The sequence below is a fragment of the Papilio machaon genome, chromosome 15 (genome assembly GCF_912999745.1).
Source record: "Papilio machaon chromosome 15, ilPapMach1.1, whole genome shotgun sequence".
NCBI classification, from domain to species: domain Eukaryota; kingdom Metazoa; phylum Arthropoda; class Insecta; order Lepidoptera; family Papilionidae; genus Papilio; species Papilio machaon.
The window spans coordinates 4,260,534-4,398,290 of NC_060000.1; the positions used below are offsets into that span (position 1 = coordinate 4,260,534).

At 32.7% G+C, this 137,757-nt stretch overlaps 16 protein-coding genes across 18 annotated transcripts; 8 read left to right on the forward strand and 8 right to left on the reverse strand.

The window, feature by feature from the left end:
• The first annotated feature begins 316 nt into the window (after positions 1-316).
• On the forward strand, positions 317-7,371 carry LOC106712102 (pickpocket protein 28). Its single transcript, XM_045681225.1, has 15 exons — positions 317-346; positions 1,023-1,150; positions 1,241-1,411; positions 1,563-1,692; positions 3,109-3,230; positions 3,769-3,874; positions 4,135-4,289; positions 4,468-4,597; positions 4,684-4,776; positions 5,027-5,166; positions 5,919-6,049; positions 6,125-6,184; positions 6,508-6,718; positions 6,918-7,091; positions 7,247-7,371. The coding sequence occupies exons 2-15, from the start codon at positions 1,134-1,136 to the stop codon at positions 7,350-7,352; spliced, it is 1,746 nt and encodes a 581-aa protein (XP_045537181.1). The 5' UTR covers positions 317-346; positions 1,023-1,133; the 3' UTR covers positions 7,353-7,371.
• A 1,965-nt stretch (positions 7,372-9,336) lies between these two features.
• Positions 9,337-16,084, forward strand: LOC106712103 (inhibitor of growth protein 3). The gene is made up of 11 exons (XM_045681211.1): positions 9,337-9,495; positions 9,637-9,708; positions 10,004-10,201; positions 10,672-10,813; positions 11,161-11,263; positions 13,358-13,447; positions 14,112-14,256; positions 14,767-14,872; positions 14,991-15,080; positions 15,482-15,620; positions 15,940-16,084. The coding sequence occupies exons 1-11, from the start codon at positions 9,468-9,470 to the stop codon at positions 16,054-16,056; spliced, it is 1,230 nt and encodes a 409-aa protein (XP_045537167.1). The 5' UTR covers positions 9,337-9,467; the 3' UTR covers positions 16,057-16,084.
• Positions 16,085-17,539: 1,455 nt separating this feature from the next.
• Positions 17,540-19,799, forward strand: LOC106712136 (calcyclin-binding protein). The gene is given in 6 exon segments (XM_014504589.2): positions 17,540-17,752; positions 17,822-18,035; positions 18,347-18,483; positions 18,485-18,557; positions 18,997-19,159; positions 19,649-19,799. Coding segments are annotated over 6 exon segments (705 nt in total). The 5' UTR covers positions 17,540-17,728; the 3' UTR covers positions 19,743-19,799.
• Positions 19,800-20,861: 1,062 nt separating this feature from the next.
• LOC106712104 (60S ribosomal protein L13a) lies at positions 20,862-23,958 on the reverse strand. The gene is made up of 6 exons (XM_045681210.1): positions 23,864-23,958; positions 23,376-23,506; positions 23,094-23,203; positions 22,173-22,318; positions 21,367-21,489; positions 20,862-20,981 (listed from the first exon to the last, which is right to left on the reverse strand). Exons 1-6 carry the CDS (start codon positions 23,882-23,884, stop codon positions 20,898-20,900), a joined length of 615 nt encoding a protein of 204 aa, XP_045537166.1. The 5' UTR covers positions 23,885-23,958; the 3' UTR covers positions 20,862-20,897.
• Positions 23,959-24,205: 247 nt separating this feature from the next.
• On the forward strand, positions 24,206-25,841 carry LOC106712175 (group XIIA secretory phospholipase A2). The gene is made up of 3 exons (XM_014504651.2): positions 24,206-24,613; positions 24,751-24,996; positions 25,477-25,841. The coding sequence occupies exons 1-3, from the start codon at positions 24,382-24,384 to the stop codon at positions 25,623-25,625; spliced, it is 627 nt and encodes a 208-aa protein (XP_014360137.1). The 5' UTR covers positions 24,206-24,381; the 3' UTR covers positions 25,626-25,841.
• Positions 25,842-26,042: 201 nt separating this feature from the next.
• On the reverse strand, positions 26,043-27,332 carry LOC106712176 (myotrophin). The gene is made up of 4 exons (XM_014504652.2): positions 27,191-27,332; positions 26,883-26,993; positions 26,618-26,701; positions 26,043-26,544 (listed from the first exon to the last, which is right to left on the reverse strand). The coding sequence occupies exons 1-4, from the start codon at positions 27,257-27,259 to the stop codon at positions 26,458-26,460; spliced, it is 351 nt and encodes a 116-aa protein (XP_014360138.1). The 5' UTR covers positions 27,260-27,332; the 3' UTR covers positions 26,043-26,457.
• An 817-nt stretch (positions 27,333-28,149) lies between these two features.
• On the forward strand, positions 28,150-32,654 carry LOC106712105 (serendipity locus protein alpha; the record flags this gene model as incomplete). The annotated part of the gene is made up of 8 exons (XM_045681373.1): positions 28,150-28,311; positions 28,571-28,816; positions 29,085-29,204; positions 29,651-30,038; positions 30,469-30,650; positions 30,847-31,039; positions 31,324-31,890; positions 32,368-32,654. Coding segments are annotated over 8 exons (2,145 nt in total), but the record flags the coding sequence as incomplete, so codon positions are not given.
• Positions 32,655-36,302: 3,648 nt separating this feature from the next.
• LOC106712106 (neuropeptide-like precursor 1) lies at positions 36,303-41,784 on the forward strand. Its single transcript, XM_045681288.1, has 6 exons — positions 36,303-36,391; positions 39,097-39,186; positions 39,268-40,048; positions 40,145-40,292; positions 40,838-40,870; positions 41,146-41,784. Exons 2-6 carry the CDS (start codon positions 39,097-39,099, stop codon positions 41,501-41,503), a joined length of 1,410 nt encoding a protein of 469 aa, XP_045537244.1. The 5' UTR covers positions 36,303-36,391; the 3' UTR covers positions 41,504-41,784.
• A 702-nt stretch (positions 41,785-42,486) lies between these two features.
• LOC106712154 lies at positions 42,487-43,650 on the reverse strand. The gene is made up of 3 exons (XM_014504606.2): positions 43,581-43,650; positions 43,170-43,295; positions 42,487-42,815 (listed from the first exon to the last, which is right to left on the reverse strand). The coding sequence occupies exons 1-3, from the start codon at positions 43,620-43,622 to the stop codon at positions 42,672-42,674; spliced, it is 312 nt and encodes a 103-aa protein (XP_014360092.2). The 5' UTR covers positions 43,623-43,650; the 3' UTR covers positions 42,487-42,671.
• Positions 43,651-47,001: 3,351 nt separating this feature from the next.
• Positions 47,002-48,411, reverse strand: LOC106712151. Its single transcript, XM_014504602.2, has 4 exons — positions 48,312-48,411; positions 48,044-48,175; positions 47,269-47,426; positions 47,002-47,081 (listed from the first exon to the last, which is right to left on the reverse strand). The coding sequence occupies exons 1-3, from the start codon at positions 48,345-48,347 to the stop codon at positions 47,271-47,273; spliced, it is 324 nt and encodes a 107-aa protein (XP_014360088.2). The 5' UTR covers positions 48,348-48,411; the 3' UTR covers positions 47,002-47,081; positions 47,269-47,270.
• A 2,379-nt stretch (positions 48,412-50,790) lies between these two features.
• On the reverse strand, positions 50,791-52,383 carry LOC106712149. Its single transcript, XM_014504601.2, has 4 exons — positions 52,284-52,383; positions 52,002-52,103; positions 51,160-51,318; positions 50,791-50,894 (listed from the first exon to the last, which is right to left on the reverse strand). Exons 1-4 carry the CDS (start codon positions 52,323-52,325, stop codon positions 50,862-50,864), a joined length of 336 nt encoding a protein of 111 aa, XP_014360087.2. The 5' UTR covers positions 52,326-52,383; the 3' UTR covers positions 50,791-50,861.
• Positions 52,384-54,227: 1,844 nt separating this feature from the next.
• LOC106712152 lies at positions 54,228-54,884 on the reverse strand. The gene is made up of 2 exons (XM_014504603.2): positions 54,783-54,884; positions 54,228-54,561 (listed from the first exon to the last, which is right to left on the reverse strand). The coding sequence occupies exons 1-2, from the start codon at positions 54,855-54,857 to the stop codon at positions 54,256-54,258; spliced, it is 381 nt and encodes a 126-aa protein (XP_014360089.2). The 5' UTR covers positions 54,858-54,884; the 3' UTR covers positions 54,228-54,255.
• A 2,224-nt stretch (positions 54,885-57,108) lies between these two features.
• LOC106712145 lies at positions 57,109-57,835 on the reverse strand. Its single transcript, XM_014504597.2, has 2 exons — positions 57,739-57,835; positions 57,109-57,467 (listed from the first exon to the last, which is right to left on the reverse strand). The coding sequence occupies exons 1-2, from the start codon at positions 57,772-57,774 to the stop codon at positions 57,156-57,158; spliced, it is 348 nt and encodes a 115-aa protein (XP_014360083.2). The 5' UTR covers positions 57,775-57,835; the 3' UTR covers positions 57,109-57,155.
• Positions 57,836-62,581: 4,746 nt separating this feature from the next.
• On the forward strand, positions 62,582-65,919 carry LOC106712180 (myb-like protein X). Its single transcript, XM_014504662.2, has 2 exons — positions 62,582-62,706; positions 63,366-65,919. Exons 1-2 carry the CDS (start codon positions 62,680-62,682, stop codon positions 65,763-65,765), a joined length of 2,427 nt encoding a protein of 808 aa, XP_014360148.2. The 5' UTR covers positions 62,582-62,679; the 3' UTR covers positions 65,766-65,919.
• Positions 65,920-66,315: 396 nt separating this feature from the next.
• Positions 66,316-76,681, reverse strand: LOC106712131 (protein gooseberry-neuro). 3 transcript variants are annotated; one of them, XM_014504582.2, is made up of 6 exons: positions 76,402-76,681; positions 73,893-74,065; positions 72,584-72,724; positions 71,490-71,598; positions 67,377-67,573; positions 66,316-67,103 (listed from the first exon to the last, which is right to left on the reverse strand). In XM_014504582.2, exons 2-6 carry the CDS (start codon positions 73,980-73,982, stop codon positions 66,375-66,377), a joined length of 1,266 nt encoding a protein of 421 aa, XP_014360068.2. In that variant the 5' UTR covers positions 73,983-74,065; positions 76,402-76,681; the 3' UTR covers positions 66,316-66,374. The 3 variants fall into 3 exon arrangements, with proteins under 3 accessions (XP_014360068.2, XP_014360067.2, XP_014360066.2); XM_014504581.2 differs by having other exon boundaries at positions 72,584-72,721; positions 76,398-76,681; XM_014504580.2 differs by having other exon boundaries at positions 76,398-76,681.
• A 21,337-nt stretch (positions 76,682-98,018) lies between these two features.
• Positions 98,019-115,295, forward strand: LOC106712130 (protein gooseberry). Its single transcript, XM_014504579.2, has 6 exons — positions 98,019-98,255; positions 109,031-109,203; positions 109,537-109,795; positions 110,915-111,114; positions 111,593-112,197; positions 115,175-115,295. The coding sequence occupies exons 1-6, from the start codon at positions 98,201-98,203 to the stop codon at positions 115,293-115,295; spliced, it is 1,413 nt and encodes a 470-aa protein (XP_014360065.2). The 5' UTR covers positions 98,019-98,200.
• The last annotated feature ends 22,462 nt before the right edge of the window (positions 115,296-137,757 follow it).

A 137,757-nucleotide genomic window follows, 5' to 3' on the forward strand; every position in this document is an offset into this window, starting at 1 on the left:
TGTAAGGTATTCTTATCTACTGATACGAAGAAAACAGTGTGTTAGAATAATATATTTGGAATTGTCTTAATAGTCTTATGCCATATCCATCTTAACCCTAACTCACGAAAGTCTCATTACGAGGGGAGGCATACGATTTAACGACGATATTTAACTTAGTACTTATAAAAGGATAAAAACAGATACTAAAAATAATAAGGAGGACTAACCTTTGGTTTCTGAGATCAAAATATATGTGTAAAACATATCGTCATCCCTGTCATTATCGTTGACAAAACAGAGATAACATGTTTTAAATGTGGATTTCGGTCTCTGAAACCCACGATAAAGCACACGGCGTGTCGATGTGAGAGTTGAAAACCTTGATTTCCACCTTTGGCTCCATCTTATAAAATATTTATGTCATTAGATACTTTAACAATCTATTAACAAGGTCGAATTGTGTTGGTAAAACGTGTTCAATCTTCAGACACATGTTGATATCCTTATTAATGTCATCTTTTGTGTTGTTTTGTTAATTTTTCACTAGTATACATACATCTAGGTGTTATATATTATATTCTTATATCTTTAAAACTCTCAAAGGACAAACATAATCAACTTAATTGCCATCATACTAATGAATTTTGTTGTCAAAAGTTAGGTGGGTCGTTTAACATAAGTAGTATATAATACATACGTGAATGAAATAGTAATTTCATAATACTTTCCTCATCCCTTGCATCACATATAAGTTAGGGCTGTCAACTGTTAGTAATGTAATTTAATTTGTATTAATTTAGGTAATCATCAAAATAAAATTCAAGTTTTTCTCTGATTGTTTTCTCTTTTTACGTTGTTGTTCTATGTACCTGCTATATAAAGGTAATTAAACAAAGTGTGTATATAATAAAAATTCATATAATATATTGTATCCTATATTAAGCTGCAATACTGATGGTAGACATCCCTATGGACAAATATGTGAAATGTTTTGTTATGTTAATATTTCTGGGTATACATTTTAATTTCATAATTGGCAGGCAAGTCCTTAGGGATATATATAATGGTTCTATCCAATTTTAAATAACCAAGCCCAAATAAAAAGCATACAAAAAGCATTATGCGATTTACTTCAGTTAGTCCTGGACACCATGAAGCGACACTCGAGGTTTTTGTCTCTTGACTAACATAAAAAAAAAACAAAATCACTAGAAACAGTTTTATTTAAGTTAATATAAATAATAACGTTCTTTTTTAGATCGAGTAGTGTCGGTCATGTGGACAATGATTTGGAGAAAAGTCATGACACACCAAAAATTAAAAGGGGTAAACGGTTTACTATTAAGGAATACCTGATAGACTACACGGCCAATTCTAACCTGCATGGACTTAAGTACATCGGCGAGAAAGAACGGACTCCAGCCGAAAAGTAAGTAATATTTAAAATTTCTAATCCTCTCTAAATAAATTACTCAGTAATAACACAGTTATAGGTATACATTAAACTTCATAAAAAATATGTACCAAATAATTTTTAACAAATGTGATCTAAAAAAACTAATTGTTCTTTTGAACTTTAGGCTTTTTTGGCTATTCATGTTCATATGCTGTGTCGTCCTCTGCGCCGGTCTAATAAGGAAGGTCTGGATAAAATGGAACGAGAGTCCAGTCATAGTTAGTTTTGCCGAAAACTCAACTCCTGTCTGGCAGGTATTTATACGATGTTATTTTTAAAGCCACCCATATTGTCAAAGTTGAGGGAGTAAGTGCACTTTCTCCAGTCGGATAACTTGGATTGGAAAGAACTTTGTGGCGATCAATGGTTCCCCAAAAAACTTACGTTGATAATGACGATGATTGTTACTACGTTTTAAATTTATACTTAAGACAGCCTGTCTCACAGTATAGTCCTTTTTCTATGTAGTGTTTTTTTTATTAATTTAAATTCAAAATTTCAATTTAAAAGATAAGTAAGGATTCAAGTTTTTTTTTTTTTTATAAGAGAAGGGGGCAAACGAGCAGCGGGAACACCAAGGTGTTCATCGACGCCCATGGACATCTGCAATACCAGAGGAATCGCAAATGCGTTGCCGGCCTTTGAGAAGATGATACGCTCGCTTCTTGAAGGACCCTAAGTCGTAGCGGTTTGGAAATACCGCCGAGGACAGACTATTCCACAACGCGGCGGTACGCGGTAGAAAGCTACGCGAAAACCGCACGGTTGTGGATTGCCAGCCATCGAGGTGGTGTGGATGGAACTTGGCGGTCTGTCGGGTCGTCCGATGACGGAACTCGGCGGCAGGAATTGTTCCAAACAACTCTTCTGAGCACTCCCCGTGGTAAATACGGTAGAAAATGCAGAGGGAACTAACGTCCCTCCGCAACGCCAGAGTGTCGAGCCGATCAGTAAGAACTCGGTCGTTGACGATTCGAACCGCTCTCCGTTGTATGCGGTCAAATGGAAGAAGCTGGTACTGGGGTGCTCCCGCCCAGAGATGCGAGCAGTATTCCATGTGGGGCCGAACTTGCGCCTTATAGAGCTGAAGGCGATGGCCCGGTAGGAAATACTGCTTCGCTCTACCGAGCACACCCAGTTTTTTGGAGGCCAGCTTGGCCTTGTCTTCCAAATGACCGCGAAACTGAACGTCGTTCGATATGTCAACGCCGAGAATACTGATACTGGCTGAGGCAACCAGGGGAGTGCCCTCGAAACGAAGATCCACGACAAAGGGTTGTTTTTTAGCGGTAATGGCGCATACTTGTGTCTTTTTGGGATTGAAATCAACGAGATTTCGTCGACCCCAATCCGAAACTTCACCCAGTAGGGTCTCCAGTTCAGACACAAGTTTGGTCCGGTTCTCGTCGGCAGTAGCCCGAGAAACGTTAGCGCGGGCCGTGTACAAGTTTATTGAATTACGTACATTAGTGAAAAATAAGTAATTTTTTTGACGATTTTAAAGATAAGGTGGAACGCAGGATAGGTATATAAAAATGATAAATGATGGCTACCCCTAATTATTAAATTCCATTGCAAACGTATATTAATTATGTTTTGGGTAAAAATATGATTCATGGCTCGAGGATACAATGGCATGAAGTTGATTGAATTTAAAAATATTATTGCAGATACCCTACCCCGCCGTAACTGTCTGCTTTGAAACGAAGTCACTACAAACAAGATTCAATTTTACAAAGTACTACCACCTATATAAAGACAATGAAACGTACATGGAATTAACGGAGGAAGAGTATGTTCATTTCAATATTAATTTTCGAACGAAAAGAAATAATTATTTTCATTAAAGCATTTCATCGTAGTATTATAAACAGTGGGTCTAGCATGAATGTTTGTCACAATCGTATCGTCAAAATCGTATCGGGCGTACAATAAAAATCTCATACTAATCTTTACCAATGTTATAAAGCGTAAACACACACTTCTTTATAACGCAGAATCATAGCAGTCGCGGCATATTTTTGAATACGCGGCATTTATTGCAATTTATGTAATAAAAAGCCCTATACTGACACGCTTTACTACAACTATAAATGGAATTTCCGCACGGGAACAGCTAGTTTTGAAATAATTAACAATGACGATACGAAGGCGATTGTCACAAATATTCGTGTTAGGCCCACAGATTTTAACATAGCTATAAATAACTAACAAACCTAGTGTCAATCATTCAGTCGAGGAGAAGAGTAACAAGGCCGTGATATAATAACGAAACTTACTTCCCTATGTATGTAATAATAATAATTAAATCAAAATGTTTCACAATTTAGGAGAAATATGTTTGAAGACATCACATTAGTTTGCGATGATCACTTGGCTCCCGCCAGAGGTCGCAAGTTCTCTGACGGAAATGCAACTGTCGAAAATTTAAAACAGGTACTTATAGATCTTTTTAAATATCTTAGCGGTCCAATGTAATCGGCGTTCAGCGCAGTGCCCTACGCCCGCATCCCGCTACGCTCCGCTGTACCTAAAATTGTGTGCTGCGTAGCGATTCGCGCAAAGTTAAGAGCCGTCTCTCAAGATATCTGAAAACTACTATAATAGTAAAATCTTAATAAAAAATTACACCTAAAATGAATAGCTAACCTAACCTAACCTAAAATGAATAGCTTTCAATTTACTTTTTATTTTAGGTATCACCGAATATATCGGAATTTTTCTTCGGTTGCAAATGGAAAGACACACCTAAAGACAATTGCGCGAATCTTTTCTCACCGATACTAACTGAGGATGGAGTCTGCTACACGTTTAACACGTTGAATTCTGAGGATCTATTCAGGATGGAGAAGTATATTCCTTACCTATGTTTTAAACTACAAAATAGTATTTTTATGCGGTCAAAGGAAGATAATAATTTTTAGATTTTTAGATTACTATTCTTTCTCGAAGTATTAGTACAGTCAGTCTGGGTTGTTTATTTACATTAAGTAATGAGATATAAAAAAAAATCTTAAATTCGCTTTCAGCTTACACAAAGAGTACCAATACTTGGAAAGTACCATAATTAATTCTACATCTGATAACGTGCAAAGATGGTCATTGGAGGAAGGATATCCACCGTCCGCCCCACTTGAGACATACCCGCACAGAGGCTCCGTAAGTATTCGCTTGTATATAAATTATGTATTTCATATAAAATATATATACATAGAAAACATTTTGCATTAATAATTTAATTTCAGGGCTATGGTGCGAAAGCCGGCTTGACATTTTTATTGCAAACCAAAGCAATCGACTTGGACTATCTTTGTAAAGGACCTGTGCAAGGCTTCAAGGTATGTTTATATATTGCTGGTGATTCTCTTTAGACTCATTTTCACTTAGCCGCTGGCCGCGCACGACCGCTATTTATATTATGAAGTCGGGAATTACATTTTCACTGGCCACGGCCACGACGGGTATACAAAAAACCGCAGTGCGGGTCTGGTGACGTACACCTAGCTGCTGGAATTAGACTATAAATATAATATTTAATGGAAAGCAAACTTAAGCATTCCGTTAATATAGATTTCTCGTACTAAATAGATACTTCTACACAACCCGGCGGAGTTGCCGCGGCTGTCGCAGCAGTACTTCCGGTCACCGCTGTCGCAGGAGGTGGTGGTCGCCGTCCGGCCCAAAATGATGACCACCTCTGATGGACTCAAGCCATACCTACCCTCAGTGCAAGTGTTAACATTACTACTAAGCGATCATATCACCGATAAATTGTGAATTTTGAATGTCTAATTATAACGCAATAGACTTATAGCTGATAAATCATGAACTGAAGGGACAGTTCACATTTGGCATAAATGAAGAATAGAAACAAATATCATTGAAGAATAGAGAGAATATTATCAGCTGTAATTTATCAGTATAGTATATAATTTTCATTTAAACTGCATACTTCGAAATACACTAAGACACATACAATTAATACCTATAAATACTCAAAAACTTAAATTCTACTTGTCACTTTTACCATTTCCTATCTAATAAGCATTACCTCTACAGTAAAAGATTTTTTATTCTACATGAAGCTCTAGCTTTTTTTTCAAAGGGGAATGCTTTATGCATACTCCGTGCCCCAGGGGTGACGCAGTAGAGATGTGAGATTCTCTCCCCGATAGGGAGCAAACCAACTAAACCCCGCTGTTCCTTCTACGCATGGTGGCGAGGCCACGTGCATGTTTGTGTTTTCATCCACGACCCCTGAATTTAGCCTAGATCATCGGCTGGCGACGCCCTTGATTGCAGTTCTGATTACAACGGTCTCTTTTAAGTCATGTCTTGCACACAAATCACATTTCAATAACCGAATCTTTTCTGAAAGTGGTAGCAAACCCTGGAAGCTGTACGTTTAGCAATCACAAAATGATTATTGAGTACGATTGTTCGTATAATTGTTTAATTTGATTGAATGTAACTTTTATAGACGACAATGCTACTTCCCGAGTGAGCGCTACCTTCGCTACTACAAGGTGTATACGCAGGCCAATTGTGAGGTGGAATGTTTGACGAATTTCACGTACGCGCGATGCGGGTGCGTTCATTTCGGCATGCCGCGTGAGTTGAATGCTGATCTATAGTATATTGTGCAACTATTACGATTCATCTAACGTATTTTTTTATTTATTTCAGACGGCCCCGACATGACCGTCTGCAACGCTGGTAGTGTTGCCTGCATAAAAAAATCACAAAGTGAGTCTGTTTGTGAAACATCCTCTCTCTCTCTCTATCTTCATTGATATTTATGTGTTGGTAAATGAGACATGAACTCCTTAGATTAGTAGACACATGCTAAAACGACGTTGTTGTATTTTACATTACTAGTGGTACTGTAGTACGTTAGATATGTCTTCTTCTTGTCATCTCCTTGCAGTATGTTCACTTTTCGTTGGGTCGGTTGAACTGTTTTTTCTGAGAAATCGATCACTCATGTTATTTTTCTTAGTCCAATCTTCTTTGTGATGACATATCTTTAAGAAACAATTTTAGTAATTTCATATCTCTCTTTTGTTTAGTGGAACTAGTTACAGTGGCCATAGAGTCCAGGTTAGAGGAGGAAACAAACGAGAACGACACGTTAGGTGTGGCGAAAGAAGTCGCGTCTCGTTGCAGGTGCCTGCCCGCTTGCACCTCCATAGAATATGAAGCCGAGACCTCGCAAGCTGATTATGATTGGAAGGCATTGTACACCGCCTTTAATATTACTATTGGAGAAGATATTCTTGAGTAAGTTTTTTTAATCGATTTCCAGAGGTAGCAGTATGTTTTATGCACGATTCCTTATATTATCTTAGTGCTAAGTTAGCTAAGAATTATCTATGTCATAAAACATTTACAAAAACATGCTAGATTTGATAAAAAAACGCATGTTTATGCTCCTTTGTGCGTTCCGACTTTCATTCTACCTACATTATTTTCTTTTCAGTCAAAAATTTGCACGTGTTATGATTTTCTTCAAAGAAGCTCAGTTCATCACTTCTAGACGATCTGAACTTTATGGTCAAACAGATTTTTTGGCGAACTGCGGAGGTCTTTTAGGATTGTTTATGGGTTTCTCGATACTCAGCGTAGCTGAGATTTTATATTTTCTTACTTTGAGGTAAATATCATTTTTTACAGCCTGAATAATGCTTTAACAAGAGCTTTCGTTTTAATAAACCATATATCATTTGGCAATAAGAATACAGCGATTTCTAAAATTATGAATTGTTTTACAATTTTTTTATGTTAAAAAATATCTTTAAAATGTTCCAGAATAATCTGCATAATTTGGCGTTCGCGAAATTTGAAGAAACAAGAAAATGATTTGAAATATCCCGATAATTTATCAAATCCGAAACCTAGCAAATTAAAGCATTAATTCTTCCTTCAATATAAAAAACCAACATTTGCATTTTATTATACTTACACTTACTTTATGTAATGGATACTTAGGATACTTATTCACGTTTTATTAAAGATTGTTAATTTCTTTGGAAATAAACACAGATTATCAAGTTTTTTACTCATTTCTTACTGGCACTTTCTAATAATAAATACTTTGTTTATATTTTAATACTAATCTTGTTTACTTAAATTGTATTTTGAATTCAAGAATGAGAGATATCTGAAAGCTTGGATTTAAAGTTAATTAAGCGCTAAGAAGCTTTGCCTAAATCTATGATTTGATTACTAGTTCGTGACTAGACTAGATTATTCCACGAGATTTTTAGATTTAAAAAAATAAATTAACTCTCTTCTATCTCATTACGATCTTCGTATGGTCGGTGGTTCAAAATTTGCACGTGCTTCAATAAAAAATAATTCTACTCGGCCGATTGATTAGAAATGTTCGACTAGTGGGACTATACAATGAATAAACATACAAACACGAAAATAAGCATTTTAAGTAATTTTATCCTTAATTTCCATTAAAGTAAACATATGCTCGTCGAAGTTCTTACTTACTTATTTTAAATAGTATCTGAAATCAACCAAATATGTACCGCGGTCTACATTAAAACAATTTTTTATTCACGTCGCTGAGAACGATTGAAGAAACCAATGAGTCACCGGAGAAAGAGAGATGGTCAAAAAGAGAGGTTGCGTCTCTTAGGAATAACGAAACGATGCAGATAGAAAGAGTGAAATAAAAAATAGATTGTTGATTAATTAAGTTGTTTTAATTGTTGTAACTTAAGAAGTTTAAGATTGAGGTTACTCGTCCAATCGGCGGCACGGCCCTGTCACGCGATTGCCGACGGCGACGTTGAGGCAGCGCAGCGGCGCAACGAGTATACGCCGCGCCGCTGCCTCGACGTTGCCGGTTGAGCAGGATAAAGATATAAATTCGACACGGCAGTCGTGTTGATAACAAGTGAACACCTCGCCGAAGCTAACGCCAACCGCGCACAGTTAAAGCGTGCAACCAAGAAGTCATCGTTTTGCTAACAACATATCTTTACCTCGCTCAATCGACGACGTCGAGGCGACGGCGAGTGTACGCTTCGGCGATCGCGGGAAGGGACGGTGTCCGGTGGACGGGGAATGGATGAATAGGCGTTAAACTTTAATTGTTAAAAAACATGAAATAACTTATCAATTAAGACTGTGTTGTACTTGGCCCACTCGATTTCTTTTTAGGAGCATAACCAATTCGATTGTGTACTTCTTCGGTTGTCTTAGCTCCGTTGCCAAGAGGTCTCGGTGTCTCTGACATTTCATTCCTTGAGGAATTATTTGCTGGATCTCGCCGCATTGCTTCGTATTCTTGTAAATCGTCTAGTTTTAAGGTTATTTCCGTTAATGGTCTTCGAATCATTGTATAATCTGTAAAAGGTTAAATTTATTTAATATAATTTGTTAAATTTATTATATTATAGTAAAAGGTTAACTTTATTAAATATATGTGTGTGAAATCTGAACGCAACCTTAAGGTACTGTTAACTTTTGTAAGGTTGGCGGACGTGTGAAGTAGTGATGTGATGGTAAAATCGAAAAGATAAGTTAAGTGCAGTGAAAGAAAACTTCTTTTGGAATATAAATATAATTAACACCTGGGTATACAACTCATGTAATTCAAATATGAACTATCATTTTGTACACATACCACCAATATTCATGACTACGATTTTTGATTATAGCCAAAAATGAACGAGTAATCCTATTAAACGAACAACATTATACCAAAATTGCTTTTCAGATTGTATATTCGTTATTTAATTTATTTCATAAAAACATTGCTAAGTTTTTTGCCATTATTCCATGCTTAAAGTGAAGTACTAATAAGATGAAGCATTATAACACGAGCATTATGCACAGTACTCACTACTCATTACTGTACATCACTAATCTTAACACAAAAGGGTGACATGACGAAAAGTTTCACGTCATCGTGTGCATTTATTAAGTATTTACTGAATCGTTGTTAATTTTAAAAGCCTTCATTTCTTTTAAAGTTCTGGAATATATAGGTATTGCGTTAATACTCACCAAAATGCTTTATCTCGAGGATTATCTGGAAAGTGAGTTCTTTATTCTACTAGCAATGACGCCATATAAATGTACTTACGGTTGGCATCATTGAATAAGGATCAATAATCTTAAATGGCGCAATTATTTGAAAAAATCAAACACTTGGCTTTACACAGTTTTTTATCTTTTAGTGATTGAGCATCTTCCTCAAGAGCTTCGAGACAGATTTACAGAAATGAGGGAAATGGATTTATCAGTGCAAAGTTAGTATTACTGTATAGTTTATAATATTACTTTACAATATTGATAGTTATTTCGATTCATGTTTCATAAAACTATGATTTACATTAACCTAAAAAGATATGTTTGACATTCTATTTTAAAACAAACACTTCTATTAATATGAATGAAGATAGTAAATCTTATTACATATAAATAGATATACAGAATTTTTTTATCCTTTATATAATTTCTGTAGCTATGTAGTAAATTTGAATAGTCATAATAAAATAAATGATGAAAGTTGTTACAAATATAATTTTTTTTTATCCTAAATAGATAACATGGATACATTAGAGAAACGAGTTAGAACTCTATTTGGTGGATGTCGTCGTGGTGAGATAAACACCGACCAGGCGAACACCGAGTTTGCTGATATCAAGAAGGGATACAATAAGACACTGGAGGAAGCAGATGAGAAGGTTACACTCGCCAGTCAGATGTATGATCTGGTTGATAGATACTTGAGACGGCTAGGTTTGTATTTTTTTAATTAATGTTAACACATTTATTGCTGACTACTGGTGAGTTTATATTCATATGAAATTTAAATGGCATGCAATGTGTTGAAAGTTTAACTCAAAAAGATAAATGGAAGTTACATTAACATACATAAATATATAGTTTTTTTTAATAAATTCAAAAAAAATTGTTCCTTTACTCATAAAACTTCATGTCAATATCTTATTGAGAGATAGTATGAGTTACAATGAATTATGCTGCAAATAATCATTATATATGTAACTACCTGTCACCCACGACTCCGTCCGCGCGCAGTTAAAAAAAACTTAATAGGGGTATAAAAAATAGATGTTGGCTGATTTTCAGATCTACTGAATATGCTCACAAAATTTCATGAGAATCGGTCAAGTCGTTTCGGAGGAGTACGGGAATGAACATTGTGACACGAGAATTTTATATATTTAATAATGATTATGTAATTACAGATACAGAACTACATAAGTTTAAATGTGAATTAGAAGCGGACAATAAGGGTATAACTGAACTATTGGAGAAGAGATCCTTAGACCTTGATACAAACACAAATCATTCCGGTTCATCCAGTAATAACCATTACAAAGAAAATAGGTTTGTACACATTTTGATATCTCATTTTTTTTCTTATTATTAATCCACACAAATGCAGCCTATATTTATGAAAATAATTAAAATTTTATTTATATGTAAAAAAAAATCTTCTTGATTATCTTCTTGTTTGTTTGAAATAAAGGCTTTAAAAGTGCTCTCTATTGCATTGAGAAAAGAATGATTCAACATAGCTCCACAGATTGGAAAATTGCTGTATAAACTAGATTATTTCAATTTTAACATAATTAAATTATCTTTAAACATGTGAAGTTGAAGGCATTAATAAGTTAAATATATATATTGACTTAAAACCGGTACATATATTAGATATTTTGTTGATATACTAGATATAGAATCCGCGCTGAGAAGAGACGCGACAGTTGGGGCACGAGAGATGCGAGAGCTCACGCTAGTAATGGCAACTTGTCCAGGACAGACACCGCTATACAGGTCACTTATGACATTTTTTATTAATCATCAGCTCACTATACATCCCCCAAGTTAGGGATGACTAGGTCATAGTCAACTACGCTGGCCAAGTGCGGGTTGGTTGACTTCACACATATCATTGAATTTCTTCTCAGATATGTGCAGGTTGCATTACGATGTTTTCCTTCATCGTAAGAACGTCGGATAAATATATGTAAATCGAAAACACATTGGTACATGGCGGGATTCGAACCCAGGAACTGCAGATTGCAAGTCAAATGCTTGATCTCTGAGCCTCAGATGCTCCGATTTTTAATTGCAATGTCCAAAGTTTGTAATAAATTAGAAATTGATATACATTTGGGGAAAGCGGAAGACTGCATGTTGGGAACAACTTGCGTAAGACAGTGATTATTTAACTAGATTTATAGTCAAACAAGGATATCTGAGCTGGTCAGAGGGGTATGGAAGTGGTTAGTTCCCCACAAGGGCATAGAAAAAAAGACCTTGACCACGATTCCACCCGATGAAGTGATGATGAGGTTTAAAGATGGTACGCGCTAGCTAACTTATTTGTCGTTGACTTATACCAGGTCAGATAGCTTTGTCGATATATTAGGTCCTTACATATGAAATTGGCGTTTTGTATGGGAGGAACAAAAAGTCGAATATTTTTTAATATAATATATTTAATTAATCAAAGTATGAACCATTATTTTCTATGCACTTTTGCCATCTCATAGGTAGTTCATTGATCCCTTTACTAAAAAAACCAGTCGGACGGGAATCAATAAAATCTTTGAAGGCGATTTGGACTGCCCCATCGGAGTTGAATTTTTTCCCTTGCAAGAAGTTATCCAAATTTCGAAAAAAATGGTAATCTGTTGGAGCAAGGTCCGGGGAGTACGGAGGATGTCTTAGACTTTCCAATTGAAGCTCTTCTAATTTAGTAGCCGTCTGTTGCGCAGTGTGTGGTCTAGCGTTGTCGTGAAGCAGCAGTGGCGTGGAGCGATTGACCAGCCTAGGTTGTTTAGCCGCTAGCTTTTCCATCATGATTTGCAATTGCTGACAATAGACATCAGCCGTAATAGTCTGGCCAGATTTGAGAAAACTGTAATGTACAATACCGGCACTAGTCGACCAAACGCTTACAAGTAACTTTTTTGGGGTTAATTTTCGCTTGAGGCAGGATTTGGCTGGCTGGCCAGGATCCAACCATTGCGCTGAGTGCTTCCGATTATCGTAAAGAACCCATTTTTCGTCACAGGTAATGATTCGGTTTAAAATACCTTCATTATTGTGCCGGTTTAGTAATGTAACGCAACAGTCGACGCGCGTTTGCCGGTTTGCTTCAGTCAATTCGTGAGGTACCCACCTTTCAAGCTTTTTAATCTTCCCAATTTGCTTCAAGTGAATTAAAACAGTTTTATCACTAACATCGCAGCCTGCAGCTAACTCGGACGTGGTTTGCGATGGATCCGCTTCCACAATAGCCTTCAACTCTTCATTATCAACTTGAGTCTCAGGCCGTCCACGGGGCTCGTTCTGCAGATCGAAATTTCCAGAACGAAAACATTGGAACCAAAAACGAACTGTGTTTTCTTTTGCAACACGACCGCCATACACATCATTCACCCTTCGAGTCGTTTCCGCAGCACTAGTGCCACGGCGGAACTCGTACTCGTAAATAATGCGATATTTTAAGTTTTCCATTTTGTAAAATGAGTGACGCAAACAGAAAAAAACAGAAGAAAAAAAAACAAATGAATGACGGTCATCGAACCACAAATACATGAGTCTATAGCTGTACAAATTTGAATTTGGAATTCCTTACCAAAGAGGAGAAATTCGTGATTAAAGTGGCCAATACGAAAAACACCAATTTCATATGTAAGGACCTAATATATCTAAGAAAATTTAGCAAAAATATTTTCATGTAATAATATTAGTAAAGTTAAAATTAAAAATGTCTATCATTAAGTTTTTATGTCAGATCAGGTGGTCATTTGTGAGACTTTTTTTGGACTTTAAAAATATTTTTTAGAAAATATTTTTCTATTTAGATAGAATTTAAAATCCAAGATTTTAAATAGAGGTTTTTGTAATTTGTATCAGGCTGTATTGGGTCGTGACACATATTCTCTGGGTCATGCTGGTAGTACTATAGCGGTGGCTGCCAGCCAGGCCATTGCCGCTACACAACAGGTAATTATCAAATAAAATTGTTATAATTTATTTTCAAATTATTTATTCTTTAACACTAATAGACTTTAACTTTTTTGAATATTTTGTTCTTGCCGGTACAAGGAGTATGAAAAGGTGAATTAAATTTAATGTTATTTTTATTTAAAAATAATTTAGATTACTTTACAACTGTTGAATTGTTGATCAATTTTTGGCATTGAAGTAGAAGTTCTCTAATGCATATGGCATCTGATATATTATATTGTAAGGACGATTTAAGCTAATGATCTAAGGACACATTATTGCTTAAAATGATAACTTTTGCTTCGAATTTAAACCAGTTGATGTCGACTAATTCTATCTATAATTAGAGTTTCCAAACAGTTACCGTCGGCGCCAAAATGGAGAAATTCAAATAGGCACAAAATACTACAGATTTTAACCTATGCATAGAAATATAGTGGTTGGTGATTTTATCCGATACAAACTAGGTTATTTAGGGCATCTGTTCAGAGCACTAGACAGAAATGAGTTGCCACAGGTCTACGAATCACATAGTTTGATATAACCCTGTTAAACCTCCCACTTGGCTCCCAAAGGAAAGGTTAAAAAAAAGAAGTCGTGGAACCAGAAACCATTATTGGAAGATAATTAGTGGGGTTCAGTCAGTATTGTGTGTGTTCAGATGCACCACGGGAGACGCACGGCGTCGCTGAAGGCGTCTTACGAAGCAGTGGCGGGCGGTGACCTCGCACACCACGCACTCTCCGCACACGCCGCACACGCCGCACACGCCGCACACGCAGCGCACGCCACGCACCACGATCATGGTCATTATACCTACAATTTTTTTTTTATACCAATTTTATTAATATGTATAGATTATCATAAAAGAACAAACATAAATTAGGAAAACTTCGCAACAGTTTATTTTCCTATTATCATGTTAAGAATTTTTCCACTAAGGGTCCTTTTACATAGGCCGAGGCAATGTACACAGTATATTTTTATCCCAAATACGAAATTTATTTGAATGAAACTAGATTTAAGTTTACTTTTTACGCTTGCTCTTGAAGAATAGACTTGCAAGCTAATATTAAACCTTATTTTAAACGTATAAAGTTCAATTTTATTTGCGATAATAAATCTTTACATAACTCATAGCAAGTTTGCTGCTAGATAGTTTTTTGATAAGATAAAAATCTAATTACCTTTAGAAATCCGATTTTTTTACAAGGTACCTCAAGGAGATCTTAAATCGTGGTAGTACATCGTAATTTGACAATATATGTTTATATAAGTAAAATGTTCCTTTATCTAACATATTGAGCTGATTGCAGGTCACGGACTATCTAGTCACAGTCAGAGCAGCTCCGTGCACGGTCACCATACAACCTCTCACACACACACTAATTCCACCTCCAATAAACGACACAACAAACAAAAGTAAGTACAATATAAACATTTAATTTAATTTTTTTTAATGAAATGATACTACGAAAATCTTAAATCAACTCCCATGAGTAGTAAACATATTGTATTTATAACTAAAATTTGTGTATAGAAAAAGCACATACAGTGCAACAACTAGTGCAGCGCACGCGCAGCAAACAATATCTGCGGCTGCCAGTCGCTCCTCCTCTCCCACTGTTGTGTAAGTATAGTCAACATTTTAACACCTTACACCTTACACCTTTTTGTATGCAACAAAGCTATTTATTGATTTATCACTTTGTGCTTTCTTTTAGGACCACATACAACAAAAGTAATCAGTTTTTTTGGACTCCAAAATTACCTTAAATAGGCAGAAAAACACATATTAGCAAAAAATAAATTTCTATCATACCTCCTTCATAATTGATGTACTGCATGAGATTAAAAAAATAATATGATTAAAATTTTTTAATACTAGTTGTTCGTAAATTCTTCGAACATAATTGACATTTAATAGACACAATAACCATATTAAATATAGTCTTTCATCTGTGATCATGGATCATTTGAATAATGAATGAATTATTAAAATATAAAATATTTTATAACTGTTTTATGCAGTGGCATCAACAACGTAGTGAACAATGTGACAATAGAGGAGCCAATGGAGGAGGAGTGGACTTATGACCCCAACGAGCCGCGATACTGCATATGCAACCAGGTGTCATACGGTGACATGGTCGCCTGCGATAATCAAGATGTGCGTATTGCATTTCATGTTTATAAAGTTACACCTCCACAAGCAATGCTGTCAAATTGACAATCAGCTGTTCATAGACATTCACAAATGTCAGTTGTTTTTTTTTATGTAATAATATGGCAAAGGAGCAAGTGACCACTTGAATTTGCCAAAATAACGACGTAACCGCGTCCCATAGATATCCGCATTTGCAGATCCGTTACCTTTAATCGACGGAGGAAGACGCAAAGAAAGAAAGGGGAAATATCCCCCTTTTTTTGCGTCCCCTGTTCTGTTAATCAAAACAATTTCCCCCTTAATTACATTTTTATTATTTCAGTGCCCATACGAATGGTTCCATTACCCGTGCGTGGGCATCACCGCGCCCCCGAAAGGCAAGTGGTATTGCCCGCAGTGTCAGACCAACATGCGTCGCAACAGGAACCGCAAGAACTGAACTTTCACATTATTACGTATTATTGCAAACTGCTTCGCATAAATCAATATATGTGAATAAATTAAATATAGTCCATGTTACATTGATAGAAAACCTTTATGTTAAATGAAAAAAAAAAATTAAAAATTCAGTACTTTTGAATTTCATCCGGAAAAAAAACAAACGATTTTTTTCTCTTTAGTACAATTATCTTTATCTATTCGAATATAGCGGGAAAAAAATTATTGTTTGATTATCAAATAAACTTAAAAACAAATTAACTTTTTTTGAAAAATCTTTAATGAAATAAAAAGTTGTTTTATTGACGAGTAGCATTTTTATTGCTTATTCGAGTGAAGCAGACGCGATTGCTTGAATGTATAAAAAATATAGCAATTTAAAAAGCGTGTGACATTTTCTTTGTATTTATAAAATAATTATGCGTAGATTGATGTTAACTATTTCGTAGAAGAGTCAATTGTTACTGGAATTCGCCAAGAAAAGTTGAATAAACATTGCTACAAATGTAATTAAATAGCACCAAAGGAAACCATTCATTGTTTAAGTCATCACTATGTTATGTGCGCTGAAAATAAAGTTAAAATATCTTCCAATAAATTAATTCTAGCAAATACATTTTTTTTATTTCATATCCTTTAGCTGTGACTTAAATTATATTATAAAACTGTGACCATTGCTGTCTTCTAAGTAATTTAATTTGGTTTGCTATATCTTTTGAAAAATTGATATATCTTTGAGAAAATAAATGAATTATTACTATTAATAAAGAAGAGCAAAAAATAGTTAATATATTACTCAAAAAAAATGGTAAGACACTGTTTAGTTAAACACGTGTTTTAACCCGCAGACCGTCAGTATTTGATATGGACGTTGACGTGGTTAAAAAATATTCTTTATCCATACACATTATTGATCAACAAAACTGCTTCCGGTGTAAGTATAGTTCGATAAGGATCTTGTAGCAGTCGGAAAATTTGTGAATTAACGTTACATGTTTTGACGTATCAATTTATATGGTAAGGAATAAACTACGAGAATTGAGTGCAAAAGTTGCAAAACAGTTGCGGCATGAACGATTTTCGGAAGAAGTTAGGAAGTTTTTGTTGACAGAAAAAACTGCCTTAAGAGTCTTGTAAGAAAATTTGTTATTTATCTGCAAGATTGCATTTCTAATAACGTCTAATATGAGGGGATAGAGTCAAAGATGTATGGAAAAGTAGTAAATGCTGTGTCGACACCCGTAGCCCGTAGGGACAAGGGCAGGTTGATGATGTCCGTCCGAATAGCGATAAAAGGGTTAACATATGTTAAAGCTAAAATTTAATTGAAACACTGCCTACATTTTTTATGTTTAGGTCCTTAATTTTCATTTTCAGATATACAATAAAAAGTAACGTAGTAAATATGTTTAACATAAATCGATTCAAAAAATATACAGCAACATGAAATGGTAATTATTACGTCTGTGGTAATTTCTAGAACATGCTCGATAGTTGTCGATGGTCTGAACTGTATATTCTTACAAAGCGCATGTTATGAATTACTTCGATCACCGATCGCCGCTTTGTGAAATTATTGTGATTGTACTTATTGCCCGCTGCAGCCGTTCCAAATTTTCAGTGCTACATTGAACAAAAGAACACAAGTCACATAGTGAATACTTACTCACAAAATGTCAGAATCTAAGATAAACGAGGTAAGTTTTGTACAAAAAAAGTTTTCTCAATTAAAATGGACACAGTCTAATCTTTATATTGTTTAATAGCTTAAAGGCGACATCGATGAGCTTAATCTATTACTTAAACAAGCTAAACGAAAGCGAGTTCAAGATCTCTTGTCTGTTGAAGTAAGGAAATTAGAAACCGAATGGATCAGTTTAAGAGACAGTGCATCTTCGGCTACTCCCATGGATGTTAGTCCGATACCTACAACATCTACAGTTCAGGAAAAACGATACCAGGTTAAACTAAATGGGTATGGTAAGTATTATGGATTGTTACTTTTAAAAACTAATCATAATGAACTATAACCAACCAAATCTGAAATTTTTATAGGTCTGGACATTAAAATTAAACACTGTCTTTTTGCATATTAAATGATGTTGTATAATAAAAAAATTGCATGCAATTTTTGCATTGTTCTAATAATTTGTTCTATATTGCGTCTGCAAGAAAACATATAGCGTTTAAAATTTCAAATAGAATGATCAAGGCAAAGGGATAAAAAGAATTCTGACAAATCACAGTTTAGAATGGTTACATCCAAAGCTTATTTTCTTTTTTTATTCAAGGTTGGGATCAATCGGACAAATACATTAAGGTATTTGTTACTCTTAAAAATGTACACAACTTGCCAAAGGAACAGGTTTATTGTAAGCTGACAGATAAATCAATGGAACTTATAGTTGAAAATTTGGATAACAAGGATTAGGTATACCTTGGTCATAAACAAGTTGCTTGAACCTATCAACGTTGGAGAGAGTCACTGGAAGCAAAAGACAGGTAAGTACTTTTAATTTTCTTATATATATTAATTTAGCTATCCCCAAACCAAACCAAAGTCGATGTTTAAATGTGGAAGAAGGAGAAAGGTGTGTTTGTTTATCATATATTTATCAAGTAAATCCCACACTGAAATGAAGAAAACAGAATGTTAAATATAATACATGGCAACCATTACATTTCTTCAGTTATTTTATGAAAATTGTGAGATATAGTGTTATTGTAAAATAATTCTAGTTAATGGTAATTTTAAGTATCAAATATACAGTTTGTCAATCTGCTATTCTCCGAGGATATAATACATAGAATGCAATCAAAATAATTGCCCTTTCAGCCCATTTAGTTTATTATTTATAGCTCTGGGTAACAGTGGTTCTGTAGCATATTTTGAAATTAAGAACCTAAATTTTATGTAAAATTGCTTTCCTCGTATTTGCAGACATGGTTGTTATTTTCTTGGCGAAACAGAATCCAATGAGCAAATGGTCGCATATGACTGAGATTGAAAGAAAGTTTGAAGATCAGAGATCCAACCGTTTCAAGAATGATGACCTTGACAAAAAAGACCCCCAGGAGTCTATTATGAGTCTTATGAAGAACATGTAAGTAATATTTATTTTCTTATTTTATTTCAAGACCAAGTTCGAGGTGATATAGGATTGAAGCGAGTGGAGACTTAAGTTATTAGAAGCCATTGCTCACTTTTATATTTTAATTCATAATAAATACATTTTAAAGACAGTATTTGGTACAATTCCAATAAGAAATTATCTAATTTTTTAATCTTAATACGTTGTGTGCCACCATGCGAGTTCACTATACGTTCACTGTACGTGAAAATGATAATGGCGTTGAACGTATTAATATATGCAAAAGTTTCGATGGACGGATGTTTATTAGAACATATCTCTAGAATGGCTGCATGGTTCTCCCTAAAATTAGACGTAGATGTAGAACATATCACGGAACACATAGGTTTTTTCCCATTTCCGTGCAGGTAGAGTTGCCGGCGACAGCTGCTTCATAATAAAGGTCTAATCTTATGGATTATTTTTTACACCATGTACAATAAAAATCTAATTTTTTCCCAGGTATGAAACTGGTGATGATGAAATGAAAAGAATGATCTCCAAGGCGTGGTATGAGGGACAACAAAAGAAAAAGGACTCAACCATAGATCTATAATTTTTTATTTAAATTAGATTAAATATTTATAATTTTAAGTGTAAAAGTGTTTTTAGACTTTTGTTTTTTTTTTCTATAAGGTTATATGCTATTTACATAAGATTTACATAACATTGTGGGACAACCTTAGCTTCAATAAATATTTGTAGAAGTCATTAAGTAGACCAAAATTTATGTTCTTAAGGTAATGACAACATGAATAAAGACAGTATAAAGAAAAATATTACAGATCCCACCAAGCTATCACACTTGAATTGTAATTTCTTAAGAATTTATTCCTGCAGTATTGTAGCTTGACTGCTTCTAGAATAAGATTATGAAATAGTAATTGTACTAGAAAACGTTGTAAGCCAATGAAAATATGAATTTAATCGGTAATAAATCTTATCATTTATATGGAGTTTGATTTGACCATATTACAATACACTAAACGCTGCCTGCTTATAAAATGCTGCCTAATGTAGTTTATATTAATTTATCTCAATTGAAGTCTGAAAAATCAAAGTAAAGACCAAACCACTGGACCTAGATTCTTAGTAACTGGATAAATCACTAACCGTGGGTTTTTGAGACCAAGATCACTGTTTAAAACATGTTTCGTCGAAGATAATGACCCGTCATAAGTTTTAAACAGAGATTTTGGTCTCAGAAACCTAGTTAGAAAGGATGTTACTGAAGTGAAAGGTCAACGTTTTTATGGAAATCATTCAGCAAATATACTTGTCATACATATCATTGCAATACAAAGAAATGATTATATTCTCTCGGGTTTTCTCACAAAACTATCTATCACGTGGTCGAAGTCGCGATCGCTGGCTGGTGAAGAATACATATTTTTCAATGTTTTGAAACAATACCCTATGGAAATTGCAACACCAAAGGATTTTAATATGTCGGCCTTAAAGGAAGATTACCCGCGACTTCGTCCACGCGGAATAAAAAAATGCACACAAGATAAAAAAGTGCCATGTCCGTCTCCTAGTTCTAAGCTACCTCCCCATCAATTTTCAACTAAATCAGTTCTACCGATCTTGAGTTATATATAGTGTAACTAACACGACTTTCTTTTATACCTATATATAAGATTGCGGATTTAATGGAATGAAAATAAGAAAACAGTTTGGTTGTCCAAAAATTTATTTAATTTTCTTATTGTTAATTGTATCCGTAAGATTGGATGATAGAAGTGAACGGCGCTGTCGCCTTCGCCACCTTCTCTCCGGCCTCCTTTGTGATTCTCTGCAAACAAAAAACAATTTTTAGTTATGTACACTTCATATTGACAAAATAAATGTTTAATATGTGATTTCAGAATAAAATGTTTTTCATTACATTCAAATAATGTAGGTAAGTTGAATATTCATCATTATGAATGAGAATATTTGGTTATAAATGTTTTGTATTATATTTATTAACTATATTAAATACATTTGAATATATATAATATTAGAATATATTCTAATATTTTTTCCTAGGTCTAGATCAATGTTTAGGACTTAAATTCAGCCATAGCATCATGCCTTTATCATTATCCTCAATAACAGTGTTATTTGTACCCTAAATTTTGTCTTCTGCAAGATTTAAAATCTAAATTATACAATGGATAGAAGTTGTAAACAATAACCTTAAGTCTCCTTTCGAAAGCGACTTTGTGGATGGCCTTGAACTTTCTCTTGTCTTCCAGTTTGCGGACAACATCACGGTACTTCCAGCCGACTTCGTGGGACAGACGTCCAACATGACAGTACTGAAATAATACATGTGTTAAACAAGTTGCCAGCGAAGATAAACAAATAACTGTGAATAAACAAAATCAGAAACATTAATTAGCAACATATTGACTTTCAGTCGCAAATTACCCATTGTTTACATCATACAGAAAATGAAGAATGTAAACTTTTAAATGTGACTACCTATTTATTACCCGCGACAACGTCCGCGCGTTTAAAAAAAATGTAGTAGCTTATGTGTTCTTTCAGACTTTGTTCTACATCTATGCCAAATTTCACCAAGATCCGATAAGCCTTTATGGAAATACCTTCTTACAAACATTCAACAATCAACATTCTTACATTCATCCATCCGTCTAAACATTCATCCATCCATCTAAACATTCACATTTATAATTTTTACAAGATAATCAATAATAACAAACTATTATCGAACAAAATCCTAAACCAAGGCATTTGTTAAAAAGAATTTAAGGTATAAGGTAATAAGGTCAAATTAATTTTTATAACAGCATATATTATTTTCTATGTGGACTTCCCCACCATAATTTGAGATGTATGTAGTGTTGCTAAGTCACCCAAAACAAATCCATGGAAATCCTAACCTTCATGCCACCTTCTTCATTACAAATAAAGATCCACTGATTGAAGAAGCCAATTCCTTCTACTGGTTTTCTGCTATTAAGATGTTTATGTTTACCTTACGTCCGGGCTTCAGACAGAACACTCTTAGGGCTGCGGGCACGACAACACGGCGGCGGTTGTCGTAGGGCGGTGGGCAACCGTCATATGCTCTCAGTCTCCTCAGTGCATCCTTCCCACGCTCCGTCTTGTGCGGGATCATACCTGCAATATTTTATGATATGTTAATTTGAAAAAGAATATTACTGTTAATGTTTCTATTGTGATAATTATCTTCATAATGTCTCTTTTTATCATAAACATCAAATAATGTAGGTAAAAATTGTTAATAATCATTAGAAATCTATAAGTGTGATCATCTAACAAATGTAACACAAGATTAAGTAAAATATTAACAAATATTTATAAAAACCAAATGAAAAATAGATGTTGACCAATTCTCAGACCTACTGAATATGCTCACAAAATTTCATTAGAATCAGTCAAGCCATTTTGGAGGAGTATGGCAACGAAAACTGTGACATGAGAGTTTTATATATTAGACATTGCAAAGTTAGTTCTTCAATAATCCATTTTTGTCATAATAGTTTTGTGGGGTAGTTGTCTTATGTCATTTTATTGACATGAGACAACTACCCCACATCACATGACATTTTATTATTTATTAATTAAAAGAAAAAACTAGAATCTTGTGCAACGAATTCAACTTGCCTAATTTCTTTTTTTGGTTTACTTTTCTTTTAGTGACCTTATACTTATTGAAAAACAAATTAGTAAGAAATAAAATGACACTTTAATAATTTTATTTATGCACAAATTGTGCGAACTAGTAACATCTCAAATTATATTCAGACTATCAGAAGAACCATTATGGTATCTTGTTTTATTTTACTAATTAATTTCTCAGAAGTTGTAATATTTGTTCCTTATCTTATTTAATAATTTCCTTACAAAAAAAACCTATACTGTTATTACTTACCCCTTACAGTTTTCCATAGGATTTTTGATGGGGCTCTGAAATGGAAAGGTCCGCGGGCTGGGTTCACGTTGCAACGTTTACGCAGGAATGACATGAACTTCAACTTGTTTCTGAAAATTTATACATAATGAAAACAAATTCGACCACATGTTTACAATGGTAGAAAATTGAAAAAATCAGAAAATATAATAGCAACATGTAGATATTCAGTCGCAAATTACCCAAAATAATAACATCATAATAAATAGAGATGAAATGTTGTTAAAAGTGCATAATACTAACCTGAAGAAGTTGCCAGAAATGTTTAGTTGTTCGCATCGAACAACAACGACTTTGTTTCCTTCCAACAGTACTTTAGCAATGACTGCGGCCAAGCGGCCAAGCAGATGGCCACGGCCATCAATGATAATGGCCTGAAAAATAAAGAAATCTTATGGTTACCCACTGTTCGTACCGGAAACTTGCATTCATAACCTCAAACAAAACCCAGAACTAGAATTATAGAACAAAGATATATGTAGTAATAAATAGCCCAGCTAATTTTCCATCGTGTTCAATATATTATAAAAATCATCATTTATTTTATAATGCTAACAACTGACTTGAAGGCAAGCACGTGTAAAGTTAAGCTGGAAGTGTGATTTTGCCAATATTCTACACTCAATTTGCACTGACGCTAACACAGTCGCACTTACATTTCAATTAATTTGTGAACAAATCAACAAAAAAATAACGAATTATATACAATATAACAATATTTTTAATCTCACCTTATTACTAAAACCCGTCATTTTCACGACACAAAACGGAAAAGGACCACTATTTGAACCAATATGGCTACCGGATATTACGATTTTTCGTCCAGAAATTAATGAAAGCTATAGTTGTTTTCCTTTTTTTATAATGTAAAAATTTGATTAAGAGTTGTTAATATATCTTTTTTACAAGAGTTTTGTAACAATTTTTCACTGAGTGCGTGAATCTGCTATTATAACTAAAGTTCGTATATTTAACTCGGTACAATAAAAGTGGAATGTGTCAAATGATAAACACTGTTGTGGTTTTCAAACTAAAGTGTCACTGTCAATATTATTTTTAAAATCAAAGTTTATTTTTGGTTAAAATATCTTTAGAAGTAAACGTAGGAATTTCATTTTTATTATTTAAGGACACGTCAGATTTCAGATAAAGAATTGTTATTGTTGCGTATTGAAGTTAGCTAGGGTTTAAAATATCGAATATAACGACGTATCATTTCAGGAAATGTAAATAAAAACAGTATCGAGCAATGGATATCCCTTACAGAAAGATTTTGATATATATTTTAACCTTCGTTGCTTACGCTTACACAGGCGTGGGATCCAATATATTACGAAATCTAAAAGATGCAGTTTTATCGGCCGAATCTGTGTTTGGGGATATGTTTCGCAATGTAATAACAGTGGCTGAGAAATTTCGTTCTTTGCACGATGTGTTTGATGCGGCGGTGGAGGAGGATTGCATATTCACTTGTCCTGGTGGTAAACAACTTATATTATTATTGTATTTTATTATTATCTACTTACTATAAGATTTATTTTAATACTTTAATCTATTCATACTGAATTAAGTCTTTAATTCAATAAACAGTTGTAAGATTCAACAATATCTCTTACAGGACAGAAGCCAGTTCGTAACAAAAATCACATACCTAAATCTGATGGATGTGGTTCCTTAGGATTTGATATATCTACAGAATATTTACCAATTGAAGAGATGACAAAATGTTGTGATGCACATGACATATGTTACGACACTTGTAACAGTGGTAAAGAAATATGTGATTTAGAATTCAAGCGGTGCTTGTATAATTATTGTGAAACATACAAATCTGTAAATATTGGTGGAGACACTATATCAAAAGGTAAACATTGCAGAAAAGCACATTTATGTTTTTGTTAAGCATTCATCATTCAATTCTATGTATTAAAGTGACCTCACATGTGAGTCAGTGAATGAGTTTAATATCTAAATGAATCTAAGGATAGAAGAATAGTAGTGTAAAACTATATATGAAGTTTGCTATATGAATATAATTTACAAAATTATTGTTACCTCCATATTGATAGTTTATTGTTGACCACAAATTAATAAGCCCTTGCTTTTTACTTATAACAAACATTTTCAACTAAATTCATAACATTTCAAAGATTTACACAATATAGTCTTAAAATCTAATACTTTTCTCATCATTGGTAGGTTTGTAGTTAAATTTAGATATTAAAAATATATATCTACCCAGTAGGAAGAGAAAGTTCATGAAATGATTATAGACCTTGGAAGTAGGTTGTACGAAAATTAAGACTATTATTATAAACATATCCAATTATTGCTATTTTTTCAGGTTGTAAAGGTGCAGCTAAACTATTATTCACAGGTACCCTAACCCTTGGTTGTAAATCATATTTGGACGCACAAAAGAATGCATGTTATTGTCCACCGACAAAGAGCAACAAGTATAAAAAATATACAACTGGTGATGGAGAGCTTTAAACTTATTTTCTGTCTTGATTTCCACTGCTATAACATTATTACTCTCAAAAACTCATCTCTCTCTTTTTGAATAAATAGAGATTGACCCCCCTGATGAACAGAACAGTAACATGTATTATACCTGGTACATGCTAATTGAAGGTGTTGAGCAGTTGGACTATGCAGTTAAAACTGAAGGTGCATAGCCAGCTTTAGGAATGTTACTCTTTTCATTGAATAATTTAATATTATTTTTTTATTTGTAGAAATGTTTCAGCAGTGGAAATGCACAGTAAATCATTTGGAACTTGTATAATGTTAAGTAACTTGTGATGCTCTCGTTATTTTTTTGTTTAGTGTAAATACAAAATTGTGTATAACTTCAGTTTGTGTTTGTATAATAAAAACATAATTTATTTATTATATCTTTTATTTTGGCAATAATATTACATCTTATTTCTTGCCCTCATGCATAACACACCTTATAAAATAATTTATTTGCTAAACGTATAGGCCCTTGGAAATTAGGTGCCATCGCAAATGATAAATAATTTTAGTTCATCTTAAATATATATTTAGTGCATCTCTGTACATTATAAGGCTCCCACTACTACTGCACAGGCATTAGTAAGACAAATTAAAACTACAAGTGGACGCAGTCAATACATATGTCTTTAAATTTTATATGTTTAGCATATAAAAATAATTAATTGCAATATAAATAAATGCATGTAAAAATATGATGGTTAATTTCTTGTACAACTGTTATACAATTTTATCTTAGCTTAAAGAAAATAAGAATGTGAGCGTTTTATGAGAATACTTATATGATTCCGAAATAATTTACTACTACCTATGTTAGGAGTTCCTTTATTTCATCTTTCTCAGCTGCCTCTATGTATGGTGTACCGTCTGGTGTTTTCCCATTCTTTGAGGCACCCTGAAAATTTATTTTAATTAATATGCATAAATACATTATATTATTTGTTGATAGATAACAAAGTTTTTCTTACATGTTTTAATAATGTTTTCACACAGTCAGTATGCCCCTCCCAAATTGCTGCTAAAATTACGGATATGCCATGTTTATCGACCATCTGTAACATTCAAAATTACAAAAATTTAAAAGAATACAAAACTCTTTGTTCAATTTAGTATATGTTTAAGGGAACTTATTTGTTCTTTTCAAAAACATTCACAGCAAATTAATAAGAATGATTCATCAAAATCTCTTGTTGCCAATAAGAAATTTAAAAGGTCTATGAGTATGCAACTTACATTAGGATCAGCTCCTTTGTCTAGCAAATAGTTTAAAACAGCTGTTTGACCATAATCAGCAGCATAGTGAAGAGGTACCCGGCCATCAATCAGTGCATTGACATCAATTTTCTATAAAGAAAACCATTGTTTGTGATCAACAGTATAAACACGATCATTTTTTTCTATCAGAAATTTAAAACATAAATTATAATAATCTGGTGTTTTAAAGTAATACTGAGATTATTGCGAGAACAATAAAGTCTGATTAAGATTGTACACTTGCACCAAATCGATCTACTGCATGAAAACAATAAGAGAAATCTTACATTTTTTTCAATGATGTCTTTTACTTGATCTATATCGCCGTTTTTGATACCCCAAACTAATTCACTCATTTTAATGTACTTTCAAAGTTAAGCGTTAAATAAATAAGTGCAATCTTCATCAATAGTAATAAATCAGAGATTGAAGACTGTGACTGAAGATGACAGAACAGAACAGATTAGAAATCTTTTGTGTTATAAGTAAGTAGTTATAAAAAATAGAAAGCCTTTTTATTTTTTTGTGAAATTGTATTCATAATTTTTAATAGAATTAAAATTTTAATAGAAATGGTAAAGAATAGAACGAGCTAAATAAATATCCTTAATATTTTTTTCTTAATACAACTTAAAACAATTTATACTGTACAAGAAACGAACAGATAAAAATAGAATACCAAATGTCAATAATGCATCTGACCAATGTCAATGTCATGTTTCATAAGATGTCTCAAACTGTCATGCTTGTAACTTGTAACCGACCATCTAGTTCAAATTTCTTAATTTTAGATTTTTATTGTAGAGATTAGTTATCTAGCAAGAATCCATGAAATGTTATGGAATATACTTTCTAAATCAAAACATCATTTAGATCAGTAATTATTGCATATCTATGTAACTACACATAAGTCGATAAGTTTTAATGACTACTTTTATATTTTTTGATAACGAATTTTTTTAACTACTTGGACTCAATCTAAGATTAATATAAACATAATATAGTCTATAGAGATGGATATTCAAATTTTAAACATAAATCAAGAATTACCTAAAGAAGTCGAGTCTGCTACTAAATTGCTAGTGGTAAGGGCAAGTGTTTGATCTTGTTTGTAAGGTTCTTACTACTGTCCATTAAATATTACCTAATTAATTATAACATAAATCAATAAATTATAACATAATTAAAATGCAATCAATTGTTACAGGACTCATTTTTATCAAAACTTTATCCATTTTTACAAAAACTTGGAAGTAAACTAGGAAATTATTTAAGAAATGATGAACTTCTTGAAAATGTTACTAATATACACAAGGTGTTTGCACTTTGTGTCAGCCAGATTAACAAGTGCTATGTATCATTTATAGATATTCTGAAGTTAGAAAATGACGAGCAACTATTATTGTTGGTAGGTAAAGAGTAATTTTAACATTTGTTCACCATAATTGTTCAGAGGAAATATAAAAAAAGCATATTTTTTTCCCATTCATTCTTTCTTTCATAAAAAAGTGAGTATTTTCCCATCTTTTTCTCATTAGAAAAGAATATTACTATGAATGCTAGTTAACAAATACTATGACTGTACAATCTTTCAGTGAAATTAAATTGCCAGGTGAGTTTGAGGCACTGAATGTGTTAACATTTTAAACTAATGAAATTGTTTATAGGAGAGTAGAAGATGTACTTTAGAAAGGCTTTCATGGTGCTGCAGTAGGTTGGTTGCAATTGAGGAAATGTTAGAAGGGATAACTGATAATAATGGGCAAGACAGTGCCTTTGATGAATCCATCTTTGACCCGCCTCTGTATTTTGTCAATTGGATTGATCAAACTTTTGATGATTTGAAAACATTAACTGATTTAGTATCACTTAGTGATGCAGATTCAAAACAGTATGACCAGTGGAAGATTGATGTAAGTGTATTTATATATTTTTATTAGTCACATTGTTATCCTTATTGTTCTCTTGTAGGAAACTAAAATAGCAATATCTTTTGGTATGAATGTTTTGGCGGGAGTTTCAAAATCCATGGAAAAATATCTAATAATCTCTGTCCTTTGTTATGATATGTTTCTGCTCATATTTTTCACAATGAATATGATTGTATTTTACTTTAATTTTTAGCCGACTTCAAAAAGAAGGAGGTTATCAATTCAACTGTATTTTTTTTTTTTTTTTCAGATGGTTAGATGTTTAAAAAGTTTACACAATTCAATTGATGAGTTATTATTATCCGCTATGACCCTATGCCGATATTGTCTGCCTGCAGACCAGCATGCGATAAAAGCTAGATGCCAAGTGGTAATTTATTGATTTTTAATTCTATAGTTTTAACAATATTTGTTGGGTGCACGAATGGGCCGGGTAAACCGGTGCAATACCACGACCACACAGAAGACTGGTGTGAAGTGGAAGCAATTCCGTGTTTCATCTGATGAGGTGTGTCATCCTTTTCCTATTAGAAAAGGATGGGTAGGGGAAGTGTACATAGATTTGGCGGAAGAGGGCATGCAAAGGAAGGGGAAATATTCTCTTCCTGTGCATCCCCTTTTCCGTTGATTAAAGGTAGGCAACGCGTCCACATTTGCGGATGTCTATGGGCAACGGTCGCGTCGCTATTTCGGCGCATTCAGGTGGCCGTTTGCTCGTTTGCCACCTTTTGATATATAAAAAAAAGTTTTGTATAGAAAAATTACCTTCTTAGGCAATTTTACAATGGCTTTTTAATTTTTAAATTTTATTTTAAGGTACTAAGAGAAACAAAAACACTTTTAAGTGATATAATAAATGGTGATATTGATACAGTGTTTAATAATTCAGAGATATCATTAAATCTTCCAATCAAACCATCAAATGTTAATGTACTAATAGATGTTCTGAAAGATGCACTCTATATGCTAGAAACAAACACAAGTAGAGGTGTGCTAGCTTTATTGGTTCATTGTTTTACCTACACTATATCACCAGTAGATGTCTTGAAAAACCATTATAAAGGTAACAAGAGCATGTGTGACTGTTTGTCGAAAAACGAAGATGAAACAAAGACTTGCGATTTCGTAACTGAATTTGATTTACATAATGAGAGATTAATGCAAATTGGATCTTTTGCGGTGTCATGTTCTGCTGATGATAAAAGTATGTTATTACATTTGTTTATTTTATTAACTTATTATTCATCTTAGCCATAGTTGAATTATTTTTTTATATATGTAATGTACAATTGTAAGGACGTCTTACATTTCTTCTTGTTTATTGAAGACAAGATTTTAAAGTCAAAAAGACAAAAATTTTATGAAATGTAGATTAGTAAAACTATAGAGATACACATATTAGTCATCTTCTTATCTATATATATAAAAGAAAGTCGTGTTAGTTACACTATTTATAACGATTTAGCTGAAAATTTATGGGGAGGTAGCTTAGAACTAGGAGACGGACATAGGAACTTTTTTATCTTGTGTGCATTTTTTATTCCGCGCGGACGGAGTCGCGGGTAAAAGCTAGTATAAATATATTTTAAATGTAACAACACATTATTAGTCTGATTTCTTGTGTGTATTAACAGGGATATTATCGATACGCAGTAATTTAGCATCTTTAGAGGCGTTAGACCCACATCTAGTTCCGGCATTAATTATGGCCCCTGAAAGCCATCATTCCATGTTATTGAGTAGTACATGGAATAAAGAAGTGTTGGAGATCAAAGATAGTATTTTCTTAATTGTTGATCCCGCTGCATTTTCAGAGGTGATTACTTTTATTTATTTCTATTATTCTATAATTAGATTAAATTTATTTGATAGTGCAGTAATGTTTTTTTTTTTTTTTATAAAATTGTTAACTTGTATCACTATTTTACTGATGTGTTATATAATAATGTATGTAATAGTTATGTACATCGAATATAATTAAAATAAAAGTTTTATATTTTTTAATGTTTCAGAAAGCTAGACAGGTGATGCAACAAAAACTTTTGGAAATAATAAAAGATAATGTATACGAAAATAATAAAATATGTTCTGTTATAAATATTGGATGTGTTGTTTATGAATTTTTTGATGTTTACGAAAAATATGAACCGGACGCCATCAAAGAGCGGGAACAATTGATTCCGCTTCTGTCAGATTTATACAAAGGTAATTACGTGAAGGGATTTTATGTTTGGTGCTTTGTAATATGTGTTTTTTATAGTGCAATAACCTGTCCAAAAACCAATAACAAAAAAATATTATGCGAATTTTTAGTTTACTTGGACATATATTCAAAAAAAAAATTTGAGTTAAAAATATCCACTCTACTTATTTTATCTTAGATTTGTTTTTGGAATCCTGTGACGTCACAATATGGCGGTGGTTGATGCACAACTTTATTATAAAAAATCTATTTTTACCCGTGACTATTTTTTGTTTTAATATTTCAGTGCAATTAGAATGCAAAGTGGTCAGCGATCTTCTTTGTTCTGGTTCCGATTTTCTTTATAAAGTAAAGAAGTCCTCAAAAACTGTTACATTTGAACAAATGCTGAAACGACTCAAACTTTTATATACCATAGTTAATAAAATAAATAAATTATTACATCCTGAGGAAGAAAATAATTTATTTGATGAGGAAACAATAGAAGAAAATGGCACATATACAATATATAAAATAAATAATGAAACTTGTGTACATTCGAAACCTAATTTATCAAGAAGCATCTTTGCTAGAACTAATATTCGTACACCTGTTAAATATCCACTTTTTAAATTAACAAAACATTTAAGACAGAAGAATTTAAACTTAAATTTCTCAGCTCGTTTAGATGAATTATGTAACTATGATAAAGTTAGTAAAAGGGAATCCATTTCGTGTTTTTATTCACCTGCAAGGAAACGTCCGTCATTAAGAAAGGCGGTACTAAATCGACATCAAATCACATTTGAACAAGATATGACAAATAAAGTTTGTGAAGATAACACTCGTATGGATGTCGATTTGCAGATTTCAGGTATGTTATGAAATATTACTCTGGAATATGTGATTTAAATTTATAGTTTAAAGGTCTTTTCAGCATTTTTATATCAACACTAGAGAGTAGGGATCTTTTATCTAAATTTCTATGGCTTTGTATGATTTGATTTATTGCAAATTTTTGAAATTTATTAAAAATTGACTTGTTTTTTTAGCCGACTTCAAAAAGAAGGAGGTTATCAATTCGACTGATTTTTTTATTTTTTTTTATGTGTGTTACTGCGAATCTCCGCCCGTGGTGGTCCGATTTTGATAAAAAATATTTTAATCGAAAGGAAGTTGCTTGCAGATGGGTCCCATTTTTTTGTTTTTTTTTTTTATATTTAATGATCTTAAATTCAGGGTGGCTAATGTTCATGTTCATGTTCATGTTCATGTGGACGAACTCTGACATTTGTCTCATTAACAATGATGATGGTGATGATGATGAAATCAAATTATTAATATTTTTCAGAAGTACTGAAGCAAATAAATAATCTAACTTCAACATTTTCGTCAAGACCATTTAAGGCAGAATTTTCTAAAGTGCCTAGGATTTTGAATAATAAACCAAAAGGAGTAGACCAAGAAGAGACAACAACAACATTGGATATTTTAATGGATAAAAGCAGTATTCCTGATGTTGAATTGAATTTATCTCAACCGTCGAATGTAACAACATTAGAACGTCTTAATGATCTAGATCTTGTTGAAAGTAAGTTGACCGATTTAAGAGTGTTACAACTCGAAACCAACTTATAGGTGATTAAGTGAAGATAAATATTTTTTTCTTTATTGTAGTAATAAATTCTGATATGTAAAATTAAGTGTATTTTTTCTTAATTAAATAAAAATAAACGTATACTTTAAATTCTTAAGTATTTCATTTGGAACTAGACGTCCGCGAATTCGTCAGCGCAGAAAAAAAGTAGTCTATATATATTAGTTAACTATATGCCTGGATATATTAGTTAACTTGCCGTCAAAGTTCCGTCAAAATAAGCCGTTTCGTAGATTGCCCGGAACAAACGTGGACTTACGGACAGACAGAAAGACAGGCCGATATTAAATAAAATCGTTATCAGCAACGCAAATACATCATCTATACAAAATATGTTTTTTTTTTCAATACAACATACATCATTTTTTAATATGTATAGATATTTTTTGTTATCACTAATGAGGGGCTTGGTGGGATCCAAGGTTCTTTTTCGGTTTACTCGTTTTATCTAGACACTAATGTAATTGTTATACGACGAAAGAATCTTTACAAAAAAAAAAAAAATTTCAACATCCTTCTAGTAATTTTTAATTTGATCGTAGTAAAGAAATATTTTGTACATTAATTGATTTGCCCAACGAAATACTATGAATCGTCGCAGTGGAAAACTTCCAACATCTATAAATTGTAACGTGATAGTAATAAGACGATTTCAATATTCCCTATGCGACCAATTATCCTCGTTTTTGAAGGCGGCTTCAGATAACCCACTAGACCTTCATTGACGTAAGTTACTGTATTAAAAATAAACATAGAAGACCGGTATCCCAGATGGGTAGACAGGATTTATGGATTGCTATTCTACATACATTCCCACATAGATAGGAATAATTTAATATTGGAATTTAGGATGCATTTGTTGAGACTAATATTAAGAAGTACCTACCTGAGTTTTTTTAACATCTTTTTACATATTGGAATTAAACAATGTTGCAGCTAGAAATCGAATTGAAGAAAAGTAAACAACTAAAATATTTTACTGCTTGATGCTAAAACTAATTTTTACCAAGAAAATTACACGAAACCTTAAGTTTAATATGTATGTACGGAAAAAAATATCATTTCCGAACATAAATAATTTATTTTAGAAGTTGAGATATAATGTAAAATGTTTTATGAAAATTGTTTATGCCGCGGGCCTCAGATCCGGCCGAGGTAGTGAAACAAAGCTTTTAACAAACTTCTCGTTTTCCCGTTCTACATGGAAAACTTTGTAAGCTCTGTATAATCAATTTTGTAAAAATAAAAATATAAAGAATTTAGTTATAAGTTAACAAAATCTATTTAAAAATCTGCTTCTTCTTCTACCTGCGGCCTTCTTGAGTTTTTATTTTGTGCAAAAATTGAATTTTTCCAATAATTCCATGTTCAGATTAATATTAGTAAAATTAATCTACTTTTAATAAAGATCCTTCTATTGAATAATCTTTGGTACGTACTTTTCCAAACTCGGTCTAATCTAAAGCAATGATAAGTTTGAATATCGACTTTCAGTATAATGTCAGCAGTATCCAATGTAACAAAGTTAGGGCCGAGTTTGCCAATACCAATCAAATTAAATCACTCCTTTGCGGGTCCAATGTCAAACGAAGTTTCCACGTGAGATGTATCGCTTTATGGATCAACGTAAATAAACGGAATTGAGTAGGAAATAAAATTGCCTTCCCCTTTAACTAAATCTATAATACATACATGTTTAAAAATAGAATGTACTTTGATGTAATAAGCTTGGTAGTAAATGTGAGATATAAAAAATACATATTCAATGTTAATTGGCAAAGTTTTTGAATCGAAACTTTTATATTCTGTTCTGTATATTTTTATTGTGTTCATTTATACAATATTCTCAAGAAAGGATAATATCCGAGAGAATTTCTCTTACTGTTGTTTTAAGTTGCCTCGACTTTCAGCCAGTAGCAGAAGTTAGTATTTCAGCTTTTACGATATCGTAAAGTTGGTAACTGTAAACCTCTATTGATTTATATTGAAAGAGAGCTTAATAAAGTATACATTTTATTAATTAAAAATATGATTGGTCTGAAATTTTGAATCTTTTTATCCGTAGAAGAATAAACACTAAATAAGAAATAATATAACTTGAAGCACTTAATATCGTGGTTCAATTCCGACAGTACGTAATATTTTCATGATTATGTTTTTCAATTGTAGAAAAACTTGTATAAAACATATTAGTCATCCTTCTTTGTTTCTTTGAATACACAGAAACAACAATAGTATGTATATGTAGTATGTTGTTAAGGCAATGCAATTTTACGTTTAAAATTTCAAATATTTCTATATAAATTCAAATTGCTAAACAAAATGAAAATAGCGTGTAAGCTTGCGATACAATTAAATGACTAGTCGTTTCATTGTGCGCACTAGATGTCTGACGGCGGTTGAAGTGTTTGACTTTGAAGGGCCATTAGCAGACAACAATGGCCACAATAAGCCCGTCGGCTGCGGCATCAACGTAAATATATTTTATACAGTTTATTAACACAATAAATTACATTTTTATACAGCATTTCAATTAAATTGTTTTATTTATATGACATGACATCTGCACTAAATAGTACTATAGTCCGGTCGCGGAGCAGGAAGAATTTCGTACAATGACCTCTTTATCTACTGACAGAGGTTCCAAACGTTTTTGTATTAAGTGCGGTTTACATGAATTATTTGAAAGTGAAAGAAAATTTACCAACTTATAAAATATAGTTATTAGTATATAAATCATTTATTTAGATTTAATAATACAAGTAAAAATAAAAATCTAGACAAGTATCTAATAATTAAAAATCAAAAAACAGAATCTGATTCCTCTGTTTCGGAGTAACTGTTACTTTGCTCTATTGTTCAATTTCGAGAAGTGAAGAATTCATTTGCATAATATTTTAAAACCAAAAAGTAACTATCGGAAAGCCGGCAATAAAATAGATGAATGCCTGCACTTCCGTCTTTCAAATATTCGTTTCGATTGTTCATTTCGAACTAACCAATAATTAACCTTTTCGGTAATCCTTCTAACGGAGCCCATAAAATTTTTATTATGCAAACAAACAAACTAAAGGTTTAGAATCCCTGAGGACGGCGGCCTTTGTTTCTGTGCGAGCGAGACTCATTGTATTTACGCGGGAGCGACAGAGACAGGTAATGCGAGTTCAATGTACGAAATTCTTCCTGCTCCGCGACCGAACTATAGTTATTTAATTTAATATTCTAAAAAATAACTGCGACATCGTTCTAACAATAATTGTTATGACACTAAAAGATTAAATAGTTAAAAAAGTAAAACAAAACAATCTTTAATTCTTTCACGAAATTATTGAGCCTCTTTTTTCGTTACAATACGAAGCGTTTGTTAAAATAGGCTCTAATTAAATTGTCGGCGTATACAAAATGTACTCTAAAACAAAAGTGTGTAGCTTTATTAAGTAAAGTAACATTGTACCTGATTTAAATATCACCACGACCTTCTAAAGCTATCAAATAAAGTGCACATTGCATGAAGACTGAACTTGAGTTAACTCCGCCCTTAGGATTTACGCGCATGCGTACTTTACAGCTAAAACGGCTATAAAAGCTCAACCCGCGGGAACATACCATCATTCCCGCCAACATCCCAGAGTTGCAAGACCAAGGAATACAGATAAAAAAAGTTTCTATAAATAGCAACTTTCATAAGTGGTCTTATTCAAGGTCTACGAGTATCAAGGTAAGTTTAGTGATACTTTTTATTAAGGATTATTTATATTTTTTTTTACTCCATTTTAAATATATTTTAACTTTTATACCTTTGAGAATAATTGATTATTTTTTTAGTATTAAGTTCGAATCTATATAAATTGGTGGTGACACAATTTTATTTTTTCACTTAATATTGTTTAGTTTTATTTAATTAGCATGTTTGTAAATTTTCAGAATCTGAATTCTGCATACATTAATAATTATATCTGAATATAATTTTTAATGTATGCATAAAAATGCACAGTTTTCTTATTAAATTGTACCCTACGAGTTCGTTTATTATGTTCTATTGAAAGTTATTGGGCACAAATAAAATCTTAACATGCAACTTACTGTTGAATAAAATTGAATAATATTCTATTAAAGTTAAAGTCAAAAATATTACTTTCCATTTCGTGTTGATATATTTTTATTATAATTAGAGGTTTTCATTATATAGTTGTCAATTCCAACAAAATATTCCTATATTACTGAGTAGCAGCATAGTTTACGAAGGAAAAGTGTAATACATTTTCTTTTTTTTTCTACAATTTTGAGAAGAACATTTTTATTTAGATTTACTTATCAAAGAGAGATAATAAATGAATAAAAAAATGAAAATAAATCGTTGCAAAGTTTTCAGTAACTTAATGCAACAAAAAAGTCATAAGTTACATTATTTCTATTGTACTATATTAAAATTTAATAAATTGCTGAATCGATATACTATTGAAAAATCAAAATTACTTGGTAACTCGTTTAAATATGAAAGGTTAATTGAAATTCAGATATAATGATTATTTATTGAACGGGTTTATTTCAATCGACTGATACAGGTTAGATGAAAATTTGCTTCTAAATGAAATTGCTTTTTCAATTGCTTCTTCAATTAGACTCGAATAATATATTAAAACTAGCTGTCGCCCGCGACTCCGTCCGCGCGCAGTTAAAAAAAAACTAAATGGGGGGGGGGGGGGGTTATGAAAAATAGATGTTGGCCGATTCTCAGACCTACTGAATATGCTCACAAAATTTCATGAGAATCGGTCAAGCCGTTTCGGAGGAGTTCAAGTTTGAACCCCGTGACACGAGAATTTTATATATAAGACTAGCTGTCGCCTGCAACAAAGATGATGATGTTATTTGAAAAAGAAATAACAAGATTTTATTATGTTATTAATTCTAAAATGTTTTCCACGAAAAAAAAAAAACTATATACACAATAATTGAAACAACCAATTTCATAAATACTGATAAACTGCTGTTATATATTAATATTATATAGTAATCTCATTTCAAATGATAATTTTGTATTAAAAAATATTAATATAAAAAAGTTAAACTTTGAATTTAAAATTATTGTTCATTACAACAGCCTCAAGTATTAAAAGTTTACTTAAAGCTTACTTAAAGTTCATCAGTAACCATTTTAGAAGTATCATGTATGTATGTTCTTAGTAGTTTTAACTGATGTTTATTTTTATTCGTACGAAAGTCAACGTTTTTCTTTGTGAATGCCAGTGTCAGTCAAAATGGTGTTATTTCAAGTTTCCTCATTTCCTTTGCTGGGTGTTGACGTTGTTTTATCTTTACATTCATTTTGTACAAAAGTTAGACATTCATGTTACATGTTTCAAAGTGTTGTCGTATGTACTGTCGTGTACTGTCGTATTGTACACTTTCAGCTACATTCGGTGACACTTCATTTATTTTTACTTTATATTTTTAATGTTAGATAACAATAAAACTAGAAATCCAAGGGTATTTCATGTATTCTGCTATAAATTAATGACTATTTTATTAAGTAATGTGGATACAATGAGATTTGGGAACCAATTTCATGAAAGTGTAAGATTTTTTTAACGCAACGCTTTGTCTAATTCGTGAATCGAATCGGTTACCAGTGGATTATGGACTTCGGATTATCTAAAGAGCAATCGGTTTTAATTATCATGCAAATACTCCTGTTGTATCGAAATGCTTTGAAGTTATTACCATATTTCGAAATGAGGAACAATAATTCAGAGAATGCAATAACGCAATACACGTACAAAATGCTTGAAACAACGGTAGCTAATAATAGCTTATGATATAATACATACTATCATCGCACGTCTTTTTAATTGGTCAATAAATGCTCGCTTAGTAGAGATTCACATCCTAAATCTCCACTAAGGGAATATGATAAACTAAGAAATCTATTGATTACAATAGATAATTTTTTTACTTAATTTTAAATCAAAATAGTTTCAACGATCTAAATAAATATTTTTTGAGAACCTCTTAGCTTGAAAACAGTACTGTGCAAAAACTTTAAATTTATATTAAACTAAATGAAAATGCTCACGAGGCCAAAGTGAAATGTTATTTGCATTCGCAGTTAATTGCTTAGCGGTGGCGTAGGCACTTGACCTGAACATCTATTGTGCTTGCCGGTCAGGTGTACCGAGCATTGAAACACGTCCCCCGTAATTGAATCTGCCAACTTTATATCTTCCGGTTGACACACAATTAACGGAACCGCTCTAGTAGTGTTTGTTCTGCTATACTGGAATGATAAACTTTTTATAATGGATAGACTTTATGTCCAATGCAATGTTCTGCAAGTTTTATAATGATATATACGTAAGTTATAAACGCTTTTGAACTTAAAAAAAATGAAAATGAAAATATTTTTTATTTGTTTTGATATAGATGAGGGGATTCACCCGGGCAAGTAACAGAAGACATCGTCTTTTGTTCGGTGTTACTTTGGCCCTCGCTTTGACAACTTATATTGATCAGGTACCTTATTTAAAACTTAGTAGTATAAAGTTTAATACAATGAGTAACATTAGATGTTAATTTCACTAATCTTTCTATAAGGTATCAAGTCTGCCTGCCGATACTTCGGACCAATGGCCGACTTTCCCAAGAAGGAATATAGCTGCTCTCGCGAGAGAAGGTTATCTGAAAAGTGTATCCCCGAGCTACAAGAGAAGCATTTCTACACTGGCTAAAAACGGACAACTACCGACCTTCAGAGCCCCTTATAATGAAGGCGACAAACCGGAACAAGAAGACGACGAGTCGCAAGAAAAAAGAAACGTTGCTTCCATAGCCCGTCTTCGTAGTTACACGGCTATCAAAAGAAACATCCAGTCTTTGGCTAGAGATGGGTACCGCGTTGGCAGAGGCCACTACCAACCCAACGAGAAACGCAACATTGCCTCGCTAGCTCGCAACGGACTGATTCACAAGAGAGACGAAATGGCTGGTGATGAGTATTATTACCCCTTCTATCAGAATCCAGTGCCACCATTGTCCGAAATAGATGGTCCTTTTGATATCAATGAAGTTTACGATTTCCAACAATCTGTGAACCCAGATATGTTACCACCACTGTCGCAAGTTTTCAAACGCAGCGAAGCAGGACCATTGGCATATGGTGATAATTCCTATGAAACTGATTACGACCGTAATTGGTATTTAAAAAGAGGAACTGTAGGCATGCCTGTGCACGGACTGTACAGACCAATTTATATTGAACCTACTACACGCACCAAGAGATACATACTTTCCCTGCCCGATGTTATTGTTAATAATGAAATAGACACACCAGAAAATAATGATAATGACAATGAAAATGAAGACAAGAGGTCTGTAGGTGAGTTAAATCGATACAGGTTATTTGATAAATTAAGATTAATTCTTGAAGAATAATTCTTGGTAATTGTTTGTACTTTTGTTGCATCTGTTACAGACGAAGATGACGTCCATGATAATTTCGTAAAGCGTCACATTGGGTCTTTGGCTCGGTTAGGTCTTTTGCCGTCTTTTAGGTTCTCAGGAGGCCGTTATAGCAGATCTGGGAGAGCCAGACTGTTATTGCCTAGTCAGGAACTATACAGGTTTTGTAATGTCAAGATTTGATAAAAATCGATGTGATAGATTGTGTTAGGACTCTATGTGCAGTAGAAAATGTGTGCTTTAACGCTTCTGATATGGATTATGATTTAGAAACCGTGAAGGGCATGTTAACTTCGGTCAACATCAAGATATGAAGTCAAGTCACAAAAAACCATGACTAGCGATATAAATATATTTATGAAATAGTCTAAAGTTAATGGATTAAAAATTTATCTGCCTCGAGTACTTATTATCTTATTGTTGATTGAAGTCTATTAATGGCGTTAGAAATAATTGTTATTAGACGTGAAGAGCGGTGTTCGAGATATCGTTCATTGTTTGACTGAATTCGTGTGTAGAATAGAATAAGCTTCGGAACTGATTGGTTAGAAAGGCGGAATGTGTCCAAATTTTTCTGAGTCAATTAGAATAACTGTGTCGTAAGCGCATGACAATTAGTTGTGCTACAAAATAGTGATCGAAACAAGACATGTAGTAAAATTATGAACTGAAAACAATTGTACTATATAAATATTTAACGTTTCAGGAAGCATTCCGCTGACGAGAATTTCGGAGTTAGGTAAGGTCACTGTTAATTTAGGACTCTAATGTACACGTGCTTATAACAGGAACTCTGACTGTTTATTGCAGTCTTTTATACTTCATTTTGAGATTAATTACTCAAAATGAAGTATAAAAGAAAGTTCTATATCAATCAGCATCTAAATAAAATAGTCAATATGAACGCTCTAGGCGAGATCCCAAGTTCGCTCGTTCATTTACTGTTGTATACAAAGAAATTTCTGGGCATTTTTTATAGATAGTAGTATTAATCTTTATCTTTTTCGTCATTAGGGAATATTTCTCTAGTCCCGAAGCTGAGCCAGCAATCGATTCAGACGACTCCGACTTACCGCCGCCGCCAGTACTTGCTCACTCGCACCCGACCGGCCGGTACCTCCACCGCTCGCTGAACGACTTGCCGCCCTCGCCCGCTGCTCTTCCGCCTGCCTCCTCCAACGCCATCGACTCTTTCACCAAGAACACCTGGCAGACCGCTAAGGACTTCCCTAGATTCCATTATTTCAGATCACTCAAGGTCCCGTACCATTCGTCTGGTAAGAGATACCTCCTGTTGCCCGCCGTCGATAACATCATGCTCAGAAAGACCTACCGCAACAGCAGTCTACCGAGCAGACGCAAGAACCAGTAGCTATGCCGCTGCCGAAGCGATGCAATATTGCGTAACTCGAACAAGGGACAATAGTTTGAATGTAATCTATCCAGCCCTTAAGCATCGTCATCGGCAATATATGCGAGGAAAACAAAACAAGATCCTAAATAGGACAATAATTATACATTTACGTAGAATTTGATGTTACATGTTGTGATTTAAATTGATTTGATTATAGACTTAATTATTGATATAAGAGTTAGTTTAAGATTTAACAGATCTGATTCCTAAAGACGACAATGGCTTGCTAATTACTTATGAAATGACAAATAATATATTAAGTAAATTAGGATTATTTGAAATTAAATTGTCAATCGCAAATACGAAACGTAGTATGCGTTTAAAAATTATAGTCACGTAGGTTATAAACATTTTCAAACTTCACTAAATCTTTTATTTATATTTCTGTCAGTAAAAACTTTAGAAAATAGTAAGTTGTGATAATTTATATCTCATATATCTATGCAATTACCGAGGGAATCTTGCATATCTTTTAAATTAATAAGGTCTCTTTATTGACTAGAATTAGCTGTGTTTGACAAATAATTATATTTTAAAATTCGAAAAAATCTACATGTATTTGGAATTAAGCTTTGAGCTAACTTACCTTTTATGAAGCGTCTTCTTATATGTACTGACAATAAATAATCAACTTATTGTGACCATGGAAATGATAATAATTTTAAATATACTGTAGTCTTCTCTTTGCGATATCTCTATTAAAATATATTCGTAGTTATGTTTATCAATTTTAATGTCGTGTTAAATGTAAATAAATGCGAACATGACGAAGTTGTTATTTTATTGATCCTGCAAACTCTACACTGTGAATTTCAAAACGGTAAAACCGACTTATTAAAGATATAATTGTTTTACAGTGGTTACAAATATTTTAATGGTAATGCAATAGAAATGCTATAATTTAAATTTAACTTATTCAATTTTGTTTCTTTTTGCCACTTTTGTGTTTATTTGTATATAATTTTTGTTTCCGAGCATTATTTGAGAACACAGTAGTTTTGTCTTCAAATACTTTATTTCTTCATAAATTTACAAAGACACTAACATTTGACAATCGTTATGAATTAACATAGAACATACGAATGTCAGTTTGAATAGACACAATAAAATATTTAAAGGAACGTTATTAACCACTGCAAGCTGCGCCCGGGACACTCGAACAGAATCCTTGGTTGCAGTAAGGCAGGAAACCTTTGCAAAGTCGAGCTATACCTATGTTGTTCTGCGCACAGACTAAAGTTGTTCTGCAACCTAAACAACTACGGCCGGGCTGGAAAACATTAATACTGTTTGAATAGTTTTTGGGACATTCCGAATAGCAAACACATTCATGAAATAAAGTTATAAGACTTAAATTATAAAACATATTTTGAAACACAAATTCTGAGTGTTTGCATCAGGAGATTTTAAATTCTTTTGCATAGTTCGGAAAAAAAAATAATTTAAAAAGAGGATAGTTCATTAGCCAATTCGATTTTGGGATGACAAACACCTCAGTCACTATCAGCTTCCCAAAGTACCTCAATCGTCGGCAATACTTAATTGACACGAGACAAACTTTCAAAGTTTTTAATTTGAATTATTTGTAACTACATAGCTCTAATAAAAGAGATCAGTTTGATACCTGTGTGGTAGAGTTACACCTGACGAAACGTAAGAAAAAGAATCTTTGTGAAGAGTTGTTGCCGGATCCATTTTGGCTGTTTGGCGGTTCAGAGGATTCTTCAGCAAATATCAGGTGGGCAGCAAACTGTAAAATATTGCTTGGATATTATTCGTATTAAGTAAGTAGATTTAATATGTCATCGGCATTGATTTTTCCTCTGTTTCTGTAACCGATTTTAAGCGTCGGTACACAATATGTATGCGTAATATTATTACTATAGTGGTGGTAGTGGTTTCAGAAAAATGAAAGGAATATTGTTTTGATACCGCTGTTACGACAGTGTACACTCATTATTAGGGATTACAGTAACTTCTATTTAAGTACGATGACTTATAAGTAAAAAATATTTTGAAACATTTGCTTTCTTACCAATCCCACAAATATGAATATATATTTATTGCTGAGGATCATATTGACACTCGCAATTTTGCTTTCCAACTTACAATGTAAATTATGCTTTCGCATTACTTTATATACGTTGATGTAATAATAAGTTTATTCTTTGATTCAGGGTTGTCTCTTTGTGAAATCGGTTAAATATTAATATGTAAAATCGAGTGATTTCCTCAAATTAGCTGGACCGGAAATTTTAACGTCATTTATGTTCGTTCGATTCGACCAGTTTTCTAGATTAAGACAGAATAATAGATTGACTACAATATATACCAGCATCACCAGTAATTCGGAGAAATATTTTAAAAACGTTCTTATTAACAAACATTTTGTTGAGACTTTAATTTTTTTTTAGTTATTTATAATTTTTTGACGCGCTGTATGTACAATAACTGTGGCGACAACCTTAATATTGCTCCTTTGATAATTGAAAGGCAAATGTAAGCGGAAGCATACATCATATGTTAAAAAGCATCATAGTTACTAGCATTAGTTTTAGAAGAATGAATAGTTCGTGAGATCGTGTTGCATGCGGAGCGTGGTTCAAGATGTATGTACTTTCTATATTTGTGTTAAAATAATGGTCAGCGTATATAACTGTAGTTACAGAAAATTAATCTGTTTCTCTTTTATTATTTACATAATTATATAAGAACCATTAGTAATTACAATTTCTTCTTATTTATAATACCTACTAATTAGGCTAATTTTTTTTCGGATTGTGGAGGGTTAGACTTTATATGTACTAGACTAGCTGACGCCTGTGACTCAGTCGGCACGGTATTAAAAATAACTTGTAGCCTACGTGTTCTTCCAGAATATGATCTACATTCATGCCAAGTTTCATCAAGATACGTTGAGTCGTTCTTTAGATACGTTCTAACACACATTCATCTGTACATCCGAAATTTAGCATTTATAATAATTTGTCGCGTATTTTTTAAAATCTTTTAGAAAATTCGAAAGATTTACGATAAATTTTCTTCAGTGGTAGTTTAACGAAAATTAAATTCAAACGAAACAACATGATCAAGAGGTATAAAATTTATTTGCCATGAAGTTAGTGCCGGAGACATTTTTCTTAGTATTTACTTTATTTTATTTTATCAGCGCGAATTTTGTTTGTTACATAAGCAATGGTCCTCGTTACAATGTTTTAAGGCATCAGGACATACTTTCTTGATACTGACGTTATCCGACTCATTATTACGCGTATTACTAAGATACAATTCGCACAGGTTTGATGCTGTAAAATAGAATTAAAATTCAAGCCAAAGTATCATAAAAATTACATGATAATTAAAATATTGTCTTAGTTTTCACAAAGAATGAGAGCTAATTAGACTTTGATATAGATTGTGCCAGAAATCAGTCTGTCTGAAATCGAAAATGATGCTTTGTCTTTTTTTTACGCAAATTGGTGGAATAATAAATATATAAATATTTCCGATAACCAATGGGGATGGACATTATACTTGAGAGGATATTTGTATTTTTATCTTATGAGTATAGAAAAAGTTATGAAATAAATTGTACGCTAGCGTTATTTTTTATATATGAGCCGTTTATTTTGAAAGTGACCTAACTCCGTTTTTCAATTTTTTGCCGGTTACCATGTTTACATGTACAACTTCATGTTATATATCAGTGAAGCACTTCAGATTGCTTATATTCAGAGAAAATACGATACATTTTTTACACATAAGTTTTCCGAATTAATTGAATAACTGAGCCGTGTAGTTTGAAAGTGGCCCAACTCTATTTATAGTTACATCAAGTTATTGTTTCATGCATCTTAAAACATATTAAAAAATTAAGAAGTGAAAAACACATCATAGCTTACAGTGACATGTGCACCGGGCAAAATAGAAACATTAAAGTAGCTTTAATGTGGTTGAAAATTGTCCAAGCTTTGGATAATAATGTAGAAATTATAGATCATAATTTTTTAATATCAGGACATTCGTTTTTACCAATTGATAGAGATTTTACCGTGGTAGAAATGGCATTAAAAAAATAATTTACTGTACGTTCCCCAAGGTTATTAAAAAGTGTCGGAAGGGTAATAATTTTATTCTAAATGAAATGAGACAGGAAGATTTTATATCGACAAAATTATTAGAATACGCAATTTTTAAAAGAGTAAAAAATTCTGATGGAGAATCAGTAAACTGGTTAAGAATATGCTGGATGCGTTTTGTCAGAAATGAACCATATACATTTTTTTAAGACATCCATGAATGAAAATGAAAATTTTAAAGTTCTGAATTTATTACCACGTCGGGGTAGTCTAGTAAATTGTTTTGTAATTGTAAACTTGTGTTTGTAATTTTCTATGTTCTGTAATTAAAATATCTTTTGAATCGCATAAATTATGTTTCCGGAGTGTTTTCAACATATGCAAAACAAATTCCGTATTCTTTTTTTTCAATTTGAAACATCTTAAATTATGTTGAATGGACTTGGGCACCTTCAAATTTTATAATGAATCTGGTTGTTAATTTTGAAAGTGGCCCAACTCCATTCTTGATAAGAAAACGCACGTTATTTACTTAATAATTGCCACTATTTTAACAGGAACTTTAAATTTAACATCCTTAGATACGCTTAAGCAGTATGACTCCTTAGTATCTTATACGTATATTTTTAAATTCATTGAAACGCAAAACTTTCAATATCTCGATTTGAAGATAAATGGAGTTAGGCCACTTTCAAAATAAGCGGCTCATATATATCTTTGATTTTTACTTAGAGGCAAACGAGTAAGCGGTCACTTGGCGCAATTGTGTATGCGTTGCCTACCTTTAATAGACGGAGAAGTCGCACAGAAAAAGAATATTGCCCCTTCCTATGCGTCCCCATCTCCATCAAATCCACTTCCCCTTCCCACACTTCCCTTATAAGAAAAGGGTGGCAAGGGTATGACTCTCTCTTATCATTCCATCAGTCCATACTAGACCATTCGTACAACAGATCATGTTGTTACTGGCGTCTACCACAATTATAATTCTAGTCTTATTTCGTATTTCACCCTTTTCGGGGATGGATAGGTATAGGAAAAAATATTATTTTTTATTTATTTTTGTTATATTGTTAATAATGCTATTTAGTTAGTTACTAAGTTGTCTTAGTTTGTAAGTGGATTAGGATTTATGTAGTTATAGGTCGTTTTCTTATAGATTTTCAACCGTGGTAATCGCTATTTGTCTTTTCATTCGCTAAGGGTAGGGTTCTAAACTGCGTCTGCGTCTATATGTTTATCTCTATTAAATGTGTTTAGGCGTTTTCTTGTATGAAACGTGATTTACTTATAGATGTATTCAAAATTATAATCTTGGATAACACTAATTTTGTTGTTAGTTTTTTGGATGACGTTCGGCGAAAAAAAAGAAACTGCTACATATTATTAAATAATTTATTGACATATATGTTAGTTCCAAGCAGATTTCATCCTCAGCTCAAATCTTCACATACGTGCTGCAAAAAAAAACGAATAAATTGTGGATGTGTCGCAGAATAATGAAGTTTAGTCAGAGAAAAATATTTCATTAATATTGTAATGCCGATTTTAAATTATATACTTTTAAAATAAATCATAGATTGCAAAGTTTACGATAAAGTCACTTTAAACGACATAATTTTGTTCGTCAATTGATGTGCTTACGTCTATTGTGTAGACGTAGAGTTGCAGCGGTCGCTACGTGTGGTGGAACAGACGCCCTGGTTGCAGTGCGGTCGACGGCTCCGGCAGGCGCTCACTACGCCCAGGTTGAGGCGGGAACAGATCAACGTCTGGTTGCAACTCAAACAAGTTTTTCCGGGCTGTAAAAGAAAATTATAATAAGATACTTGTCTAATGGATAGGGGAAAAGTATTATCGAGATGATTTAAAAAAAGAAATATCATTCTTCTATCTTCCTTTGTTGAAGATAAATTCATCTGCAGTTAATTTTTTATTTGTATTTCTTAATTTATTCACTATTTTGCTGTTGCAAGCAGTACTTAATGTACTAGGAACAATAGTTATTGTTGAGTGAAGAATTATGTATCCCATCTCTTTGGCAGACAAGGAGTTTGCATTCTGTCAAAGAGGTGGCATACTGGCCACCAAGACCTTTGCCTTTTGTATTAGAAAAAGATAGGTAAAACAGTAGAAGAATGGCGCGGGAAGTTAACAACAGAATTTAGTAATTATTAGAGTTTTATGGAATTTCAGTCTAAATATGTATATAGTGCTAGTATAAGTATTTAACAACGGAATAAAAAGCATTATGGCTGCCGTGCTGATGTTTTCTATTTATACAGTAATAACTATTTGTTAATTCAACCTATATGAAGCTGCCCCAAGCATTTACAATTAAAGGAATTATTCAATAATTTCTAGTAAAAAAAAAAAAAAAACAACAGGCGTATGATATTTAACAAACTATTCCACGTACCGTTTCAGTGTAATTACATCTGACGATATGTTTGAATCTATCCTGTCCGTCGTCCCCGTCATCACGCCCTGGTCCTCTGGGACCACCCGGTCTACCTCCAGGTCGGTGTGCTGTGATTAAGTGCACAGCGAGCTAATGTACGAAAATAATAAAAAAAAATAATATACGTTCAAATCTTTAATGCCGTAATGTTTATTACATACGGCAGAAAAGCGAGTAATAGTAAAAAAATATTCATCAAACACAGATAATTAAATAGGTTACTTACCACTGCCAAAAGGAAGAAAAGTGACTTGCCAACCATCTTGTGTGATATTGTTGTGTAATGTTTAATACCTTCGTCGCTACAGAGTTTATATATCAACGATATACAATCAAAGAACAATAAGAACTTTGTTATGTAATATGAATACACGAAGAAGAAGAGAGAATATAACACTAATACATGGAATACTATATGAATGTAATTGTTTATATGTTTGGTACGTTTTAAATAATTCTAAGTTCTTTATGTTATTGTACGTATTATGACTATTTATTATAGTTATGGCATATTTCCGTAAATATATAGATATAGTTGCAGTAAACACGTCAATCACTCTCTGGAAATGAAATCGTGTTGAAATATCAAAGCGTGATATTATTGTATTCGATGTTTTTTTCATATGAAACACATATGAAATTCCTTATTATTTTTATATTCCTTACATATGAAATTGGCGTTTTTCGTACTGGCCACTTTAATCACGAATTTCTCCTCTTTGGTAAGGAATTCCAAATTCAAATTTGTACAGCTATAGACTCATGTATTTGCGGTTCGATGACCGTCATTCATTTGTTTTTTTCTGTTTGCGTCACACATTTTACAAAATGGAAAACTTAAAATATCGCATTATTTTCGAGTACGAGTTCCGCCGTGGCACTAGTGCTGCGGAAACGACTCGAAGGGTGAATGATGTGTATGGCGGTCGTGTTGCAAAAGAAAACACAGTTCGTTTTTGGTTCCAACGTCTTCGTTCTGGAAATTTCGATCTGCAGAACAAGCCCCGTGGACGGCCTGAGACTCAAGTTGATAATGAAGAGTTGAAGGCTATTGTGGAAGCGGATCCATCGCCAACCACGTCCGAGTTAGCTGCAGGCTGCGATGTTAGTGATAAAACTGTTTTAATTCACTTGAAGCAAATTGGGAAGATTAAAAAGCTTGAAAGGTGGGTACCTCACGAATTGACTGAAGCAAACCGGCAAACGCGCGTCGACTGTTGCGTTACATTACTAAACCGGCACAATAATGAAGGTATTTTAAACCGAATCATTACCTGTGATGAAAAATGGGTTCTTTATGATAATCGGAAGCGCTCAGCGCAATGGTTGGATCCTGGCCAGCCAGCCAAATCCTGCCCCAAGCGAAAATTAACCCCAAAAAAGTTACTTGTAAGCGTTTGGTGGACTAGTGACGGTATTGTTCATTACAGTTTTCTCAAATCTGGCCAGACTATTACGGCTGATGTCTATTGTCAGCAATTGCAAACCATGATGGAAAAGCTAGCGGCTAAACAACCTAGGCTGGTCAATCGCTCCACGCCACTGCTGCTTCACGACAACGCTAGACCACACACTGCGCAACAGACGGCTACTAAATTAGAAGAGCTTCAATTGGAAAGTCTAAGACATCCTCTGTACTCCCCGGACCTTACTCCAACAGATTACCATTTTTTTCGAAATTTGGATAACTTCTTGCAAGGGAAAAAATTCAACTCCGATGGGGCAGTCCAAATCGCCTTCAAAGATTTTATTGATTCCCGTCCGACTGGTTTTTTTAGTAAAGGGATCAATGAACTACTTATGAGATAGCAAAAGTGCATATAAAATAATAGTTCATACTTTGATTAATTAAATATATTATATTAAAAAATATTCGACTTTTTGTTCCTCCCATACAAAACGCCAATTTCATATGTAAGGACCTAATATTATCACAAAAGTTTGTAGGTATGACTGTAAATTTTTCAATTGTATTATGAAATTTCCATTCCCCGTTATTTAGACAAAGAAAGAAAAAAATAATGTCTAATAATACATTTGATACTTTATGGTATGTGATACAATATCGTTTTATTGAACTCTCACCGTGATATTCCACTGCCAAAATACCAAATCATCAAAACGTATTATAACAATTTGTTTTATACAAGTGTTACAACAATGAAACCTACAATTTTAAATTAAGTATTATCCTCATCAAAATAGCTCGCTCTTGTGAATTTGTGTCGTATCATTTTGAAAGACATGAAGCAGCTTAGATATCACGCCTGCCACTGTTCGATTTTAATTAAGCCTCGAGTTACGTTTGAATGAAGAATACGTCGCTTCTGAGATATTAAAAACCTTTATAAAAGATTCTAATATTTTACAAGGCGTCTTATGATGGCAGCTGTATAAAAAATCAATAAAACTATTGTTAATATTTTTAATATTATTTCTTTTATAAGATGTTCAGATAAGAAGCAGTTATATTTTAAAGTACAAAAAACTTTTAATTACTGAATTTTTGAAACTATTGTAAAATAGCTTTTATCCGCGACATTTTCCTCGCGGTATTAAAAATGTACCTTGTATGCTCCAGACTATGATTTTCATATGCACCTTTCATCCAGATCCATTAAACTGTTTTAGAGATATGTAGTATCAAACATTCATCCATCCAATTTTTTGCAGAATATTAGTATGATTACAAAAAAAACAACCAATGATTTTGCGTAATATATTTAATTCGTCTATAATATTTTCCTCGTTGTATGACGTTGCATTCTGTTAATCTCTAAAACCTAATAGTAAAACCGAAGGTGGGTCGCTAGAACAAAATAAAAAATATAAATATCAACATGTGATATTCCGGTTGTGATAACTAATTCCTTTTTTATTAACTTATTAATTATTAAGCTTTGTTAGTCATTGAAAATATTTTTTTTAAAGAATAGTAACATTACCAGCAGCTGTTATTTGGCGCATTATAACAACTTTTCGTCTTAACTGCATTGTGTAAGTCAAATAATATTTTACCGAAATTATTATCCTTGGCTGTATATTTAATGTAAAACAGTGTAGTATAATCATACCCTCTTTTGCGATGAGGTGGAATTACAGTTGGCACTGGGTGTATCCGAGCAGGCGCCCTCGTTACAGTTACTCTTGTTGCCTCTGCAGGGACGTACAATGCCGACGTCCAGTGGCGTGCACAATATTACGTCATGACAAGAAGCGCATGAACGGAAACCCTAGAACAGATATTATACCACATTTTTTCCCGTACACATTTTCTAAACTTTACTGGTTTCGGTAAGTCTACTGCTATCCAACTAAAGTCTCTATTCTATGTTTCTATATACAGTCAAATTCTATGTACAATGGAGTGTCAGTGGCTCAGAGTTAAGGTCTTGACTTGTAATCTGCCGGTCTTGGGTTTAAATCCCGCCATGTACCAATGTTTTTTTCAATTTTCGATTTACATATGTACATTTATCCGACGTTCTTAGCGTAAAGGAAAACATCGTGATGCGCACAAACTGCGCATATCTGTGTAGAAATTAAAAGATATGTGTGAAATCAACCAACCCGCACTTGGCCAGAGTGGTTGATTATTGGCCTAGTGACCCCTAACTTAGGGTAGGCTCTGAGTCCCTCAGGGGGGACGCATATTGAGCTGATGATTAATGAATGAATGTACAATCGGAGAATCTGGCGGTCTTAAAAGCTACAGTCGTTTGAATGTTTACTATATATTGTGATGACGACAAATAGAGAATTTCTTTTGTAAGTGGATAACCGCGGATTTACGCAACTGTACTTTTGATTGAGTGAACTTATTGACTAAAGGAAAACGTACTTTCTTGTCTCTTAGTATTGTAGATTGTCTTATAGTAAATAGGGCAAATGAAATAATGTTAAGAAATGAACTTACCGCTACAGTATAATTACACCTTGCGAGCATCAGTCGATTTTTACCTTGTGAACCAACATCCTCAGAGCTTGCGGGATTCTCTTTAATAATAGCCAAAGATACCTGTTGAACGTAGAAAAATGTAAAAAGTACTAAGTATTCGTATACTATGAAGATAACAATCAATATTCCCTTTTCAAAATGCTAATTATAATTTTAAATTTGGCATTTTTAAACTAAAATTTGACAACATTAAGGTAGGTTTGAACAAAGTAGTGAAAAAGGACCATATGAAAATCTTACCAGCACTAAAAGCAGAACACAGTTTGACTTGTTTAGACCCATTTTTGATACTTTTCAATATTACTTCAGAGAATATGAAATAAGATTGTGAACACCTTGCAGATGTGGAGGGTTTAAATATTACTCGAAAATAATAGAGTATCATATTTTATTTATTATGTTAGTGCAAGCTTACAGGGTTGTGAAAATATATACCTGTTTAAATTTAATATATAATATTAATATTAAAATTTCGATATTATTCGATAAAAATTATCATGGAAATTTAAGAAAATAATTGTTGTTTACCGTCGACATATGAAAGTCATTAAAGTGTGGGCCACATTAATCCATTTAATTTCTACCAGTACATTTCTAAAAATAATTCAGATTTTTCCAAAAATTTGAGGGGCTCAAAATATCATCATAAGCCTGAATTTGTCCTCTGCTGAACGTAGACCTTTCCCATCGATTGCCACACAATGTACGGTGTCGTCCACATTCAGTGCATTCACGCAACCTTGCCCAGGTCATCGGAAAATATTATTTTTCTTTTTTTTATAATTTTCAGTAAATTAAATTAGTTTTTGAGATAAATTTACAATTTCACAACCCTAGAGTAACCATATTATAGGAGAAATACATAAACTAAGACAATAATTGCTCGCTCGGTATAGAAAATAATTTTCATTTAGATATTAACAAATATATTGAAAGAAAATCGTGAAGTGGTCTCTATTTGTTTTCTTTCATAAAAGAAGCAAGATTAACACGTTAATAGACTATTAGCAATGATTCAATGAGTTCGTGTTCTTATTTAATTAAATTGCTATGCATTACATTACCAATAAAATTAGATGTAACAGTTCATAGATTTCAATTATATTTTTAACTAGCTGTCACCCGCAACTCCGTCCGCGGAGCATTAAAAGAAACGTAATAAGCAGCCTATGTTCTTCATCTGTGCCAAATTTCATCCTTTGAGCCGTTCCGCAGATACCTTCAAACAAACATCCATCCATCTATCCTAAACATTCGCATTTGTAGCATTAGTAAGTATGCAGTGATAGCATAAAAAAACTGCTATCACTGCATACTTCGCCTATGTTGATTCGGTACTAAGATATGGCTTACTCTTATGGGGCAATAGTACTGACAAAGATAAAGCATTTGTTGCACAGAAAAGATGTATACGCTCTATTATAGGTATAGCGCCGCATGAGTCATGTCGCCCACATTTTAAGACTTTACATATACTGCCACTACCTTGCCTTTACATATTTGAGGTTTGCAAATTTGTGAAATTCAATATCAATTTATTTAAACAGGCAAAAGACTTTAGAGACAGAACTCTTAGATACCCTGATAAACTCCTACTTGAGGTAGTGCCTAAAAGCGTTTCAAAAAAATTGCTATGCAATGTGTAGAGCAATTTATAACAAGCTGCCAGACTCCATAAAAAATGTATCTGAAAATAAGTTCAGCGCCACCCTGAGAACTTGGCTAATGGAAAATTTATTTTATTCAATTGACGAATTCTTAAATACAAATACTAGCAATGTCTAATACAGTCCTTGACTAAATTTTATGCATTTCTCTGATCATTTTTGGAAATTGTTTTCATATGGAATTTATATCTGTGTTTTCTTTTTTGTTTCTATATATTTGACTATTAAACAATTTTATTCAATAAATAAATTTTGACCTTTACTAATAATAAATTAAGCGACATTGATTACTTAAAATGATTATGAAATCCTATAATTATGTATTCACTATTTTTTCTGTACTTAATATTATTATAAATTTTTGCATGTTAATATTATATTAACAAATAGGCCGCACTCAAAGATTCTGTAACACCTTAATAACTGTACCCTATTTATGGCAAATAAATGAATTATGAATTATGAATTATGAATTAGTTATTAGTAAGATTTATATGAAAACAAACAAAATAAATACAAATAAATTTTTATTTTCAAAGAAACATTTAAGCAGCGCTACATTCAGGAGATGGTATCGGAGAACACATGCCATTATTACAATAGCGTTTCCACGGACCGCATGGCTTTAAAATACCACCCGAAGGTTTGCATATAACGCGAGTGTTACAATCATTGCAAGACATTTTTGGCCCCAGAGGATCGCATGCAGTCCAAGTTGGTAGAACTTTAGATTCTTTTCCAATCACCTCGCCGTTTTTTCCATCATTTTGTGAGTATGGCCGCGGACCCCATTGCGGTTTCTGTGGTCCAATTTGAGGCACTTGTGCTAAACTGACACCTACAAAAGCGACCTGAACCAAATATTAAACTATGAATAAATTTTAATTATAAAAAGTTAAATTAAGTTTATCGTTGTAAAAATGGTTGATGGATAGATGTTGTATGAATGATAAAAGTAATTACAATTATGCTAGTTAAATTATTTATTTAATTGTTTAATAGTGGTATCAAACTTGGGAACCAAAACGTAGGAACCAAAGAAATCTTTTTTTAAATAGCAATACACACTTACCAAAGTGAAGAAAATCAATGCTTTGATATGAGCCATTGCAGTTAACCAATCTATATCATGCAATACAATGTGCATCGTAGTGCATTACCTTTATATGTGCATTCTTATCACGATGATATATCCCCTGCGTAGACTACAAACAAGGAAATCTCTACCACAAGCCGAGGGTTTTCCAACTAGAAGTCAACAGTGGAATGTTATTGTATATTATGTATGTTATTGTATTCGTTCATTCCAGACTCGTTCAATAACAATACATGTTTACTTTGTGATTTCATTGCCTTTCAAAACTTGTACAAAAACATATTGTCTTCCCTCTCGTACTTTTTGAAATAAATAGAGATAACAACATGTACACCTAGTTGTGGAAACTCCTGTTTACGCTCACTGTTATCACAGATTACTAGATAATAGGTATTTAATTTAAGTTGTTTTCCATTTATCTATAACAAATGGGAATTCCCAAATGCCTTATAAGCTATTCAAAGAACTACTAAAGGCTACTCTAGCTTTAAAAATATTTAGAGAAAAGAGAGAGAGTATTAGATATGCTTGCATATAAAAACTTTAATTTAAAATTACTTTATTTGACTTAAAAGTAATTTTAATGTCATCGTGTACACTAATATTATAAAGAGGTAAGATTTTATTGTTTGTTTGCATTCAATAGGCTCCGAAACTACTAAACTTGAAAAACTCTTGAAAAACTCTTTCACTGTTGGGAAGTTAACACTATCCTCGGCTATGCCAGGCTATATTATTATATATTTATTAGTCGATTTTTTAAGCCCACACCGACGAAGTCACCGAAAACTGTATATTATTGTTTTGTTGAATGGTTAAATACTGTCAATATTTCTTCACCTGTTAATGTGACATAATATTCATGAAATGTTTTATAACTAGATAGACAGACAAAACAACCTTTTGCTAATAAAGTATTATAGATGTTGTTAAAAGTGGTTACTAATTGTAAGATTTAAATCAACTATTTTATCAATTCCCAGATGGCCAGTTAAACGACTGTACGAATGTAAAGTAAATAAACTACTGAACTGTTAATGTGGTGTTTGCCTAATTCGTGTCAAATAGAAAAAAGTTTCCTAATTGTACTGCAAATATACCATTAATTAATGTTTGTAACTTTGTTTACTTTGTGTAATTACAAAACACGGTCGCTGCGGCTTTGTTCAGGTAATACGAATTTCGTACGTAATGAACTTCTGAACAATGGCACTGTACAAAGTTATCTGTTTCATTTGTAATTTCGTTATAAAATTTTCACAGCATTAAGCCACATTTCAACTGCCAACATTTATTTCTAGCTACTGATATTATAAATAGAAAAGAATGATTGGTTTTTTGTTTATCACAGTTAAAAAATAAATTGAAAACTGCGCAACCGATTGTTATGTCGAGTTGTTTTAATTTATCTATCTGTACTTATATTATAAACAGGAAAGATTTGATTGTTTGCTTGCATTGAATAGGCTCCCAAACTATTAAATATATTTGAAGTATTCTTAAACTATTTGGAAGCTACACTATCCCTGGATGACATAGACTATATTTATTAGTTGATTTTTTAATACCGCACAGGCGAAGTCTCGGGCAACTGTTAGAAAAAATAATATCGTCCATTTTTAGTCTAGCTGTCTGCATTTGTTGCTTTAAAATGTTGTGATAGTTTAGTAATTTGACTATCATAAAACTGTACAATTCATTTTTTCTACTTTTGTTTTGTTAATACGCTCAATTTTTATTCTGTTATTAATTTAATATTTATAATAATTAATACGGACTTCTAAACATTAATCTGGAAAAGGTTTAACTTGGATCTCGATTCTAAATTTGTAATTAATTTCAGAGGTTAACTTAATAATTTTAACGTCTTTTGAGGTCGACTTCATTAAAATTGGTAGGCTTTGTTGGCTTACGATATTTATAGTCGAGCCCCGAACTTTCGCCGACTAAGTTGGTAATTATTCGAAATGGTTTATAAATTGCAAGACCATTTAGTTTCCCTGTATAGCGTTTTAGCAGATATTTGGTAAGGTTGAGATAAAGTAAGTTTTAATAAAAGTTTTAAATAAAGTTTTCTCGTTTCCCATTTTAAGTACATTTAAGAGTTTTACTACATTAAATAAATGTTACTACCATTATGCCTCTTTATACATTAAGATCTTTTTTAATATTACCAGAGTAAATCAATAAGAAAAAAAAAAAATCAAAAAATGCTTCTTACATAACTTTATTTATTACGGCAATTTATAGTTATATATAAATAAGTTACATTTGAGTACGTTGAAATAAAATTAAAATTAACGAACATTATGACAAAAGTTGTTCAAAAATGAGCAAGTACTGGATATTTCACACAGATTGCTCCGCGCCCGTCGATTGTGCTTCAGAAGGAGCACATTCTTCCGAAGGAGTGGCGGAACATTCACCCAAGTTGCAGTACGGTAGAGTTGGGTCACTGCAAGCGCGTTGTATTCCGCCGATCTTAGTGCACACCATCTTAGTGTTGCAGTCGAGGCAAGTGCTTCCGATTGTAGTACAAGGCGACCATTGCGGGTACCAAGGCGCGGCGGACACCCATGGCGGTATCCATGGGTTGACGCCACCACCGCCCCATGCCCAGCCATTGCCAGGTTGAGCTGGTAAGGCTGATGTTAGGGCAACCTGGTAAATAGACATTATTTAGAATTACATCACAGATAAATAATATTACAGACTTTTCGATATTAATAGTTTGATATATATTTCAATTTAACTGATTAGGATGAACATTCAGTCTATTTAATTTTATTAATTTATAGATTCTAATTTAAAAATAAATTACAATCCTTAGTTTCATTAATGTTTAAGTCCATTAATGTTTTCCTCAAAAACTTTAGGTTAAAAGTTCAACGATTTTTAAAAAGCTTGCTTTTAATTTAAAAGTTTTACTCACCAGTACAACAAAACACAATGCAACTTTCACAGCCATTTTGAATTATTATTCGTAGTATTGAAGTATCGCGTTTCTAATAACGATTATTAGTTGAATGTTAGCTTGCAAATCTTATATACAAGTGTTTGTTGTCTTATGGCTTATTGTTAACAACCCAATTAGATACCGCAGATATGGATTTCCCAATGGAAATTTATTCAAAACAGATAACAAATAATAAGCCTGTTGAATAGAATAAACAAGTTACAAAATAATATTTGCATAGAGACAATAACAATGTCTAAAAATAAATAAAATATCATAGCAACAAGTATAAAACATACGCATGTAATATAAGCGTAAGTTGTTGCCATTATATTTTTAGTTATATTTTTTATGTATAATGAAACTGCGAGCATAACAAAAACAAATATAAAACCAAAATAGTTTATTGGTAAACTTAACTGTCCCATTACTAAATCTATTGTTGGCTTGGTTGACAAAAACTTGGTTAACCTTGGTTAACAAAAAGATAATAAAATGTCAATCGATAGCTATATAAAGATAATAAAATTTTACTTAATTTATTATGATTTAATATTTGTTTTCGTCTTAACCATACTTATTAAGAACGAGATGTTAGTGTTACGCTGTATAAGCGTCTCGCCTGTCGTTTTCAAATAGCAAACTTATTCAATAAAATAAGAACTGTGCAATCAATTAAAGGGATTTGCTTACTTCATAAGCGTAAAACATAATCGTCAACTATGCACAAAATGGACTGAATTGAAACTAATTTTATGTACGTTTATACATTTAAACGTAATGTGACGTAATGTGCAAATACTTCTCATTTCATATTGAGAAGTATTTGCAATGTACTGAAAATTTTGGCACGTAATATATGATTTCACACTGACTTTTGGAATCAAATCGATTTAAGAAATTTTATTCTATTAATTCATTCATAGTTTTAATATAACAAAGTGTTTACGACCTATATGCGAGCCTCATTGGTAAGTCATAGTTAAATATATTTTAAGTAATTTGTTTATAGTTGTAATCGTGTGTAAACTCGTCATATAGAAAGACATGTTTGCTACGTCGCGTGTGTTTTCCTTGATACATGCCTATATTTTCCTTTTAATTGTAAACACTATGATCGAAACGTTAAATATTACTTGAATAATGATATAAGTACATGGGTAACTATTAGTTGATTTTTCCTTTTAAACATGTCATTAAAAAAGAAAAAAGTTAACGCTAATTAACTTTTAATACAGACTTCTGACCCTACTGCTTTTAATTTAATATCTCTTTAAATTTATCTCACATTTTTTGTTAGAAAATATTGAAGTACTAAACGACTGTAATATTGAGTCACTTGAATGGTTTTCAATTTGTATGTTTTCTGAAAGAATACGAAAGCAAACAATGCCTTAAAAGCAATACGATCCCTTGACAAATATTATTTTCGGGCTCATTTTAGTAATGTAAATAATATTTAGATTTATTTATGAGTATTCTTAACTGTATCTACACGTTTTTAGTGATGAGACTCGTTTAGATAAAACGACTGCCACTTAATTACAATCTAAAGATATATTTCACAAATCTTACTTTTCTCATATCTTACCATAGTTCATTGATATGCATAGATTCTTGTTCTCGTTGGTTACATATATTTTTAATAATGTTACCTTTTTCTAATTTCTAATATGACTTTAGTTCTTCAGAGCTGACGGTGTACCAAGAAGGACGTTTTTAAAGATAATTTGAATTGATAAAATATTTTGGACCCATGCTTTTTTTGAAGTTGTTTGCTATAAAACAAATTATAGATTATTTACAGTCTTCTTCATATTTGTTTTAATAAAGGTATATCTTTTCATTCATTTATGTAATCAACAGGAAATGAGTTATTACATTTATAAATGAAATTATGATTTTATCAATGAAATGTGTAGAGATGTCAGCTGAGTTAGACTGTTACGTAATGTTTGTATACTTGCGTCACGTACCTATTTGTTTGATGAAGCGAACGGTTTCTGTTGGCGCACCAACCGAAGACACGATAATACTTTTTGACGTGAGATAATTTCATATGTATGTAAAGAATGGTTGTAGAATACAAAAAAAAGAAATATTTAATGACAAATTAATATGATTGATATACACTTTTTTGTTTTCATACTTTGTTATACGTACTTAATATCACTGAAAATAATGATTGCCGCCACCACAAATAGGCGTGAGATATTTTATAGTCCCTAAAATCTTACCAATATTATAAATGGGAAAGTTTAGATATTTGTATGGATGGATGGATGGATGGATGGATGGATGGATATTTGTTAGCAGGTATCTCCAGAACGACTGCACGGATTTCGATGAAATTTGACACGTAAAATAATAATAAAAAAATACTTAATTTTTTTTAAATTCTGCAAGGACGGCTGCGGAGTCGCTTGTGACAGCTATGTATATATACAATTATATCAAATTATTACATAGTATAAAACAAAGTCGCTTTCGCTGTATGTCCGTATGTATGCTTAGATCTTTAAAACTACGCAACGGATTTTGACGCGGTTTTTTTTAATAGACAGAGTGATTCTTAAGGAAGGTTTGTATGTATAATAAATGCATAATATAGTAGAGAAACACTGATAAATTTAAAGTTTTCTAATGTGATGTCGTAAATAAGCACGTTTTTTTGCGCTTATATTGCAAACGCTGGCTGAACCCTACGAGATAGACCAAAATAATGTACTACAGTATTGTTCACCTTAAAAAGTTCAACAAAAAAGTCCGCGATGGTATATGTCTATCTCTTAGGGATAACCCAGCATAACCATTTTTATTCTTTTACGAAGTGATTTTAAACAATACAGCATTAATCCTTATCCATTTAAGTACCTTAAATAAATTGTGCATTTATTCTGTAGTAGGTATATTTTGCATTGCACCCGTGCGAAGCCGGGGCGGGTCGCTAGTATCAAATAAAAGGGATTTCCTAGATAGAGTACACAATAAAAATACCAATCGAACTAAAAACTTGAAAATAAAATAGTTAAGTCATGGTAATTACGGTTAATATAAGCTTTAACTCGATCTACAATTGAGAGTGCCGAATCTTCAATTAATATGCGTAATTGTAAACCTCAAATATGCAAAAGTTAGTGAGAAATGGGAAATTCTATAATTTCTTGATCGTCTAAAATGTAATGATCTTCATATTACTAGCGTTAAAAAAGCCATTAGAAATTCCCGTTACTAACATGCGTTTTCATTCAAATAATTCGAAGTATAAAATAATTAATTAATTAATTAATTTGTAAATGCACTTTTTCATAATAAATTACATTTTGTCACGCTAATGTATGTTAATAGATAAATGTCGTATCAAAAATATTGTATTTCAGTATTTGGGTGGAATAAGAATTGTCCGTTAACTACAAACTGCTGAATAAAATTAAAAGCTACCTAACATATTTTTCAAAAGGCTCCTCTATTTTTCTTCCATTAACCTTAGCAATAGAAAAATTTATCTATTTCTATATATTTATCGGTATTAAAAAAATATTGCAAAAAAAAAACACCAAATTTAAAAGGTACTCTCACGTTTTTACAGACATCTTAGCATGGTCATACACAGATCATATCTGTAGCAATGGATATCGGATAATCTTTACTTATGGTTCGTGAAGATTACTTATTAATATTTTTTATCTATTCATTGCTTAATTTGGTAGATTTAAGCCATCGGGTATCTTCTGTTTGATCAGATGACATAAACTGCGCAATAAAAGTATGCAAACGAAGTATATTTGTATGTTTAATACCATACGATCACGAGTGCACCTTCTTGGAGATAACAAAAAAAGGTTTTTCATTGCTTTTTCAAGTACATAGATCGTACTGAATTTCAATTATAGTTAATTTTAGTTCTAAAATAATGCTTAGAGAAAACTAAATTTTTAATGTATTTACCCAAAAAATAAATTAATCAGAGGAAAGAAATAATTAAAGAATGAAAATTATTCCTGATCTGGATTCTTGTTCTGGATTAAGAAATGTTTTTGAAATTGCTCTTGTACTTTGCCAGCGCAGAAAAAAAGTAGTCTAAGTAGTAGTCAGTCACGCTGGCTGAGATATGTGCAGGTTGCGTCAAGATGTTTTCCTTCATCGTAAGAACGTCGGATAAATGTACATATGTAAATTGAAAAAACACATTGGTATATGGTTGTATTCCAACCCAGTACCAGCAGCTTACAAGTCAAGGGTATAACCTCCGGGCCACCGACGCTCTTACAGACAGACAAAAAAATGGCTTTTCGTTATCAGCAACGGAAATATATCATGAGTACGAAATATGATCCTTTTTTTAGATATTACATACAAACACTACAATTTTATTAATTATACAGATTTCTTTTCTCCATATCGTTTCATTTTTATACCTTGATTAAATAAGTAATACCGTCTTCATTTGAAATGGTGAGTACATTAGTAATTCTATGAACCGATTATTCAAATGTCTGGGTTTAAAAGCTTAAAGGTAATTATGAGTAAAAAAATAATAAATGTTGTTTAGGTTAATTGAATTAGATGTAGTTACAGAGGGCTTAATGCTTCCGTCGAATGCATTACTGGCGGTAAACATCCGGTGGTTTTAACAGTTTGTTGATACTTTCCTATGGCTCTAGAAATCTTGTATAGCGACTGTAAATTAGTTGTTTGCTCTGACTCAGTGTTCGCGAAAACATGTTGTTTGACTAAGAGATGGTAATTATCTACAAGCCATTATCTCGTCTTATCAACGTTAATTGTTGAGGTAACTATAAAAGGACGTATTGTAGATATTTAAAGTTATAAGTAACGAACGAGTCACAAAGAAACAAGTGCGTTTAAATGTTGTGATTTTTTTATTAACGAACGATTTACGATATTAAGCCTAAAATGAAGTTATCTATTATATTACTTATTGTGAGTATACATTTTAATTTGAATAATTTTTTTTATTTAAAATTATTTTTCTTAAATAATATGATATGTATATAAATTGCATACATGACTTACAATTGTGCTGTGTTATACAATGCCGCTAATTTAATTACGAAACTTTTTATCAATGCTTTAAAAAAAAAAACAATTATTTATTATTTCTACAAAGTAACGTGTGATTTGTGGCAAGTTTTAGAGAGTCTTAGGAGTAAAATATTGTTTAAGATGGTTTTTTTTTTTTAGCTTTACCTTTAAAATTAAATTACCGATTTTTTTATAACGATACTACTACTTCTTGATTATACGAGTATTATTATGGAATACTATTTTATATTTTTTCTTTGTTATTTATGGCCTGTACCTTCTAATTAAAAAGAGTAAATTAATATAAGGCAAAAACTCTAAATCTAAACAACTGTAAAGTTGTGATCGAAATTTAGTAGAGTGACTTCAGTAAATAACAATTAAGTTGTGTAATTTTTACGAAAATATTTCTTGAGGTTTAAGTACTTGGTTTACACACATTTATGGGAATCATTCAACCAATTTTAAACATACATTTACACACTTAGAGTTGAAGATAGTAACCGTGTTGCATTCTTAATAACAACTAGCTTAATAAAATGTCTAATTGTTTTCAGGTGGGTCTTTGTGTAGTGAGCGCTAAATACTTACCAGAAGAATGGGAAAACTCGGGCCAGCTTTTAAGTCGCTTTAAGAGATTCGATTTAGGAGATTCTGATACGTCATCCGAAGACGATGATGAATCCGACTCAAAAAATGATGACAGTGATAACTCGAGGGATGAAACTTATGTAAAGGAACAATCTAAACATATTGCCAATCTTGAAAAAATGCGACAAAAACTTTTGGAGAAACAAGAAAAAGAAAGACTAAAACAAGAAGAAGCTCAGCGTAAAATTGAAGAGAAAATAGCTAAAGAATTGCAGAAAGAGGAAGAGAAGCGACAAAAAGAACAACGTAAATGGGAAGAAAAACTAGAAAAAGAAAGGAAGAAATTAGAAGATGAACAAAGAAAAATTCAAGAAAAAATACAGGAAAATGAACGTAAACGACAAGAAAATCTCCAAAAAGAGATGGAGGAGGTAGAAAGTAATAGCAATACGTCAAAGGATGATGATTCAGATGACGATTCAATAGAATTAGAAGATATTTGGAAAACTCACATTTATTCCAAATATGGTATAACTGAGGAAAATACGAATGTTGAGAAAAAGGCGGCATTAAGAAAGTACATGCAAGAACAACTGGGCCTCAATGCCAATAGTACCCAAAGCGAACGCCGTCAAGCAGTACTTCGGTTTATACAATCTGAGTTGCAGAAAGTACCAAATATTAACATCTTGAGAAGCCAATTTATCGACTACATAAATTATGTGGGTGTGCAAAAAATTCAAACTAAACTGGAAGGAGATATTGAAAAATTAAAGAATAAAACGGAAACACTTAATAATGTTAATTTAACTTGGGTGCCAATTGCCAAACAAAATCTTGCAGAGCAGGTTTCATTTTTAGAGACCATCAAACAGTTTTTGTCTAATTTGTTACCCAACTGGTTTGATGCAAACACAGATAATCAACAACAAGGTGTGTCGGTAACTAACGCAGATTCTATAATATCCCTTGATTCTGGTACATTAACCCAACAAACTAATGACGCTAATCCAACTGATGCCATTAGTACAAATAGCAATGTAAGTCCAAGTAACACTGAAGGTAATGTACCAAATAGTTCTCCAGTGTCTGATGGTAATGGTGCCTTAATGACAACTAGTTCATCTGTCGTGTCAGAATCGTCCCTAGTAGACTCAGAAAATCCCACAAATCAGTTGGGTACCGTTAGTGAAAATAATTCTCAAACACCTTCAGCCTCAGAAACAAATGGTGCTACAATTACTGGCAATGAAGATACAGTAGATAAACAATTACCATCTGAAACAAGTGCTGTCATTGTAGAAGTTACTAAGAATTCTATAAATGAATTGAATACCAATGGCGTTACAAAACCAGACACAGATATAACGAAAGAATCTGCCCAGTCTGTTAGTGCGACTAACTCTGATGTAAGTGGGTCAAGTCTTAACGAGAAGCCCTCGACAGCAACAGATAGCGTAATAACTGTAAATAATGGTGCAATTGCTCCAATTACTCCATCTGAAGGCAACCCGTCAGAACTTGGTGCATCTGTCGGTGACAGTACAAATCAAAACATTGATGGAAATACAAATGAAAACGTCGATGCTGTGATTAAAAATGCAGACAGTACCACCACATATTCTAAAAATGAAGTTACTAATACCGCAGAGGCAGTGACAACAGAAGATGCAATTTCATCGTCTTTAATACCTAGTTCTGATCTCGGTGAAGCATCCTCATCGACATCTAATAATAACAATGAAAACACAAGTCCTGCTTCAAGCATTGCCAATGAACCAATGTCGACTTCGGATTCGGATTCTAAAAATTCAATTACTGACACTGTTTTGGAATCAAGTCCAGCAGTAGATAACGGTGTTGTATCTTCTGGTTTATCTGGTTCTGATATTACAGAAGCAACTCTTACGTCAATAGCTAGTGATTATAGTGAACCATCTGTCAATATACTAGATGTTTCAAGTACTACTTCTGAAGGATCTAACAACGTTAACAGCGATGGCATGCAAAATAAACCGACAAACACTTCCAACAATGAAGCAAGCGAAAATTCTTTAACAGCAAATGGAAACCAATCTCAAGTAATTACAGAAGCTATTGAAGTAATAACTCCAGCGACTATTGCCAATGAATCTTCCAATGTAGTAAATCAAGAACAATCAAATCTTGGAAGCAGCAACACAGAACGATTAATAAATGAAATGACTACAGCTGTTACAGAACAAATTTTAACAGCCGAAACACGACTGCAAGATGTATCTCTAGCGAACGACTTAAAAACTGACTCAGTAACTCAAGAAACGCCAATTAATACCCCAGTTCCTGTTGAGCCTGGCGCAGCAGTTGTAGATATAGCACAGCAGTGATATAATTTTCTTTCGAAGTCTTATAAAATTGTAACTTGTTTAGTTTCTAAAGTACTAAAATTAACCAATTTAACTTCTAAGTAATTGCTGTAAAAATGACTAATTAACTGCTTATTCATGTAATTAAAGTTATTAAAAATATGTACATATAGTACTTTGTTTTTGTTTTTTAATCTTTTCAGTTACAGCGAAATATTCAATTTGTAAGAGTAAAAGATAAAGAAATTGTCTAATACATCCTTAATTGTAAAATACATCTTACAATTACATTTACCTAAACCAATATATCTTCCTGTTAAAGATCCAAATCTGTTGTTTTAGTACATTGGGAATAAAACATTGCAGTACATACAATGAGATATTTTAAGTCAGTAGTAGTATTTTATACAGAGGAAGAATAAAGAACAATAAAAATATATTTTTCCATTTATTATTGACTTTTAATACAACTATTTTATTACAATTTGGTTTTATCAAAGGTATAATTATTGGAATGCTTAATAGAGGTATTTTTAAATTGCTATTTATATACTTACAATTTAATTTACTAACAATTATTAAATAACATAGCCTTTTTAAATACATAAACAAAACATTTTTTGTTTTGTGTCAAATCCAATATTTGTTAGTTCCGTGGGGAGGATTAGGGTAACTGTGCTGGTTGAGAGGATCCGCCATGTTGGGGAATGAATATGGATCATTCATATATTTGTACTCACTGGATATACCGCCTAGGCTCATATTCAAAGAACTGTGCGATGGACTCCAATTAGTTGAAGACGTAGGGTCTATTGGTACCTTAGAATAATCCGTAGGAACTTTGGGATATTCAGTACCTGGTAACTCCTTGGTATAGTCATTTGTTGCCGCTTTAACAAAAGGCTCGTCTCGTGGCTCTATAACCTCGTCTGCAACTTTATCTTCTCCTTCATTTTCTTTGGGTAGATAGTTTATAGTTTTGTTGTAAATTTCGTTGTTAGCGTATCGTGGATAGTCGTTTCTTGGGATGTTTGGATCTAATATTTGACTATGAGGTGGTCCGTTACTACCAGAGACGAGATGACCGAACGTAGCACCTGATGTACTCGGGAAAGCAGCGCTTTGGAATGCTTGATTTAAATGTTGAGATTGAGCCATTAAGTGATTATAGTTGGCGTACTTCTGGTGATGCCAACTATCACTGTGTTGAGGATGATGTTGTGACAGACTGGGTATATCTCCCGCCGGATAGGGGCAGGGTATTTGTGGCATGGGTATTGTAGAGTAGGTAGCGAGTGCCTGAGCAGTATTCGAACCGGTGTGTTTACGAAGCCGAGCCCGTCGATTGGAAAACCAAACCTGAAATTAAAGACGTTCACTTTTGATTATCTTGTTATCTTGTTAGTTGAAAAAGACAAATTTACGTTAATAGAACAAATTCAGTAACGATACGAAGGATTTCTTTGTGTTTAACAACGAATATAGTTGAATACGTACCTACTTATAATTTAAATTGATAACAGTTGTAAGCAAATATTTGAATATAAATTATGTCTTCAAATAAACCTCTTTTGTTTCTTAATACTGACTGAAACTATTCCTGATCGTTCGAATAACACTAATAAAAAATACCTGAATTCTGGCTTCCGTCAATCCAGTTTGCAATGCCAACTCTTCTCTTGTATACACGTCTGGATATTGTGTCCTATGAAATGCTCTTTCCAAAGCGTCTAATTGCTCCCCGGTAAAGGTGGTGCGGGAGCGGCGTTGTTTCCTCTTTAGAGTTAACCCCGGCTCTGATTCAATGTCAGAGGAATCTGAACCTCTACCTGTTAGTAACAAAAATTTTAAACTGAAATAATAAATTACAATACCTTGAAGTAACAATTACATGTGTTTAGAATTGACGTTTGTTAGTTCATTGTTCCCGCGATTTTCGAGATGATTTAAAAGATTGTTATCAAACACAAAAATAAGAAATCCAAAATCTTTTTGATAATGATACAAAAGTAGAATAAAAACAGCAACAATTTGTGGGCCTATGCAATTTACAAGATATCATACAATAATCATAACACGTATTCAAAATTTCCTTGTTTTGGTGCCACTCTCAACCAATTTGTCTTTCTGCTCTTTTTTGTAACACGCGTTATTTATTAGCGTTGTGTTTTTTGTTAAACCCATATCACGTTTTAATTCGCCTACATCGAGATCCGTCGGGATCGCAGCTCAAGCGATTTATAAATCGGTAGCGGTATCCTACGGAAACAGATTTAAAAAATGCCCTCAACAATGCACCGCATCGCCCTTAAACTGTTTAAAAAATTCGGCTTATATTAATAGCCTTTTGAAAGAAGTCAAAATTGAATGAAATGAAAAAATAGGGGCTCAGCTTGGCTCGGTGCGGTGGTATAGGGAACACCCAGCGCGGCGGTCTCTTTGTCGGCGTCTTTGCCGTCCCGGTGACAGTTTGGCACCATTCAATATTTTGGTGTCGCGATCTGGATTTATGACACGCAAAAAGGAAAAGCTCGCGGCATTTAATATGTTGGATCGCTTTGGAGCTTAATTTGCATCACATCGTAACTGTGGCACCGGTCTTGGCAAGAGATTTTAGACATTACATTATTAGTATTTGTCATTTGAATTATTAAAAATTACGAGCCCTATTCTGTCCAATGTCAAGTTTTCTGTTGTTCTTTGTTGAGAAAAAAGAATGTTTTTTACGTACATTGACTGTTTTGTGACATTTTTAGTTCTGCAAGTAATTCAATGTACATTATACAGACAAACAAAAAAGTCAAAAATTCTAGTTTAAATATATATAACTAAGACATTATTTTGAAAAAGAACACAACATAAACCACAAAGGCTGCGAAAGCAATGAATAAAACGAAGTGTTATAATAAAATGATTTACATTGCTCAAATTCTACGGCCCGCTCGTAAGACAGCGACAAAATTATTTTGTCTTTTTGTACCGGCCCTGATCATAACGTATGGGGCTAAATAACGCTGAGTACCTATATTAACGTTTTTAACCATTCGAAACCTTATTGCATCGATTTAGGGGCTATTTTAACGATATATCTTTAAAACCTGCTCGAAGTAAAACTAAAGCTGTAAAAAGATTTTATGTTGAAAGAAATGCGAGAGCTTTATGTTCGAAATGCGAGTGGGAGAGGGTGGGAGGATCTTTGGCGATTGCCGAAATGTGACCTCGTGATGTCGGCGTTGGAAAGCAATAATTCGAGAGTTGAAAGAGCGGCGGCGGCAGCGGTTTAACACCTTCATAATCTGGCTTCATTAAAGTGTTCGGGCGGGCCTTTGTTTCAGCGGTTTGTTGCGATGCTAACAGATGGCCGGATTAGCACGTCTTGTAGGGGCGTGGGTCGTATCGGCATTCCTCGTTTTTCATTGCCATTTTGGATACTTTCTTAACATTTATCCTAAAATTATTTTACTAAGCTGCCACATAAAGTTTTAATGATTTCGTTTCGGTATTTCAACTTTGTTTTGTTTGTAAGGTGTTTGTGTTTGGAATAAAATTTTGAATTAAAAAAAAAAATTTCCAAAACCTCATGTGCTATTAACAAGTCAGTTTGGTATTGGATTGGTTATAGAATTTTAAGTTATTTTAACATCTAATTTATCGTTATCCATTTCTTATCGAATACATTTATGATTATGTTCCAAATATTATAAGGGAAAAGGAACAGACCTAATTCAAAATCATCTTAAGATAAAAATTATTTTCTTCTGCCCCGAAGTTACTTTTACTACATTGAAACCTACCACGACTGTGACTAATGCGTAGAAAACAAATAGCTTGTTTTTTGTAAACCACGCGATATAAAAGCGAAGTGTTAGCGGTCGAGACCACGCGGTGGTTCTTTGATAGTCCATCTGTATACGACATTAGTTGATTCTAACGAGCGATGTTATTAAACAAATGCGAGATTTTATCGCCTACCTCTTTTTGTATTGTTCTGATGCGATGTGAAAGTGGATCACAAGCTAGCGTAATGGCTCTTAGGCGACACATTTGTATATAATGTACATACGCGCTAGTAATTTGCACTTACATTACTCGGATGAAGTAATTTTCTAGAAAATAAATATAAATACAATGCAATGCCATTCGTTACGTCCTTGTTTTGATTTTTATTTCTTTTAATGTAAACATACTTTGATTGCTGTGACAAAGCTTTCGCTTTTTACGTACCTAATTAATTATAAAATATATAAGCACTCAAGACCTTTTTATTTTCTTCTTCGACTGAAAGCCTACATAAAGTTAACAGAGGCACGGCAAATTCCATACGTGGCGGTCATATTAATTATGTTTCACTTTTCTTAATAATCATGAAATAAAGTCAGGTAATCTTACTAATGTTATAAATGCGAATGTTTAAATGGATAGATGGATAGATATTTATTAGAAGGTATCTCCAGACCTCTTAACGGATTTCAGGAAGGGCACATAGGTTAAACTACTTAAACACTAATTAAATTCCTTTTATTTCTGCGCGACTGGAGTCGCGGGTAGCCTGTATTATAAATAAATTATAGCTGAAGTTATAAAGTTATGAGAGAAAAAAAATCTGTATTAACGAGTTTAGCGTAATTTTTAATTTTCGATAGTAAACCAGTATAGAGATTGGCATTTTCGGATTTTAATTTTTTGAACCTAACATTATCAGTTGCGGACATAAAACTGTACGATAGCTGTACTGTAGCACACATAGCAAAGGTTTCAAAATGGAATATTGTGATTACGATTAATTTTTGTACTTTCAATGGGTTAAGTTGCAAAAGAACCTGTTTTCTAATATCATTGAATAAGATTTGTTTGCTTTACAAAAGAAACAATAAATTAAAACCAAAACTAGATGGGCAGGGTATAAAATATATCTTTCTATAGGCGTATCACTTGTTAATTTCAATGTCGGATGTGGCGGCGATACAAATAGATGTTCAAAGTCATTGAACAATCGACTTGGCGACAAAATATAGAGTACACTATAATAGAACAACCAAAAACATGTCACTTTGTTGGTGTTTCAGCACTGTGAGGTGTCGCGGCGGGCGACCGCGGCGCCCTCTGTCGGCTACCTTTAGAAACCAATCCGCAAACGCGAGCCGATCTTTAACGCCTCAGGAACGTACTATAATATTTCAAATGGCAACAATGACGTGGTAGGATTTGTGTGCGGAAATTGATTTTTTTTCCAAAAAGCGCTCGTGAGAATTCTTTGCAGGTTGCCGCGTTACAAAATAATGGTTCTGTGATTCGGGAAGTTATTGTGCAATTTGTAGGTACAGGTTTGGTCAGATTATTTGAGGCAGTGAACTGTAAGGCCTGTACAAGGCTACGTAACTCTTCGAGACCAGGCTATTTTAGTCGCGAAACGACTTACGCAATTATAATATTAATAAGAATTATCTTATTAATATTATAGATGCGAATTTTTAGAGGGATGGATGGATGTTTGTTACAAGGTGTCTCCAGAACTGCTACATGGATATTGCTAAAATTTGACATGGATGTAGAACATAGTCTGGAAGAACACATAGGCTACAAATTAAGTTTTTTTTTATTGCGCGCGGATGGAGTCGTGGGCGACCGCTAGTATTCACATAGTTATTTTCTTTTATTATTTTCTCGTAACCATTTTATTTGAATACCATTTTTTAGTTTAACGATAGCGATTAACTATATAAGTTATCTGACTTCACAACTTACCTCCGAGAATACCATCAATGCTATAGTCCTTCTTCCCGTCAGGGTCTCGGGAGCCGCCGCGCAGGAGCCGGGAGATAGACGAAATGCTGGGAGGGTCTGTTACTCCCTCCTGAAAACAATATATCATGGTATGAAATAAATATATGGATCGAGATTAAAAAATGTCCTACTTCGATCAAACTTAGGATATCGGAATGTCCTAAGTTAAGTTTAGAAAGTCGCTAATACTTTTTCAGGATACGATTTCCACGTATAAGCTTGTGAGTCGGTAAAATAAACATATATAGAAAAATCCATGAAAATATTGCTTCAATTTTTCCAATGACATAGAATGTCAAAAGATAAGTTACTGTGTTTTTCTGACTTCAAAATCTCTGCATAAAATATATCAACCCTGTCATTATCTTTGATAAAATAGAGATAATGTGTTTTAAACAGAGATTTTGATCTCAGAAACAAACCCATAAGTGTCGTTTTTTAATACCCTACAAAACTAATATATAAATATTATATTTATTGAATTCTTTACACCTAATAAATAAAGAAATAGTTTCTTTACTTCTTCCAATAAACATAGTTTTATTGTTATGAATAATACGCAAATATAATCGCTGTCTAGTATTTCATAATTGAGTTTCACAAAATTGTTGAATGCAATGACCGCGGCAAATGTCGATGGAGCGTGAATCTAGCTAATCTCTGTTCTGTAATAAATCATCTTTAGACTTCTGGTCGCTGAAATTTCACTGCGACCGCTCTATCAAGCTCAAGGTTGATTCCGAAATATCAAAATAACATAACTAATCTATCAGCAATTGTTACTTAACAATATTGTGATAAGTCACTCTACGAATGTAGCGACTTAGCGACTCACGATATTCAGTTGGTGGTTAGTGTTATATCTGATTATGAAAATATATTTCGAAATGAAAAATTGAGTAGATTTCTTTTTATTTGTATATTTTAAATAGCTAACTTTTTCTCTCAAACCTGAATACAAAATACAAGTACCTACTGAACAATTCTTCGAAGAAGTACATTTTCATATTTACACCTTACATAAAAACAGCGTTAATAAATCATTAAAAAAATACCTTTATTAACTTCTCTCTTATTTCCCACGAAAAGATTCCTGGGTTTTGTCTCTTCAGTTCTTCAATTCGCGCTTCAACTTCAGGTGTCGCCACCCTCGGTTTTGAGCCTCCGATGACACCTGGTCTGATTGACCCCGTCTCCTAAGCAAAGAGAAGATATTGGACCTTTTTAGAAGCGAGCTTATAAAATAAATTAATAAAAAGAATTCATGCAGATGCTTATCATCTTTGTAATCTTTAACGTAGATTATTTCTAAAAGATAGAAATAAATAAGTATAGTGCACGGCCAATGTATTAGTTGAAAAAGTAAGGAAATTTATTTTTCGATTTCCATTACATGTTACATTATGTTAACTTTGTAATAAAAATGTTCGGATAACTGGTGTAAATCAGTTAGAAGTATTTCTATTACATGACGTGTTTCTAAATGTCACTAAATTTTAACTTACAACTTAATGTTTGCTAGACGGACTAACTTTGAAGTATCCGGCGATTCCGCTTTCACAGTTTAAACTTTGTTAACTTTGTACTTAAATAGTTTACCGTAGTGTTGGACAGTATATAACAACACAGGATGGCATAACATAGATTTTCAAGTATTTATTATGTATTTTTTTCCTTTAAACTTTGACATGAAATTTATTTAAAAACCCTTCATATACAAGTTTTTAAGTAAAAACAAAGAAAAAAATTCTTCTTGGGTTTACGTCATGGGCTGCTTACATATTATATTGTTAAAAATGTGAATTAACACAAATAAAAATCCCACCCTCTATCCTCACAATTAAAGTCTATTCACCATAGTTTAGCTTTGTAAAAACTTTTCGGGTTTGTAATGTTATTTCTTGGTTATCTTACACGATATTCAATAAGAAAATAAAATTGATCGTAACTAAAAATTACTTAACATGGAGTTTTTTTTATTATTCAGCTAACGCGGAAGTAATTACAGTGTACTAACACACATTGGAAGGCTCGCTTTGACAATAGTGGTGAGCGGATTGGAGGTTACCGCGGGGCACGTGGAGCGGAACAAACGTTTCCTGGACGTAACAATCACCATTATAGTGTTGAGCTGGTGAAAACAAACCTTCAGGCTTCGTCGGCCAGAAAATCAATGGCAATTGTTTTATGAGCTATTGGGTCGGGAGATGGTAAAAGATTCAAGGTACTCTTTCACTATTTATTTAATTGTAAAGTTAATATTGCTTGAGTTTTTTATTTGGTTTCTTAATTGCTGTGTCCTTTTTTTTAATTCTGGAAATTTAAATTAATTTATTCACATGTATTAAATATAAACCCTCTCACCTGGTACCTATTAAGGATCTTGGAGACGCAGCCGTGTGAGACCCTGAGCTGCCGCGAGATGACACAGGGCCGCACTCCCGCCGCAGCCATTTCTACTATCTTCAGCCGAATGTGGTTTGGCAGCGGTCGTCCGTTGATGAACAGCCCGCCCAACTGATTTACCCGGCCCTGTCCTAATGTAATGTTAGTATTAATGGATATTATGGGACAAGGATTCTAAATTATAGGTACATTACATTACATATTTGACCTATTCTATCAAGTTTTAGAGCTTTTCCTTTGTATGTATTGTATCGCGTAATTTGTTATAGTGGCCATTGTTAATGAATCATGAATTTCATGAGATTCGGTAACAGTTTCAGGATATCCGCGCGGTAACATCTGAAATTCATTTTGGGGATTTAAAATGTTTTGCAAGTATTTTCGTGTGAAAATACTTCAAAAATCTGTATACGTTTTCATCTCTCATCATAAAGTCTAGAATTTTTTCTTTTTTAAAAAATATTTTGTTTGTATATTCCTGACCTTAAAATACGTTCGGTGAAATGAAGGTAATTTATAAAGTGAATTAGGGTTGACGAGGCAAGTGTAGAATTAATCTTTGTGTACTCCCTCTGAAACTTAATTAAAATTAATTGAAAATACATACACTTCATATTTACTCGTATGTTTCCTTTAAGTGGTATCTCTTAGAAACGCAAATTAATACAATGAATTACCAAGTATGGCATCTCAAACAAGGTTAATAAAGTACTAATGGGTAGAAGATATATTTTTTTATTTTAAGGTGAAAACGAGCGTAGAGAAAACCGAAGTGATTATTGATCCCGATGGAAATCTGCAGAACTAGAGGAACTGGAGACGCGTTGCAGGTCTTTTGTAGGTAGTGGTTTAGTCAAATGTAAAATTATTATATGCATTGGTTCAAAAAGTATTCAACTAAAGGAGAGACAAAAGTTTATCTAAATCCAAGTAATATAATCTCTATAGTAGATAACATAATAAAATTATATGTTGCAATCTACAGCTTTTTAAATACTTTAGTACTTCATAACAGAAGCCATTGTTACAAATTTTAATTAAGTAGTCTTCAATAAATCTTTTAGACTTCAAGATGGAACAAAGAGAATATTGTTAAAATATCCATTATAATGCTTGACATTCTCATCAGAAACCTTTCATCCTTTCGATGACAACTATGAATAAATATTATAATGGAAAAATATAAAAACCTATGTACATAAGACGAGACAAATAAACATACAAATATTACTTATTGTACTTCAAAGAATGTACAATTGCCTTATTCATGTAATATTTGTTCAGTTTATATTTTAGAAATATATGTACCTATTGTATTTTCAGGTTGTATTTTAAGAGTATATATATTCCTGAACAATCACTAAGCAACATTTAGATAGTATTCATTTCTAATTATATATATGTAATTGTTTGATATAATATTATAAAATGTAGAAAAAGCTTACATAAGTCAAACAGTACGTTTTAGTTATATTATAAATAAGAATGTTTGGATAGATGTTTGTTAGAATGTATCGCCAGAACGGCTACATGGATCTCGCTGAAATTTGGCATATTTGTGGAACATAGTTTGGAACAACATATATGCTAATCATGTTTTTTTTAACGCTTACAAAGTCGCGGGCAAAACAGTAAGTTAGTCTATAATACATTAATTTCTCTAAGACTATTTATTAGTCTATGTAATTGACCGCGTGTTTTATGACAAAGCTATTTTACTTTAAGGTAATATCTCTATGCCGGGTGTTTAGTTTATACATATGTAGTAAGAATTGACCTCTGTATTAAAATTATGCGTTGGGTTAATTCATATGACACAATTAATTCAATTTGTGTGTGTTTTTGTTAATTCTATTGAGATCAAGTGGTTAGTCCTAAAACATTTATTTCTAAAGGTTATAAAGTTTTAATATCTGTGTTACTTTGGTGGTCAGTAATGTTTTTAAAGGTACAGATCGTCGGTGGCCCCCAAAAAGTATTTCATTTCTATAATGTTATAAGGAAAATTATACATAATAATGTTGCCAGAAACAAGTTTTAATGTGCACGTTGATTTTAGTTTTATATTGCATGCTTTTAATAACCTCAAATTTATTGATATACAAAACTGTTTAAGTTGAAACACGATATTCGAATGGCATATCTGGCAAAGAATACATAATACGGATAAGCTTATATTTTTTACAAAAGCTTTTCCTGAAAATTGTATAAAACAAAGCAATGACAAGAATTTAAAAATGTACGTAAATCAAAAGCTCTTTTCACTACAAGACTTTAGTGAGGTATTAGTTTTGGAAAAAGTTAAATACATACATTTTTAAAAACTATCAAAACTGAAACCATGTAAGTAAGTCAAATGTATTGTTTTAGAGGTTAATCAAACTGTGGATACTTTGTCTTTTAACACTTAATAAAGACTACTCAGAGCATAGATAAATAACAACATTATGTATATACCCTTACCTACCCACACATCCATACCATTTTGGTGACGTTCCATAATGGTATGACTGTCAGAATGATAATGTCATAAAAGCCGTCACCTCCTCGAACGATTGACTTCACAAAGGTCGCGAGTCGTTCATTTTAAGCCGCACAACTGAACAATTTTCAACGGATACATTAAAGCGTTTTATCATTAAAACATTGGCACCGTAAAAACGTCACAAATTATGATAAACATCTGTTTACATTAAATTAAGCAGACGAGATCGAAGCACATAATTTAAATTGTTTATCACCCATTCGTATTTACATAATTATAACGACATGTTTAATTAATTATGCCGTCATAAATATTGTAATCAGTATGTCACAGCGAAGGCGACGCGTTCGATCGTAGACGTCAGGTTTATCCGACTATAGCTACGAAGCCTATCGGGCTATGTTTTTTTTTAAATAGAAAAAAGATCTATAGATCGCGTTATCTTTTTTGTGCGCGTGAGTGCAGCGGAGGAGGCTGTATAGGACTGAGAGTGGCGGTGTGTTTGTGCGGGGAGGGTTGCGGGCTGGTGTGCGTGCTCGCGAGAGGCCCGCGGAGGTCCGCACGCCACAATACCCCTGTGTGGGTGACTGCACATCGAACACTCCCACTTGTATGAGTGTGAAACGTGTGGTGACGACACGCGCTGTTAGTTTTGGGAATAATCAATTGTTGCTTTCGTTTCGTTTTGCTCTTTTTTTGGAATTAATAATGATAATAAAAATGTTTTATGCAGAACATAAATCAATAAATGAATATATATATAATTACAAATGTAACATAATTATAATTCTTTATTGCATACAAAATTATTATAGCATCAATATCGTTTATCGTAAGTTTTTATTTTAAGTACTGAATATTCATTATCAAGACGGCAGATTGTATTCAGTTATCTTTAATATATCTTTTATAATGTTCAATTGTTATTTTTGTATTCAAAAGTTTTATAAATTGTTTGTCACCCGAGTATTGTACGAAAACCGGCGCAAACGCAAATGGAGGGGACAAAGCTCTGCCCATTCTCTCGCGATGAAGCTATAAAAATATACACGTCTCTTTCTAATGAACTAATATTTGTTACGAAAATTTAACCCTTTAACAGTGCCTATTTTTTTTTCTAAATAAAAATATTACAAATATTGTTTACATCAATGTTTTTCTATGTAGTAAAGTATATTGTTTTGTACAAGATCTTTTCGATAAAGCGTCTCTAAAGGTACTTGTCATTTTTCTTTCTTATCTCGCTGCTTTTCTTTGATAGCTTTTATGAATAATGACAGAGCGGCAAAAGCTCTAGCGATGCGGCAACATGCTTTGACGACGAAATGCTAAAATTACTCCGACTTCCATTTATTGATAAAGACTAATAGATTAAATCTTTAATTTTTGGAAGTGAATCACGATGTTACTATATTTTTTTAATTCAATAAATGCCCAACAAAATATTGGTCTAAATGAATAAGTTATTGATTTCATTTTTTTATGGCTTATTATATTACTAACTTAAGTCATTGTAAGTACACAAATTTTTAATTAACGATAGCTCCCTCTAAAGTGATATTAGAGTCCCTTCACATCAACTAGATTAGGTACCGTTGAATCGTTTAATTAATTCAAAATGTCAGTCACTTTGCCCTATTCCTCTGTAACAACTAGCGGTCAGACGTTTGTTACAGGGATTAATTTAATTACCGACTAGGGTTTAACTGTTATACTATCGTATGTAGCACATTAAATTAAATTATTAAACGAAAACTGCTAATATTGTTGATGGCGATTTAGAAAAATTAATAATGATAATTGTAGAGTCGAAACATTTTCTTGTAATGTGTTTCAAAAACACCTAACTATTAATATTAACTTTATCGTGTTTTACAAAAGTTGTTGCGCTATAAATACTATAGACGATGATGTTATTTTATGTTTGTAAACTAGCTTTTGTATTTTATAATTAACTATAATATTTTACACTAAAATGTGTTTACACACAACAATAAACTATTTACTAAACAAATTACAAGTTGCTCGAATAAGTTGCACTTTAAGATAGGTATCCTAAGTAATTCTCGGAGTTCCTTTGACTTTGAGTGTAAAGAAAAGCGCAACCTCTTGTAAGTTATAAAATTTGATATAATACAAATATTCGAAATACTCAAGAAGGGCGGTATTAAGAGCGCCCGAAATCGATGTGTCTGTACGAGCTAGGACCACGCCAAAGGAAGTCCGTGGTGACTGCCTACCCCTCAGTGTTACGTTACATAAGTTAAGTTGTAGTTCTATAATTTTTTTTAAATAATCATAACATATAATTTATTTATAAATTCCTTATCGAAACTAAACGACAACTTAATTCTAAAACTAGCTTTGCTGGACAACTGTTACGGTTTCCATCTTTTTTTTAAATGATTTCCACCATATGTCGAAATTAATTTAAAGACATTAATTTTTAATAATTGATACTACTTTATCTAGAGTGATAATTGTTCGGACATTTCGATTTTTATTGGACCAAACATTTTTTATTTTATTTAATCTGTCCCTAAAAGTAACCGCTGATAGATAGATCTAGACAAACTGCTGAAGCAACATAAAATTAGTAATTTTTCATTTTTAGTAAATTTTCCGTTTATTTTGCAAATAGTTGTTAAAGTAACAATTTCAATTTAACCTCAACTTTGAATTTTATAGACGATACTAATGTCTGGCAAAATTGTTAGCATAAATTCCTTGCATGAAAGTCACGTATTTGTCAAACTAAGGAGTTGCCAAACTAAGATTGTTAGAACATCTTAAGGCAAGTTTTCACGTATTAATTTACGTTATATGCATTAGCTTCATATATAAAATTATTTAAAGTGTATAAAATATGGCGAGGTTCTTACTTTTTACCTTACTAAAATCATTTTTCCTGAAATTTCGTTCGTTTCGTTCGTGTAGAATTTCCTGAATTTCGTTCATTTCTTGGCCAAATATAATAACAACTCCGTTGATTTTTCCTTCGCTTTGATTAAATATTATTAGAATAGTATATCATCTAAGCTTTTCTTTGTTCTAGTATATTTTTTAATTGCCTTCTAATTTATTAAGGACGTTATCATGAATTATTATGTATTAATTTATGTTTATTATTATATTAATAATGTTTGTTTTAGTGGGGCTTAAAGGTCTCGTAACCAGCTTTTGGTTATAGTCCATGTCTTAAAAAGTATAAATGAGAATTTTTCCAGTAGAAGTGACAATAAAGAGCAGTCTCAGGTTAAATTGTAATTTGTACGGTGCAAGCTGCGAGTGACGATGGAAAATCGATGTAAATCTCTTTAATTAATTTATTCCAAACAGAATCGACCCCACAGACTGTTTTCGTGGCATCCAATTTCGCATTAAATTGCTTATTTCCACGGCACAATAATTTATAACTGTAACGGTACTGTTTACAGCTTTTTGTTCGCGATTCATAGATTTAGTATCTGTAAGTTGATGGATTTTTCTCAATCTTTTAACAAGAATAGTATTATTTGGCTTTCATTTATGATACTGGAGGTTTATGTATTTCATCTATATTTGTAAACTCGTCTTTTTTATTTTAAAATTGCGAGAAGTAATTTGTTAATTCGAAAAAACATTCATTCTTTTATTAATATTTTGTTTTAAGAGATATGCGGTCTAATATGTCTTGATACATTTTGATTTCAGCAAATGTTCCATTTAACATAAGGTGATTTGTCCAGCATTTGATATAGATAACATTTGTTGCTGGTTTTAAGTGGAATAACTTTCAGAAATAGAATGTGAGAATACCACATCAGTAGTAAATATGGTTCCTTAGTAGTCCTAGTAGTCCCAGTAGTAGAGTGGTTTGTTCAGTTATAAAATAAGTTAAGTCCATAATCTATATGATCAACTTTAAAAGAGATAAGTGGATTTATTCATAGATTTAAAGATTATAAATTCGCAGCAGCATTATTCTATTTGATGTGTAGACAAAAATTGTTTAGTAATTGACTTTCTCAACGCTCGTGAGATCAGCTTCTTGTAACACTGGTAGCATCAAACTTATCAATGGATTCCACGGAATGAAGCGCTATTGTAAAAGATCTTTTGGTTACAAAACGAATCTATGAAGTTTTAAAAATAATGCTATAACTCTTATCACCTCGGTTGAAGGTAGAAATTAGTTTGGCGACAAACAGTGGGTTTTTTCAGAGTCAAACCTACGTCAGAGGCTATCAATGAAGTCCACTATAGTGTTTGTGTTAAGTCATCGTATTTTAATGAACCGTCGATGACATGCTGTACGAGTAATAGACTCGCCGTGTTATTCTTTTTAGCGCCGAATTTTTTACTGCACTGTCGGTCTGTTCTCGGGATGTGGCGAGGAATCAAAAATAAAAAATGACCGATATTTTTTTTAAGAATTCATTTTTTAGCGCGCATTCTTTGATATCCTTCTTAATTTTGATAGCTTCTAAATTTTTCTTTTTGGACATATTCGTTATAAAATATAAGTAAATAAAACAATCATGTTTTTTTAAGATTAGTAAATATAGTCTACTACACTAGATCAGCTTTAGCTTTAGCACTAGATAAACTAGTCTATAGAAAAAGCAAATTTTAACGGTTTTTCCCATGCTTGTAAAAATTACTTAGAATTCCAAATAGCAATAGCAGATAAACCAAGCGAACCCAGAGAAGGCAGCCAAAGGTCATGAAAAGCCAAGTGTGAAATAAGAATTAAACAAAAGAGCATCAACAGTAATTCGAAATATTTTCAAATCTAAGCTTGCTCTGTTTGTTAAAAAATCAAATCACAGCAGGTGCATTTTCCTTAGTTCTGTCATCTTGGCCAGCGAACGACCACCGGATGTCCCTCTGCGCAGTCAAGCGACACGAGCTCGTTACCGGCCCCTCCTGATGCCTGACTCATTTCCTTACAGGCTTTTTTATAAAAAAAATTTGGACAGCTTTGATTGCATTTAGATATTTTGTTTCTCACAAACACGTAAAAATTAATTCCTAAATGACTTGCTTTTGTTAAATATTTGCTAGTGTTTCACAGACCAGAATAAGGGATATAATCAAAAAGGAATCATCAACATAACGATATAAATATAATAATAATGAATACAAAGACATTGGAGAATCGTATCTAAGATCTCAGATGAAAATTATAGAAGATCTTATATGAAATCTTATTTTTTTTTGTAAGTAGATCTCTAAAATCCCCGTGGAAATTTTGGCCGAAATCAAATATTAGTATTCAGAAGTATGATTTGATGTATTTTTTTCTTGTTTTACACAAACGAAGTATCATTGGGAGGTTCAAAAATAGAACATTAAAGGTACAAGTATTAGACTAGTTATATAATATTCTGTCCGATAAAAGGATACAGTTGTACAAATATTTTAGTTTAATTACTGTTAGTTTCTAAGTCTAAAATCTGTATATAAAACATATCGTCCACCTTGTCGTTATCTTTGACAAAACAGAGGAAACAATATATTTTAAACGGATATTTGGACTCGGAAACCCACGGTTAGAAATGCAAAGAATGACACAAAGCTTTCAACTTTTTTTTTAAACGCAGGAATTTTTAATTTCCGGTCTACAATGTTTCTGAAGATACCAGGTTCATGCTTTTATTATATAGGTTTGTATTTTCATGGAATTTTTGACAAATCTCCTATGTATTATATGTATGATATACGGATTCCTAACTTTAAACTTAAACAATTTTCAGCATATGAAATACCAAATTTTCATTCATTTTGGTCTTTTGCATAGTCTCAGAATTAAATTTGTACCTTTGACTATCAAACAGACATATTAGAATATGTAGATAATAATGCTCAAGGAATGACCGGATTATAATGAATATTTTGGGCTGCAGGTAACATTAAGACAATCTATAATTATAGACATGAAGTCACGGGAGGTAACGTGTTTGTATATGTATAAAAAGTATTCTATCGGTCGGTCGGACCTTTGTTAAATAAATTAGTTTCGGTGTCTACCAAATTACGCCTCGATCCTATCTATATGTATAGCATACTCAATCTTGGCAGGGAAATATGCTCTACCTATTATTAAGAAGCGAATATATTAACATACGTAAGGATCTCTTTACAAAATTTAAAACAAAAGATGATTATACGTCATTTTAAAAAAAAGCTTTTTGAAACACTAGTAGCCGAATACTATTTGTTTTCATTGATTTATTCATGGTCACAGTGTGGATACAAGGCGCCGGCGGAGACGGTCTTTTTGAAATACATCTTATTGGAATTGGTAATGAGGCTTTCTATGAGCCTTTAGAAAATCTAGTCGTCACGCGTAAGCCGTAATTAAAACCGAATAGTCGTCCGAAGGGTTTGGAATTTGACATGATTTTAAAAACGAACAACTAAGTACAGAAGGTATTTATTGAAGGCCATTGTTTTATTTAGTTTCTTCTCGTATAAAATTTATCAGTGGACGTGATAAGGGCGCATGTGATAAATTGCCTGTTTCATAAGGCGTTCATTAGAAGCGTGCAAAATGCGCTCCGTTGCACGGCGATAACTCGACCGATAACGGTTTTATTGCTTCAAATGTTACCTATTCTTATGCGCCAGCTCGGCTTTTGCCTCGACAAACGTCACGGAGACAGTGGAAAAACCTAGAAAATATTCGTTGATTATGTTACATTGTGATTTATGGTCACATATAAAATTTATATTGGGTCCATCGTAATTCCGATTCAATTGTTTCTGGTGCGTGTAATATTAGTAGGTCATACGTAGTAACTTTACAAATATAAGAATAATTAAAGATAAAGGCACGGATTACGATAGAAAATATAAGTAGAGCTAATTGCTTGTTGCACGTGCCCCGACCTCGGTTGTGTCGGGCATGTCTCCGGGCGACGCGACGGCGACGGCACGGCTGATCTCACTCTGCTCTCAATAATTACTACAATCAGTTGTATAATTACGAATCTTTGTATTTATACTACTTAACTTCGAAATTACAAGACATGTGATATACTAATAAGAGACGTAGATCCTATGACGAATAAAAACAATGCTTAATATCGTATTAAGACATTTAAAGTCCAGGAAAGTGTTCAACTAAGCTACATAATGTTATTTTATACTCTGTATTATTGGTGTTTGTAATTTAAACAACTTGCTTTTTTTTTTAATTTTTCCTACAATAAAATTAATTAGATCAAAACTTATTTATGTATGGATCGGATCTATGTTAGTCGGTCTTGTATGATATAAATTTGACTTCATTTCAAATATCTCTTTCAATGTGAAGTTGCAATCATCTGTATAATTAATGACGATCGTGACAGCTTTGATTCATAGATAATTAATTAATTTAGCGAATAATTTGCATTGAAATAATACTAGATTTGATTGCATACTTTCATTTAATCTCATTCCGCCCACACATTGACAAGGCATCCCACATGATGTCAAAGATAGCGGCCGACATTTCTTTAATTAACTATCGCAGCGCTCTCGATTATAAGACGCGGCTACCCGGCTTTTGTATCCATTCAATACCTGACCAATGCTTCAAATATGTCTCACAAACAAAATCCAGCCTTATCACACGGTACTAAGAGCAGTTGTTCGTTAAATAATAACCGAGGCGTCTAGCTGTCTCGGCACTTGTAACATTCCTAAATTAATTCTTTAGTATTAGATCTAATTTATAACGTATCATTGTTATAATAAAATTAAATCGACTACCGAATAAATTGTTCCCACTTATTAGATGTTTCCGTAACAATATGTTATTTTAAGTTAAATGTCTCGTATATTAATATTTAAGTGATATTTTTATTTAAAAAATGATAATAATCAAAACAGATTATGATAATAGTAAACTAGATACATTTAGTCTACGATTCAAGTTTTTCAATTAACACGAAGGTTACAGGTACTTCTTTTAAAAAGCGAGAAAATCTAAATATTTTAAAGTAAAACCTACTTAGAGTATTTTTATCTGTGGCCATAAATGCACATTAATAAAAGTAAAAAATAATATTGGTCTTCAATACAAATTCTTAGGAGACTATACTGGAACACTATTAAAATAGAATCGATGTGGAAGACGGTGTAATCAAGTGGGCCGCTCATTCATAATAATGTGTTTCAGATAATAACAAAAAGGATTCATATATCAAAGGTGACAAATCAAAATAAACAAGTCACGCATTCCCTTACGGCTGTGCCAGCAAGAAAGCTCGAATCAAACATTGAGGTCTGAGCTCCTAATGTATATTAAATATGAGTAGACGCCTCGCCACATGGCATTCAAGTGAAAAACGGTGCAAAAACAAGATGGAATTGCCATTATAGCTTATAACTCAATCAGTCTTGTCCTGCCCGGCCGCGTTGGCCGCGTTGTTCTGCGTTGCTGGGGCGCGTAAGGAATTTTACACTTTTTCACCCATTATCTGCATTCTTGCTATGACAAATACTTTAGCTATCACAACTATCTTGCTCGGGTTTGAACGCGAAATTAGAAACAAAAGAAGATAAATGTAATAGTGAAAATACCAAGCATTTCGACGTACGCTTCTCCAACTTATTACACGTCTACAAAGGAGATACAAGCTCGTAGTGTTTTCATTGCCTTTTTTCATTAACTCTGTTTTCATTTCATGTTATTTGAATTCTTAGAATAGGTATTGAGAAAACATTTTAAGAAATACAAGTCGGGAATAATTAATCAATGTTTAGCTTAATTCAATATTATGCTTCCTTTAGCTTATTAACGTAGATATTTCACAGACATATTGAAGGAATAATTATAGACTATTCTATATAGTATAATATTCTATATAATTAAAAAAATACGTAATATTGTGACTTGCTTTGGAAAATTTGTGTAGGTAATTGATTAACGTAAGCATTTGTATAAAGTAGCTGCAGAAAAAAGTACACAAACCTTCCGTTTTATTGCACAAATTAATTTTTTTCGTAGGACATGTATAATGACTTAATTTTTTAATTTAATTGCGAAGTAAGAATAAAGTAATTTAAATTTGTAATCGTTTTTAATGTACTCGATGTTAACAAAACGTTTATCTACTTTTTATGCGCTTAAAATATTAACGGCAGCGTATGTGTGAAAAGGCTTTATGCAAAAAAGCTAAAGATAAGTCATTTATCAAGCGAAAATCGAAAGGAAAGAAATTTCTCATTGTCCCCATCATCAGTGCGAAATTTATAAGGTGCAGCAAAAAAATGGCTGCAAATCAACAGCCACCAAACACATTATATGTGTTGGTGTTGAGACAGTTTTGAAGGCATCGTGAAATGATGGACGGTCATTACGATGTCATTGACATCATTTGTTTCGTTCGTCTTTTATTTCGCTTTGGTGTGGAAAAACCGCAAGTCTTTCATTGTTGCGGCTTGCTCCCGAATATTATAGCTTGATTTAATATTAATATGCGGTGACCGCATTTTATATATTTGTAAACTTATGTTAATAAGCGTTTTTTCTATTTGTTTTAGTTTTATTTTATCAATTTTAGACGGCTGATTTTATTTCGAATATGTCGCGTTATAATGTTTCATGTCGTGTATATTACTTTACGCAACATGATTTAAAGTTAAATTTGTTTTCAAAACCTTGGACATTGGACAGAAAATGTGTGAAATCTTTAATGAGTTTCTTTGTGTTTATCTACAAGTAGAACGTTGTATTCCAATTTGGGATCAGTTATCCAGCAATGCTGCATCATCGGTGAACTAATCATGTATCGGGCGAGATTAAAACAGGCCGGTCGGATCGCATCAAAGGCGGTATCACACTGTTATTTTGACTGATTGATCTCCTTCGACAAAAAAAGGTTGCAGCGCTACCGAGATCGACAGTAGCCGAGAAAAAACAAATTAGTTGGCTAAACCTTTTCATAAAGCATTGTTATTATCACCACCTACCCAGACTTACGCGTTTGAGCCGCGCGCCTTTTGCCATAGCCGTTTTATTTACTTCTTTGGCGTAGAGTTCAAAATGTATACTTTCTTTTTTATCGTTCCACACTTTTAAAGTATATCGGTTTGTGATCGCGCTAGTTGAAAGGCAAAAATCATGCTGCGTTGGTGACCTTGTGTTTGTTACAAAAAATGCGATTTATTTTTTTGGGTGAAATGATTTTCGGTGTTAGATGTAGCGGCTCAAGCTTTGATTGTCGATATTCTCATATTTAGTTTTAATTGGTGGCTTTATCGAGTTTACATTTTACGGTCGGACTCGATGAGAGGTTAATAAGCGGCTTTTTTAAAGGTATCTCAGTTTTTAGAGTTCCGCACCTGTGCCCGCTGTTAACTGCTTACATTTTAATTGTTACTAATTGTTTACGAGAACAGCTATGTGTATCTCTAAATATTTAATGATCGTAAACATGCGTTATGAAATATACAGTTTTATGCCTGCACTAAAAATCTTAAAATTCTTGTTCTTTATTTCAGTTCCAGAATAATAATTTGTGTTCAAATGCATATCTAGGTATTGAAAATTAGTAATATATTTTTTACGGAACCGTACGTGGGGTATAATTGTAATGCGCTGTGCCCAATTTTTTATTGTTTAGGCAATAGCCGATATTGATTTCGGGTCTTTGATTCCGACGCATTATTGCTTGTTTTATTGGTACCTGGGAATATTGTAATTAACCATATCGGAACTTTTTTCTCATCTTTCTGGATCCTTTCGTGTCTATCGGCAATAATAATGTGAGACTCACCTTGAAAGGCGTATGCGCCGAAAATTGGTCTCATATTGTTCATCGAAGAAGTTCCTGATGAATAATCCATTTCGAAGTTTTAATTGCGATCCAATTTAAACATATTTTTTTCTTCACTCCACAATTTTATACACAGAAATCATCACGACCACTTAAAATCAAGAGACTAGAATAAAATAAAACGATCTGTATCTTAACTAGAAATATAACATGCAATAGCCCCGGGGTAGCGTCCTATATGCGCAAGATCAGCAAACCAATTACAAAGTCGGCGTTTGGCGACTGCATGCATTATTTCGGGACCCCAATCGATGTCCTCGCTACAAAAGTATTTCGCTCCACCTCTTTGCTCCCCTACCACTTTTTATTTACTAGTAATAATAATAAATCATTTCTAATAGTCACGTTCGTAGTAAAGTCACTATTTCTAAACTTATAGTGGAAGTTTTAATTCAAAGATTTCGTGTTTATTTTAAGTTCCATTTTAAACAAGTTATAGGAATCATTTGAAATAATTGTTGATCTAATTCGTTGTTTCAAAGAAAAATGCGTGGATTAAATAAAAAGTGAGATAATATTGCGGCGAGAATGGGTTGTAAAATTGGTAATTAATTTAATTAATGTAAACATTGTTTTAGTAGCTATAACACTATTTTACGAATATATTCGCGTGTTGTCGCACGTTACTTAAATTTTGCCTAAAAAGGACATAAAATGGATAAATAATGTATTGAATCTAAACTATATTTGTTCTCTAATTTAAATTTTCTGTATATAAATCAAGCTATCGATTTAGACAAAAGTATCATCAATAAAATGGTGTATTCCGCACTGCAGCTGCCAGTGTCGTGCCGACAAATGTCGATGTCGATAAAAAGCCGTCATGCAAATTATCGACTATTGTATCGATGTATTGAATGTATCAAAAGTACGTATGTGAATGTCCTGCCGCTACTCCGCGATTCGATCCGCATCACTATTTTTTGAGGAATTGAAATATTTCTCAAACAGCTGTGATTATGTGTTCATACGAGTAGTCTGAGTAAATTGACTTTCTGGTTTTAAATGACATGACTTTTCAAATAAATTGCACAATTAAAATAAAAGTCAAGTAAAAATTTTGTACTCGGTGAATCAATTTTCTTATCCCTTTTTATTGACATTTCACCATCTGAAACATCCATAAAAATAGTCTAAGCATTTTCAAGTCTTCCGATTTTTGCGAAATATTATTGTGCAATAAACATCGACTTTTTTGTTTAAAATATACTATACAATATAACTAGTGATGATACATTATGATTTTAAATTCGTTAAGAATAATCAACAAATGAGGTGCCTCATCCATGCTAGTCAAAATGCAATTGCGTTATTACAACGACGTGATGACAGATCGCAATTAAAGATTATTATACATAAGTCCTTGTATCATCTAAATGTAGTTTAGAAGTAATTTACATACTATAACTTAATATAAGATCGTAATAAATCATCAAAATTGTGACTCTACGTCGTTTAAACTAACGTGCTTATTAGTTGGTATTAGGTTACCTGCTCTATTAAGTATAACATTTTTTCTTCGTTTTACCTTGCATGGCGTTTTTTTTTAGGATTTCACAATCAATATTTTTGTAATCATCTTTTTGTAATAACTACATTTGTTATTAATTATTTTAGAATTTGTTTATGATCTGTATTGGTTAATTTCGAAATAATATTTCCATCTTTCTATGGAAACTAATTGAAAAAAATTTAACATCTAATTTATGCGAAGTCACATTTCCTTGTAAGTCGTCATTCATAATGTGGAAATAAAAAAAAAACTGAATGAGTATTTCGATGAGTGTTTTTGTTGTCCTTGGAATGTATCAAGTGGCTTGTCAGTGACGACATCTATTCTGTCAGGTTGGCGTGTGTCAAAACAAAATCGAGTGGTGTCTGGGGACGTGGTGGTTATGTGAAATCTGCCCGCTGTGTCGAATAATAATTTCATCGTCTATTTACCTTTAGTTTTGCTATTGGCTACTGCAAATGCTTTGTTACAACTTACCTTGTTACTACCACTTGATACTTAAAGTTCATATTAAACGACGATATCTTTATAGTATATTACATGAATAGATGTTTTCTAATATTTGTAACAATAAAATCTGCAAACGAAACTAACAGTTCTTAAGTTGTCGCCGTAATATTCCCGGTGAGGTTTGATGGGTGCGCAAAGAGCCGTTTTTCCATTGTTCAGTTACGTGCGTCGCTTGTTAAAGGCTCGAAAAGCGGACAACTTTCACCGGCACATGCAAATCAGTGGAACTACGCCCGCGTTACTGCCATTACGTTGCCCTGAGCCGCACTTACTCGCTTTGCTGTACGTTTGCTACAAACGATAAAAGGATAAAATCCCTTGTTGAGATACTTAGACGGTACATAATCTTTTTTATTCTAAAAAGGAAAGGATAAGCTTCCAGTTATAGCTGATATCTTTTTAAACTATGATACGATCTTATAGCATTACATAATTTCTGTTAGCCAAACAATGACTATGTAATGTCCTGCCTGTCTTCTTAAAACATCTATTCAATTGTTTTGAAAGTTTGGTGAATCGGAGATATTTTCCAGGACAAAAAGTAGTACTTTTTTTTGCTTTGTCTCTTTTCAGTTGACTTATGGTTGTCCACCCTCTTACCGTTTTATTTTACATACCTTGTACAAAGAATAGAGAAACTTCATACTTATAATAGACAACTGTCTTCCACTCACTCCCGAAACAACGAATAGAAACATATTATTTTTCTGTTTTTTTTTTCACATAGAGTAAGAAGAACGCTAATACTTTTATAGGTGTTTTTTCAGTGTACATACGAGTAACAAAGAGAAAAGGTGTTAGGATTTACTCTCAAATATTGTATGAAATTATTTAAAGAAGTTGGTGCTTTATATTTTTTTAAAGGATTTTTAGTTTTGTCATGGGCAAGGACAGAGTAGTCACGATCTAGAAATCGTGACTAACTTTATCTGTTTTACTTTTAGAAATGTCCGGTTTTGACTACTTATAATAAAATATATACAATGGCCATAAAATGATTAGCATTAGAACCCGCTAACTTTATAACTAGGACAATCGATTCTATGGTTTTTTATTAATACATATCTATAAGAAATCACAACTTAAGTAAAAAACTGTATTGTTAAAATGATTTCTTAGTACATTCAATTAGTCGTAATTTGTTATATTATGTCAAAACAGTAACAACCGCGACCTAACTCAACGCAACTAAATTACAGCAACACATAAGGAATTAATAAAATATGGGAATGTTAATTTAAGTCATTAGCTAAGAACGAGCCGAGATGCCGACGTAATGAAAAAAAAAAAACTTAACAAAAAGCTGTGTGATCGGGCCGCAACACCCCGGCCCTCTCGCCCGTGTTTGAGGAAACAAGTCAACTCAAATCTACTAAATAAGGAACAACATCGAACTAATCTTGATACTTTACTAGAAACGACTTCGTAGATACTTTTCATATAAAGATTTTGGAACGAAGTTCCTTATCGCGCGTTGTGAAAGGGGGCTAGACGGAAAAAATTCTTACGAAAAGTTGTCACGACACTTTTTGCTATAGTAACCATGGCAACGACGTGACAATATACAACGAAAATTCATAGAAATAAAATGTACTTCTTGTGAAGACTTAAGTCTTTTATTCATAGAATAAACATTGGTTCCTTCACTAATTAATAGAAAGGAACTTCGTTCTATCCGGGTGTCCCTTGACACCTCTCAAGTTTTTTTAATTATTTTTACATAAATGTAGATATGTACATACCAAATGAGAATTAATTTACAAATAAATGTATACGACTGTATGACTATATTAAAATAAAAATGTAGATAATTTTTGTAGCATCTAGTAAATTATTTATTATGTTCATTTATGCAAAAATTGCATTAAAATCCATTCGAGATATTAATATTATGTGTAATATATTCCAAGCTATACCGCTTCCAATTCTCTAACTCTTCGTGTGGCCCATTAAGTTATTCAATTCTCGGCTAGTGAATAGGATTTTCTTTTGCTATAATGGAGTGTAATTCGTCGCCACATGTCTACGGGCCGGTCTAATGCCGCTCTCGCATGGCTCGACTTATAATTTTTCGTAACGGATCATTACAATATCTCATCGTGACATAGAAAAATTTAACGTGTCATTTCGGTTCGTTTATACGTATGTTTGTTTTTCATTGAGGGCGGAGTCCGAATTTATATAGCGTTAAATTGTCGCTCGACGAACATATACAAACTTTCTGTATAGGGATAAAAGTGGATTTTCATTGCTGAATTACATGCATTAAACATATTATCGTCCAACTCTTTGAAAAAATAGAGACGACAGTATGTTTCAATAGAAGTTCTTCGGCAGAGAAATTACACCATAAATATAGTAGGTTATTACATCATTACATTTTTTTTAGGATAAAACATGTTAACTTTAAAACTCTGGTTTTATTTCAGTCTTATTAAAGAGAACTGGAAAGGATACGGAAAACGGATAAAATAAATAATTGTCAAGCATTAAACGTACAAAAGCTTTAAAGCTTGCTCTAAAACTTTTAATAAACATGTTAAATGAAAGATGCCGTTCCAGTGTCGATTAAATTAAATTTAAGTCAGTACGTTTACGTGTGTTCATAGTTTTAGGAGCAGGGTTGTAATCCCGGAACCCATGAGGCATATCGAATTGTTCTAATTACCGTTAGAGCCCTCAAAGCGACTGCGACATGTGGCTAACTTACAACCGACGATCATTAAATTTGGATTAAAATATCTTAGGAAATACAAACAAATTAAAAATATGATGCATTAATTTGTCATTATTTACAACATTTCAACCATGATTATTTAATAAAGATTATGTTTGAAGGTATAGCTTTTTAAACTGTTGCAACTAAATAGTAACTAAATCATTTTGATCCTTGACTTACTTATTTGGCGATTTTGGCTTAGGGATAAGAGCAGTTTGATGATGACTTATATGTTTGGTATAAAAATGTGAATAATCTCACTATAATTAGTGAGAAAGGTAGGACCGATGAATGGATGTATGGACGTTTGTTACCTTGTAACTCCAGAACGGCTTAACGAATCTGGGTGACATTTGTAACAGAATTAGATCACAGTCTCGAATAGGCAGTGAGCTTAGGTTCACTCAGTTTTTTTTATTCGTCTCGAACGAACTCGCGGCCAACAGCTAGTAAAAGCATAAAACAAGAAATAAAAAGTAAACATTGAATGAAATAAAATACCGCCTAAAGAGAGGTTTTGCACGATCCATTACCTCTGCACTAAAAGCTCTGGATTTGTGTGAGCTTAAATAAACCGGCGAAATGGATTGATGTTTTAAACCGTTTTAATGAATAATTTAAATACACATTTATTTTCATAATTTTGCTACAGATACCTGCATTTTTCTATGTAATTACATTTATTGATAATTATTCTATTAATATTAAATAAATGGAAGTGTGAGTTTTATATTAAAAAAAATTTTTCGTACACATGATGTATTTGCGTAGCTGTCAACCAAAAACCCAATTTTTTACACTTTAGTCTGTCTGTCTGTATGTGTGTATGTGGTAATCTAAGAAAAAGCTGGATCGATTTTGACGGTAGGTACTTGGACGGGAAGGTAGTTGATGTACGCGGGTATATTATAGGCCATTTTTAAAAAATTCTGTTCTGAAGAAATCGCGGGCGACCGCTTGTTTTTATTAATTTTGGATGTAAATGTCTTTTGAGAGGAGGAGAATCAAATAAACATTGTGTGCCGGATGATATCTGTATATAGAAATTAAAAGACTATGCTAACAAGATGATTTATAGAAAGACGTAAAAGAAGGAAACATGTGGTATCTATCTAACTTAAGCCTAGTACTAATGTGATGATGTCTCTAGAAGTAGGTCTCGAAGTGAGACTATATCAATTTTTATAAGTTAACATTGTGTTTTAAAATCATGTAATCTCACATTATTAACAACAAGAAACAAATCGTATTTTCAATCTCGGTCTGTCGCTTTTTGTATGCTCGGGCAATTAGCGGATAGACGCGTGGCGTCCACGCATCCGCGTACGTAATTTACTGCCGCTTTGCTCAGCACCGCCCTCATTAGTGTCTGTTTAAAAAAACTCTTCAATGCTTTTATTTCAGCGACGACACGCGTTAAACAAGTTTTGAAAAGTTTTCTTACGTATAATTTTAATTTGATAATGTCCAATATTTTTCGTTACTTTCGGAAATTTCTGAGTGAAAGATTTTATTAGTTTTAATGTAGAGGTGACATTTAAAAAAAATTAAGTAGGTAATTCGAGATAAGTCACACAACAATATAAGGTAATTTATTTAGAACAGTATAAGTAATCTCGATAGGAAGCTAAGGACGAATTAAGAATAAATAGTAGGTATAATTTGTTTAAGACGTAGGTACATTTTTTGTTCGCTATGTACAAAAAATTAATTACTTTACTCTTTTGTTTGGAATACCTTATATTTTTAGAACGATTTTACTAACAATAAAATCTATTTTTTCATAAAAAAATGCCTAAAAAATTTAAAAGAAATACAAATTTCGTGAGAACTTTTCGTGGCCTCCTACACGATTCTATGAGTCACCGGCTATTCGTTTTATTCGATAGACGCGCTTCGAAACGATGTCTAACCAGATGTTATTTGTGTCGTTTCCATATTGTTTAAAGTGTCTCTGAACGTTTCGTGGTAATATGATGAACGGTGTACGAGATGGGGGAATCATATATCGTTATAGCGGAACGAATGTTATTACTGGCAACCGATACCCACGTTTATTGGGACAGAACATTATGACTTGCAAGCTATAATGCTATTGCGATACTTATGCTATTTTCAACTTAGTTTTAGTTGCATACGAAATGTAAACGACATATTTATGATACACACATTAGTAACATATATGACATTTTATTTAGCTCTAGCGGTTTAGCGCGATTTCGTCAGCGGAGAGTTAAAAAAGTTAGACTATAATTTGCCGGCGTGCATCAGTTACCTTCCCGTCAAAGTTCTGTAAAAATCAGTCCAGTCGTTCCGGAGTTCACCCAGAACAAACGCGGCCTTGCGGACCAAAATATAGACAGACAGATTGAAATTAAAAAAAAAAAATGATTTTCATTATGAGGCATGCAAAACATCACATATACCTATAAAATATGTTTTTTTTCTCGATGTTACAGAATCTCCAATTTTATTAATGTGGATTTAATTGAAATAGTAATTGCTTGGCTTGTAAAATGATACCTAGATACTAATTTGGTAGGACAACGTATGTAGGTAAGTAATAGCTTTTGCTCGCGATTCCGTCCTCGCCGAATTAAAAAAAGTTAATTTTTACGTTTTGTTTTTCCACACTGTGGAGTTCTACATCTATGCCAAATTTCAGCGATATCCGTTTAGCTGTTCTGGAGATATGTAAAAACAAACATCCATCCATCTATACATCTATAATTTTGCATTTATAATAATAATAAGATGGATTGTAAATTTCTAATCAGATATGTACATACATATTCTATCTATTTATTTATAAATTTACAATTAAACAAACATACATAACTACATACACACAAGTATGCACTTCCCTGTATTTAGATTCCAATCGTATCAGTTGGCACTAAAATCTTGATTTGAATGACTATGAAAAATGTAATAACTTTGAGTAATGTTTAAAGTTGTTTTTCTAAAGCTGCTCACACCATTAGCAGACCTCACACATAACGCTCGTTGATGTGTTGAACGTCATGCGTGTGGTTTAAATTTGCTATTTGTACATCGTGTGCGGCCTATCAACGCTTATTTTCAGCGGCTTCTTTGACGCGCAATGGGCCCTGAAGCATTTAGGCAGCGATTTCAGCGCATTTTACGCCTCTCTTTTTCTACCCGCGTCTCGTATGAAGATTCTTATAGCGCGTGAAGTGTCAACCGGAGTGCTAATTGCTGGGGAAAACAAAATTAACCGTGTAATGTTGATAAATACATTAACCACACACAGCGAATGCATCGATGGATAAGTTTGTATACATTTTCTTATCTATATTAAGTTAGGAATTTAATATATATTTAAAGTGGGTACTTGATTTTTGTAATAACGCTAATATGCCGTCGCTATTCTTATTCGAAAAACAAGGTTGGTCTTATACAACATGCTATCAGTAAGTAGGTACAGTGAAACAAAATGCATAGTTTTGGAAAACTGTATGAAATAAATTAATTTCTAGTATAATTATTTCAGCATGATCTTTATGGATAACTAAATCCAAAACTTTTACAGTGGTAGACGTCAGCAACAACAGCATCTGTCGACGCATGGGCCGTATCGACCGGTGAAATACAACGACCAAACAGAAGATAGGCGTGAAGTGGAAGTAATTCCGAGTTTCGTCTGATGAGTATGAAAGCCGGAGGCCTAATTTTAGTCTCCTTTCCTTTCTCAGTCTTTTTAGCTATTTCAGCAAATTCAGGTGACCGATTGCTCGCTTGCTATCGTCTAATATAAAAATTTTTGCTTTGTAAACGTTATTCAAAAACCTTATTGAAGACGTTATTTTTCACAATATAAAGAAAAAAGAACATAAAAGGTTCTATTTTATGTCATTACTTACTAAACGCTTAATTGAACCGAATTATCTAAGTTTCAATAAATATTTAAAATCAAACAGGCCAATGGCGAATGAAAGGGTTTTGCAAGCCAAGCTCGATGGAGCGTCACTTTATTTATAATTAAAATGTTTTTAGAGGCAATCAAGGTCTTATCGATCTAATGATTGGCACTTTTCTGTTCTTAAAACATTGCAAATTTATCTGTACATTTTTTGTTATTTAAGAGGAAACTTGTCAGTGTATTTTTAAGATGATAGTTTAAAAATAAAATTGACATGTTTAAAGTTAAAGGCCGCGTTGATGTATTCTCACTTTAATATCTGTAGGTTGGAAAATTTCTAACTGATTTTAAATGTTTTCTACTAACTGAAACCATGAGTTATAGTTGGTTTCTGAGACCAAAATCCCTTTATAAAACATATTGTTATCCCTGTTTTGTCAAAGATAATGAAAGGGATGACAATATGTTTTTAACAGAGATTTTGTTCTCAGTAATCAACAATTAGTCGTTTAAAAATTAGTTAAGCCGTCTCTAAGTGCTCTTTTTCATGCTAACGACCGCATTCTGGGCTGTTGAGTTGATGTGATTGAATGTAGATTTTTGTGAGATATCCGTACTATAGGTCTCCCTTAGTAGCCAATTAGCGATTTAAGTATAGAAATAAATCTAATTGATCCTCATAGCGACTTTTAAATACGTTTCAATAAATTAATAGAATAGATAACTTAACCTTAACATTGGACAGATTTGGAATTGTTGATGTAATTGTCTTAAAACAAAAGAAAACGACAAAGGTCGATAATGTTTCAGAATTAACCTTGTTTTTGGATTTAATTTCACAATCGTTAAAATAAAAATAACCTCTAATGAATTTCGGCCATGGTACGCGAGCTCGTAAAGTTCTCGACTTTAATTTAAATAGTTAATTATTTACTGCTTTCTATATTAATTAATATTGCGCAATTCTAATTACAATTTTTATTTAAAACAATGTCAAGATTGAGCAGCAACTATTTGCCGTAACTAATTATTATAAATAATACTATACTTTAAGCTAGTCACTAACAAAAATTTGTGTGTTTCCCGTTGAGCCGATCGTCCCACCGATTTATCGGCTCAATGGGAAAATTACAATTGGGTCAATTGATTGGTTAGGCCTATTGGTCCAATAGAAAATATCCACCAATTTGTATTTTTTATATTTAATACATTTATTAATTTGTAAATCACTTCTTTGTATGTCGCATAGAATAATAATAATAATAATATTTTTGAAAAATATTTTTGAAAGTAAACTTAAGCTAGGTTTGTTCGTAGATTGTAATATTATAAATACTATAAATGCGAAAGTTTAGATGGATGGATGTTTGTTTGAAGGTACCTCCGTAACGGCTAAACCGACCTTGATGATGTTTGGCATAGATGTAGAACATAAAGTGGAAGAACATATAGGCTACTTATTAAGTTTTGTTTTTAATTCCGAACGGACGGTGTCGCGGGCAAAAATTTGTATTAAATAATTATGTAACGATAAAAAAGAAAATCATAAAACATTCCAAAATGTATTGTATACGATCACAGAAATACAATGCAATTAACACACACAGTAACAAAAGTTAAATGTGGTATGTGTGCACGCAGACCCCGCCTTGTGTAAATTTTGACCAATCGTGTTGGAGCGTAGGCATAGATCGTGTCGTCAACACGCCTCGTGCTCCTCGTCACGGAGCACCGACTCAGGCGCGACTCACACATTGTTAATGAAAACGCTCCTCGAACCGAAGATACCGGATCCGAAGTTATGTGCTGTCCCTCTCACACACCGGTCGGCTTTCTACATCCAATAACGACGCAACATGCTGTAGATCATCAAACAGATAAAAGAAAACTAACCTCAAATCTCACTTTTCCATCCAGAATACGATAAACGAAAGGTTTCTTGAATGTTCAATAGAAAAATTGACGGTGAAACAACAGTATTTCAAGCGAGTGCAACAATTGTGAATGATAGCGATCGGGTAAAAGAAAGAGACAAGCGATTGTTCGGTGCGGTGTTGAAGGCTGCGGAGGCGGCCAGTTTGACCATTTTTTGTTGCACCGCTGATTGTGAAAGATTACACTCGAGAGTCGAAATACATCTTTACATCACACGTCAGTGGGCACCGGGCTGTCTTCAAAGTAACACGGATTAGACACACGCCGTTTTCGTCGACGTAATCATGCCTGCGTGCGACCTGTGATAGTGAAAGACTGATATTGTGATCCTTTGGGACTATTTCTTGTGCACGATCTAGATCGGTGCTCGGAGCTGACACTTGTTGCGCCGTCTTTTCAGCTTCGCGTCAATGGCTGTTTCAACATTAAACATGACGCCCTACTTCACAGGATATTCTTTTCAAGGTAAGTACGCCCCACGCATATTTCTTGACATGTATGTCAATGATCATATTGATTTAAGCTTCCTTTTTTGGAACATCAGGTATTGTATCTTTTAACCTATGTTTGATATTATTGTAACACTGAGATTAGTCTAAATTAAAGAAAAAACATTTTCAAAAATATTGTATCGGTTAAATTTGGTTTGATAGTTGAGCCAATATCATTAAGTTAACAGTTTTCAGATTAAAATATGGGGCAATATATTAAATAAAAAAAAATCACCAAAATTATTAATTATGATGGGATTATGAGACATCAAGAATCGTGGACATTTACAGATCCTCGATTATAAACATGTAATCAGGGGTCACAAACATGTTTGGAAATTACAGAACAACCTTAAAAAAGATAATTTAAAATTCATCCATTTCTTGCTCTGAAAGGCAAGAAACCAGCAATAAAACTATAAAATCACTGGGAAATTATAAAGTTAAAAGTGCTGTTTATTGCTGGCAATATAACAATAATTCATCCTCACGCGTCGGGACGGAGACTTGTTTGGAAGGAAGAAACAATATATTCATTTGAAATGTTTTCGTTAATAAGCGGACGTTTAGTCCCAGTTTTTGGAATGGTCAAGGACCTAAAGCTATAGAAAGCGATTTCTTTTCATTTCAATGAAAAAAATTCTGTCACGACAATGCTATTGTTTTGACTATAACAATCTTTGAACGGTCTTGATCTTCATTTCAGATAAAAAAACATGAAGATACTTAGTACTAGGCATTTGTTTGTTGTGCAAATTTTGATATTTTAAAAATTGCTTTTAATTTTAATACTTGACTGCATGATTTCAAAATCTCTATATTTAAATTAACTATTAAGAGACTCCAAAGCTTTTAATTTTTACGTTTAAGTAGACGTAAGTCTCTTAAGTACGAGGAGGTATCTAATTAAGTAAATTCGGGCAATTTTAATAGAGAAATCCTTATTAAAACTAAATAAATCCTCACAATATTGGGTACGATACGTTTCTTTATATAATTAAAAGATACTAAATACTAAGTTTCTTTTGATCCTTGCATCAAGTATCTCTGAAAATATGAACTTTACATGAAAATCGCTAGTGGCTGTAATTAAAATTTACGTCTTATCTCAATTATTATATATATTAACAATTATATAGGAAAGCGATTTATTTTGAATTTGCTATTTGAAACTACACCAAACCAAGTTATTGCCCGCAGTAAATATTATTGCCTATCATAAAACAGTAAAATAACTGTGCAGCTAACAGCGACATTGTGGTTGACGGTTCTTTTCAATTATTTTACATCCTTCTTTATTTTTAAATTTCTTATTTCAATAAATCCTTTAAAGCTCTTGCAGCAAAGATTTCTTTACCACGGACGTGCTCTACGGTTGTTATATTTGGAAGAATATATCAATATATTAAAATTGATATATAATCAGGTACACTATATGAATCAGGTACACAAATAACAAATTTTATTATGATTGAATAAATCTTACTAATATTATAAATGCGAATGATTAGATGGATGGTTGGATGGATGTATGTTTGTTAGAAGGTATCTCGAAAATGGCTCAACGGATCTCTATTAAATTTGGCATATGTAAAGCATAGTCTGGAAGAACACTTCAGCTACTAATTACATTTACAGTATTTTGTTTTTAATTTCGAGCGTCACAATATCGTCTTTTACCGAAGTGTATGTTCTTTTAATCTTTCAGATTTTTTTTTCATCAGATAATTTTTCGAGAGCTAGACAAAAATAAAAGTATGTAATCCGAAACTAGCTTATGAATTATAAGCAAAACATAGGACTATTTAGGAAGGATTGTATTTCAAAGACTGTTCTGCAGTCAGTTAATCCTCCAGCGGTATCGAAGCGGATTAAGCTACGGCAAGAGAGCCTAGCTTTTGATCATGCTTTAATAAGTTAGTTGTATAAAATGTAATAAGATTAGTAAATTCATATTTTAATACCTAAGAAATATGCTTACGTATGTACTAAGTATTTACCACATAACAATTTTTTTCTCAGTCACTTAATCCTTGATGAACTCGTCAAAGTTTTAGAATGTAAGCAGTCACTTTACTCCGTGTCAATAATTAAAAATTAATCTTGAAATATTAATCTAGACACAATTAGATACATAATAGATGTATTATCCTAGAATTTTTATTAAACTACTAACAGTTGCCCGCGACTTTGTCCAAGCGGAATTTAAAATTTAGCCTATGTAACCCGCGGATAGTGTAGCTTCACATCAGTGAAAGAATTTTGAAATCGCTTCGGTAGTTTCGGAACCTTTATATAGATAAAAAAGGCAGTACCTAAATGCAAATTATTTACCACAAATTCATCAATCATTTGCTACTTGTATTATTCCTAAGCTTAATTTACTTTCATGAATCAAAAGGATGAAAAAAGCTCGTTTAAGTATTTAGAAATAAAATGTCGTTGAAATCGGAGGTTTTTCTCATTTACCCATTGTTTTGGAATCGTGTCAAACGCTTGCGGTGCTTTAAATGTTCAAAAAAGCTCGCACGCACAGTTTTACACATAAATCATTATAACACGAAAACATTTTGAATGTATTGTTAAAAATGTCACCACGACTTATGACCTGTTCCGTCTAAGCTAAATTAAAATGAAAGGGACGGATGCTGGAGGGAGCACAGAAGGCCTTTGCGGGACAGAGAGGAACTACATAAAAGAATGCCGACGACAGTCGTATACGCATTCATTTTTTCGTTTCGGCTTTTACGTCGCCTTTTCGTATGAAGTCGGTGTCAGAAAAAGCGTGCAAGTTAAGAAAATCAGTCGAATTACCTCATGATGCTATATAATTTTCGATTTAAATCAGAAGTAAAATACCGGAAATAAAAGTTGACTTTTTAAATTCCAAAGTATGTAGGTACATGTTTTCATAATATTTAAGTTGGAATCTTATAAATTCGAAACTTTAATTTTCGCTATAATTTTAAGTTTCATATCAGATATTGTAACGGTACAGCACTGGCGAGTTAAAATTATTGATTACAAGAAGAAGACGCCAAGTAGAGTAGACGTATTTTTATTCAAAAAAATAAAATGAAAAATAAATGGCTTTATCTCTGAAAATTAATTTACGCTTTTTAATTCTAATGTTTTGGTGAAAAGTTGAAATGATTTAAAATATATACCTATTTTAGAGTTATTGCAACATTTATTTTTTTAAATCGTATCCGAATTAAATATTTTTTTAAACATAAATCGGGCTTAATGTCATAAGCCGTTCAGATGTCTCTCGATTGCCAGAAACATTTGTATAAAACGAAAAGCCGAACACAGATTATTCATAAATGCGCGCGCCGTAGTGATTTGTTAAATCATAACTTTATTATTTTTCTTTTTATTAAGTTCAGTTTTGTAGTCGGTGGATGTTTAGTTCAAAGAAGTAATATAATTTGCCAATAAATGCCGATAGTTATCTTGTATTTTGTTGTAAAAATAACAAAATCAGACAAAATTAATGCTGTATTACTCTAAAAATAAAGTTAGACACAATATATTGATTGATGCTGGTAATGTCTAATATCAGATAAAAGAGTTGACATACATGTTTAAACTATGTTTTTTGTGGTTAGGCTCTCGGTATGTTTATAAAAAAAACTTAAAAAATTACATCTACGGTAGTTATTTTTTTTATTAATTAGTGAAATTATATAAAAACGATATTTGGTCGTTGCCGACTTTTATTACTTTCCAACGTTTTATCTTTTGAACAACAACGATCAGATCAAATGTGCGTAGTAGACGAGAAAGACGTGGTCTTTGCAATAAAGTGTTGACCGGCGATCAGATGTGCCCCGGGCGAGGTGACGGCGCTGACTTGCGATACGAATCTGCCCCGCGTCTTCGCCTTGTAATTTCTCCGCGAATATGCTTTTAACGTTTCATCGAGACCGGCCATTTTTTAACTAACAATCGGATAATTATGATATTATCTATGATCTCAATGATGCTTTTTAAAATTTCAATTGAATCTCGCGGAAGCTTCGGAGCTTAATCTTTTGTTTAAGGTAGAATGCCGACTATACTGTACATTGCTTAACACTAACTTAGTTAATACTTAAATAAATGCTCAAATTTTGGGTTTTAATATTTGATTACTACGCGTATTTGGTGCAACTATTGCTGATATATAAAAAAAATATGAAAACATCTTTTATTCAGACTTATATTATCAGATAACTTTAATATAAAAGCAATTTTTGATATAAAAATTTCAATGAAAATAGTCGAGATTGTCCTAGAGAAGATTAAAGAGTGGTAACTTTAGATTTCAATTTGCTTTAAGATCGTTTCGTCGAAACTTCAACCAGTCAGTACTGTTAACAATGCGAAACTGCTCTATTGTTCTTACTCTAGGTGACTGGAATCTTGGCTTTACTTTAACAAAATATTTTGCATTCGCAACCCATTACTTTAAAGTTACGTGTTGAGTGATAAAGATTATAAAGAATTTTTTTCTGAAAGGAATGCCATTAGACATTGTATTCGTGACCTCTATAAAGAGTTCAGTACCATAATCGAGGTTTAGTCGCATTCATATGACGGGTGGACAGGCGCAGGCGATGCACATCTCTGCGTACGCGCAGCTCGGTCGGCGCGCGCGGGATCAAAGGCACCGACAGGCTCTTTTAGCCGCATAATATGACGCGCCCGCCCCGCCCCCCGCGAACCCCTGCGACCCGCCCGAACCTCCAGGCCGCTTACTCGCCATTATTTATGCAGATCTATTAATAAACAAATTGATATAACGGATGTTAAATTTATTTCAGCTCGAATATTTTGCATTATAAATGATGCATTAAATCTTTTGTCTTCTAATCCCGTCTTGTTTTAAGTCTTTTACATTACGAGATTTATATTGAACGCACAGTTTGATATACCTTTTGGAATCGATTTACAGAAAGTGGAGGTTCTCATTAAATTACTTGTCTTATGTTTTTTTTTTCTTTCTTGCTTAATTAATTAGTAGGAGCTATCATTTCCGTAACTCCACGACAGACGTAGACTTACTTTACGTTTGGTGGAATACAAATGCGAAAAAGTGGTGAAAACTAAAAAAGATGTATAGGTAAATTATGTACATATATAGTTCTTAAGATAATATCAGCTATTTAAAAAACATCACGTATGATAACGACACTCATCAAGGTTGTTTACCGTGTGCATAATAACTTAAATCACATTTTCCTGTGTTAACGACAATTCATGTATTTATTTATTCATTATTCTTATAAAAAATTATAGGATTTGTGTCACGGAAAGCTCATATTTTTGTAATGAATCATAACTTCTTTAATATATCATTAGTAAAACACACTAACAAGGCAATGCGATGAAAAATTCGTTTCTGTTGGGGAACTAACAACAGCGGTCGGCGACTTGCTTACGTCAAAGAGAACAATTTCTTATGAGGCAAAGAAAAGAATCCGTCAAATTAGTATATAACACGTTATGAATACGAAATGAGGTCAAACAGGGCATTCTCAAACATACACCATTATATCGAAATAAAATATTCAGTTCCATTCATTAGTAACGTAGGTACCCACATTCTATTCGGCGTTGACAAGCCGAAAGGCGTTCCTCAGTTTGTACAGATGGCCTTTAGTTGAATGGTGGAAGACTTGCAAGTACCATGTACTATATGTTTTAAACATATAATTTCAATCAAATATACTTTTTGAACTAGATTCCATTCACATATAAGTGTATCTTGTCTTGACTTTATTTTATTTATGTACATTTATGAGATGCATAATGCACAAACAAATGACACGGCGACGAACTGCCTCAATCAAAGTTGCTGAGTGGTAACTTGGGAAGTCTGGATAAAGTACTAGAAATCTATAATAAACGACTGTTTAAATAACCCTTAAACGTCGTTAAGTAACAAAACACTTCAACTAATATTCATTAAATATGTTGTTTATAGAGCAGTTATAAATGTGTCTATAGTAATATATTTTGCTATGAAACTATGACTTCCCGATGAACTTTGCGGGTACAGCTATCACGTTATTCCTAACCGACCATTGTTCGCCATACCTCGTGCCCGAGATATTGTTCGCTTTCTGAACTCATATCGTTTTGATTTTAAAACGTAATCAATAATTATTTTTATTTATTACTAACCCGCGACTCCGTCCGCGTGGATAAAAAAATGCACACAAGATAAAAAAATCCCATGTCCGTCTCCTAGTTCTAAGCTACCTTCCCATCAATTTTCAGCTAAATCAGTTCGACCGATCTTGAGTTATAAATAGTGTAACTAACATGACTTTCTTTTATATATATAGATTTGAGTATTACCAGATTACTACAGCTACTAAGAGATCAAGTTTTACTAAATGCATTACTATTTAATACTATTTTAATGCTTAGTTAAGACCTTTGAATTACTTACTATGTTGCTAATTGTACATTACATTTAACATATTTTTAAATATTTCACAGTACAACTTTAAGTTACATTTAAGTGACAGTTCAACATATGTACATACAATACTTAATATAACATAATAATAACTTAAACGTGAAATTTTTACGTTATCTTTACATCTATAAATTGTCTGTGTGTATATATATAATAATAGATTACACATTGGATTGCAGTGCGTGGATTCGAATCCACGCGACCAAGAGCCACGGGCCACACAGAATAGTTTGAATGCTTGAAGAAGGCTTAATGGAATGACACAGCCTTTGTGAGTGCCGCCCAATTCTAATGCCTATTCAAATGGCATTTCTTCTCTTTGTTGCTTCATTTTGGACGGCAATAGGTTATTTTATTAGTGTATAAATGAATTTTAACATGTTTGAATGGAAATCATCCGTAATGAAATTTGATGCTCGTTTAATATTAAATCGACGTACGATTCTTATTTTTTGAAGATGTCTTAGATATAGTTATGGGTTATCAATTTACATGTATCTCAATGTTAGATAGATGTGAAAATAGTAAAATTGATAGTTATAAAACATTACCCTTGAAGCAATAGTTTTCATCCTTTTTTTCAGACTGGAATGCTTTAAATAGTTTTCATCCTACCCTAGTAAAGGTTTCTGTCATATTTGGAACTTATTTGATCCTTCAGAAACAATATTAATAACATTGAGAAGTAAAAAGGAAAAAAAATGTTATTTATATTTTTTGCGATTGAAGTTAATAAAACGAAATAACTTTTGTGTTTATTTAATTATTTTCTTTCAAACCGATTTTAAAATTCTTGTTTATTTTTTTATTTTATTTTTTATTAGCGATAAAGGTAATTGTTGTGGAGGAAAATTTTTATCGATTTTGATTTACAAGACCATGTTGCGCAGGTCATTTCGATAACCCGCTTTCAATACGGTAATATGTTTTTTAAGTAAAATAATGTTCAATGGAATTGCTTATTTTAATATCCACAATGGACACAGAATAAAAAAATATTCCAGTACAAGCACAAATATATATTTTTAATTTATTTGATGGAATTATTAAAGTAATAGGGGAATGATATATTGCCTCAATAATTAATCGACACCTTGAACTCTGACTTGGGATCCTTAGGAATTACTACTCTTTCAAACAGTTATCGTGGTCATAAAGTGATATGGAAGAAAGCGGCGTGAGTTGACGTAAAGCCTCATATAAATTTTACTATAGCCACATTAATGTCGCTACGTGAAATTGATTTGCAAGCAGAAACATATTATGATTGTGAAAACGGGGTTTACGATTTATTTACACAATACAGTATCGAGTTAAAACATTAAAAACTATCACTGTAACGCTGTAATCGACTGCCTGTTAAAAATTCTTACCAAATTTCATATTGGTTTTGGTAAATTATTGGAATTGGCAACTCCATAAATCTAATGGAATAACAAAATGCTTCATAAATCTAATAGAATAACGATTTGAAAAACTGTTGTGTTGGACATACTGTTCTGTGGTATTACTTCGTATTGTGGGAAATTATTTGGTAAATGGGCAACCTTTATAAACAAGGGCTAAACAAATCAGAACTTTTATACACGCTACTAAGGCGTATTGATATAGCCATTAATTATTATAAAATTATCACTTTCTATTTGATAATGAAAACAAAAGAGATGAACCAAAAAATTAAGTAACGAAGTTAGAAACGAAATCAAATTCGGTATCGCAAAAATTGAGTCGGGAAATTTAATCACCGGTCGACAATGATAACCTTAGAGTACCGCGCTTGCTGATGGAAATGTGATTGCTAATTAAAGTTGACATAGAAATGCGTACATTGAATACAAAATCTTCATTTATTCGGTCACGGTTTACCTCTTGCGTTTAGCATTAAATGATCGACTCTGTTTCAATTTCGTCTAACACGAATGCACCAGTTGAACGAATCGGAACACGATTATGTTATTGTGAGAAAATTTTATACATTTCTATAGTACGGTGTCTTTATCTTATGCTTAGTTTGTGATTATGTTTCGTAGCAACAAGTCTAGCGATGAATAAAGCACGTAAGTATTTTTGTTGAAACTTAGATTTGTATTAGTTCTTGATCTAATTTTCAACATTTCTAAGCTAATTCTTAGCTACCTTGGTGGTCCTTTACGTGAACAAATTGATGCATGATCCAATTCTGCTTCCGGACGATTAGTTTTGCCGACGTTATTTAAGTTTGTTGTTAACTTTGCCTCCTTTTGCGTTAATAGTGTTACAATGTTTGCGAATTCTATTACGCATTGTACACATTATATGGTTTTTGTTGCTGCAGTATGTCTTTCATCGATTTTACGTTCGGTTGAACTTGCTCTATTGAGGATCACTTGAAGTATACTTTGTGTGCTTTTGACTATGTTTTAGATGAAATGCTATGAAATATCGTATTGGAGGTTTGATGTAAACTATCTTTTCGTATTATTTCCAGTCCCATGAAATTCTTTACTAAACTTTACCTATGCTATTAAACTTTAACAAGCTTCATAATTAAAGCGAAAAGTTTTTAATATATCTTGATTGCTGGTGCTTTCTATTTATTTTATTCATGTATTCGTAATTTAGTCAATGTCAAAAATTGGTGATAGAGAGTGAGGTATATTTAATGAAGTGATACATTATTACGATGCCACCCACATTTGTATAGCGAAGTTATTATGGACACGTTATGCGTCATAAATATTTCGGCTACATAAAATTAACACTCAAAAACATGGTCTTTCGAGGCACCGCAACGTCTACGGGGTCTCACAAAAAATAAGGGGATCATTTGCGTGAGTCCAGCTAAACCGCAGAGCTAAATTGAAAATTAGGACTTTGTACCTTATTATGACGTAATTAGTTTCAAAATGGTGTGATACCAGGAAATTTGTAATTTTACAAGTTTTGTATCTTGTATTTATCGATTGTTAACCATATATGTTTGTGTTACGGTTTGTTTTTTATTATCATGTCTCAAGTATACCGAAGGACACACTTGTTGACATGTTGTTTAATTGATCGGTGCTTCACGGTAGGGGTCTAGGGCTTTACGCGTTGCGGCGCCTTTGAGAAATCATTCGATTTTGATATACTTTAAATGCCGACACTAGGGTAAGATGCCACTGTATTTTGTGTAAGACAATTGAAATTTTCCCTTATATTGTATAAAATAAAAGACAAAAAAAAGACGATAATTTAAATACTGATTTGAATAACGTGAAATGTAGTTATGTTGAATGAATGGAAGGTTAAAATGATTAGGAAGGACATTGCAAAAATTGACGAATGGCGGCTCCTTTGATAATAGGTGGTCCTCAGACATTGCCGTGATGTGTTTATAATAGCTACACTTTACTCACACATAAAAATATAAAAAGACTTTATATATCTTCGAACACTCGATTCCAATCTAAACTGGAATGTGTTAATCTAGTTTCAGCTTATACAGAATTGAGTCAAGTTTAATTTATCGAGCTATTTCTATAAGTCTTAGTTTCGTCTTTTTTTAGGAATTTAATTCTTAGTATCCTAACTGAAAGGATCTCTAAAAGTTTTATTATGTTGTAACAAATTACGATAAAAGATATGATATTTTATATATATAGTGTTAAGGCGTTACAAAATTTAAGTTTGTTTGATACATCTGACGATATACATTTTTTTTATCCGTCGATGCAATCAATGAATTTAACAATAGTTTCTTGGATTCTTTCAAAGTAATGGAAGCCGAAAAAAAATCAAGTGTTATCTTTTCTGCTTGACTGTTTTCGTGTTAAAATAAATGGGATACTCTTGGCTGAGAACACTCCCAATGGATCGTGAAATTATTAGAAGTATACGATAGGTCCGCGACGTGAGTTGAATGAGGGCCATTGTAATGCTTGATGTATTGTTGCTATTGATATTACGCTACTTGGCTTTGGTGTTTAGTGCGATATTCCGTTATTATACTGCGATTTAATTCTTCCTTCTGATGTTTGATGCAAAATTATAAATAGCTTTTAAAATAGCCATTTTTTTTTTTCGGGAAAATGCTATGGCCTTTTTACTCTCATCTATATGATTTATTCTTACGACGGTTAAAACACCATGTTTTAAACATTTTCAAATGCATACTGAAACTTTCACATGTCCTAAAGTAACAAGTTTAACTGCTCAGTATTCTTAGACAAAATTTCCGAAAATCCTTAAGTTCCATCATGATCGATACGAATTTAGTGTTACTGTTTTCTTTTGTCTAAGATATATTTTCGTTACAGGTCAGGGTCGTATGAACCAGCTGGGCGGAGTTTTCATCAACGGCCGTCCGCTGCCGAACCATATTCGCTTGAAGATAGTGGAAATGGCGGCGGCGGGGGTGAGGCCGTGCGTCATATCGCGACAACTGCGCGTCTCTCATGGATGCGTCTCCAAGATCCTGAATAGATATCAGGTATGGACAAAGCATACATTATTTTAGTCTAACTTTCATCATCGTGTAGGTAAATCTCGCATTTATTGTTCTTTATTGTTGATTTTAGCAGTCTGTTTGTGTGGTCATACACTTAATGTACACTGAGGAACTCTGTTAGCAATCATTTGACTAGTCTGAGTGGGCAGTAGCACTAACATCTTCTAACCAGACTTGGATAAACGTTTATATTTAAGAGCACAAATTCTACCCATGATTTTTGTTTAACTTAAAAATAAACATTTATTAATCATTAAAATTGTAAAATGTTTACCTAATTGTGAGTAATTATTTATTGTGTTTTTTGTTCATTAGGAAACTGGCTCCATCCGCCCCGGTGTGATCGGAGGATCTAAACCGCGAGTTGCCACGCCTGAGGTTGAAAACAGGATAGAAGAGCTCAAGAGACAAAACCCAGGTATATTTTCCTGGGAAATTAGAGATAAACTAATAAAGGAAGGCATCTGTGATAAAAATACCGCCCCGTCGGTCAGTTCCATTTCGAGACTTATAAGAGGAGGCAAAAGAGATGAATCAGACCCTCGAAGAAATCATAGCATTGACGGTATTCTAGGTAAGTTATTACTTACCTTGGATTTTCCAATTTTACTCTTAATTAACTTTAACTTAAATGGAATAATAAGATAGATTTTTTGCTATGCTCTCCTCTATTATTATATCTCATATATTTTTCAAAAAACCTCAGATTTTATTTTGTTATGCAAATCTTTCCAAATAATAGTAAACCGTAAAAGTACAAAAAAGAAAACAATCTTTTATAGACTTACATTTAAATAAAACAACGTATTTATTACGATCAGGAGTCTTTTTTGTCTATGATAATTTAAAATGGCAGACAAAGTTGCCATGTCATCGGAGCACTAGAACGCTAGTTGATACGAGGACGTAATCACTTAATTTAATCTATAGTACACTACTATTATAAAATTTATATATTGTAATGAGACAGTCGGAAACGTTTACAAACTTCGCAAAATGGCGTATAAAGTTAATAATCCACGTAAAAGTGAAGCGCGCGCACGCCACAGCAGCGCCCCTCGTGTCGGCTTCGAAAATTGTAGGTTATAAAAATGAAATTAGTACCCAAAGGTGTTATTATCCCATCGCGTTTGGCCGCGGGCCTTGCATTACGACAATCTGTCCGTACTGCACGTCTTGTGCCGGAGCCGGCCAATATAAAATGGCGCTTCTAATATCCCGGTTCGACGACGGAGTGCGGTTTCGCCGGAGAGATTTTGCACCGCGATAAGATTATGCATATTAAGTTGTGCGCAGCTAAAGTAATGTCTACAACGGCAGAGCGGTCTCTTTATACTTACATCCACTAGCACTTCTCGTGGCTTTGTTGATCTCATTCCATCAATATTCACAAGCAAATGTATCCAGAATTGCATTGAAGACAATATCTATACGTTCGCACTCAATTGTTTCTGTTTTAATCGAAAACATCAATCTCATTACAATGTTCTTCAACATTAATGCACAATGTTGTTACTTCAAAGTTAATTGAACCCGCGTGTGGTCTCGACAGTAGCTAATAAAGGTGCATCTAATGAAATAAGAAGGGTACACGGGTTATAACAATGAAATAACATGTTTGAGTTGTGTTTTGAGGTTATTTATGTGTGTAGCCATAGCTTTTCCATCAAAGAATTTATTTTATCTCTAAAAGGTCCCTCATCTTGTGAAGACTCAGATACGGAATCGGAGCCGGGCATCACGCTCAAACGGAAGCAAAGAAGATCGAGGACCACATTCTCCGGGGACCAGCTTGAAGCCTTGGAGCGTGCCTTCACCAGGACCCAGTATCCAGATGTTTATACCAGAGAAGAATTGGCTCAGAAGACTAAGCTTACCGAAGCTCGGGTTCAGGTCAGTGTCCAAACAAATGTAATTTATTTAAAACATTTTGAGAACTTATATTAAAACCTTAATGTATACGTTAACATCAAACAATAACTTTAAAACTTTGGTTTCCAATCGCATTACAATGCCAACTGTTATTTTATGTCGAATCTAGCACATTTATTAAACATATTCACAAAGATAATCAAACATGCTTATTGTTAAGATCAAAGACCCCTCCCGCCAATAAAAATAGTGTAAGGTAAAAAACAGAATAATTACCTACAAAATTAATTATTATAACTGTAGCCGCCATATGTTGGACCGCGCTACCGTTTCTTTCATATTTTTTGTTGAATTAATAACCCTTTGTAATTGTAACTAATACGAAAAGTAATAGAGTGGGTTAATGTTGAACGATATTTTTGACTGTTTTTAAACATATTTTTATATACAAACACTAGCTAATAACAAATTATATTAATGAAAGTATTTTCTGTCATAGGTTTGGTTCTCGAACAGAAGAGCTCGTCTTCGCAAGCAACTCAACTCCCAGCAGCTGAGTGCATTCAATACGATGTCTTTGCAATCAGCATTTCCCTCCGTCCATCAACAATACGAGCCTCCATCTACTTTCAATCCGCAGTGCACGTCTTGGCAGCAATCTTATTCCTCTGCGTTGGGTTCTAGTTCTGTTCTAAATTCAGCATTAGCTCCTTCACTACATCAATCATCGCTAACTCCGTCCGTCTGTCAATCAGCATTAGCAGCTTCGTCTCTCCACCCGCCCACATCTGCATCCTTCTCTTCTGGGAATCTAACACCTCTTTCACATTCATCTGAACTCCCCACTCCGTTACAACCAGCTTCGGATACCACTCCACCCAGTACGAGCCCAATCACCAGTAGCCCGTCGAATCAGAGCAGTGGAATTACTTATCAGCACGCATACGCAAACCCCAGTGAAACCGTGTCCCATCCTTACGGCTACGGAGATTATTCGAAACAAGAACACGCCATGTCGGCCCATAACCATTGGACCTCGAGACAGCTCAGCGGTCATCCTCAAAATAAGCTGCCTGATGTTGGTGCCTGGCCGGAAAATTATAGGTGAGTTGAAACACTTTAAATCGGATATAACAAATTTCTAAAGATAACAAACCGCTACAAATTTTAAAAGTATGAATCTGTGTTTACGTAGGTACTTAAATTTTATAAATAGACATAACACACAATACCAAGAGCCTTTCTGACCATTTAAATCATTAACTATTTAATTAAAGCGATGAATGATATTCTTATTTATAATGATTAATGATAGATAATAATTTATAGCGACGTCTATCGGATGCTCGTCGGTAAATGTACGACGCGCGAGTCGTACATTTAGCATATAACGTCCGGTGGCTATGGCAGGGCGCGGGATTCGATCGCAAATCGGTGTACATTCGTTTTATTTCTTTTCACCTTCCTTTATCATTAGCCGGAGCGGCCGCTAATCAATTAAGAGTGTAAGAAGTCGGCCATTATATGCCGCGCGGGTGGTTATTATACTCCGCCGTTCGTAATACACGATGCGATCGTGAACCGAATAGGGCTGCGAAATTTATCGATACATTTGATTGATTATTATTAATCGATTATTGTTAATCGACATTTTTTACGGGACGTCGTGAATTTTTAATACCGTGCTCGGTGTTATGAAAGAGTTGTGTAAAATATGTTCAAGCGATACATTTAGTGAATTTGTCGTAAGAGTATGTGACAAGCTCATTGTTGCTTTGTATTCTAAATAGCGTCGACATTTATCTGTGTTATCGAGACAAAGACAACGCTATAAACCTTACATTGGACCACACACGCACAATATATCGCTTTGCACAATGACTGACATTCTATAACTTATGGGCTGACGAAGTATATATGGAGTTCGACTTTATACTAGTTCTTTTCGGTTAGGTAGAGGCTTAATATAGAGTATGTAATATGTGATATGGGAAAAAAATTATATAATACAAGGATATTATTTAACCTGTACAACCCTGCATTATTTACGATTGTACAGTAAGATTACTTTCTTCTACTTCCTTCCATTTTTGCTAACTCTCTGTTACATCACTTACCTTTTAAATTATTTAACAAAGAAGTATAGATATTGCCCCTTGTATTGATCTAAGCTCGACCATTTCATCTATGATGTTTTCTAAATTTGTTTAGTTGGTGTAATGACTGATATTCTGCAAGAAAAGTTCTTTAAAGGAAACGATGTATTCAAGAAGTTTATCTATAATGCTAAATGTGCAATACTAAATACAAAATTCATAGCTTTCGCGACTGTAAAGAAACAACACGTATTACGAGGAGTGAAATAATAAAGCGGTATAACTTATAATTTATTTCCATTACCGTAAGCTAAATTGTACTCTGATGCTCGGAAGCATACATTCAAGCGCCAATCGGTATCTCACTTATTGTCTTCGCTCTTCGTATCATCGAAATTGCATACAATGTGTAGGTCGTGGCATACGGTTCCAGTACTAAAACATTGCGGAAAACAGATAAACACACGCCGGCCGTGGCGAGCATAGTTGCAATTAATGGCAGCCGAACGTGACATTAGTGCACTGAACTCGAGCATTTAACTAACAAAGCCGCTATTAAGACTTATCTCCACAGTTATTTACATACGACTTCCTAAACTGCAGCGAACCTCGCGTGCTCGACTTTTATTAGTCGCATTATATCGATCGCTGATACTCTAAGCTTAGCGTTTGATTGATGATCCTTGGAAAATCACTTTAGAATACACTTCTAAACTTTGATAGGAATACGAAGTTATAATTTAATTTGTTAGAGTTTAAACTTTCACGGAGGCATTTAAAATTATCTGTGAAACAGTATCTTTGAAAATATCATAATAGATATTTGATACGTTTATTAACATTTTTGTATCAGTGTCAAAAAGTTGAATGATAATTCCATTGCAGGTTTATCTTATAATTAGACTTATACATTAAATCAAAAATAATAATTAATACATGATATTGTAAGCCTGATGTGATTTAATAATGACCGATGTTTGTTGCGTGCGTTGCGCCAATCAATTTGCACAGCATTCGGTAATGACGTAGTTAGTATGCTAATTGCAATGTCTGTTTAATCTTTCGATTCACCTGGTTCATAATATATGCATTAAAATTATTATGCTACTATTACTCGACTTTGCTTAAAACTGTAGCGTTCTTACAAATAATGTATTCGTAAGAAATCATCCTGTGAAGTAGCAAATGTAAATAATGTATGATTAAAAAATAAAATCAAGTTATTGACTTGCCAACTAACAACTTTAAATATGGTAATAAAGTATTAAACATATTGTAAAAGTGCTGTTAACATTTCAAATATAATAATTATTTATTGCGTGTTTCGGTTTCGAATCACTTCTGTGTACCACGCCCATGGAACCTTCCACTATATCATTCGGGCTTTAACAAAATTACGTATTTCGGTGGTCCACATTCAAGTTACAATTACAACGAAACCAAATGCCTTTACTAAAGCTTTATTATAGTGCTCTTGTATTATGGCTAATGTTAGTGAACCGATTTTTTATGAGATTATTTACTATTACGCCTTAATTTTTTTGCATTAAATATTTATTTGTTATTTCATTTTTTGTATTCTATTCAAATTATAGTTTACAGATCACATTACAGTCTAGGTTTCGTACTACAAATGCACCTTTCTCTTTATCTTGCCTGTATTTTAAGTGAAGGGTAAATGAAAGCTGTCTTGTTTGACCTAATTAAACATCTAAAGTAATAATACGATACTTTTCTAAAGTTCTATATATCCATAAATTATATACAACTGAATTATCTCAAGATATTTAGTAGGTAGCATGTATACATTTTATGACTGTAAATAGTTAAAATGGTTAATTCTCGATTTCACTAAAACCTAATTCCAACAAAATATAAATAGTTACGCAAGCCGTTTAATTGTTGTGATTATTTAAGGATAATCATGGTCATTTATATTTGGGTGATGTATTTTGTTATACTTATGTTATTTTTTTTTGTTATAGTTCTTTCTTCGGCACCAACGCATCACACTACGCGACTCATGCGCATTCTCCTACTGAAGCGAAGTCAGGTTATCCTTATTTAGGACAACTTGGAGGCATGGACATGGGAAGAGTACATTAAAAATAATTTACATATAGTTTAAGATAAAGTTTATAATAAAATATTTTAATAGATTTACTCTGAATGCCTTTACCAGTACTATGGCATATCGTTAAGTGCCTTTTAATATATTTTTAAAGGTTATGTAATATTTTGTAAAGTATTTTCGAATGTGTACAAATGGTATAAGTCCAGAAATATTTTGTAAAAACTTATTTTACTTTAAGATATATATTATGAGCTTTATATGTAATTAAGAATTTAGATATAATTTATCTTGTTCCTATATTAATAATGTTATTGTAAATACTAGTAGAAATTGTATACATAGTTAAATATTTTCAATAATACATGTCCTAAATGATATGTGTATTATGAAATATATTTTGATGTTGTACAAAATGTCTTTGTCAATTAAAATCTGCCTTTAATGGAGTTGTGATGTTTTCTGGTATTTGTATTTATGATTGAACTTCATTAGCACGTAGGCTAACTTTACTTAGTAAGCACATTGTCAAAAACGTTATTACAAATAAATTGATCTTTATTAAACACTGTTTTTTTTAGTATATTTAATCCTTATATAATACAACTAGCTGTTGTCCGCGACATCGTCCGCATGAAAAAAAAAAATAACGAAATAACAAAAAAAAGTATTGCCTATAGCACCCGTAGATAGTGTAGTTTCCCATTAGTGAAAGAATTTTTCAAATCGTTTCAGTAGATTGGAAGTCTATTCAATGCAAACAAACAAACAATCAAACCTTTCTACTTTATTACTTTAGTATATATAACATGCTCATTTTCACCGCAAGTCAGTAAAAAATCTTAGCGATATTGTGTAATTAATATCGAATTTAAAAAAGGAACACATTTGCTATATTATCGTTCATTTTTAATATGAAAAATATTTTTTATTTAGCATAGTTAAAATCTAGATTTATGAATTAATTTCGTAGTCAGTCATTAAAATAATACTAGTCAAGGTTTGGGTGCGTCATAACAATTGTCATTAATAAGTCGATACAAACAGTTACAAACCTTATAATGATACCCCTGCGAGCACTGGAGGCAGATCGTGACTAAGTCGACCGATGACATAACACAGGCGTCAGTCCTTTGTCATATTAAATGAATAATATACCTCAAGTAGGAACTATAAAGTAATTATTGGACTAAAACAAATGATAGACCGCTATTTCTGACATACTCCAATCATTAAAGCACTGACGTGTTTAGATTACGTACATTTTAGTGAATTTACATGAGAAAATTTGAGACTAAACTTAAAACCGACTTTTACATCATTATCATCTTTGTATTTAGCTTTACGTTCAAGAAATGAAATAAGGAGATACTCTTGTTAAATGAGTACTAAAAATACACTTTTAATTAACCGTGAATTGGCTACCTTTGAATTTTTCGTACAATTGCTTCAAAATATAAACCTACGATAGTAAACTTGTTGCCACAAATTGTTCAAATACATATATGTATGTATGTATACACACATATATGGATTTAATAATGTCATTAGCAGGAGCGAAGTATTTCTCTCAACGTTTCGACAGAATTTGACATTGTGCTCACAGCGTGGGGCGTAATTAGATAGTCAAACACACGCTTCCCTTTTAAGACAACGTATGGATCTGATTGAATATAGAGTGCTGTTGTCATACACAAATTTTATTAATGATTAATTTCATTACAATTCAATTTACATACTATGGCCTCCGATCTCAACTACTTAAAAACACTAATAACTTAGATTTGTGATCTGTGTTTGGCTTTGACATTTATGCTAATTTTTTCGCGCTTGGGCTAATATTACTTGCGACTTTTTTACATAAGCATCAAGAGAGATGGAGATCAAGATTTTTGTTATGCCAAGATTATCGAAGCCAGGTATTGTAGTCCGAACTTTCTGATAAGGTATTTTATGACTTTAATCGAGTACTACTTGAATAGGACGAAAGGTGGCTGTATTCAGATTCTTTTTTCATTCCAAAACAAAATCTTAGTCTCAGAAAGAATCTGGTAAGTTATATTCGTGAGAACGCGCTATCACGTATTGAAATAATTTCTGCAAGAAATGCATAGTTGAATTAAAATATTATATTCATTTTATGTTTATTTAGAGAAGATTATTTTGCCCAGGGTTTGCTTTTTTAAGTCCAAATCTGAAAATAAACCTATAAAAAAATTAGTGTATTTTCGGTTCAACAAAAATCAATTGAAAATTCATTGAGCATCTTTGAACGATCTTCAAAATTGAACCGCCTCAGCTGATTCAACGTATCCAAATTAAAAATATTATTAATTAGACTCATATACAAGAATTTCAACACAAATGTCTCAATTTTTTTAAAGTAAATATTTTAAATAAGAAAATATTTCAAAGCAAAAGCAAACTGTAATTAATAAAGACCAAAGTGTATTGTGTCTTAATTAAAATAGTAACTTAATAAAGGACTTGGTTGCAGAAAATTAGCAGTCTAGAAATGTTACGCGAAATAAATTATCGAGTAAATATCGGGATTGCGTCAACAATTTGTATCATGATGTCAGAATTAATAGTTAATGGACTATGTAACGTTACATTGTAAGAATAATGACTGTGACGTCATAAGATTATATTTTTCTTATCATGTGTATTGTTTGTTAAGCCTAGACTAGGTTTCTATGCACAGTCTTAATTCCAGTATCGCCCAAATGAGAATAAAACAAAAGACACTTGATACTGGCAATCCGCAAAGAGAGAGGCATTTACTAGCAATTGAATTGTAGTGTAAACTAGGTTTCTTACCTTTGTTATAAAAGATTTTAATTTTCAAATGTAAAACTTGTAGGTCTATCTTAAATGGATCTGACGAATCTGTTGAAAATACTGGGCGGAGACTCTTGATAAAGGCGGATGGTGGCATATTCGTTAGTTTTATTTATTGCATTGTCGCTTTAATTTTAATACAATTTAAATGTAGTTCACTAATAAACTTTTATTTATTTAACAATGCAATATAGAAAATATGAGCGAATATTAATTAATGATAGAAGTGACTTATTTTATTATTGCCGTCGTAAAGAGTAAGCGCAGTATTACTCATTCTTTTAAGAACAACCCAGTCATAGATAGATAAGTCACGGTAACTCTACGGCACTTTTAGCAGAATTTCGAAATTTATTAAAAGCTGTCTACAATTCTGTTTCAAATATTTTAATGTATTTGTATTTGCGTAACGAACAGTGAATAGCATCCATTCGATTCTTACATTCACACACAGAAATGCGTGAGAAAGAAAATCACAACAAAACAGAATTACGGCTAACTGTTTGACAATTAAAATTTGAAGATGGCGGGGACAGTTATAGCGGAATGATTGCAGGTGGATTGTGTCGTGGGTTTCGGATTAGAAGCCAGAAGAGATCGTCGATAATCGGTCGCTGACATTAAAAAAGGTTTTTCGGAAAAATGGAAACGGAATCAGATCGATTTCCACAGAGCATAGTGCACGCACGTGGCAGTGAGCAGTGCGACAGCTATTTGACACAGTCCGTTACGTGATCGAGTCCGATCATTACCGACTACTTCGACAGATTAATCTGTACTTAACGAAATTTCTGATTAATTAATCTCTAATATCATAATATAATTAATTAATTAGTAAAATTCACCACAGTTGACTCTTGGTAGTTTTTTTTATCCTAACTTTCGTGTCTTAACTGTATCTGATTCGCATTTCTTATCATTTCTATCCACCTTACTTTAATCCTCACAATTGCTTTGCAATAAAGTGCAACTTCCTCATTTTTCTTTCTTCACACCGCTTCAAAGTTAAATCGAAAGTTTAATTCCATAAATGCTTTTGAAAATGTTACTACATTTAAGTAATTTGCTACAAAAAATTCCTTGATTCGTTTTTGTTTATAAAAATAATATGCATGTAGCGTTACTTCTTTTGACTAAGCCGAAAAGAAACGTACATAGATCGATGTCTAACATTATGATTCATCGGGCATTCCTCAAGGTATTTTAACAAATCAATTAAGTAAAATCTGACACGATTCTCAGGACCTATGCCCATAAACTTTCATATTCCAGAAGACATTCAACTAACTAAAATTGCTTCCGAAAGCAATTAGTGGCGTGACTAAAGCATTCGCTTGGCAAAAATCAACAATCACCCAGAGAATATTCAACTGCGGCTGTCGAAGACGTCCGGGCCCCTGACGGAGTTCTCACGAGAACTGATGCGCCGGCATTCCGACCAAATGTCCACACAATTCTCTGTCAAATGCTAAAGTCGTGCATGTCCACTGATCATTCGACCAAAAAACTGTTAACTTTAACACTCGATCGATTTCAATTTTTTACTTCAAATCAATAAGTAACAAATAGAATTACAAGTAGTGTCAACTAGTTTCTACATTTTTGAAATAGTTTGTATACAAGTAAGAGCTGTATAACTATGTATGCATACTATATATAGTTGCAATCATAGACTTTGTTTGCTTGATTTTTGTAAAAATTGGTAATAACACAGTGCTAATGATTGAAACCATTCACATACAAATAACTTAAAATAACGAGGAGATTTATAAAAACAAATCATATCACTTCAACTGTGAAGATAAATAGAACATTCAATTTAAAAATAACGGCCTTCATGATCGGCAATAGGTCTTTGAATAGAACAGACATTCGTTCCGACTTTTTGTTTCACATAGTCTGCGAGAAATTGTAAATTTGTACCAAATAAATAGAAACGAGGGTGTCGACACGCCGTTTTGTTCTGTCATTAAACAATGGATGTAGCTTTCGACAGCCGAGGACCTCATACGGCGACCCTTTAAGCGAAAGCACGGGATGTTATGTTTTGAAGGAATCATTACTCTGGTTTAGCATAGAGGAGACAACAATTGCTAGCTGATTCCTGTTAGTACAGTCGTGCGCTTTTGATGAGACAATGATTTATTCGTAACTGAGTCATCGGCTTCCATTAGTCCCGCGTATTGTCTTTAAGATGTACGAGTAGCCAGCAGGGAGCATTAGTGCGCCGCGCAGTTGGATAGCTTTGCATGTTTACAAACATTTTATTAAGGTGTATACGTTTAATGGCTTCTTTAGAAGTTGATATTTATTGTCTCAATAAACAAAGACTGTATCTTTACTGCAACTGAACTTAAACATTTTGTTATTAGTGATCATCTCAATTTTTTTCTTTTAACAAACGATTGTATATTTATATTTCCTTCCCACTGACCTCGTTAGAAATGGAAATGGAAACTTGACTTCTGTTTGTCCAAATATATTAAGAATCTTATATGATTTTTTCTCTGCATATCATATTTAGATGTTTATTTTATATAACTCTGATATAAACAGCAATATTGTTCGATCACGCAATTCAATAAGGAAATACTGTGAATATTGATTTAAGGTAATAAAAATCATAACTAAACATGTGTTAATAACCTTTTTTCTGCGCATATTTGAATAAATAGCCGGTCGCTACGAGGCTTTGGTTCGCTAAATAATCTGCAGGTGTTTCTTTGTGGTAGTATTAAGTGGCAATGTATATTATAAACGTATCCATCGGAACTAATCCGTTAACTGGTAATTATTATTTAACTCACGGGCAATTAATTATTTGCTGTGAAAAGATTTCTACGTACCTACCACTCGTGTGTGCAGAAAACAGGAAAAGTATGCGTATTCTTTTTGGTAGAAATTTGAAATGTAATTGATTAAATCGTACGCTATCCGCCTTACGTACTGTACGACTCAGAAGTTTTTCACGGTTTTAAAATAAACAGGAATCTGTTTGTTTAAAACAGCTTCGTTTAAAAGCTCTAATATCATTTTACATTAGTGAAATTCAGGTAAAATACCTCATATATATCTTTAGATTGAACTATTCAAAAATAATTTTATTGTGGTTTTAAAATTTAAAGTAGATTAAAAAGACTTACTTAGCAAATGAATCTAGCTTGTAACCTAAACCTTTAAACGCTTTCGGTTTATTTATATTGATATTTATTGCAGTATCGACGATGAGATTTTGCTGTGGTTATAATCATTTAAAAGTATGGTGAAATCGCTGAAAGTTGTGACGAGTGACAAATTTTAAATTTAACACATTTTTGTATTCTTTGTTTACTTTAACAAATCATCAATATATGTGACAAGTTTAGGCTTTTAAGTGAATAAAGCATCCTCGATATTATTTTATATCGAAAACTTCGTATATCACGACTTCTTTGAAATATCATTACCAGTAACATAATTATATGTCGCCTTATATATCGCCTTATATGTCTATAAGCTTCTCTCAAGGTTAAGACGGATACACTGTATACTCCATTTGTGACCATTCTATAACTTATCAGTTCCATAATCTCAGTAACCATCGAAAGGATAATTATGTCAACCTTACTGCATATTGTATTTTTTAATGAATAAATTAGACTGAAGACTAAAATAATTAGACGTGTTATAAATTTTTAAATTTAAATATAATTAATAATAATATCTGTGAGAATTTCTTATTCTTATTATTTTCCAGCTACAATCAAGTTGCATAATAGTAAATTAGTGTGTCTATAAAGAAGCTGAAACGTGTCGTCTTTACAAGAACAAGCTACGTATTGTTCCAAGTCTTCATTTGTCATTCCAAAACAAAAGGGAGGCAGTTAGGACCAATGCCGTCGATTGTTAACTCGCGATACAAAGCAAGTAACAGTACAACAAGACATTTTTATTGTTTTACAACTCGGCTCCTGTAGCCGCAGGAGGTAGCACCCTAAAATATTGTGTAAAAACTTTTAACTTAAAAATAGAGGCAATTAAATAGATTTATAACCGTTAACGTTCCCGGAAAGGTGATGAAAAGTTTTCTATAACTTCTTGTCATGTAATTTTAAATGTTTAGACGAGGCTTGACATTATTTCTTTTCAATTTAATTATTCATAATTACAAAAGTAAGCGTTCGTAATGTATTTTATTTGCTCTGACAAATATCAACATTATAGTTATTTACTGCACGGGCTAAAAAGCTGGATGTCGAAAGAAATAGTCTTCGCTCATGTGTGTGTCTATGATTTTTCTATATTTAATTTCTTGTCTCATTGGCAACGTTTTGATAGATAGTGAATAATACTTCAAATGCATTTAAGAAACGACAGAATTACTTAGAAGACTGAACTGGTCCTTGTAATAATGTAGGTCTTTAAATAAGGAATATAGGTATTACGGTAATAGTTTACAAAGTATAATCCGACTTATCACCCCAGTTCGGTGATTTGCATAATTACTAAAATAATGGCGCTGAAAGCGTTGTCTATCCTTCAGACAATTTTCTCATTATATACATATAATTAGGAATAAAATATAACAGACGATTATTTATAGCACAGCTTCTAATATTACACAGGGAGCTGTAAATCTGTCTTTACCGACCATTAACGCAACCTCCAACAATATAGCGTCGGCATTCAAATTCTTTTGTTTGAGATCTTAGTGTAATTCTACAAATAGTGTTGTTTATTTCAAACCACCAAACTTATTCCTCGAACGTCATGGTACCCTTTGCTAAACGTTTTAATTATGAAGAACAAAATACATCTTAGTCGAGTTGACCACATTCGGACCGCATGTCGTCTTACATACAATAAGACAGTCTCACTACTGTTCGGTAGCGGAGACCCCCGCATCGAAGTCTGTACAATCTAAACCACAAACAACGCTATTCATACGCGTCATGTCTCCGTATCTTTATTGTCTCTAAACGAAAGTACTTTTGGCTCATTGTGGCAAAACCAAACTATAATGCTACCGGTGGGTGGTTGCCCTTTATTGCTACCGGACTGCATCTACCTGATGACAGATTTGCAACTTGTTATCGATTGCTTCCTGAACATGTTCTTTAGTCTAACATATAAGAGATATGAATTTACAAATACTAATACCCTGCCCTAGCATCGCTTAATTACATAAATAAAAATATAAAGTATGTAAAAATCGTAATTGTTAATTGTGGTTTTACAAAATTTAAATTTTCCGTATTATGTTAAAATCACCAAAATGTATACTACCTAAATATTAACCTAATAAATGATAGTTTAGTCTAGAGAGTTTATCATTATATTCAGTGGCGAACTATAAATTTCAAGATAAACATTGTTTTAGAAAAAACTAACAATAATGTAATAAGTATTCGTAAATAAATAAGATCGAAAAATAATTATTTCACACAACTCTCTGTTCCTAAATACTTTAAAAGCTCCTAATTAATAATATCTTTGAAACACATTCATTAATTATTTTACCAATGGCTTCATCGTTATTTACTAAATGATATTGTGCGAACAACCGAAGGAAGTTTCACAGGTTCCAGCCACCCAAGTGTACCACACACAAATCATGGGCGTTCCTCCTTTGTCATCGTGTGAATGTGGTGCAGATAACATCAAAAGGAATAATGTTCTGTCAGTATAAAGACTGGCCGCCTAATTCGTGGCTAATACATCAAATACAGGCTGGAAAGAAATAAAATGAAGACCGTTCGTTCGATTTTTGAAATAGCCCGCAGTTATTGACGTTTATGTTTGTCGTCTTTGTGCGTGGCGTCACTCGGGTGAATGGAGGCGAGGTGTAACGTAATTGGTGTGAAGTGTCGTCTATTGTTGATTGTGTACAAGTCAGGTATTAGTGTGCGAATGTACATTGCTAATGATAAAAAATGTTAAATTTTTACGTACATTCTTGCAAGCATTTAAGTCCTGCAGATTTCCGTAGACGGTCATGTAGGTAAATAGCTTCGATTTTTCCACTAAGGTCACACACATTATTGCACGAGATTATAGAGTTGTAGTTCTAAGGAGAGTTTAATAAATAATAGGTTCATAGTTCACAAAGGTCAAAGTTAATCCATGATATTTATTGCTTGGAAAACTGGACTTTTTCAGCTATTTAAAAAATTAATTAATGTTCAGGAAGCACTAGCGACCAGTCTTAGAACAAAGACTCTTATATGATAATGCCAGAAGCTTTGCGCTTTTTATACCGCCAGAGATTCTTAATACTTCTATTTTGAAAGCTACGAGTATTATACTAAAATGTAGTTTATGTTATTATAAAACTAGCTATCGTCCGTAACTCCGTCCGTAAAAAAAAAATAAGTAGCCTATTTGTTTTTCCAGACTATAATTTACATTTGTGTCAAATATCATCAAGATTCGTTGAGCCGTTCCGGAGATACCTTCAAACAATCATCCGTCCATCCATCCACTTAAACATTACAAATAATATTAGTAGGATAATTACAATCTTACTTAATTATATGATACTATACTAAATATCAAAGTAAGTGAAAAAAATTGACCCTCATTTGTTTTTAATAAAACTTTTTTATTTAGAATATTTACGTTAGTTTTTTATTGCAACGCGTTCCAGGTTTAGCTAGAGTCAAAAATAAACATATAGTGTTGAATATATTCAATATTTCATTTCTCTCGCAAATTGAATATAACCACGCCGTCGCTGAACGTAGCAATTGTATGGATTCAGAAGGAAATTACTTCATCTCTTGACTCTTTCAAGGCTGTATCGGAAACATATTCAATATGTGTACATAGGATTTCATTTCATATTTCTTAGGATTTCTTTAGAAATATATTTTATTTTCAGATATGATTTTCAAGTACAGAAAATGAAGAGTTTTACAAATTCTTTTGTGTAAAAACTAAGATGATGTTTAGTCCCTTTTTATGATAGTAAGATTTTAAATTTATAACTCACAAATCTTGAAAAAGAGATAGATTACTTACTTAGATATAACTTAATTTTATGACTTTAAATTTTAATATAATATTGTACTATATATATTTATATATGTGTATAAGAGTAACAGTTGTGAAAGTGATATTTATAAATTGTAAATAATTATTGTAATGTAATACCCCACATTCATTTGGCAAGTCAGGCGCGACCCCAAACTATTGTGTTCCCCTCTCAACGAGGCGTAACTGAATGCCACTACCATTACAAAACTCACGGGAAATAAATTCAAACTCACCCTAAACTAAAATATAAATCGCCAAAAGTAAATAAACGGCTGCCATTACTGCCCTGATTATTTGTTCACCCCTAACGCCGCCATCTTGGTTTTGTTTTTTTTTTCACAAAAGTTCGGATAAGAGTTATGGCCTCATTTTTTAATAGCGGGGATATACAGCTTAAAATGAATTTGAACATTACCGACTTAAGCTACCGAAATAACAAGAAAGTTTTCTGACAAACGTCTATAAACGTTAATAAAATGAGTTTTCTGTTAATTTATATTGTGATTTAATTCGGAATTATTTGTCTAGTAACATATTATAACTTCTTTCAATGGTTACTTACTAAGAGTATACTTAAGTTGTCAATTTAATAAAAATGTAGATTTTTCTCTATTTTATTCGTTCTTCTAATTTCCTCTAAATAAGACGCGAATTTTTTTCTAAATATTTGCTGTTAGCTCTATATTACTACGCTCGGAATTAAGCTTTAAGCTTTGAGGTTTAATTTAACGTTCTCTACCGTAATAGAAAATTACATAAATCTAAAATACAGTGAATATGTGTTCCAGTTATTACCATAAGCACAGAGAAGGCTGTCATTCTGACTGAATTATTTACTTTCCTCGAGCAAATATTTTAATGAACAAAAGTTCCATTCGCTTTCCGAGTAATTGTCTAGCGGGGTAAAGCATCGTCTCTCCCGTATGACATTGACCCTGTTAGGAATGAGGAACGGGAAACGAGAAATCGATTACTCGGGTAACATTGATATTTACTCTATACTGTGTGGTTAATTTATTATTAGACCTCTAACTAGATTGGCTTAACTGGACTACGTTTTTACTAAGATCTTATAGGTCCAAATATTAGGTAGCTGTAGTTTATAGATTGCTGACGACGATGACAATCGCGGCAATTATTTATTTTCACAAATAACTATATTCATCGGCTTATGTTCTCAAATTCGCGCTGTCAAGGGTATCAAGAAGGCTTATAGTAGAGAAATCCGATAATGGAATGAATTGTCATGAACGTAATAATACGACTATGAAATTTTAACATAAATATTGAGTTTAAAGGAAGATTATTCTTTTCTAACATAATGATAGTGATAGTTAAAACTTTGATATTAAGTTATAAAGATGTGTTCTTAAAAATAAACAAAATCATTGACAAAAAGAGTTAATTAAAGTGTATCAACTTGTTAATAAACCAGTAAAAAAGCTATAAGAATTTACAACCGTACTCACCTGCCGTTGCAAAGCGCAAGTTCCGTATCCCGTAAAATCGAGAGCATAATGCTAAGATACGTGTAAAATTAAGTGTTAAAAATTAGTGTAGAAATGCTGATTAGATTCAGGTATTTAGTGGGTTCGCTATGGCGCGATTGAGCGGTCACATCGTCATATAGCGAGCACAGTATTGAGCCCGGCCAACGCATCTGATACGCCGCCATATCACAATTCCATGCTTCGTTTGTTCCATTGTGATAGGCGATGAATTCATGTCACATGCCTAATTATAACTCACTAATTTCAAGTGTGCTCAATTGATAGTTTCGCTTTGACACCTCTTAGGCATCTTTAAATTAACAGCTCCAATTTTATACACTGTTATTACACAGTCGTAAATCGGCAGTTTATTCAAAAAATTAATTGTCTTAAGAACATGCACTATTCAAAAGGTAAACAAAAAGTTGGGTGTTTTACACATTTTTTATAATGGTATAATTTTCCTTTTGTCCTTTTAACGAATTATTTAATTAAAGTTTCGATTAAACAAACAAAAGAAAGCTAAACGTACCTAATTGTATAAAAATTTAAACATTAATTGCATTATGTGTTAAAGTTAAAAAGAAACTGATTTGATATTGTTGGAAAAAATTTTTTTTTGGATTTACATTAAATCTGTTGAAATAGATGATTTGCGTCAAGTACCAATATTTTTATGAAATCTATTTCTTCGAATAACTTTTTGCTGGTGACATTGTTTCGTCGGAGCGACCTTGCGCGGACAATGATGGATCTGAGCTCCCTCATTACAAAATCCGACATCTAAAGGACGAGTATTGAATTGTGAAAATATTTGTTAGAGACTACTAGTTTTACACATGGGAATTACCAATCAATCCTCAACGTCTGTGAGAGGTTCGCTCTTGTAATCTGTCAGTCATATAATACGTATGTTTCCAAGAGGCCAGTGTATTGTGAAGTCGTCAATCAAGTAGCGGCCAGTTTTATTTTTGTTACCTGATATTACTCCTCTTTTGCTTTTTGATTTGAGGAATATTGAAATTTAATTAAAATTCCTTAGATCTCAGATTGGTTGATATGATTAAGTTTCTTGATGGACTAGTGTGTTCCGAAAATTAAATCGCCGTTCAGATAAGTCATATTAGTGTTTTTTTTAATTATGTTTTATGGTTTTATGTAGTAAAGTAATGTTCTTAGATACTTATTACAAGTAATATAAGAACGGGTATAAACATATACATATGTGCGAAAAAGATTGTATTCCTTTTCGTTTGATAAAATACATTATAAGTTCACGTACAAAGTTAATACCTATATATCTTTGTAAAAGCAGACGTGAGCGCTTCTATAAATAAAAAGGATTAAGCCTCCACATGCGTATAAATTTTATCTATAAAGAGCCTAGGCATTCAGTTTCATTCAAATACAAAGCTTTAACTTTACATAGCTAAATAAGTATTTTGTGTGTCGTGTAGGTGTTATTTGTAATGTTACTATTAGAATTATATTAAATATGACATAAAATAAATTAAAGACAGAGATGCATTTACCAATTGTTTGTGGATGACTATTGCTTAAGTTTGTTTACTAAACTCTATTATTATAAAGTGAAATCTTTTCTTGAGAAATTAATAAGTGCTCTATTAAGAATTTTAACTTTGCGATAAATTATGGAGCGAAGGTTTGACTCTATGGCGACGTGATTCAAAATCATTCAAATTCAAACACAAACATGGTTCAAAATCTTTACGTAAATTCCCATCAATCGACAAAAAGACGTCATTTCTTAATATTATAATAGCAATTAGCAAAGATTTTAGGATACCACAAAAACATCAATTTAGTACCATCAGTATCAATGATCCAACAATAAAGAATTGAACGTAAAAATTAATTATCCGCCGTCGGCACGCTATTCTAATAATCATAAATAACCACTGCAATCGGATCAAACGCGGTGGGTCGCGTCAGCGGACAACAATGTGCGAAACGTTCAAAATATCAACAAAAGAACTTTTGACGTTTATACTATGTATATAGACAAAACAAATTTACAAGTACTTCATAAACAAATAGCCAGTGAATTTTCGCCCTTATTGAAATGGTTTAAAGTCTATAAATTATATGTTTGAATGTCAAAGTTTAGTTGTTGTGAATTGTCGCTCGCGCCAGCTGTTGTAGCGTGGAAAATCGATTTCCACGTGGGCCTGACGGATGTCGCATCTGCGCCGCGCCGTCGCTCGCGCGCATCCTAAAAGCGCGCCGACCTGTAAAGAGAAAACGTAAGTAATCATTAGCAGTAATGAAGGTAAATAATTGGCCCAAGAGGATATTAGGCAGGATGTGTTTATCTTTAGTTGTTGTATTATTTAGATATAATTATATTTACCAAAATATCCTACTTATATTGTCAGCAGTAAATCTGGTCTTACTGACAACATAAAATTTTCCGTACTGTTGTACTGTACTGTACTGTTTCATTTTGATTTTATTCAATTAAGACAAGTACTACTGGTAAATTATGTTAAAGCCACCTACAATTAATAAATTATAAGAGCTTACTAGCGTATCTTATGTTTGAAGGCTGAACTATACGTTACTTTCTGTCCATAAAGGCAATGATATCAAAAAAAGATTCGAGTATTTCAAAATATACTATTAACTATTAACCCAATTAAATGCATGTCACATTATTATGAAAACAAATAGCAACAAAAACAAAACACACACGCATAGAAAAAGTAGTGAGGACCACACATGCACTAGACGGGGGAAATTCACGAAAGCTATCACCGTTTCAAATCGACTTGACGCGAACATGTAATCGGTCGTCAGCCGACCTATTTGTTTCAAGTCGCCCATAACAGGCATTTTAAATAAAAACATCAAAGAGGGGACGTAAGAGCTAAACCGAAGGAGTAATTATGATTGGTCTCGCTTTACCGGAAATAGTTCGCGTCGCTGTAAATCGCGGCTGGTATTCTGGGAAGCAACTCCCTCTGGTGGTTGTGATGGTCTCACTCGACCGCAGACATTTTGGCTACTTTTTCGTCACCATGTGATTTAACAACTCATTTTTACTCTTCAGTTTTATTTCACAACTCTATTTATTCTCTGCTCTTCTTTGGGGAAGAACTTCTAGACAAAAGAAAAGATTGCTCTTTGCAATAAGACAGGCGGTTACTTAATTCTAACTTCCACCAGTGGATAATTTTATTGCATAAACTGTTTTTATGGAATTTATTAGTTTGTTATTTTTGCTTTATCACTATGATTATACCCTCTTTTTTTTCAACGTAAAGTAGGCGACTAATTAGACTTTTAAATCGTTAAAACATAAAACAAGAAAGTACTTACACTATGTTAATTAAAAAAAACATCAACAAAATTGCAAGACATAACGAGTCCGGATATCGCGACGAAAGAGACAAAAAGTGTAATAATATTTTTTAAACAAAGTATTTAAATGAAAAAAAAAAAATCCGCTACTTTTATGCAATCCCGTCTATTAAGACGAGATGCGAAATCGAATCAGTGACTGGAAAATCTCGTTGAGAAATAAAAGATTTTAAACAACATTTAATACAGACTTTATAAATAGTATCGCATTTAGTGCTTAGAATTAGCTTTTTTAGTGTGTGCATAATTCGTAAAAAAAACTGCGACTAAACGAATATTCGATTTAAGTGCCTTAAGTAAAATCAAAAACTAAGTTAATACAATATTATAATTTTGGTTACATTGTCCTCCACTGTTTAACAGTCTGGAATTGTACTATTTTTCTACAATAATCTCTCTTTACTTATCCTAGTATCGAATGTCGAATAGTAGTTATGAACAAAAATATCAAGTTTGAAATTAGGATTAAAAGGTGACATATCTCCATTGATTTTTTTTAGTCAAATCAAAGTTTGTATCTAGAACGATTAGTGTTTGATGCAAGGTCCATATCGACGCTTCGCTGCTCACGAGGGGCGGCTGTGAGTTGCGAGCAGCTAGCTCCGAGGCCGGGCGGGTGCGGGAACACCGTGACGCATCGCGATTTCCACGCATCCATCCCCGCCGCGACCGGCCTTTGTCACAAAGGAAATTAACTAGTTGCTCTCGTCGTGTGCGTATAGATGTGTGTGCTCGTGTGCGTGAGTACAGACACCAAAATAAGTTTGCAATTCATGTTGATATGCTTGTTTTAATTTTCTATCATACACATGTTGTAAGTGTATAGACGCTTTTCTAGATTTATTTAATAATTAATAATTTCAATAATTTTTATGGTATATTTCATAATTTCTTAATATTTAATATTAATATGAAAACAAACGACACAACCTAGGAACATATGATTTGCTTCTGTATGTGACTTTTTACTGTAACAGAATAAAATATTTAGTATTGAATAGTAAAAAAAATGTGTTATGTTTTTATGCCAACTGTACCAGAGCAATAATCAACCGTCAGTATGCCAATGAAGGAAGAACTATTGTTGTAATGTTGAATGAAAAGTTCTATTTAAGTAGACGCTGGGTACTTTTTTGTATTTTTGAAGCAATTTTCAGCAGATGTTCGTTTGATGGATCAGCTCCCGCGTCAAAATGGCTATTATTTTTAGATCCATGAAATTACTTTCGTGACTACAGTTCGCAGTGACTGGGTTAACTAATAGTCTAATATAAATTACTCTCTAATTAATAATACAAACAAGAAACACCTCGTGTATTAAACCTAATTAAAATGACCTTTGTATATCAACTAAAGAATTGATATGAAACATCTTAAATATAAGCTGATGTTTTTCAATGGTAATAAATATGTATTTAAAATGCCACAAAAATGTGAACGATATGTTAGAAAATCGGCGTACAATTTGTAAACTTGTTTCCTCACAAACTTGATGAAAATATACCGTGAATCATTTAAATTTAGTCAGGAGATAAAAATCTAAAAATCTCTTGTTGCTGGGTCAATGTTGTTAACGATCTAGGCGTTTGTTTTGCACCAAAATCCGTGGGAACGAAGCGTAGTCTATTTGCTTAGATCGTTACAAGTTTTATGAGTGATTTTTTTGTGCGAATGTCGGATTCGGTTGGTGAAGCAATCGGTTCTGCGCTTCAGGAGTACCGATAGATATTTCAGTGACAAATTTAGATAAAAAATAATAATTAATTCGCAATTTCACGAATTACAGTTAACCAGTGCATATCGGTGTGATAAATGCGCCTGGGAAACTCTTAATAAAGTGTTTTTACAAAAAAATATATAAAGTTTTGAAAACATTGAACGTTTTATGTTTTACGTTAATAGGATTTATACCTCCTCCAATGCGTCGTTTAGCATAAATTTATGTTTACTTGCGTCGCTTTGGTGGTCTGGGCGCCGATGCGCATTCAAGACCAGCCAAAAATACAAAACTCGGAATAGGTGAAACAAATTTCACAGCAGTACCTCAAACCGTAATGGCGGACTGTTCTTGTAAAGGCGACTCTGACAGCTGGTAACAATACGCCTATAAAACTTATCGCTCATACACTACCCTATGCTTGTTTGCCTTCAATTTGTATATAAAAACGGAAAATTTTAAATATGTAAAAGAAGAGAAATAAATAAGACTATAGAACGACCTTTATCGAATAAACCTACGCTACGTCAGGATTAGACGCCAAAATTGACGCTAACGCGATTTTCCAATTAGGCACTACACGTAATATGACCGGAACCTAAGAAGGAATATGTGAGGAATATGTGTTTTATTTATAAATATTTATGGTGCTGATACTGTAACTATAACTAAATTGTTGACGTATATTTACTCTAATTATTTTACTTTACTTTGAACTTCTTAAAGTATTAAGTTACGGTTTACGCGCTGAAATAAAATTGCGTCCCTTTGCTTAGAAGTAAAGATAAGTTCATATCACGTTTTTAATAACTTAGAATCGTATTTCTTCTGGTCAAATATTATATATAAATATAGGACCCATAATAAAATAACTAAGCATAACGAAAATGAAAAAAAAAGCAAAACTAGATTGATAAATATCAATGCAAATACATCGGAAACATTTCACCAAAGTTTCTCGAGATTTTCCTTTCGAAAATGTCTTTAAATGATCCCCAATTTTCACTAAATCGACCACTTGATGTTATACCCCTCGTGACAGGTTTAAAGTGAATATAATGATGTAATTGCAAGGTAAAGTACTCGCAGGACAAGGTACGTGATGTCGTATAGGTCGATATGAACACTTAACTGTACGATACACAAATTGCTCTCTCGTATTATTTAATGGTATTTTAATAACATAATATGTTTATGAGAATGTTCATTTTATCACATGATTGAACATTAACACACATCTAGTAGTATTAGATAAGAATTTCATATTCTTATAATAGTAAAAATCTATTGTTTTAGATTATTAACGTGTACATAATTCACAAACAGCTTGGCCAAAGGTAATGTATAATTCGAAAACAAATTTGTTATGTAAAAATAAAAAAATCTATGATAAGATATTATAAGTGCATATTTTTCCTATTTATGAATGCAAATTCTAAACAAACTGAGGCACAAAACATATAGAGAAGCGCAGCAAGCTCCGTCGTAACATTGTGACATTATGAAATGTTCATGAAAGACTTTATAAATATACACTTGTACGATTTTCTATTGTTTTCATATAAGTATAAATATAGCTGGAGAGATGTACTTCAAGACTCCATGTTAGCACGAGAGGCTTTTTTCTCTGAGTACTATTGTCTACTTGAAACTAGTATCCTTTATTTGACTTCAAATATATCCTTTAGCAAATTAATCGGAAATTAAATCTTTACATGATACTTTTTTTATATTTTCTTTTAAAATAATAATTCAGATATATTTTTCTATTGAATTGAGAATTTACAAAGGAACCCTAAAAAAAGCATCACACACGCCGACATCTCTGTCATATCTCATAATCGGGAAGTATAATCATAATAAAGGGTGATTGTCCCAGGCCTAGCGCTAGTATGACTTGCAAGATTCGCCATCCGAGTCACAAACATCAGGGTTAATACAGTTAATGATACTGGCGCATTACGACCTATTAGAGAGTTAGACGAACGACACGTAAGTAACCGACGCCGAAACGTATTCGATACGCCACGTTTAGGAAACTCCTGTGACGTCACAATGTTACATACAATAACTATAGGGTGTTACAACTAATATTTTAAAAGTAACAAATTATAGTTTATCATTCTTGGCTTTAGCAAAAGGATAATGAGTACTGTTGATCTGTGTACTAAACTATAAATTAAGAAGAAGCTAAGTTAAGTTAAGCGTCGTTAGCTTTCTTTGTAATGTATTTTTAATTATTCATTTACTATTAATTTTGTTGTTGCACAGTAGAATACTTATGGTTTCAAATTAATTAGTTCAGGTCATCGCATCTTTGCTTTTATATATTTAAAACGATAAAAATTAGTATCAAATAAAGCTTGAAAAACAATTGCTTATACAGCTTTATAGGGGATCTATATATTATGTTCCAAAAGTCTAATTCAAAAACTTGTGCTTTTAATCCTACATAGAATTAATTAATATTTATGTACAAAATCTCATTTTATCGTAAATTTTATTTAAATTACATAACGACTCACAACGTTATGGTAGAGACTACATAGTGAATACAGAGAAAAATAGCGCCATCTATATTATCATGTCGCAATATTACAATTTTTCTTGTGTAATCTTTTTATTTTATTTTAATAACAGTATAAGGTATACTTTCGTACCAGTTTACTTTCGTTTACGTAAAAATAAGCAATGGGTTAAAAGGAAACCACACATTCGACAACTCAGATGTTAATAGAAAATTCTAGAAAGCCATAGAAGTATTCCATGTCATAATTAGTATCAGATTACGGTCGAGAGTGATTGTTATTTTTCATTTTCTAATTATTGGAACGATTGGAACGAAGTTCCTTATCGCGCGTTGTGAAAGGGGAACAAAATTTCTTTTTGCTATAATAAGTATGTTAACGACGAATGAGCGCTACTTCACCATGGCAACGACGTGACAATATATAACAAAAATTCATAGAAATAAAATGTACTTATTGTGAAGACTTAAGTTTTTTATTCATAGAATAAACATTGGTTCCTTCACTAATTAATAGAAAGGAACTTCGTTCCATCCGGGTATCCCTTGACACCTCTCAAGTTTTTTTCAGTTGTTTACTTTGATCAATATGCAACAACAGTTTGTGTAATTATTGATTTTCTAAATTTTGTTTTATCACAATATTGCGCTAGACTGTTTCCCCTTCTTATTTGCATCGCCTCGTTTGCATCAGTGGTCACGCTAGCAGCGTCTGTTGCTTTAGCAGATAGAAATTATAATCGGTATGACATTTTGCGATATTCGGCTATCATTGAGACATACGCCTGATGTTCCTAAACTTTTGCCTTTAAATATAAAATAGCAATTAATAATATCCATAAGTTTTTGGTATCCAAAAGCTGTTTTTATTCAATATTTTACATATAAAGTTTCTTTGGAAAGCGGAGTAATATAAGTTAACCTGTGTAAGAAACACAATCATCATCAACTTGCCCTTATTCCTATAGAGGGTCGGGACAGTATGTACTAGTCTTCCATACATCTCTATCAGCCGTCATATCTGAATTCTTCCACTTCTTACGCATATCCTCTTTCTCACAATCCATCCATACTTTCTTTGGTCTTTCTCTACTTTTACTGCCAAAAAACAAAATTGTAAGAATCAAAATGAAATAAATAATTAAAACTATTTTCTTACTTATTATTTATTAAGAAATTTCTCTAGAAAGTCTATTAAACAGTTTAAGCAGCCGTGATAATGAAATTTTAGTGGCTTATCCTTCTGCAGGCAGAAGATACGTCTTAATGTTCACCAGTTAAAACTAACGCCAGCTCATATTTAGATATTATGTTAACTAACATCTACAATGTATATTTTGTAAAAGTTAGAAATTCAAAATATTTCATTTTCAAATTTTCACTGACAAATATAGCATTTTATTTTACATTCTTCCTATTTTAATATCCTCTCAGAATTAACTCTTAACGTATGTAAATTTTACTTAAGTTACAATTAAACGTTTCTGAGTGTGACAATAAGTGATGCATCTTGGAGTAAGGGTTGATATAAAAGTAATGAATAAGCATTCTAATTAGCATATTTTTATTATTACTAATTAATAAGCCGTTCGTGTCACTCAGAACGCGGCGATATTTCACGAAGCTGACAAATGCGTCCGCTCCGTTACAAACAGATAAAATATTATTAAAACAAACAAACGAACAAAAAAAATTGTATCTCTTCGAAGAGCCGAAATCAATGTGCCAGCTCCGGTATCTAAGCGTCGGTAACGAAACATCGTAACTGTATCGGCAGTCTTAAAACATATTCAACTTTATTTAGTAAGAGTTAAAATCAATTATCGTTTCTTTTTGAATATGATAATAAGTATGAATAGTGAGTGAGATTCGTAGCCGTAATTTAATGTAACAGTTAATATGACAGCGGGCATGAGTATGCCAGCGGGTCGTCTGGTGTATTATATTTATGCACTCACACCTGGAGGTCTTCCAATCGCGAGGATATTTTGTTTGAAGCCCTTGATGTGATAGAGTATATATAATAAAACTAGAGTAATAAATATAATCCGTTAATTACCAATTGATTGATTATTATTTGACGAATTAAAATGTATTGGGAAGCTTCCTATTCTTTATTCCATTTCGAGTGAAAATTATTTATATTTCACAGAGAAATAATCTAAGAGATGATTAATCGTGTTTGCTTTTAAAATTAAAAATGTTACCATGGTCTTTAAGTTTTCTTTCTAGGCCTACTTTCTTTCAATCGTGATGCACTTTCGAAATAATTTAATTTTTCGTCAATTATACGCAACGGGCACATTGCATTCTTTAGCTTCTTTGAGAACTTATGAGAAAACTATATAATAACCTTCTACAAATCAATGTTAAGGTTGAGATTTTAAAACGCTACTGAATTAGTTTCGCGAATAATTTTTCTAAACATAAAAATATCAATAATGAAACAGATTTTTCATAAAATGACTGAATTGTCTATTTAGAAAAATAAAATAACACTTTTCATTGCAAAAAGATCGACGGAATCAGATTATGAATTTATAATTTAATATATGTATGTTGAAAATTGTGCATTTTAAAAGAAGATCGATTTCTGTCACTACCTCCGGGATATATTTAGTACTTTAAAATAGACTGAAGTATGCAATGAACCTGCTTCTTGAATCTTGACCTGATCGAAACGCTTCGCAAATTGATTGTTTACGGATGAATGACATCGTGTTGCCAATTCCCAAGTCGAGAGATCGGGTGTTAACATCCGTTGGTAATCGCACTTTTAGACAACTAAACTTCGACCGATTAGTCTTAAGCTTTCTTCGATAAAAAATAGAACATTCACACAGTTTTTTCAGCAAATAAAATTTTACTACAGTTCTTGAGAAACTTCACGGACGAGGTATATAAATTCAGTAAAATACCCTCACATTGCAATAACTTAAGGCGTTATTCGCGGAATATAAAATTGTTGCCTTGAATAAGCCCTTAAGAAAGAATGTTCTGAAATGATCCTCTGTAAGCGTCGAGAGTATCCGTGTACATGAGTAAACACGTATAATTTAAGATGAAATGTGAACCAATTGATGTCTTTGTTCGCGTTCGCAAACATTTTACGAGTACGTCGAGCCGAGGGGCTGCTGACTAAATTCTCTACATACATTGTTCAAAACAGAGGGCCGTTTAAAGGTCAGCGTTTCGTATATCTAATGCGGAAATTTGTGTGAATTTATGAGTCAAACATTGTGTTTATTTTATGAATGTTAACGGAGTTTTCAGTAACTATTAACATTATGTTTTACTTTACGTTTATTTCGACATGATAAACTTTTAAATATGTATTCGTAAGGTAAGTCATTCGGTCTTCAGTGTATCACAGATTCACAGATAAATGCCAAACTAATAATCTTCTTGGTAATAATTATAAAATAAAAGTATAATTTTTTTTGCAAATATTTTTTTTTTAAGTTTTAGAATGAAATGATTTGTTTTAGTGCAACATAAATATTATAGTAGTAAAGATTCAAAATAAT

Coding starts and splice junctions, on each gene's coding strand:
- LOC106712154 (XM_014504606.2), bottom strand. CDS start 43,622: ATGATCCTCAGCAATAAATATATATTCATATTTGTGGGATTG. Junction 43,296..43,580: donor TATTCATATTTGTGGGATTG/GTAAGAAAGCAA, acceptor AATATTTTACAG/TTTGCTGCCCACCTGATATT. Junction 42,816..43,169: donor GGTGTAACTCTACCACACAG/GTATCAAACTGA, acceptor AATGTTTTCCAG/CCCGGCCGTAGTTGTTTAGG.
- LOC106712180 (XM_014504662.2), top strand. CDS start 62,680: ATGAAGTTATCTATTATATTACTTATT. Junction 62,707..63,365: donor TATCTATTATATTACTTATT/GTGAGTATACAT, acceptor AATTGTTTTCAG/GTGGGTCTTTGTGTAGTGAG.
- LOC106712131 (XM_014504580.2), bottom strand. CDS start 76,434: ATGGAACGTCACCAAAATGGTATGGATGTGTGGGTAG. Junction 74,066..76,397: donor TGGTATGGATGTGTGGGTAG/GTAAGGGTATAT, acceptor ACATTACATTAG/GACAGGGCCGGGTAAATCAG. Junction 67,104..67,376: donor TGACGGAAGCCAGAATTCAG/GTATTTTTTATT, acceptor CTTTAATTTCAG/GTTTGGTTTTCCAATCGACG.
- LOC106712145 (XM_014504597.2), bottom strand. CDS start 57,774: ATGGCTGTGAAAGTTGCATTGTGTTTTGTTGTACTG. Junction 57,468..57,738: donor CATTGTGTTTTGTTGTACTG/GTGAGTAAAACT, acceptor TCTATTTACCAG/GTTGCCCTAACATCAGCCTT.
- LOC106712175 (XM_014504651.2), top strand. CDS start 24,382: ATGGATATCCCTTACAGAAAGATTTTGATATATATTTTAACCTTCGTT. Junction 24,614..24,750: donor CATATTCACTTGTCCTGGTG/GTAAACAACTTA, acceptor TATCTCTTACAG/GACAGAAGCCAGTTCGTAAC. Junction 24,997..25,476: donor TGGAGACACTATATCAAAAG/GTAAACATTGCA, acceptor CTATTTTTTCAG/GTTGTAAAGGTGCAGCTAAA.
- LOC106712104 (XM_045681210.1), bottom strand. CDS start 23,884: ATGACGGGTTTTAGTAATAAG. Junction 23,507..23,863: donor TGACGGGTTTTAGTAATAAG/GTGAGATTAAAA, acceptor TTTATTTTTCAG/GCCATTATCATTGATGGCCG. Junction 21,490..22,172: donor GTCTGAAGCCCGGACGTAAG/GTAAACATAAAC, acceptor GTATTATTTCAG/TACTGTCATGTTGGACGTCT.
- LOC106712106 (XM_045681288.1), top strand. CDS start 39,097: ATGAGGGGATTCACCCGGGCAAGTAACAGAAGACATCGTCTTTTGTTC. Junction 39,187..39,267: donor TGACAACTTATATTGATCAG/GTACCTTATTTA, acceptor TCTTTCTATAAG/GTATCAAGTCTGCCTGCCGA. Junction 40,049..40,144: donor TGAAGACAAGAGGTCTGTAG/GTGAGTTAAATC, acceptor CATCTGTTACAG/ACGAAGATGACGTCCATGAT.
- LOC106712102 (XM_045681225.1), top strand. Junction 3,875..4,134: donor CTGTCGAAAATTTAAAACAG/GTACTTATAGAT, acceptor TTTTTATTTTAG/GTATCACCGAATATATCGGA. Junction 7,092..7,246: donor TTATATTTTCTTACTTTGAG/GTAAATATCATT, acceptor AAAATGTTCCAG/AATAATCTGCATAATTTGGC.
- LOC106712103 (XM_045681211.1), top strand. CDS start 9,468: ATGCTTTATCTCGAGGATTATCTGGAAA. Junction 9,709..10,003: donor AATGGATTTATCAGTGCAAA/GTTAGTATTACT, acceptor TATCCTAAATAG/ATAACATGGATACATTAGAG. Junction 10,202..10,671: donor TAGATACTTGAGACGGCTAG/GTTTGTATTTTT, acceptor ATGTAATTACAG/ATACAGAACTACATAAGTTT.
- LOC106712149 (XM_014504601.2), bottom strand. CDS start 52,325: ATGGGTCTAAACAAGTCAAACTGTGTTCTGCTTTTAGTGCTG. Junction 51,319..52,001: donor GGTGTAATTATACTGTAGCG/GTAAGTTCATTT, acceptor TATCTGTTCTAG/GGTTTCCGTTCATGCGCTTC. Junction 50,895..51,159: donor CCACCTCATCGCAAAAGAGG/GTATGATTATAC, acceptor ATTTTGTTCTAG/CGACCCACCTTCGGTTTTAC.
- LOC106712176 (XM_014504652.2), bottom strand. CDS start 27,259: ATGAGTGAATTAGTTTGGGGTATCAAAAACGGCGATATAGATCAAGTA. Junction 26,994..27,190: donor AAGACATCATTGAAAAAAAT/GTAAGATTTCTC, acceptor TTTTCTTTATAG/AAAATTGATGTCAATGCACT. Junction 26,702..26,882: donor ACAAAGGAGCTGATCCTAAT/GTAAGTTGCATA, acceptor TGAATGTTACAG/ATGGTCGATAAACATGGCAT.
- LOC106712151 (XM_014504602.2), bottom strand. CDS start 48,347: ATGGTTGGCAAGTCACTTTTCTTCCTTTTGGCAGTG. Junction 48,176..48,311: donor TTTTCTTCCTTTTGGCAGTG/GTAAGTAACCTA, acceptor TTCGTACATTAG/CTCGCTGTGCACTTAATCAC. Junction 47,427..48,043: donor GATGTAATTACACTGAAACG/GTACGTGGAATA, acceptor TTTCTTTTACAG/CCCGGAAAAACTTGTTTGAG.
- LOC106712152 (XM_014504603.2), bottom strand. CDS start 54,857: ATGCACATTGTATTGCATGATATAGATTGGTTAACTGCAATGGCTCAT. Junction 54,562..54,782: donor CATTGATTTTCTTCACTTTG/GTAAGTGTGTAT, acceptor TATTTGGTTCAG/GTCGCTTTTGTAGGTGTCAG.
- LOC106712130 (XM_014504579.2), top strand. CDS start 98,201: ATGGCTGTTTCAACATTAAACATGACGCCCTACTTCACAGGATATTCT. Junction 109,796..110,914: donor TAGCATTGACGGTATTCTAG/GTAAGTTATTAC, acceptor TATCTCTAAAAG/GTCCCTCATCTTGTGAAGAC. Junction 112,198..115,174: donor GCCTGGCCGGAAAATTATAG/GTGAGTTGAAAC, acceptor TTTTTGTTATAG/TTCTTTCTTCGGCACCAACG.